The sequence below is a fragment of the Alligator mississippiensis genome, chromosome 9, assembly GCF_030867095.1.
Source record: "Alligator mississippiensis isolate rAllMis1 chromosome 9, rAllMis1, whole genome shotgun sequence".
Classification (NCBI taxonomy): domain Eukaryota; kingdom Metazoa; phylum Chordata; order Crocodylia; family Alligatoridae; genus Alligator; species Alligator mississippiensis.
This window is the reverse complement of record NC_081832.1, coordinates 10,933,041-11,077,219: the sequence shown is the minus strand read 5'-3', so window position 1 is coordinate 11,077,219 and position 144,179 is coordinate 10,933,041. Positions and strand designations below refer to the sequence as shown.

Genomic DNA, 144,179 nt, shown 5'->3' with positions numbered 1-144,179 from the left:
CAGACACTGCTGGTTTAACTGACAAGCTAGTCTAATAGGCTGCTGAAAGACATGGGGTCATACCGTTTCACCAATTTCTCATCCATTGCAGTTGGAAGTAGGTGCTTCAACCTGGAGAGATGACCTTTATAAATCCCACTAGCTGCACTTTGGTTTCTGTAGGAGTCTAACTGCCTCTGAAAATCTGGCTCTGAGCCTTTAAGATACACTTGTTTCATGTTTTCACCCTTTTCTCTTGAACCACAAGGGCTAGAGACTCTTTTTCTTTAAAAGAAAGCTCAGATTCTCATGCCATCTCTCATCTCCAGCTGCTGGGTTTTAGATGATACACAAAATACAGGAGCAACATACAAATTACAACAGGGCTCATGATAAAGTCATGAGAGCTGACAACACAGAAAATTATGGACAGTCCTCATGGAGGAAGACAAAGTGAACAAGGTCATTTTTCAGGTGTAGGCAGGCACCCGGTGCTGAAGAGGCAGATAAAAATTGGGGCACCATGAAGTGTTCAAACTGTTTAAAAAAAACCCAGACATTGTAAGCTGCATGCTGTAAATAGCTTTTGAAGGCAATATAGATTTCTGTCCTATGGAGTCAGAATTTTCCTCAATGGGCCCCTTTTCACAGAGAAAGAGGGGGGAAATGCTATTTAAAATCACTGAGGATGCATCAAGCAGTATGCAAAGAGTCTCTTCTGTTTCATAAAGAAAATGTAGCAATGCATACCAGGTTGTGGGTGACAAAGGTTGGTGTACACATTGTGGAAAAAACACATGTGAGATGGGAAAATAGATTTATAGTGGAGGTTTATATACAAAAATATCTGGAACTCCCATGAAAAGCCACATACCCACACAGTCTGTGATTTAATTATTTTTCCGCTCAATACACACCAATAACAAGTGGCATCGTGGCATCGCTTACTGTGCTTCATAAGTGGATATTCAGGTCATACAAAATAGCAGAGTGCCTATGGGCCAGATATTGCCTCCCTTATTTATACTGATACCAATGGGACAGTTTGGTTAGACTAGTCAGGCTGCAAAGCAGTACTCAATTTGAGAAAAAGTGACAAAAATCAGGCCCAGTGATATTAAATCATAGGTCATCTGTCTCTGTAAGGACAGATATGGCTACCAGTGCTCACACTGAGCAACATTTTCCTCCAAAGGTATTGCCACTCATTGCAATGGAACAACCAGCCTAAATGTTTAAGGCTATTGTCTTCTAGACCATAGAAAGGAAAGGCATCAAGTGATGATTATAACTCGTTCAAAGTTGAATTACACAATTGTCTTTATTGTGGTGATACTGAAAGGCCCATTGTGCACACATAGAAGGTGACCCATGCTAGACTGATAAAACTGCCTAGTCTAAAGTATCTAAGTACATACCAACTAGAATTTATGAAAGATGCCCAGAGCAGTTGCCCAATTGCTACTAATCGTCAGGTGTCTAACCTGCTTAACTACTTCTAAGAAGCCCTGGCCTGCATCTATAGATGCCCAAATACCTTTATAAAAGGTAAGCTCAAAGCTCCTGTCTGGACGATGTTACAGTTTTAAAGCTATTTCCTGAAAACAGAAGCACTAATAAAAGTGAACTCATGGTAACTTAATACCACATTCTGACCAAGGCAAAACTTCATAGGTGGAAGTTCCCCATACATAGAAAAGACGGAGGTGATTACAGTCATTAATATTGCACACTGGAGGATTATGCTTCCCTGACTCAGAAAATGAAAGGTAAAAGAGGGTGTGAAAGAGCCAACAATTTAACACATCATCCTTGTGTGAGATAGCCCATCTTGATAAGGAATAGCAGACTCAACATACGCAGGTTCAACACTTAACACTTTGGACTAGATTGTTCAACCTTTACATGACAGATTAACCCCTGACCTTTGCAGCTTCCTGTCATTTTCAAGTGTACTGTATCTGTCATTCTTATACCACTGGATTAAATTCACCTTGCTCTATAGCTGGCCTGGTATAAGGCTTGTACTCTGTTAAGTCTGTAAGTGTACAACCTGTTCTGACCCATGGCCTGGGAGGTGTATTTCACCAATAAGAGTAACAGGTTGCTCTACAAGTATTCCCACTCCTGGGCTACTTGAGGTGAATTCAAGTCAAGGGTGTGTAAAGGCAGAAGATCTTCTTGGCCCCAGTACTTACACAAGTAGTCCTTGTGACTAGGTAAAAGGTGTGTGATGGGGCAACAAAAGTATTTGAACTAAAATTTAAAAAGGAAACACATTTTTATTAGGAGACAAAGACTTCTGAAGCCATTAATGATGGTATGTTGGCTTCCTTAATGCTCTTTTAAAAAAAAAAATAGTAATGAGATAAATTGTTTTCCTTACCCAATTTCTTGCATTTGGTTTTCCCCATTGATTGTTGATAGAAGTCCCTCACCAGTGCCTGTGAAAGAGTATAATCATTTAGTGCTAATCAGTGAGGAATATTACTTCTGCTTTCAGGTTTATGCATTTATTAGAAATCAAGAATGCACAGATGGGCAACACTGGTTTCTATTAAGTGTGCAACTCGTAGATGTATGTTTACTTAAATTGCTCTAGGGCTAGGGACGGAAATTACACATAAACCAGTTTGTCACGGCGGGGTCCTCGCGGAGGGCCGTGATCTCCTTGAGGCCCTCTCACCGCGCTACTTCGGCCCGAGGGCACCCTCCATTCTCGCCCGCCACGTCTTTGCTCTTAAGGAAAATGTAATAGGGAGGCTGCCTTGTGTTTCCTCTGGCACATAAGCTCCTGGACCCCTCGTGGGTCTCCCCGTACGATGGGTACTACTCAAGCACCCCAGCCTTATGGGCTGTGCGTGGCTCCAACCTCCCCTGATACCACGCCCCAAGCCTCGCAGATTTAACAGATGTTGTCCGGTCTGTACGCCCGCTTCCCGGGCCTCCTCTAAAGTGTAGCCCACTCTGGGCTCTCTCTCGCACCCAGCCTCTCACTGGGACTCTCGTCCACTCTGGGACTCCCTAGCGGGCCCCGGCCCTTCCGGCCAACCGCACGGGTACCCTCTCTGACCCCGGCTCACCGCGCTGCTCCCTGTCTTCTCAGGGGCAACCGCAGCGCCCTGCCTCGGTCTGAGGGGTGTTGCCGCACTAGCCTGCGGCCAGGCTCGCTATGCCCGTCTCGGGCTCCTCGATATGGCCCCTCTAGGGCTCCTCAGTATGGCGCTCCCCCCCTCTTTGGGGCTTGCCGTGCCCCCATGGGGCTTCTCAATAACGCGGTGTGGCGCTCCCCTTCTTTGGGGCTCGCCGTGCCCCCACAGGGTTTCTCAAGAATACAATGTGGCGCTCCCCCTCTTTGGGGTTCGCCGTGCCCACCCTGGGCTGCTCAATGAAATTGCCCCTTGCTCTGGGGCTGGGGTTTATGTACCCCGCATGCGATCCGGGGTCTATGTCCCCCATCTGCAACCTACCGGTTGCGCCCGCGACCCACTGGCCGCGCTCCTCGCCGCCAGCTGCTCACGCCCTGGAGTGCGAGCTGCGCCTTCCCTGGCGCTATGCAGATAATGCGCCCTCTTGGCACTAGGGCACCCCACACTCTCTGGGGTCCCTATAGTTGAGGCCTCCTCCAACCCCTACAGCCTTACCCAAGCCTCCGGGTGTAATAACAAAGTCAAACAAACTCACAAGCCCCTAGGCTATAACACAAATGCAAGCACAAGCCATCTGGCTATACCTCAAACCCGAAGCCCTATGGCCATAACAACATTGCTCCATATGACCATGGTACTTGCTGCTAGGCTCCTTTCCACATCCTCACTCCCAGAGCTCCTGCCTCCCAGGCTGCTGGCAGAGAACCGCTAGCCTAGCTTCAGCCCTGGGCTTTACAAAGGCCAGGCCCTGCCCCCTCCTGGCCAGCTGCTCCTGATTAGTTGCCCCGGCAACTTGCAGCTGTGCTCATTAGGCACTGCCAGGGCTCTCTCCCTGGCAGTTTCTCCTCTCCAGGAGCAGAGCACCGAGGTGCCCTGCGACACAGTTTAAGTGATCAGAAACTGGTTTAAACCTGTAACAGAACATAAGATCTGTGTACATAAATTGGTTTTAAAAATGGCTGAAACCAGTTTGAGGTAAACCTGGTTGAATGTAATATCAGACTTAACTGGTTTGAGCTCAATCAGTTTATGCAACTGTTGTCCCAGACCCCTTCCTGGTTAAACCAGAATACCCCAGGTTTATTCTCCCTCCCTTCCCTGTCCCATCAACGTGGACCTGCATTTCTCTGCTTGCTGCTCCAGCAGCAGGGACGCAGCCAACCGTGGCAGTAGCCTGGAGTTAACTGGCCTGGGAGAGGGTTGAACTGCACCAGAGAGGGCGGTCAAATCTAGGACTCTGACAGGGTCCAAGTATGGATGCTAGAAGGGTATGCGACTCTAGGTGTCACACAGTCACTGCTAGCTGGTATTGGAGAAGGAAATCTTGGCTCCTGCCAGCATTTAAAACATAGATAACATCCAAAACAGTAGTAAGGTCAAAACACATGGACAGACCAATCCAGATGTGAAGCAATGCAATGTGGGAAAGTAGCTGGAGGACTGCCAGAAGCAGAATCGTTAGGAAAGAATCTAAATAAACCAAGCCAGGAGTTATAGAAGAGAAACTGCTTCTGATCTGAGGAGTTATTTGACCCATACTTTGAATGCAAAGCATTTCGAGCTAATCTAAAGATGACTTTAAAATGCAAGACGTTAAGATGACCAAGATATAGAGAAGGCCTTAGGCTCCTTAGGTAACCAAGCCCTGGTGTTGAAAGTGGCTTAAGAACCGGTGTCATTTAGGAGATTTTAACCATTTTACCTGAAAAGGAGTATTATTATGCCTCAAGGATATTCAACAAATGCAGAGAGCTCTGATCATGATATTTTCTCCTGATCCTCAGTCAGAGGCAGTTCATCATCCTCTTAATTAACAGTGTAACATTTGTTTAAAAAAAAAAAAAAACAGAAAAGAAAGCGATGCATTCTGCTGCACTGTAATGTGATGAATGGCTAATAGGTGGGAGGGGAGGAAATCTGTATGAAAACTGAAAAAAGTATATTTATTACCAATTCTTGCTATTAGGTTTGACAGATAGCATTTGCCTCCAACCTTTCGAGCTAGAAGTGGAACAGATGTTCATGAAAAGCCAGTTAATTTCCTGCCATTTGTGAACTGATTAGAAACTGAAACATTAGCACCCTGACACTTCTTTATTTTTAATCTTACTTATGTTGTGAAAGGAAAAGAAGAGAAACACCAAGAGCTAACCCTCTGGGTTTCAGAAAGGAATGGCTGCATATTCTTCTTTTAACCTTAATCCTTTCTGTTAATGAAAGAGAAGAGAGCAAAACTGACTCCCCACAACCCCTAACAACTTTGCATTGCAAATTGTCTTTTAGCATAGACAGTGCTGCTAGCATAGGGTGTGGATGAAAGACTAAGAATAGGTGTTCTTCTCTCCCATCAATAGCTATTAAGCAGAGAGAGGGAGTTAGCTATGCTAGTCTGAATCCAGGCAGCAGGCAGGTTAGAGATGCATCTGAAAATTCAGTTGCTCTATAGAAGATGCATCTCTACCTTGTTTTATACCTAGCTGTTGCTTTGTATAGCTAGAAAGTCGGCTACAAGTGCCTCTAGTGAGTGTGCAGTTATGCTGGAAGGGTCATTATCAAAAACTTAGTGTGCAGCCCAGGATTGAGGAACTAGGCAAGAGGAACTGTTCTAGTTTTATTTTCCTGAGTGGTGTCAATGAGCTGTATTGAAAATCGAGGCCATACAGGCCTCTGTTTTAACAAGTCCCAGAGAATAAATTCAGGGCCAAATCCAAGTCTGGTATAAACAGTCTCAACTCCTTTCACAAGGAAAGAATTTGTTCAGCTCTAGTTCAAGGACAATTCACTCCAAAAGAATAAAATAAATATTGATGTTCTATTATTAATCCCAGTGAGAGCACTTTGGACACACACTATCAGGTACTTGTATACAGCTTGCCCTCTCTCGGACCAAATAGAGGAAGTTACTCAAAAGCAGAGGTGGTTAAAAATGGTCTGATGAAATCATTTAATTGGGCTATGTCCACTTGTGATCCTCAGAATTTTTTTTTTTTAAGTGACTTTGTTCAGATGTGTTCTCATGGCCATTGAAATAAAGATGGAGAAGGTTTAGAGTAGCTTTCTCTGGGGTTGAAAAGGATTCTGTATATAATTCTGGTCTATGGGCAAGGTTATTAATTTCATAACATACTCCATATACCATTCAGTCCAAAGTAGATCGCTCACAGAAGCCAGTGGTAATTTGTACAAAGAGCAAAGGGAGAATTCACCCTTTATGTAGTAACTAAAAAGTTATTTGTCATATTCAGCATTAGTCAGTAAAAGAAAAAAAAAAAAATTTACTCTTCTATCCCTGCTCTTCCTGTTTCTCATGCCTCTTCCCCTATCTTCTGGGTGTTTCCTCTCCATTACCTTCCCTGTAGCAACTTCCTCTTCCTAGCTCCACATAAATCTCACTCTCACCTTGTCCTGTTCCTTCTGATAGACTGAGCAGCTGTGGAATAGTTGATGTTGACATAAAAATATCATCAACCCTGAGCTTTGGAGGTGGTATTCCAATGAGATACAGGTGGCACAGAAGAGCCGATTGTTTTCAGACCTATCCCCTAAAGTTATTTGTAGACTCAATCAAGCATCACTGCATTGGTTTATCTTTCCAGATGGGAAACAAGTGTTTCTTCAAAGTAAGAGCTAGAGACTTTAAGGAAGCTGAAACTCTGGAGTGTATAGATGTCACAAGAACCAGAGAAATACATCATGTGTAGTAGATAGGCTCTGTAGTTCCTATGTTTGACATTCTTGCATTAGATCAATATGTCTAGCAGAGACAAGGTCTCTGCCTCTTATCTTATGCATGTTTGTTCCTCCAACAGCCCTACCTTCACTCCAAAAGTCAACTGAGCAAGTTGTTTGAATGAAGCAATTTATTACCTTATATAAGGTTAAGAACTTAAAAGGACAGAGTTTCATGCAAGTCAAATATATGATACATTTCTGAAAGATCTCTGAAAACCTATGGCAAAAAGATACATAAAAGCTCAAACTCATTTTAAATCATAAAAATTAATGGGTAGGTAAAAAGCATCTTAGAATTGATGGAAAAGGGATCTATAAACATTGTCTGTCTGCCTCAAATTAAGCAGGAGATAATCCTTCTCCAATTAAACTGGCTGATTGCTCCAATAATACTACATATACTGCTCAGCGCTTCAATACTAGGGCAATTCAAAGTAAATTCAAAACAGCAATGAAAGTAGAGGAATTTATGAAGAAGATATGAGTGCTAAGTTTGTATAGTTTGGTTAAAGGGTGACTAAGGGAGGATATGATAACTGTCTACAAATATTTGAAGGGTGTAAGCACTAACGAGTGTGATGAATAGTGTAGGCTGAGAAAAGTTTGAACTGCAATGACATCTTCTAGACCATGGAATATTTTGCTAATGGGAATGGTGCTTGAATCATTTAATAGCTAGACTGGATAAAGAACTGGAGTATTTGCTACATGGATCAGGTCTCAGCTACATCAAAGACTCCATTTCCATTGATGATTCACCGTGACAGCTGTGCCCTCTGGGAAAATGCAGAACACAAAACCCAGTATGAAGCATGTGAGAAACAGAGACATCCTCTATTGAGTGGGTCTGGCTAGCAGACAGGCAAATCTAGAGTTTGGCCATCTTTAGTAAGCACTGCCAAATGTTCTCCAAAAAATAAAAGCTTTTCCACCATAAGAATGATGCTTACAACACTGGCATCTTCTCCCACTCATACCTCCCAACCAACCAGCTAAAAAGACACCAGCAAAAGCCATACCCACAGTTAACTTCTGAATCAAGGAAGGGAGAAACCTATTTCATGAGACTAGGGACTTTACTATGGCTTTGATTTTTTTGTGTATAGATGGCACCTAGATTCCATGTTGAGGGGTAGTAGCACAACCCTTTTAGACAGGGTGGATTAAAGCAAATCAAGAGGAAAGACAGACACAGTCAATCCAGGATAAGAATGTCCCCAAGGGGAGCTTTTTAAACTAATGATTGCAGAATTCTGCAATTTTCCCCTCACATAGGCAAGCCCAGGCATACTTGAGGATAATCTGGCATCAGTAGGGGAATATTAATATTTGATCAAACTGACTTTTTCCATCTCTCATTTCAGACTTTTCAAATTCACATTGAAATAACATGTTCTAACCTCTTGTCTACGCTGGAAAATGTAACAGAAGTTGAATTTACCAAATTGAGTGAAGCTTAATCAGATGTAAATGGATCTACATTAAGGGGTTGGAACAGTTTCACCAAATTTAAGTTTTATACTAGGCTTTTGAGCTAAAATTAGCTTTCGCCATGCCCAGTGGTCAAAAAGCTTTAAAATAAACATGAACAGGAAGTCTCACGATGTCTACACTGTTTGCTTTATTGATTGGAATAATTTTTATATTTCAGGGAATTTTTGTGCTTTTAAAACGACTGAAGAGAAAGGAAATACTCAGATCTGGGTCCAGAAAACAAAGAAAAATCCCCAAACTTATTATGTAATAATGGAACCCTGCCTCCACACACACTTCTTTATATAATATAGCTGCAGCTGGAACCTATCAATTAGTGATTTAACCAGGCTGAAAGGACTCATTTTAGGATGAATAAGAACTTGGAAATTTTTACATATACCTTGTCTTTTGGGGCTAAATTGATCCCTTGTGTAATTCTATTGAAGTTATGAGAGATTAATTTTTTTTTTAAATATAGAGTACAATAGCAAATGTATTCATCTACCATGCTCACTTATGCTGTCTGACCAATGTTAAATCCGTTACACTTTTCATAAAGGGCAGTTTGTTCTTTCCTTCTTCAGCTGTATAATTCAATTGAACTTTATTTAATAATTTATAAAACAAAGCTGTGCAGAGGACAAAAATCCCATTTTTACAGATTTTATATTTTTTGCTCCATTCTAAATCTGAACAATCACTATGGAAAAAAAAAATTAATTTAAAAAAAAATTGCAATTGGAACTTTTTCAGGAGAACATGGAGAGAGAGGTTGGGGGGTTTCAGGCCAATGGAAGCAAAGTGTTTTGCTTCACATTTCAACTCTATATATGAATGTATTATCAAGGCAATATAAAAATAATTGTACAATCATTCTCTGAAGTTGAACTAAAATATTTTCACATTCTGGAAGAAAAACCTCACAACTTGTCTTCTTATTTAAATCTAAACAGAATTTGATTGAAACTTCCCCGATTTCTCAAAACATTTTTATCTTAACAAAATGACATCTAGTGAAACACAGTTCTGTCAAAATTTCCTTCAGCTAGCCCTAGCTTCAGTCCTTGCATGTCTGCTGTCTTTTTTTTTCTAGTCTTATTCACCAATTCAGATGCTGCTAAAATGTCTCATTAGGAGAGAGATAACTTGGCTTAGTGACATGTTTTCTTTCATCTAATCTGATCTTGTGGTCTCATTTTCCTTACTGTACATTGACATAACTAGTGTTAAACCATGAAGCTGTACTCATAGAAAGTTTTCTTGTATGCCAGAGAATCAATCCAGCATGGTTTGATGTTTTTCCTCTCTTCCTCTACTGTTATGTGTGTGTCCTGTTTAATTATTTCTCCCACCACTGTTTTACATCAGCTTGGGATATGCATTAATTCACCACAATGTGCTGATTTGCAGAAGACAGGCGTGACCTTCAGATGGTTCAAGCATACAACTCTTTGTAATACTTGCTTCTATATCCGATTCATGTACACATACAAACATGTTTTATTAGCCATTTTGTACATGTAATTACTGAGATTTCTAAGGGAAGATGAAGAAAGGAGAGTTAGGTGGGTACATCAAGTTACCAAAAGGCCAGAAGCCCCAAAGCATCCAATGTTTCCCAAATTTGAAAATGTCCTTATTTTTAGAAGTTAAGCCAAATGATTTAGAGAGCAGCACTGGGAAAATAGAGCCAACCCCAAATTAAACAAATAAATAAATAAATAAAACTAACACCCCCCCCCCCAAAAACCCCAAAAACAAAAAAGCCAAAAAACCTGAGTGTGTAAAGAGAAAAAAAGTGATCAATTAGTTTAATTTACCAGTTCTGGCCTCTTTAGCTTTTCTAATAGTCTGGTATACAAGAATGCATTCAACTTTGAACAGGTCAAGTGTCACAAATACTGGTGCATGCACGCCCAGAAGTATTCTTGTGGTCATTTTGAAAAGTCAGTTTTATTATTTGCATAACAGTTTTCCAAGAGCAGCACTGACATCTCATTTCAGCCATCCAATCAGGAAACAAAAACTAGCACATGATTTAGACTGCCTGTCATTGAATTGTGCTAAATTCTCCCACTTTTCCATTCACAGAAAAAAACTGCAGGGTAAATTTGTACCAACTACTATTGAATCATGAATAAACATACCATAAAAAGTCCGATGATTCAGGAACAGAAGAAGGATGTTACTCAATTGAAGCAGTCAAATCTTTAAGCAACTTCTTTTCTTTTCTTCCTCAACTTTTAATTAATCCAAATAGATTTGCCTATCCTGAATTTTCCATGCGTGTTGGCACTTATAGACACACTTAGGCCAGGTAGAGACATTTCACTTTTACCAGTATAAGTGACTGGAAACCAGTCTACACCCATAACAGAACAGAATTTCAACACACAAAACTGTATACTCACAACATAACAGGAGTTTGGTTTAAAAATGGCAGAACCTGGTCTAAAGTTTGTGCCCCCCACCGCCCCCTTGCCCTGTACCAAAGGGCAAATGTCTGTTCTGTTCACTCCCTATCTAAACTATGCCACTTACAGAAAACCACGTAACTTAGATTGAATCGTCTCGGGCTTCTGAATGTCTGTACCTACCCTGATGGAATAAAGTGAGCAACATTGAGAAGGGGGAGGAAACTCTGAACTTTTCAAATTGTCTTTTAACTCAAATTTGTGTTTCTTTTATCCAACCTAGTTTGCTCATTATCAATCATAGCTTGATTTTCACTCACATTATGAGAGCTGTCTGCCCTCCTCCTAACATGTTGAAATCTTAGATGGCAAATCTCAAACCTTTTTACTTACCAAGCTCTGGAACAAAAGGAGTCTTGCAGTCAGTGGTAAAAGGAGCTGACACTGCAAAATACTGACTAATCTTAACTCTGATTTAGAGTTGAGGACATTGATACACTTTAAGAACCACTCAGCCCTTTGCCAACTATATCTTTCGTTGCACTGTGTGTAGTAGCTTGCTTTCCTGTCCCTGCTTTCCAAAATTTTATCAACTAGACTGAGAGTTGATTTCTCAAGACAAGACAGTCACTTTCTAAGAACACGGGTATCTCTCAAGCAAATCTCCACTAAGAGGTTCAAAAGCACTGGTACATGTGGGAAGTAGCATTTCACATTCCTCTCATGACATTTCATCCAGTGTGCACAATAAAACTAGGGCACAGGCCTTGAGAGGTAAGCCATGCATTTATTTGGTCCTTAAGCTTTGATAGTATGCTGGCTACTGTGTGATCTTTATTAGAAGCAGAGAAGCACTGTATAGTCTGTCAGGCTATGGCAGATGTGCAGTGGCGTGTGGTTTTTCTCAGTCTCACTGAGTTGCGACAGTCCCGAAGACAAGTGTTTGCCCATATAGATCAAGGATGTGAATACTGTACATTTATTTACACTTTAAAGCAGGATTATGGTCAGAAAAGAGACTATTTAACATATGCTCAACATTTCTACATCCCTGTAAACCACTGGCTGCTTTGTTAATACCGAGTTTTAATTATGTTTGCTGTACTGCAGAAAGAGATATAGTACTGGATATGGGGCACTGTGGAAGGGGGGGGGGGTGGTACCTAGATTTGAACGGCTGGGCAAACTCCGTCCTCATGTAATTCCTCATGTTGCAGCAGAAGTTAATTTGTCCTTTTACAACAGACAGGCACCACAACAGTATCACATGAAACTCCTTTTACCTTGCACAGCAGGGTGTAGCACAGGGGTGGGCAATTATTTCGGGCGGAGGGCCACGTACTGAGTTTTGGCAAGCCATCGAGGGCTGCATGATAGGCAGCTGGGGCAGATAAATATTAATTTTCTAAATTTTTCAGGGGCCTTGCAGGCTGGAGAGAATGGCCTGGCAGGCTGCATCTGGCCCATGGGCCACATTTTGCTCACCCCAGTATAGTAGGTAAGCACAATTTTAGAGTACCAGTGCCTGTCTGGTTCCTTTGAAAGATGCTCAAGTTAGTATTTGGATCTACTCAGTGATCCAGTGGCACTAAAGCAAGCATTCACACTCCTTTTGGATTACCACACCTATGTGTTTAATGCCTGCTGCATTCACTTGAACTTTGCTAGACATTCCCAGTATTTACCACCCCCTTTCTTCCAAGTCTGTGACCAAGTTACAGGAATTGCACAACTCAAAGACACTACCTGAGTGGAAATAACACAGCTCCCTGATAGGGGTGTGCGAACCGGGCCCTATTCAATTTGGATTTGGTCTGAATCAGGGACAGTGATTCAATTCATTGGTTCAGATTGCTGTCCCCGACTCAATTCGGCCAAATCTGAATCTGAAGATTTGATGCTGATTCAGAGAATCAGCTATTTGGACATAGACATAATTTTTAAAGTTTTTTCTACATACCTTGAGGTAGCAGGCATGGCTCATGATCGCTGCAATGCTGGGGTGCATGGAGCGTCCCACAGGAGTGGAGGGGGGCCCTCCACGTGTTTGGCAGCAAACCCAGAAGTGGACCAGAAGTACTTCTGGTCCACTTCTGGGTCTGCCAGGGAGCACGCTAGCCCCCACCCCTGCACCCCCCCAGCTTGGTGATCGGCCATGAGGGACCCCACATGCCCCCCCAGACCCAGGAGGCACTAGTCACCAAGTCGGGTGGGGGGAGGGTACGGCACCTCCCCTGTGTGCTCCCTAGCAGACCCGGAAGTGGACTGGAAGTGCTTCTGATCCAGTTCCAGGTCTGCTGCTGAGCACACTGGGAACACCCCGCGCTCCTGTGGAACACTCCATGCACCCCAGCATCGCAGCACTCATGAGCCCCTGCTACCTAGAGGGGTGTAGAAAAAACATTTAAAGCTGCCTCTATGCCTACTCTCTGAATCAATTCAGGGAGTTCCCATTCAATTCGGAGAGATTACAGGGTCCTCTGATTCAATTCGGATTCGGAGATTCGGCCACCAAATCGGACCAAATCTTTGCTGAATCGAATTAGGGACCAAAGCTTCACACAGCCCTACTCCCTGAGCAGTTTACACTGAACTGCTTATAATTCGATAGAGTATTCGACTGGACAGATAGTTTGACAGCCAAACCAAACTCTCCAGGACTTGAAGTTCTAATACCAAGGAACTGAAAATCAGGTTTTCTTCTTTTTCTTCAGCTAAATATCTATTCATCCCAACTCTTCTCCCTTACCCTAGGAATAAAGATCAAAGAGAGAACTCTCACTGCCCTGGACAAGCCAGCAGTGATTGCAATAATTAATCACGCAAGAAATCCCCAAACTCATGCAAGACAGCATTGTAAAGTACTTCCTTTCTGAAGTACTTGTCAGAACCAACTAAATATAGAACCTGAGCACACTGAGTGCAGCTCACCCAAATTTTGGAGAAGTTTTCATCTGGGTTCATGAGCAATGTCTGGGTTTTTGCTTGGCTGAACCCATTATACACTTACTCTGAGCATCTGCAATCCTGAGACCGGTAGTGACCAGACTCATAGAAGTAGAGACCCACCGGGCTTTAGAAGCATACTTCAAGTGCTGAGGCACTGGCTTTTCATTATTAAGGCCTGGCTAATAAGTATTTAGGTTTATTATATGCAATCTTCCTCATCCTGATTATTTGCCAACTCTTTACTACAGCACCTATAGGCTGTTATGAACCTAAACACAATATAGCCAATATGGAGGTAGAAGGGGGGGGGGGGGCAGGGAAGCAAAACTATTCCTGCGCAAATTTTACAATTTCAGTACAAAGCTTCTTCTTGACAAAAAGACCTTGCTGGTAAAAGCAGTTTTCACACTAGCAGTGTCAGCAGTGCTTTTTGCAGGGGGTGCACATGCTCCCGCCTGCACCCGACCCGTTGCCAATGGATGGGGTGGTGCAGCTCTGGCTGGAAGAAGGCCTGGGGGTCAGCCTGCCAGCCCGGGGCTGCTCCGACTCGGCTCAACAAGCTGTGGAAGGGCTGGCTGGAGCATGAGAGTGCTATAGTGTGGGGCTAGCCAGCAGGTAGCCCCTGCACTGTAAGCACCCTTGTACCCCAGCCAGCCTTGGTCACCATCTACACATGCATTGTGGCAGACTAAACTTTGCCATAGGATAGTACTTGTGTTGGGCCGTAACATCTTACAGTAGAGTTCATTAGTTTACCATGGCCTAGTAGCGCACCATGCATAGATGGTGATGCTTTATTGTGGAGATACTTAGTCATCTCCACAAAAGAGCACACATGTAGATGTACCCAATTGCTCTTTTAGAAGTATACTTCCATTGCTGCAACAACTTGTGGAGCTATATTGACAGTTGATCCCAATTTTTATAATGGCTTGTTTTCAGCAGCAAATCCAAAGACTGGCACAACCCATGTGCTAGCTGAAACATATGATGGAGGTCCTGATGTAGTCATGCAACTACTGTTATTACACACAACAATTAGTTAAGTATTGGAAAGCTGTAAATGGCTCTTTAGCCATTTACTCATTACCTTACCTGACATCACATATATATTCACAGAAACTGCAAGCATAAAAGTTAGAGACACAATCAAGTATACATTTATGACATGTAGTTGAGGAGAGGAGATTAAAAAAAAAAAAAAAATCACACATTAAGTTTCTCTGCTAAGCATTGTACAGCTTTCCAATTATTAACCTGACACTTAGCACCTGCTATGTGTCAATTGTAGAAGTGTTTTCTCATTTGTGAGCCACTGCTGGTTAGAAAAGGTTCTCAACAACAGCTATTTCTCAAGGCTTATAAACAAAAATGCAAGTTGTTTTCCAGGAAGGATATGATGAGTTCGAAAGACTTTTTTAGAGCAATGTGGTGAGGCAGATAGGTAAATAAAAGACCATGTTTCCTTCTCATTATGATCAGCAGTCTATAAAACAGCCCATTTCCAGTGACAGCACAAGCTTTCTATATTTTTCTTATTAACATTGCTTTTATTTAATTTCTCACTAGGCAGCCAACAGGACAAACTAGTGACACAGGCCTAGTTCATAACACCACTTCTATTTTGACCCTCTTGTGTCTTGTACTTTTTCAGAAGGGTAAAGAAGGAAGTTAGGGAGAATCAATTTGAAAAAAAAAAAAACTTCTGTTCTTGTTTCTCTTATTTATAGGTATTTGTGGTCATCTACTTTAGTTGATGTTCTTTTAAGATATTTCTTGGACATTTTGGAATTGGATCCCTAACTGTAAATTCTGGAAGATCTTGATTGAAGAATGCAGCTTTCTCTCATTCCCCCCCTTTTTTTTTGCATTGTCTTCTTCCTTCCCCTCCCCATCTTCCTTAACTGTCACTATTTATCTGTTGCCCACCCTACTCTAAACCTACTTTAAATTAAACACACTGAAATTCAGGAAAACATCCTTAATCGCTGGTATCTATAGGAACATGCAGAATGAAGTCACTGGGATTTAAGCATGTGTGCAAAATTGAGCCCATGCTGTCCCAAGCAGGGATGGGTTTAGGCATGGCATGTTACATGCTTAGCTGAGTTGGGGCATTTCTGAAAAAAGTATAAATATGGGAAAGACTACGGATACCATCTCCCTTCGTGAGTAAACCAGGCACAGACATCAACCAACACACTGTGCAGCGATTACTGGGTATAAAGGCAGGCTGAGATGTAAATTCGCAATGCAGAAAAGCAAACCGTGAGCAGGAAGGGAAAAAAGAGAGTAGGGGTTTGCCACTGTTCAAAGCTCCACATCACCTACATTTCTTAAGATGATCTAACATGCTGTTGCAGTTGCTATTCCAGTTCTGGCTCCCTGGGGAAAGCTTCCTGCTTTCTCAGCATGCAAAACGCTCTGAAAGCACCTGAGCAATGGTCCTTCTTTAGCCTCTCTCCATCCTGCCCCTCCTCTGTATGTGACCAGAAGGTATTTTAAACAATGCTAACAGCTTAGAATTCATCAAAATGGTGTCTTCTCGCACATTGCGATCATTCGTGTCGTTTAACCCAAAGCCACCCTTTCTCGACTGCCAGGTTCTATAAATCCTTCATTTAGTTCCTCTTTCTTGCGGCACCTACTTTCTGAACCACCTGGTTTCTATGAAAGAGCCATCAGAAGAAAAAGGAGGAAAAAAGAAAAAAAAAACCCCCCAAACCCCTGCAAATGCTACTGTCTGAGTTATTGTAATGACCCAAACTCCTGAGAAACTAAATCAAACTGCCCTCTACTGGCCACCGGTGGGAACACATGGAAGGCCAGCGTGGGTGGGGGAAAGAGGGGGGAAGTGATATTAGGCAACAGTAAAAGGAAACTGTGTCAATAAACTGGGCACGGTCTGAAAACTGTAATCGCATAGCAGGACAATCTAATTGTTGGTAAGTCTTGGTGTTAGCGTTATGTATAGTACATGCTGAGTATTATATTGCTAGTATGAACCCAGTAACAAGCCAGGATGTTGCAATAGCTTCTGTTTGGGGGGAGGGAGGAGGGAAACAAAAAGCCTGTTTTAAATAGTTTCTGTGCATCAAAAGAACTCCCAGTATAGTAGCTGCATGGTTTGGGGCTTTTTTATGATTATTATTCATTTTGGAAAAATCAGGGGAGAGAAAAAAAACCTGACTCTGATTGTGTTTATTCAGTACTTAATGTCTGTATTTTACAGCTAAGGAAAACAGTTGTGCAACAATTACATTACCACATGAATATGGGCTTGGAAGAAATGATATCATATGAGCTTTAGGGAACTTAATCCATGAGACCCAAGGAACAGAGAGAGAGAGAGAGAGCACGAAGGAGCAAGAAAACATGACAGTGAGAGCATGCATGGGTACACTCTCTCTCAGGAAAGCAGTATATGAAAAAAATCTTTTTCAGAAAGCTTTGCAAACGTGGGGAATCAAATACTATTGTGTAATACAAAGTTCCTGTAATACATAAGTACAACCTTCTGCATGGCTTGAACAATGACCTCAGTAGAAGATAGAAACAAAGCAAAACACGATAGAACAACACTGTTGGACTTGTAACAATTAAAAATAAAAAAGAATAAAGAAAACTGAATACATAGATGAAAAACAGAACCGCCACCCCTTGCCACCTTCCCTCTCTGAGTAATTCTGTGAAAGTTCCCCTTAAGTGCTGTAATAGGGGTATTTTTTTCTGCTTTAGTTGGAGACCATCACATCAAGGGTACAACAGGAATAAGGTATTTGTAAGAGATACCAAAGACTCTGGAGAAGCCCAATGGGAGAAGTGAGCGGGACCTTTAGATAATGGTCTAACGACCAAGGATGGAATTCAGCTGCAGCCCAGAAAGCTGTAATTTTACCTTTAGGGGCAAATACGCAGGTTGTACCAGATCGTAGTCATCTGAGTGGCACCGCAGTTACTCACTAGAACAGATCATATGCATTTTCCTGGCCACCATCTCATCTTTCTGCTTTGCTACATGCATCCACTGAATCACTTATCAGCATAGGCAGCAGAAGGCCGGGGCTAACAGGGCTTATCCCCACCCACCTCAAACTTTTGACAGTGGCTGGTGACAGGAGCAGCACCGTGGCGCCACTCAGCGTGCAGCTGCTCCTTCACTGCCATGTACAGCACCAGCATGTGCTGGCCCCACAATGGCCCTGTGGGAAGGAGGGGCGGGGGCTCAGCCCTCTAAATAATATCTCCTCCTGCCTCCACACCGCTTATGCTTAACAGAGAACTGTAGAGATTTCTGCAATAGTTTTGAAGCAGTTACCATGTTGTGATACAATGAGTGTTACCCGAGGCCTGATTCTAATCTCACTCCCATCTGGCTTATACTGCTAGACTTTGAATGAGTTACACCTGAGAGCAGAATTCATCCCTGCCATCTAAATTATGTTAACATGAACTGGGATAATGTATTAGGGACAACCACAAAGATTTATTTGACATCAAATTCTTGTACTGAATTTTTTTTTTGTTCTATTCATGTTACAATGGTACACTGAGGCATGAATAGAGGATCAGATGTCTTACTGTTCTGGGCACTGAGCAAAGGGACAGTTCTTGCCAAAAAGAGTTTACGATCTTGGGCTTTCTAACTGGGTAACTTCTGTCCCAAGCCTAAACAAAGTGGTTTAAGTGATCATAAACCGATTTCAACCCGTAACAGAACAGAAATTTAGTGCACATAAACTGCTTTGAAAATGGCTGAAACTGGTTTAAGATAAACTTGACTGGATGTACTATCAGACTTAACTGATTTGGGTTAAACTGGTTTACGGAACTTCTGTCCCGGATCCCCTTCCTGGTTTAGGTTGAATCACAGTCCCCCAGCATCCCAACATACTTTGCAGTCCTGGGCTGGCTTGTCTGCTCCATAGTGGTGGAAAGGCTGGAGGGAAGATGAGCTGAGGGGAAGGTGGGGTGGAGGGGAGAGGGTGTGTGGCCAGACCCAGGCAGGCCTGAGTACAATTAGGGAGGGGTTTAGGCAAAGGAAGGAGAGGGAAGGGGGGGGGGGAGAAATCACAGAGAAGTGAGGCTGGCAGATACCTCCAGAGGTCCTCTAGTGTCTAATCCAGCACCTGCCTGAGCCTTGGCCAGACCCTCCCCAACAAGCACGACCATCTAAAGAGCAGAGGGTTTGCTCACCAGGGGGGCTCTGTACTGCTGGGGAAAAAAGCCACCAAGCGCTTCCCGGGGCCAGTTCCTCCCCCCCACCCCCACCCCAGAGGGGTCCAACACTGCACCCCTCCAGCCCTGAGCCCTGAGGCAGCACTGCACAGTTCCCCCATCCCATGGCAGGGGAGAAGGGGGAGAGTCCTGCCTGCCAAAGTGGCTCCATAACAGCCCATCCCAGCCTGGGTGCAGGGAGACAGGAGCGATCTGGGTGCACTGCTTCTGTGGCCACAGCCTGAGCTGAAGCCAGCTGGGAAGGGCCCAGCTCCAGCCTAGCCCCAGTCCCAGCCCCAGGCAAGGTGGGTGGATGGCAGGGCTGAGCCAGGCTGGTCCACAAGGGCAGGGCCCTTGCTTGTGGCTGTGGCTCGGGTTGGGGCTGTGGGACCTGTATGCCTGGATTGCTCCCAGCTCCCCATACCCAGGCCAGGCCAGGATGTCATAGAGCCACTGTGGCGGGCTGGGCTCTCTCTGTTCTCCTCCCCCATGGTGTGGCTGGGGTGGGGGCTCTCTGTAGTACTGCCTCGGGGCTCAGGGCTGGGCCCTGCTGTGGGGGGTGGGGGAGGAAACTGGCCACAGGAAGCTCTTGGTGGCTTTTTTTCCCCAGCAGGACAGAGCCCCCCTGGTAGGTGTTCTTGGTTGTGAGCGCTACGAGCAAACCCTCTGCTCTTTAGATTGTGGGGAAGGGTCTGGTCAGGGCTCAGGCAGGGGCTGGACTAGAAACTAGAGGACCTCTGGAGGTGCTTGCCAGCCCCACTTCCCTGCGATTCCCTCCTTCTTCCCCCGCATTCACCTTAGGCCCAGCCCAGGTCTGGCCATGCCCCTGCTCCTGATACTTGACTCTTCAGTGCCAGCCTGGGGCCAGGGTCTGGCCATGCTCCCTTCCCCCACTCAAAAGCTAAGAAAGGGCTGCTTCCCCCTCCATCTCCAGGCACACTCTGGCTGGGGTCCCTGCAGGCCAGGGTGGGGGTTTAAACCCCGCCCTAATCATACTCAGACCTGTCTGGGCCTGGCCACTCCCCTTCACTGAGCTTAGTTTCTCTCCAGCCAAGGGCTCACTCTAGCACCCCCTGGCTTCTAGCTTGAGCCACTAATTGATTTCCAGAATCAAAAATGAATGTCTGTTCACTTGCTTCTTGGTTCAATCTATGCACATTAGACTAACCTGCAATGACTGAATTGATACAGGCTTGAGCTTTTTGAATGTCTGTTCCTAGCTTTAAAGTTGACTAGCTCTTTTTGAATAAGATTTCTGTTATCTGGAACCCCAGTTACCCCAGTTTATTGGTGAAAGAAGTTATAATTTTGATATAGATCCATGTGTATCAAAGCAGTAGGATTATTTAATATCAATACCAATGATGCTTTTATGTGCTCTATCTTTAATAATTTATTGCTGGGAGAAAGTAGTGCCTGTGGGCCTTCACTGACTCATTTGCAGTCATCTCTCACTCCCCACCTGCCTTGCCTGATCAACAGTAGCTCACTTAGTGCTGGCATCATCACTTACACAGGACGCAGCAAGCGTAGACTTAATGTGCATCATTTGACATGTGCATAAACGTCTGACAAGCCGGATATTAAATCATCTGCATCTTGATATTAGTTTTAATACTGAAAGTTGAATTTCCATCAAATGCAACTGGAAAAGTACCAAAATGAAAAATCCATTTTGACTAAGCTTATATGCAACTGAAAGCCTACGCGCCAAACACCCACTGGAAACACCCACTGTCAGTCAGGTGAGCTAGAAACATGGTTCCTGGGAGTCAGTTCTTATCAAAACTGCTTGCTAGAAACAGGTCTGGATTATGACACGATGGAATCGGATTCCATGCGCAAAGGTACAAAGAAGCCTTTTCATGTGTTTCTTGCATGTCATTCTGAGAAGAACCAAAGGCTTGATTTTGCATGATACAGAATGTCATAAAATGTCACTGAATTCAAAGGAGTTGATGGCTTCTAGAAACAGGTTGCAGATGACAGGCGAGATTCTCACCCCTGTTCTGGCCCCTTTATGCCAGATAAAAGAGCCACTGTGATAGAAAAGGTCCTTAGAAGCCTCAGTTCAGATTGGGAAAAGATTCTGTGGCGCAGAGAAGACAGCCAGCAGTGTCCTTAAAGGACCTCCCTCTCTTCCCCGTCTCCCCCCTGCCCCCCAAGCATTTGAGTAAGGGGGTCATTGGAAGCAATAAATGTTTATCTGGGCTATGGCTGCACCTCAATGCAACCAGTAAGACAGGCATGGGAAACTGCAGGTGCATGGACCCATTTTCAGTTTTTTCCAGCATTTTTCAACCCCAGAATTAGGAAATCATAGCAATAGCTTTAAAGCTACTGCATTTCCCCTTTGCAGGCAGTTTCATAGTACAAAAAGAGCTGTAGAGAATTGGCACAATTGTAGTCCAATTGTATTGATATTTTCCAAATTCCTTTTTTTCTCATATACAACCCTGACACAAATAGTCTATTCCTTCAACCTTTTTCTTCAGTATAAAGAAACTGAACTGCTGTTACCACTTACTTCAGCTATTTGCATTGAATGGAATATCTACCTGGGGGAATTGGTCTCTAAAGTAGGTATTGCAATAGCATGTAAAACCTGACCTCTCATTCCAGCTAGGTGGAAGAATTTCTCACTGGCTAGAGCAGCAAGGTGCACATTCAGACCACAAAAACTCTGAATGAATGTTTCATTTTAAATATCCAAGGTGGTCCATTGCCCATGTAATTATTGGCATCACTAGTTGCAAGGACTCACCTGAGGCTGCAGGGAGGGATTTTCAAAAGTGCGCACAATATTTGTGCCAAATTCCCACCAATGTTCAATAGATTCGGGTGTGTTATTTTCTTAGACTCTTTCACCAATCCCATGGGTTAATATTAGCTTCAGCACTTACAATGATTGAAGACCACAAATAAATGAGCGCGATCAATGCACTAACAGGAGGAAAGAGCAGACCTGAAGTGGTGGGGGCATGACAGGGAGCATTTGGATTAGCAGGGCAGTTTGGATAACATAAGGCTATTTTAGTTGCAATCTATAGATGAGAACTCCACTAGAACTACCATGGTTTCCACGGTTCAGTGCAGGCCCTATCACAGTTTTCAAAGTATACTAAACAGGAAGATGTCAACAAGTCAAGTTATCTCTGAAATAGCTCCAAACAGGTAAAATAGTTAGAATAGCCTCAGTTCTTAGAGAACTTTTAATGTGCATTTTGAAAGGGTTCCTATGCTGTACTTTCTGTAAAATGGGTCTCTTTGAAAGCAAGGCACCCCTAAACAAAAGCACCCAAACATCACTAGTTAGCTTAGGAAGTTTTAGTAAAATGTGTGTGCATCTGAACAAGGATGCATCTGTGAACTGAAAGGTTTAAGAAATACGTTATGCAAAGCCCTACATACTATTTCAATCCTAGAATATAGTCATTTAAAAGCAATTCTGCCAGTGACCAGTACTAATTTTACTGCAGTGTTTGTTTCCAAGCAGATGAAACCTCATACCCCATGTAATGGCTAGGAATGGTAAATGCCAACTTTCACTCTGCCTCCAGGGGTTATGATTTTTCTCTTAAAAAAAGAGGGAAAAGCTGAGATTCATCTGAAATGGAATGTAAGGTACCAAGTTCTTTCACTGGTAGCTACAGTAAATTATGACAATTTAGACACTATAGGACATAAGATAAATACTCCATTTGGATTATATTAAAACAAACAACTTTCTCTAAAAGCATGTGCTTTGCTTCAAAATGACAGTTGTTTCAGTGTCCATATTGTGTTACATTACATTGGGTCAGCCACACTTATTGACATGGTGACATGTGACAATGAAAGAATGCAGATTTCTAAATCTCGTGGGGACGTTCCTTAAGTCTGCCTGTGCTATCTGAATGGCAGGCCTGGAACTTAAAATCAATAGTTCGGGTCTCATTTGTCACTACTGTTAGAGCTCAAGAAAGAAAACAAAGCAACTGCACGTTTCCATATGTTCTTGTGAAAAAAGAAATATGCTACTAGAAAAAACAACTGATGTAGACTCAAAAATCTGGGCTGAAAAGTGCCATTCTTAAAATTAACATAGTGGATTGAACTTTCTATAATCACCTTCTTCCTCCAGGCAACTTCCCAGTTGTATTTAATCTTCATAGTCTTGTCCACTTTCCAAGAAATACATCCAAAATTCATTATTTCCATGACATCAAGATATTCAGTGTAACCCTTTAGTCAGTATGATGACATAGAGCAGGGGTTTTCAATCTTTTTGCATCATTGTACTGCCTGGCAGCTGGATGTGGAGCAGTACACCCCCGGACGCTGAGCCGGGGGGGCAGGTGATGTGGGAGGGGGGTAGTGAGCGGCTGGATGCTGAGCAGGGGGGTGGTGGAGTGAGCAGCCAGAAGCTGAGCGGGGGATGGAGGAGGGGTGGGCGATGGGGTGGAGGAGGGGCAGCCGTCACGTGCAAGCTTCCCCCGCGCCCCCCCCCCCCCCCCATGTCCAGCCAGGCGGGTGGCACTTGAGCGGCCTTGCAGGATACTGTGTGGCAGTGCTCTGTCCCTGCCCGCCTGCGCATACCCCCTAGGGCCTTCTTAAGTACCCCTGGGGGTACACGTATCCCCGATTGACAACCCCATCATAGGGCAATACATTTAAACACTTCTTTTAAGCAACAAAAAGTATCTCCAGATTTTACACGGAGTGTCAGCATAAAAAACTAGGTACGTTGTTTCTATGATGAATACTTCTGTTTATTTCTGCGGTGAAGTCAGTTCACATTTAAGCATTGCTCCTTTTCGTTAAAGATTGCTCGAGGACAAAAGCTGTTCAAGTTTGGGAACCTAATGAGAGGCTGCTAAAGTCATACTTTCGACACCTTAATAAAGTGGCCTCATTCTTAGAGGTGAGAAGAGCCCACCATTTCTTTCAGCTTAAGGGAAACTGCAGGTTCTCAGCAGTGCCAAGAATTAGACGATGTTCACTTTAATGCTGAAGTAGACATGTGATTTCAAGGCATACAACTAATTGCTGCTTGGCCTCCCATCAGGAGTGATCCAAAGGTCCCCTTCAGCAAGCCATTAGCTGTCACATTTCTATTCAAATCCAAAGCCAGTCCCCAGTAGAATAGCAAACAAAATACCCTCGGTGGAAAAGGGAAAATAGTAGCCCCACCAGGCCTACCTGTCTTCAGAAAGGCTGTGGCATCTAGCAGTCTCGGGGTGGATCCTAGTGTGATAAGCCCTTCCCTTTTGAGAACTACCACACCCATACACACACACAAACACACATGCACACACAAACCCCTTCCCACCTCCCTCAGCTGTTTTGGCTTCCTCCTATTAACCACTTTCTTGCAACCTGAAAGCTCTTGGTGGTGGAGTATAGTGGGGCTGATTGAACCCTCCTTAACTTATTAGCCCTTCCTTAGCTCATGTGGGATTTTGTATCCCCCATTATAACAGGTTTAGGAGAGTCTTTGTTCTACACTTGAAAGTTTTACTAGCATACCTACATTTATCAGTCATCTGTTTTTAATTGCAGCAGTTATAGTGAGACATGCTTTAATGTGTATAATTGTGTGTTTCTGCTGTGCACCATACTGACCAAGCACGCTGGACTAAGCTATGTTGATAGAAGTATGATATTGCCAGCTTCCTTGAACAAAACTGTCAAAATGTAGTTTCATTGGAACTGAGATCTTCACTAAGGGCTTTTGCCAACGTATCTATGCCAGTCAGGGACCATATAGCTCTGTGGCCCTGATGGACACAGCGATGCCAGGAAAAGAAAGCCTGGCTTTTTAGTTATTTTGGCTACCAAATGGAAATATCTGTACCTTTCTATCAATACACTTGTGTTCATATTGGTGAGTTTTATTGCTTTTACCATGCTAATGCAGTGGAAATGATTCACTTTCAAGTATAAGCAAGGTCTAACTTTAAGCACTCAGGTTTGACAACTTTGACGTAACTGTTCACTTTCAAATCAGAGTGAGGAACACTTATTGCTGTCTCACTCTTCACAACTGTGAACTGTCTTAGTGGAAATTGCCATTGTGCTAATATTTCACAGCAGGAGATGTAGTCTGATGATGCGAGGCATCACTTAGGAAAGCCAGATAGTATTCAATGTCAAAGAAAGGAGGAATTTTTGCAGCATTTAACACAAGCCTTCAATTAGCTATGTTTGGTTGCAGCTTATCCCTTGCCCTTATGTTGTCCCCTAAAGCATCTGTGAAGAATTTTGCACATATTTGATTTGTTATACCATTATACTTGTATGTGTATGCTGTTCCTATGCCTGCAAATTGTTGATCTTGGTCTGTATACCTATTTCCTTCTATCACTTGGTAACTGTAAATTGCTTAGACTAGAAATACTGGGTGTTTTTACATGTGCTCCAGGAGTTGGGGGGGGGGGGGGGTACTTCAGTTAAAGCAGCTCTGAGCATGCTCAGAGTAATTACCAGGCTCCAGAAGACTCAATTAATTGAATCTGCTATGACATGCTTTAATTACAGTGCATCAGAGCAGCCTCCTGGCTCGTGTACATGCACCCGCTACATCCAGGATATAGAAAGCCATGTTCCCCTTCCCTTGAAAGTTTACCTGCAGCTAGTATCCTATAATGTGGTTTATGATATATGTCTGATCTTAATCCTGAATTTAGTAAATACAGATAAGGAATGATAGCTGAAATAGCTAAATCAGTAGGTATTAACTTGCATACCTCCATCCATATCAGTCAGTGAAGCAATTTCACTTTACATCAGGTGCAGATATCGGGTAGATTGGAAAATGTTGGAAAGATTGGAAAATTATGAAGAGAAAGAAAGGCAACATTTGGTGAAAATTTGCAAATTCATCACCCGGTTTCCTTCCTTCTATCAAAGAAGCTCTAATGAAGGATTTATTAAGGTTACAATGTCTTAATCTCTAAGGGCTGTAGCTAGGGTGGATCTGCAATGTTCTGATATAAGTCTGAACATTGTCAGAGTTTCGGTCTGTTTTTCTCTACAAAACACACATTCAGTCATAAGACTGAAATAATCATAAAAGACTTTATTTCTATTCTCTGATCCCCTTGGTAAGTTGTTACCCTGAAAGGAGATGCTCTCAAATACCACAAATGCTGTATCACCTTTACACAGGGGAATAAGATAAAGAAAGAGTTTGTACTTTTGTGATTCAAAGGTTTACAAAGATTTTGTGATTCAAGCCTTAAGGTTTCCTTTTAAATAGGTTATTTTTTAATGGCTTACTTGGGTGACAAATTTAATAGGAAATGATTAAGTAAAACCAAGGAGTGCTCATAAGGGATTTATTCTCCAAGGCTTCTGGTAATTTGTTCTGAACAAATCGTGCAATCTTTACACTAAGGAATTTATACGCATCTTCAGCTTTCATCAGGGCTGGTGCAGAATTTCCTGTTTTTGTGCTCTCAGAACTGCTAAGCTGCTGAAATTGCCAGTAATGACATAGGGCGTGCTATCCAAAAGAGGTGGAGACGGCAGCTATTCCCAGCTCTTTAGTGATACTCTCCAATGAACATATGCAAGTTAGATCTGTTCCATATATAACTAACAAATGGAGATGATTCCAACAGCAGGGACTCATCCTTTCTCGTAGCTTTTTTTTTTTACTTGTTTCTCTCTTCATAAAAGTAAGTCCTTTCTGTGCATTAAACCATACATTTTGTTATCCAAGTCATCTCAAAGCAATTCTGTAAGTGTGTATGCATGCAAAAGGCATTCAAGTTCAGGGCCTAGCCCCAAGAATGCTAATCAGGGACAATGTGAAATTCATACACACATTATCTAGTTTCATGGCTAGGTTGTGATCTCAGAGAAATCATAATGTGGTCTGTAATCTCTTAAAAGAAAGAGCCTATTACACACGATAGGTAAGATCTTGATGCAATAAGGTTTTGACCTGACTCACACAGGGATACTTCTGATTAACACAAGCCACGGAGCCAACTAGGTCCAGTCTGTTCACCAGGGTTAGGGACAGACATTACACATAAACTGGTTTAAGTGATCAGAAACTGGTTTAAACCTGTAACAGAACAGACGTTCAGTGCACACAAACAAGTCTGAAAATGGATAAAACTGGTTAGAGACAAGCTGAGCATATGCTGACTATGGTCCGTGCTGTGGGAGTCAGGACAAAGGCAGACAGGACTGTATCAGCTTAGGGTTTTTTTGGAGCCAATCAACAGGTAGCTGGTAAAGTCCCTCTGTTCCTTCCTTGGAAAAGTTGTTTAAGAAGAGCTTGGAGCTATAGCTAATGGAGAGAGGCTTTGTTTTCTGACTGGGTGATAAACACTGAGTTAGGGGTGATAAACACTGTGTTATCAGCTCCTTACTGGGTTGCTCAGAAGGGGGGCACCACACCTTAATCAGAGAGTCCTGTTGGGGCCTGGCCACATCCTCCCTCAGCTCAGCACTATGGATGGGAAGGGAGGGCTGCTCTAGTGACCCTGGCTTCTAGCCTGAGCCACTGCAGGAATTTGCCTGCATTTGTGGGATGCCTATGTGGTTATAAACCAGTTTAGCCTAGCCAGGTTATACTAACCTGCACAGATTGAATCAATTCGGGCTCAGGCTTTTTGAATATCTGTCCTAACACCTAACACAGCAAGTGTAGATGGTGCTAAGGTGTAAATCTCCAGAAGACACCCTACCCAGAGCCACTACACATTCAGGCACCCTTTGCAGATATCAGCACCATGAATGATTCTAACTCAGGTTCATACTCTTCCAGAAGGGTTTCTAGTAGATGGGTAACAAGCTAGGAAAGTTATGGGGATAATAACACTGATGCATAAACAATAATCTTTTTTTTATTTCTTTGCTTGTTTTACTTTGACTTTGTTTCACTAGCATGCCTGCCAATAGGTACATTTAAACACAAAGATCCTTCAAAGCATCAGTCTGTCCTGTGGCTGCACATACCGTTCTTCTTAAATTCAGTGTAGGAAAAGGCAGAGGAAACGGTGTAATACTAGTAACATAGCATTCATAAATTTATCTGAGAAGATGGATCTCAAGATTAAGACACTGACAAGGGACTCAACAACCAGGTGCAGTTCCCTACTCTGCCATAGATTCCCCCTGTAGTCCTGGGCAAGTCACTCAGGCCCAGATCATCAAAGACAAAGCAAACTGTGTGAGGAGGGGACCTAACTAGTTCAATCCCTTGCAACAATGTTTAGGGACCCGATTTCCATCAAGAGGACTAGGGTTTAAGGGCCAGTTTTCTACAAACCTCTCAGCTTGTAGGGACTTAATTTCCTTCTTCCTCAGTTCCTCATCTGTAAAATGGGAATAATGGCAACTCAGCTCTTTACTCTGTCTTCTTAGAGTGTAAGCTCTGTCTCCTGCCCTGCACATGTACAGTGTCCAGTACAGTTATATTCCAGGACCTTTTTGTACCAATTAAGCACAAAACCAGAACAAAACAACAGTCCTTGATGGAAGTAGTTTACAATATAAGTATTAGACTAGACAATAGATGAATACAGGTAGATAGTAGAGCACAAGGGGAAAATGAGACTACGGGATCCTGATTTCTTTACTGGTCTCTAGGCAATACTGGGAAATAATATGTCTCTAAAATAAAATTACATATTTTGCCTATCTTTATGACTAGTCTCTGAGCACAGGATTCATGTTGGGCTGCATGACACTGGACATTACATTCTTTTATTCAAGCGGTGTACATACCTGCTTGGTTTGTTGCATCCTGGAACTATCAGCTGTTTTCCTCTTATAGCTTAATGACATTGGGCATCTGGACAGTTTCCAAAGGAGAAGAGTTGAACTTATTTTTACATAAGACCACTGATTTGCAGGTTCGAAAACTCTCAGCACAAAACTGTACAGGAATCAGATTGTTTTTCTGCATTGGCAGTGCTTAGCCCACAACCAACAGGACACATGGCCATGGCACTCAAAACAACTTAACTGTTGAATGAGCTCATTTATGGAGGAAGTGGATAAATAACTGTCAGGTAGACAGAAGACTTTCTGATGCAAAGGATGACCATTTAAACTCATTTCCTGGGATCACATTTCTTTTAGAATATCACCTTACGATCACAGAAGATTTCATTGTATTCTGACAATGAGGCCTGCTTCAAGTCTATTCAAAATATTCTAAAATAGAGCTGGTTCAGTTAAGTTCTTTATATGATTTCTGTACTGTTCCCAGGGCTCAATTCAGTGGTTTGGTCAGAGAACTGAGAGGCATTTCTCTTTGTCCTGGCTGGACAAAATGAGCTACTTGGTGTGAACACTTATACTCTATAAAAAATACTTAAGATTCAGTAACCTGGCTCCAGAAATGAGGAACCTCTACAAAATGGTGGAGGCTGCTGCTCAGACTTTTCTTCCTCTATGGGCTGTGTGTGTTGCTGCTTATGAGAGGGCTGACTGCTTCTTCAAAGTTTGCCATGTTCCTTTTATCAGAGAGGAATCAAAAGAGGGGAGTTTCTGTGTGACAGACTCTGCCAGAACTCACCCTTACTTCATAAGTCTTAGTTTCTCATTGGTATCATCACTCTGATTTTTCTCTGTTTTCTGCCAAGGGGTTTTCCTGATTCATGCAACTAACCACTTGTCAGTCAAGGTGCAATCTGCAAGTCAGACAGTCATTTCCAGTTTCCTATGGAGTCCCACCCCATCTATTTCCCTTTGGAACATAGGACTAAAAGTTTCAAGCTGAATGACTGCCATTAGAAGGTACTTCTTTGAGTCTTTTGCAGAGATGATGTGCTCTTCAAAAGAAAATTTGGCTTATACACAGGGTTTTTAATATCAGAACAGTTGTCAGGTCAGTGATGCACAACATTCATGTAATACTGAAATAGTTATTTCAATACTAGTGTAAAAGTGGCTATACTGCTATATAGGTGACTTATGCCATAATAGCTTTATTCCACTTCTTTCATGGGAGGACTTCATTTGTATCTAGTTCCTTTATTCTGCTAGAACTTCATCCACATTAAGGGAAAACATACCACTTCAACTCTTTTGATCTATGCTAGAAAGCTACAGTTTTAACTCAACAAACCTGACTTTCTGACTGGTTTTGTGCCAAATTAAATATGTCAATACAGAGTGGGAAGTTAATTTCTATTTGACAGAGCTGGATTAACAGGACTAATCACCCTTTGTCCATATTCTGTGAGTATAGTATTGACAGTCATTTCTAAGCATCAGCTACAAGGTTATAGCAGAGCATTACTAGCCACTTCTAGAAAGAAAGGTTGCTCTTTTCACCCATGTTCTCAATATGAGTTAGGAATGCAGGCTTGCATATTCTACAGAATATGCAAAACTACAGTATCCGATGATATCTGGAAAGAAGTGACGTGAAACCTAATTTGGATTGAGAGAGAATGAAAGATATTTGCTCCACAGTCAAGCAGAGAGCGTGGGTGTGTGGGTGTGTATGCATGTAATTTATTTCCTGCTTCTTCTATACCAGTCAGCAAATAACAAGAACAACCTAAATTATTATTATTATATATATAGGGATGCTTATATAATCTCTGGTTAAAGATTAAAGATACACATTCTTCTTTTTTAAAAGAAAAGAATTTGTTTATTAAATCATAAGGAAATCAAAATATACAACAGGATATCATTCACATGCTAGTATGGATTAAAATGTCAGTCCCACAATCCCCTGTTTGAGCAAAGAATAAACCAACAGAAATCTGAATTTTCCATAACATTTATTAATGACAGTTACTACAGGAGTTTTGTAAAGCAGGGAGAGAGGCCTGGTCAGTCTTAAGTTTGGTTTTCATTAATTAATTACACATATGAATATGGACACATATCTGAGGAAATAACTGAAGTTTTTTTCTAACATCTGCAAAACATTAATAATATAAGATTGTAGATACACCTTCTTGAGTTAGTACTAAAGTGGAGATACTGGTGCCCCCTTGTGTTTGTATTAATACCTTAAGTAATTTTCCTTTGTTAACCCACCTCCAAGTCAAGGAAGAAACTGTGTTTCAAATCATTTAAAAGTCATTGCATTTTAGCTTTTTAATTTACATTAATAAAATGCCAGCCAATCTGAAGCATGATCTTGTAATGAATCATTGATTCTATTATCCAATAGTCCTTGCTAATTAAAGCAAACCATAACAGGTGGGCTGTTGTTTTTACTCTTAAGCTGAAAGTTTATCAAAAAATGATAAAATGATCTCTTCTCCCCCCCTCCCCCCGCTTTAATGCTCTAGGTGAGAATATCTTTGCTCATTGCTTTGCCTCACAAACTGTATTCCTTGTATCACATGCACTTTTTCTTTCTTTCCCCACTTCAACTGCAACTTTCTTAGGTTTTGAAACATTCTCTTCCCACTCGACTTAAAATAAATCACCCACAAAACCTCTCTTGAATAATAATAATACTACACGTTGCTTCTCAATGACCTTTACAGTTACTTACTAGAATCTAGTCAACAAATTCTGTAAATGATACACCTCAAATGTACACAAATGTTTGCTTTAGCTGGAGGCACGGCCCTCTTTTGATGACAGCCATATAAAGAAAATAATGAGTCATCTTCACTGCAAGAGCACTTGTGGAAAGCCACTGATTCTTCAGCAGCCAAGCACATTCATTACTTGGATTTCCCAGCAGGTACAATAGACACTGGATCTGTTTGCACTTCAGCATCAGACATCTTTTTGGGACCCTAGAAATAATACAGAGAAATATGGTTGAACATTTCAGGAGATTTGTTCAGTCTAGAATTATGTTTTAGATCTTTGCAAAGAGACATTTCCCATTAGCATTACCTTCTTCCTCTCTTACTAAGGTTTTTCACGCTACTAAAAGTACAACTGACACCTGCACAGGTCTTCTCTCCCCAGTAGCAGCAACTATAGCTAAACCTGGGTACTGTCGTTGTGTTATTCTTTCCCTGACCAGTGTAGAAAGGAGTTGCTTTCAGACAACAACACTAAGCTAACATGCTATGTGCATCCCTGGGTCGATAGCAGGGGTGGGCAAAATGGCAGATCTGGCTGGCAGCCGGGCTCCATTTCCCAGCAACCCCTGCCCACATGGCTGGGGCCAGTCTCCATAGGGACCTCAGCCACAGCTGTGCTGTGATAGCATGAGGCTGGAGTTGCCATGGAGACTGGCCCCAGCCGTGCTGGCAGGGTGTGCAGCAGGGCAGGGCTGGGGCTGCTCTGGAGCCACTGGGAGCTTGTGGAGGGGGCAGCTTGGTTTGGGGCCATGGCAGAGCCACAATCTGCAGCCTGCATGCTCTGGGCAGGGGCACGGAGGCAGTGGATCATGGTTCTGCCCCAACTCCTTGCAGCAGAGGCAGTCTGATCCAAACTGCCCCCACTGCAAGATCCCAGTGGGTCGGTGTGCAGGAGCCCACCCAGGGACCCCCATATATCCTGTGAGCGGGTGCAGCCCTAGGGAGCACAATCAGGCTGCAGGGAACAGGTGACCATGGATGCCTCTACTCCCTGACTGCAGCTGACATGTCTGTGGCTGATGATGATGGGGGGAGAAGGGAGGCAGCATTCTCCCCTGTGTCCGGCAGCCAATCAGGGGTTGCCCAGCCACTCGGCTGTGCTCGACAGTCTCTGGCAGCTGAGGGAGTCAGATGGGAGGTGTGCAGGAGCACCTCCAACCTGCTGGCCTTGGCTAGTGCAGGCAACCTGCATGACCCGCCCTGCCCAAAGGTGGACACATGTTGTGTTCACTCCTGAACTAACCTATGCCACTTACAGAAACCCACATAAGTTTGATCAATTCTTCCTTAGGCTTTTTGACTGTCTATACTTAGCCTCTGTTTCACACAGTGGGCTCCTAATTCACCACTGATTACTCAGAACTTACTCTGGTATAACACCAGGGTGAATCAAGCCCTGACTTCCTCACCTTTAGGGAGAGAAACAAGAGTAGATGTTTCTACATTTACTAGAGCCACCATATACATGACTCTGGTTGCTATCCATTTTCACTTTCTAGCTTTAAAAACTGTAACAGAAACCCCCAATGTGTCAAAGAATGCACCAACATAAACCCCCTGTTCTTCTAGGTTGGCTATGGTGTAGACTGTTGTGATTGAATTTGGACTATTTTGTCTAGAAGTGGATGGCTTCTAAGTGATTATGTCTGGAAGGCTACTGAAGATGCTTCTTTTAAAATGTATTGCTAGTGGTAACTGATGGTACCTTGTTCTTAAATAGCATACAGACAAACCTAATCATTTCAAAATTTTTCCAGCAACTCAAAGCGTCTAGACAGCAATTAAAAGATTGCATTGGAAGATTAGCTTGCAGCCTCTCAGCTGTAACTGTGCCTGTATGCTACATGAAGATATTATTGTCATTTCTAGTTTGACCAAGGAAATAAGACATTACTGTTTGCCCTACTTCCTGTAAATGCCACAGTTACACAGGAAACTCATTTCTCATAATCCCTATTTTGACTCACTTAGCATATTTGCAGAATTGCTTCATTTTTGGAAGGATTGGCCTTTGATTTTCTGAAGTAGGGATAAGAAATTCAACCATAAAGAGATGAATAGGTGGCAGTGTCTTGTGAAGTACTCTAATATATCAAATCCTTCTGTTTTAAACATTGGATATTCTCCTGGCCAGAAGGATGAGATCATCCATGGCCTCCTCTGGACAGCAATATCTGCTAACCACCTTCGGACCAGGTGGTTTTTCCAATCTCGTTGTTTGTTTTTGTTGCTAACAGGCCAGGCCAACTACCATGCTATCAATCTAAGACTTTACACTCTTAAAAAGAAAAAGATAATGTTACCCTGAAAATGGAAGAGGGAAAAAGTTAGCAGTACTGGAGGCCTCTGCTAATGCAATGAAAGAGAATGCACTGCCAAGCCAAGTTGCGTCATACATAAGATATACAAAGCAATAAACATGACAATCTCATCCACTCCTCCTATTTTCCTTTCACTTTTCATACTTTTGAACTATAGCTGCCCCTCCATCCCCGCAAACAGATTTCACCTCTCACTGCTAGAAACATTCCCTCTACCCTTTGTCAAAAACATCTTCCCTGCATCTCTGCCTCAGTCTCCTCCTTTTATAATGTATCATTTGAACACATATTTTCCTGCTTGCCCATACCTTCTCTGATCTCTTTCTCTTACAGTGCTTCTTATATCTTCTTACAGTGTATATCTAGAAATATAGCTGGGATGTTTTTGAATGCTGACTGAATACATGACACCCTACAACAGGGGTGGGCAACTATTTTGGGCAGAGGGCCGCTTACCCAGTTTTGGCAGGCTGTCGAGGGCTGCATGGGTAGCCCCACCCTTTAACAGGTTCCCCGGCCCCTGGTCACTATCTTAGGACCAATGTCCCAATGTCTTGGGACCAATGTCCCAGGGCCAGCACCGGTGGGGCCCAAAGCGGGACACAGGCCAGCAGGGGTCTGTGGAGCCAGGCTGGGCTGCACCAGCAGGGAGAGGGGGGAGCTGGGCCAGCTTCATAGAGCCCCTGCCGGCTGGGACCCCGTGCTCCTGCCACCCTGCTCTGGGCCCCGATTGCACTGGCCCCAGGGCACCGGTGCAGGCCCCGTGCTTCTGCTGGCTCCCCACCCACTCATGCCCAGTGCTCCCCAGCTCTGCGGTACAGGTGGGGGGCAGCGCACAGCCCCGACCCCCTGCTCGCTGGCAGGAAAGAAGTTGGTGCTGAGCACGAGGAAAAGCATCCCCTCGCCTGCCCCATGGCCAGAACTCCCTGCTGCAGGTGCTCGCACCCCACACAGGGCTGTCTGGAACAGGCGTAGGCAGCCCCATGTGGGCTGCAAGAGGCTACAGCAAGGGGAGATGGCTATGAGGTGAGCAAGGGGCTGCTTTTTCCTGAGCTCAGAATCAGCCTGTAACCCGGCCCCACTGCCAGCCTGGGCTCCAAGCTGGCTCTGGGCTGCCCATTGGTGACAGCAGCTGCAGCCCCCCACTTGCCACACCGGGCAGTGGTGGCTACTGCTGCCCACCTGGAGCTTACACGCTGGGCAGCCAAGAGGTGACAGTGGCAAACACTGCCTGGTGCAGCAAGCGGGGGCGGGGGACGCAGCTGCTGTCACCACGTGCAGCCCCGATGTGTGAGCCTGGCGCTGGCGCGGAGCCTAGGCTGGTAGTGGGACTGGGTCACAAGGTGGTGCTGAGCACGGGGTGGCGGGGGGAAGCAACCCCTTCCCACCCTGTGCCCAATGCCACATGCTGCAGTCGTTCACAGCCCACCTGGGGCTGCCTGTGCCTGCTTCGGACAGCCCTATGTGGTCTGCAAGCGGCTGCAGTGTGGGGTGCTGGCCACAGGTGGGGGAGAGGGTGCTTCCTTCTGCACCAGGAATGAGCAGGGAAGGAGCCCAGGGAAAAGCTGAGCATGGGGAAAAGCAGTCCCTTCCCCGCTCTGTGGCTGGTGCCCTGCACTGCAGCCACTCGCAGCCCGCGGGGCTGTCCGGAGCAGGTACAGGCAGCCCCATGCGGGCTGCAAGTGACTGCAGCACAGGGCACTGGCCACAGGGTGGGCAAGGGGCTGCTTTCCCCCTGCCCGCACTCAGGTTTTCCCGGGCCGCTTTCCCCCAGGCTCCTTCCCTACCTGGGGTCTTCCCCTGCCCTCCCCAACTTCCCCCTTACCTGCGGTTCTGGCACAGGGCAGCCACACGGTCCCAGGCCAGAAGCCCCCGCTGGGGCTTCTAGCTGCGGGTGGGGCAGGGCTGTTGTGGGAGCCTGCCGGGCTTCCCCTGGGTCCTACTGTCCTTGCTTCCTGTCATTTTTGACAGGAACCAAGAGCAGATGATATTAATTTTCTAAATTTTTTAGGGGCCCTGTGGGCTGGATAGAGTGGTCTCGTGGGTCGGATGCGGCCTGTAGGCTGTATTTTGCCCACCCTGCCCTACAACAGAAAGTACTATTGTCGACAAATACAGAAAACCTTTTACACTCGTTGGCTTCCTTGAAAATTTTAACTAAGATCATTGGTATTTAGCCCACAGCACTTAATTTCAGCAGAATTCAAAACCAAGAAAACATTTTTTTGTTATCTTTAGAAATAACAAAAGTCGTTTATATTTGCTCTGTTCCTGCACAACCCATGCTAGAAAAGCATGGGTTTCTCTTTCCCTCCAATTGACAGTAATCAGCCTACAACAGCTTCACCCTAAAGACTTTAGCTCAATAAGGAATTCATATTTTTACATCAGGCAGTCTCAGGCTCAAACCCAAGGCAAGGCTTGCTCCTCGTATTTATAGCACGAGACATGCCACTCATGATGTGAGTCCTGTTATGCAATGTATGCACACACACATAATTGTGCATAGTGGAAAGGACGTGAACCAATATTATACCATAGGACTCCAAGGCTATGTTCACATGGCCTCTGGAGATAACCCAGGAGTGCTGCCAAGAGACACATCCTGGCGACTCATGCCTACCCCCTGGGTCATTCAAGTTACATCTTAGGCAGAATAGATGCCTCAGGAGACTGAGAGGGCCAAACAGGCACATGCCGAAGCTGTCTACTCTGCCTTATTTGGGGCATATAGAGGTAGCTAAGAGTATGCAGAACCAGTTAGAGATACACAATCTATCTTAGGTACCAGTATTAGTATGGCAAAATTAAGAATATTGTGCTTCATAGACATCCTGTAAGTGATATGCATGCTAGATGGCAAAGAAAATTATTAAGTGACTTCATTATTATTAAAAATAAGATGGAAATACTTAATTTCCCTTCTGCCCCCACCAATATGCATTTTTTGAAGTGCAAATAATACTCTGCGGTGCTTTGCTGTGAAATATATGAAGATTATGATGTGGAAAAGCGTCTGCCTCATATTATTCAATACAGGTTCACTTGATAACTTAATGTTCTGACAGGGCTAGTTTTCAAATTGGCATCAACTTTTAAAATGCAGCTTGTTTTTTTCCTCTTTCAGGCCATGAAAGTTGGCTTAGTTTTATTCTTTTTCCTGTGTGCCTTTTGAGCAGGGAAGAGAGAGGAAAAAAAAAAGATTTTTAAATATCTCACAGGGACCAGACTGAGTAGGGACCACTACAGGTAAAGTAGTCACATCACTATGTGTTCTCCACAGCAATGGAAATACATGCTGGTGTCCATTTTGCATGTGGGATGTCCAAAGATATGACTGACACTGGAGTTCTTGAAGTAAAAAATGACTCCTGTCTCTTTTACAAGAAGGAGAAAGGAGTCAGCTGCAGATGTTTTAATTCTTAAAAAAAAAAAATCAACCGCAGTCTACCCTCCTGGCATTGACCTCTTGGAAGAAAGTTTTGCCTATTTGTCCCATGCCAAACCCATTAACAGGACTAATCACCCTTTGTCCATATTTGAGCATAGTATTGACAGTCATTTCTAATCATCAGCTACAAGATGATAGCAGAACATTACTAGCCACTTCTAGAAAGGAAGATAGCTCTTTTCACCCACTCTTTTCTGTGCATTGACCCCTATAGCCCATTAGTACAGGGGTGTCAGAGGGAAGCAAAAAATGTCGCACCCATTGCGTGTCTTGAGCAAAGGACTAGGTGCATTCTCCAGAGAGCTCAGACTTGCAGTCTTCTGAATCTTTCCAAAAATCTATCTTTTGGTGTTGTAGAGACACAAGCATCCTGCCCGAGTGCAGAACACAGCAGTGAAAACAAAGTACACTCATGGGTTTCCAAGCTATTTTCTACCTCTTCTATTGCTGGTTGGCAGCTGCGTCCCCAGTTTTCCAGACCTCTGCCTGAAAGTGAGTCCCCTAGCCCCCGTCCTACACACACTGCCATGGAAGTGCATACCTGCAACCCTCCACTCAGATAGCCCGCCTAGAGGACATGACATTGCGTAACCCTACGGGGACCTCTGAGAAGTGCCTGGCAGTGACGCTGTCTAGACCATCTCAAACTATTTAAGAAGAAAAGGTGAAGCTAACGTACAAGGCCCTTGAAAAAACCTCCAAGAGACTGTCTCTTCTCTGTCTTCTTGAGGGGTGTTTCTTTTGCGGTGTCTCCTCCGTTCTGGATGGAGTCAGTCTCGCCTGTATGCTGCTCTCTGGAGTCTTGCTGATCTTTGGTTTCCTGTTTGTTACCTTTCTGCTTGCTCAGCTCTGCCGTAGGCTTCTTGTCTTTCGAACTCTCTTTGCTCTTCTGGCCCGCAGGTTCACTTTCAGTTGGGGCGACTGGCCTCTCTGTGGAGTCTGATGTCTAAAGTGGTTTCAAACAATGGTTATTTTTAGTGGGAAATGGAAACACTTTGCCAGGAGGGCCCATAAATAGAGTAACAATTTAAGGCCACCTGTCGGGGAGAAATTCCGCTATCTCACAGGTTTTCATTTACAGAGGTGGATCCCGATTCCTACAACCCTTAATTCAGGTAGTAGTTCCAATGAGATTATTAGGATAGACAATGTATAGTGAGTAAATGCTGCAAGGTCAGGCCCTTTCTGCAAAGCCTTTCCTTTTATATATTTCTATGATGAAGTTGCTTTAGCTGGCAGAGCTGCATATGTACAGAAGGATAGAATCACATGCACGTATCCATAGCTGCAAAGATATAACCACCTTTGCATCCCTGTAGAAGTACAAAGAAAATTTGAAACCAAAAAGGGAAGGAGGGAGAGAGAGAGAGAGAAAGAAAGAGGAAGAAAAGGAAAGAGAGGGAGAAGTGTCAGGGCACATAAAGCAGAAGTAAGAATATCCCCTCTATAAAATTACAGCACTTCACCAGATGATTAACACCCCGTGATTTGGCCCCGGTAATACCATACAGCATTCTTCATTGAATTGCAAAAAAAAGAGACAGTCAATACTCAATAGACAAACAGTGTTATACAGCACACCTAGGTACAGGAAATGCATTTTCTCTGACCTGGAGAAAATGGCTGGATAGGATCAAAGTTTCTAAACCAAGATTTTGACTTTGAAAATAAATGGAATAGCACAATGACACTGCCAGTTCATTTATAATAAGACACTTGCTTGCTTAGGGGATTTTCTTTTTCTGTCTTATACAACAACAAAACCATGTTAGGCTCATTTGTTCAGTTAAAAAAAATTGTGGTAAGGAAATTTATTGTGTTTTAAACTGACTCAAGATCTTGCATCTGCAGTCTGGAGATGGCCCACTAGTTTAATAAATTACTGCTTTACTATCTTCTGTAATTTTATCATCAAATTCAAAATATAGGAGCTGTTCAAGAAACACACCAGAAGTTGTGTTAACATCTCAGCTTTCATTAAAAACCAGAAAACTTCTTTAACTATCATCATTTCAGAGAAAACCTTTAACGTATAAACTCTAATGACTCAAAAATCAGACGGCAAATTAAAAAAAAAAAATTGTACCTCAAACCTTTTATTTAAAATCTCTCATAATTTTTAAACCAACCTCATAATATAGAGGTTAGACTTAAAAAAAAAATAATCAAGGACTGGCAGTACTGAAGTGGCTCCATATCTAAGTTTCCTTTCTGTCCTTTCTATCTTTTAAAAATCATGTAGGTTAGGGAGCCTTTGATACAGACCATACTAATTCTCCCGATCATTTAACAGTTTATTTCCCCCATAAAGCTATAATATTTTCTCTATATATTTCCTTCCCTCTTGGGCAAGCACTCTTTCTAATTTTATATAAAAATCAAACCACTATTTTATGGTTTGTGCTGTAGCACATGACACTACAATAAATGGGGAAATAGAGTTTATGAGGTTACTTGTGCAAAAGCATGGCATAGCCCAGCAAAATCAACTGTGTGGTTATAGTTTCTTAAGGCAAAGTCAGTAATCTTGGGACTGTGGAAGAGCTGCCAGATTTGCCTCGATGGTACCTGTGCCTCCTAAGTCTTGCACTTGTGCAGCTAAATGGGCTTTCTCTAAGTGCCGAGAATGCAGGATCTCTCCTAGCATGTATAGGAGAAAAGTTTCATAAAACCCAGTTTCACTGTTTATCTTTGTTCTGATGGATTTACACTGTCAAACAAGAAGCACTCAAATGCCTCCCTGTCGCTTTGTTTAACAGATCCTTGTCAGTCTTCCTTGCCGGAGATTGATTTTTTAAAAATTTTAAGATTTAGTGGGTTAGACTTACAAGAGCAGGAAATAATCAAAGTACAAAAGCTCCATCACTATTTACATCAGATGTCTCCTACCTTAATGGTCTAAGGAGAGCTTCTGGCCCTGAAATCAATGAGTGTATCTACAGGGTCAAAGTTAGCATGAAATTTGCTCGGTCTTGCATATAACTATTTTTGTGAGTGGGGTGAGCAAGTTTTGACCTTTAAACTATTTAAAGCACCATCTATACATTTTGTAAGGCAAAAGAGGAAAAAAAATCCACAATCAGGTCATCTCTTGGAGGTGTTTCGTGTTCATCTTGAAAGGCAGGAAATGGACATATTTGATATTAATGGGAGTGGCAACAGACAGTACAAAGTGAAACCAATGAATAATGAAACACGTGATGCTTCTCATTTTAAAGGCTGATCTCCACCTGACAGACTGCACTCATTCTCTTCAAATTAGAACTTGCAGGAAAAAAAAGATTGACAGATTAACAGGATTAGGTTTTTTAAATCCTATTACATTGTTCTAGGGCCTGATCAAATTCCTGCAGGAAAAGTCAGTGATTTTACTTGGCAATGTCAGAGCTATAAAGACTATACTTAATCAGGCAGTTTAGGCCGAGGCTGTAAGGTTTATGAAACACTTTCCAGACTTAAAAAGTCCAAATCTAATATTACAGGAATGCTGTTTTCTGATTTCTTTTGTTAAATTTTAGTGACAAGGCTTTTAGATAAAATGTTATACTTTTTCTGTAATGTTTCCCATCAAATAATAATCTTTCTAATTGTTCATGAAGAATCAAATTAATCCAGAATAGCACTGTCCACATTGCATGAAATTCAAAACATAAATAACATAGAGGGCATAAAGCAAAATAGTATGTAATAAATTACTAGTAACATAAATATATTTTATGAATACAGGGAAAATATTTTGAAAAAATATGATTTTTTTTTTTTTACCTGATGACAAACCATTTTAATTAACTTTATTAGGAAATAATAAGGAGGTGGGATTGCTTGGGCATGCTATCACTCTGCTGCAATTGGTGATTTTTAATTTAAAGAAACCAGGAGATACATCATTGGAAATAAGCTACAGAGATCCATCACCAAGAGATGAATAAATTCAAACACTTACTTGGTAATTGGGGTTTGGCCCATTTACCTCTTCTGAATTGGCTGTCCCTGCATCATCTCTGACTGACTAAAATAACAAAGGATTACAGGTCTTCCAACTATTATCTTTTTTTAGGCACATACTCAACAAAAAAAAAAGTCAAATAAAATGAAGGTTTGTTTTAAGAATATTATTCCAACATGGTTAAAACAAAGCAAAACACCACGTCAAATTATCTGCACTATGCCTTCATCTCTATGGTAGATTGTTGTATACCCATTTTATTACAGCACTATTGTCTTTAGCAAGGCATTTTTCTGTTGACGATCTCACAATATGATAAATGGGATGTTGCTATCATTCCTGCCATTGTAAGTTATGAGGGGAGCGTTTCCTGTTAACAGCTCTCCCTTATAAGGTTATCTTCAGCAGAACTGTACTCTTTGCCTTATTTCTACATATTTGCTTAATATGTTGGCTAACAATTAAAAACTGCTGGGGTCTACAGATGGTTTGCCATTGCTGCACAATTTCTTTCAATTTATTTCTTCTGTGCTATGCTTTATCTCTCAAAGGAGCATGTGCATCTAGGCAACAACCTTTCTTGGCATCAGCTCTTCTTGGCTACAACAATCAAAGCAGACCCTGAAGCTGTAACACAGGCAGCTTGTTCAAAGTAAACCTTGACTCTCAAATATATTTCTCAACAATGATCCACTGTATCCATGTTTCTTCAAGACAAAACAAAACAAAAATCCTTGATAAAATTAGCTTTATGGGTGGACGTTACAAAAAGATTCATTATAGTTATGTTTAGATTTTAGGTTAGAATATTCAAGAGAGAAAAAAAAAATCACTGGAACCATTTATAAATGTAGCATTAAATGTGTAGACAGGAGAGGGTTGCTTAAAAAAATTAATACAGTATTCTGTAGCCAGAGAGTATTAAAGCATAACAAAAACTGTAGTATTTCAAAGTACCTGCATTTAAATGTCATTTTTTCATTGCATAAGTTCAATGAAAACAATGAAAGGATGTGACTTTTGCTCTAAAGATAGATCAGGCGGATTTGTGGTTTTCTGCAGCTCGTAGGTTTGTCACTTGTAGCACAACACTATTCGCTCAATCCTATTTTCAGTCTCTTAGTGAGGATCTGCTTTCACTGCATGATTCTTTTCTCTCTCCAGCCACTGAAAAATCAATACTAAATAGTGGTTTGCTCAAAAGCTAAAGAATTCAGCAATAGTTTGTTATGAGTAACCAATCTGGGGACAGTATTATTTTTTTTTGCAATGTATCTTTGCTCAGTTAATAAATTACATGATTATATTCATAATGGTTGTTATCTGTGAAAGGCTGAAGAAATGGTGGAGGAAGCTCAGTGTGGTCTGTCTTACATTACAGTCTCGTAACCTAGTCCATGGTGTACGAAGATTGCCTAGAGATAAGATCTAGTTTGCATTTCTGTTGCAATGCTTCTTTATAAGTTTGAAAAAGAACTTGCATAATGTTAAGAAAGTTTATCCAGTAATAGGAGCCATTCTGTTGCATTTTATTTCAAGGCAGGACTGCTGTAGCAAACCTTTTGCAATCATACATCATTTAAACTACTAATTACTATTAGTAGATCATAAATAAGTATGGCATAAATCCTGCAATCCACGCCCAGGCAGAATTCCAATTTATTTCAATGGAAGCTTTATATAAAATGACAGGGGTGTACTTGGTAGCTGTGTTGGTCTGAGACAGAGACTTACAAAAAACTAGAACTCTTGGTTCCAAAATGATACCTTTTATTAAACCAACTGGAAAATGGCAAGAAAAAGGACAATTTTCTTGCCATTTTCCAGTTGGTCTAATAAAAGGTATCATGTTGGAACCCAGAGTTCTAGTGTTTTGTATATAAAATGACAGAATTTTACCCTACAGAAATTCTGTCATCTTCTGCGACACTTTGATCAAGTTAGAAGTGCTGTGGATTGGTTCCCCAAAGTGTTTTCAGCTTTTATTGGCAAGAAGGCTAGGTAGTGTGACCTGAGACCTTTGACTGGAGAAGGGTGGAGAGGAGGGAAGAGCCTTGCTAAAAATACAAGTTGTATTTGTGTGAGTTACGAACTTCAGTTATATTTGGGTTAATGTAAAATAACCATAGTTATACTTAAAACAGGAAGCTGTTCCTGAAGGGTTGTCTTCACTTCCCCTATGCGAACACTCTCTTCTGATAAAAAAGGGTTTTTTTCCCCAGAATAATTACTCAACTTTGCAAGTTTATTATTCCAGAATAGAATAACTTTTATTTCAGAGTAGAGCATCCACATGGGGAACTATTCTGGAAACGTATGTTGGAAAATTTCCCCGGTTTAGAAAAAAGACTTGATTCTAGTCTTGCCAGAAAATGAGGTTGGTAGCTCCACCCATTTTGGTATGAGAAAGAGAAGAATTTCATGCTGCCAATGTTTCATCATAATATCTACAAAGATTGCATGTCAAACAATACCTACATAGTTTTGATGAATAAAGCACAAGTGACATATTTTCAAGTGGCAGGACAGGATTTTACATTCTTGCGTGATTACAGCTATAGGCCTATAGTTAGGCATAATAAGGGTGATATTTCTTTGTGAGGGGGTTAGACTGAGTGGACTGCATCATACCATCACTTCTCTGGTGCTCCCAGTCGTTATTACAGGATGGAATTAGTAGGGGCAAAAACAAAAATAAGAACTCCTTTCTAATTCTTGTAATTGCATATAATTCTTTCCAGGTGGGCATGGGCACAGTGTTGCTTTACTGAATCTATAGACAGCTTGGAAGAATAGCTCCATGAGAGATAAACTACCCTTTCACGTTAAATCCCAAGTCTAATCAAGATAGTCAAAATATCAACAGCATTAATTATAGCAATGTTGTTCCCTGGACGAGAAAACCCCAACAACTGTGTATGTAAGGCTTGTGATTTTGGTGCAGAGTGAAGAGGGGATACCAGTTTTTCCCCTCCTGCTGCTATTTTGTCAAGAGTGATTTAAGGTAGAATGATTTCCTTGGGACTGAAGAGCCAGAACTGTCAGAAACTTGATTCAGAAACAAACTGGCAGAAAGCACAGGTCTTTATTAGGTCTGCCTGTGCTGTTTTGTTTAAAGGAATAATTAAAGAGCCTGGAGGAGGAGGAGGAAAACAAGAGTTCATCCACAGCTGGACTTGGGATGGAGGAACTATTGTACGAGGAAGAAAAACAATCAATTAATGTAGCTGTGTGTGTTTTGTTCATTCGGGCCTTGTTTAGCATTGACTGATGTCTGCCTTCACCACACTGGGCAAACCTCACCTCTCACTAGTTTCACCAACGGCGTGTTAAAAATAATTCCAATGTCTCCTTTCCTAATATTTTGTGCATTACAGATGGCAAATCATGTATTCTGGGGCTTTTCCCAGTGGGCACACAGGCAATGAATAGCTTATTTCAATTCTTCTATGAAATAGTGACTCTGAGTTATATAACAATTGAGGACTCTTCTCTTTTCCTGACTGAACCAAGGATGAGCTATATAACTTTTTATCAAACAGCCTGGATCTCTAGCATCAATTGTGCTCTCCTGAGAAGGGATCTCATCTGCTCAGCCGAAATGGTAGAAACAAAACTAAAACTGCTGTACGCACATGGACTCTTCTCTTGGACTCTTCTTCTATACAGGTAAAGAATTTTACCTGTATAGAAAAAAAATCCTATTGCTTTTGTATACACCTGGTTTGGCCTTTTGGTTTTGTCTTCTGACTGTCAAAGGCTGTAGACTCTGACCAGTGGCAAGTCTATCAGAGGAGGTTGTGGTTATGGTGACACCTCTTTTCTGCTGAAGAGGCCCACCCTGCCCACCCTTGTCATCCTAGGGATAAGAATTAGGGCTGTGCAAAACTTCAGGTGCTGATTTGATTTGGAGGAGATTCGGCCCAATTTGGTGGCTGAATCTTGAAATCCAAATCCAATCAGGGGATCAATTAAAAGGTCCAAATCAAATCAAAGCTCTCTGAATTGATTTAGAAAAGATTTGGAGAGTTCAGTGATTCGGGCAGTCCCCGTCTGCTGCAGCAGGGAGCTAGACCCAGACTCCATGCTGGTAAATAGAGGGCTGGAGGAGGGTGAAGGGGACTATGTGGGGGACCCCTGCCAGGCCCCATCCCCTGCCTGCTCCCCCAGCCCCCCCGAACACCCCTGACCACCGCCCACTCCCCCAGTCCCCTCCCCCATGGTTACCCCACCTGCTCCAGCTCCCGGCCCTTTAAAAAAAAAGCCCACACTCACCGGCTGCTGCTCAGTGTGTGGGGGGGCAATCCCTGCTGCCCCCCACTGCCCCATGCCACATGGGGAGCTGTGCCATGAGCTCCCCGATCTCAGCCTGCTCCCCCAGCCCCTCCCCATGGCTGCCCCGCTTGCCCCAGCTCTGGTCCTTTAACAAAAAGGAAACAACCCCCCCAACTCACTGGCTTCTACAGCAGCCTCGGGGCTTCTGGGGGCTCATGTAGAGCCCCCCCATGCAGCACGGGACAGTGAGGGGCAGCGAGGATTGCTCCTTGCCAGGTAGCAGCTGGTGAGTAGGGGCTTTTTTTAATTTTTAAAGGGCTGGAACTGGGGTGGGTGAGGCAACCATGGGGGTGCTGGGACAGCGGGCTGGGGTCAGGGGGCTTGTGACAGAGCCCCCCCCGTGTGGCATGGGTCAGTGGGGGGCAGTGGGGATCGTCCCCCGGTGGGCAAGAGCCAGTGAGTGGGGGCTTTTTTTTCCCCCAAAGAGCCGGGAGCTGGAGGGGCAGGGCAGCCTTTGGGAGCAGGCGGCGGATAAGGCCTGTGTGATTCAGAGATTCGGCTGATTCAGCAGCAGCCAATTCTCCTAATCAGATTCAGCTGAATCGATTCGGGACAGTAATTCGAATCACCAAATCAAATCAGTGCACCCCGAATCATCTGAATCCAAAGTGAATACTAGATGCTTTGCACAGGCCTAATAAGAATATTTCCCTGTTTTACAGACAGAGAACTGAGAAAGCGAAAAATGACTCGGTCCAGGGTCATATAGCAAGTCTGTGGCACAGTCAGAAATTCAGAACTGAGCCTAGGTTCCCTGAATCCCAATCCTGACCCTTTAGCTTAAGAGAAACCTCTCTCACTTTTGTTTTTATCTAATGGAAATATGGAAGTTCTCGTTATCCATATCAATGCCAATCCTTTTGTTTTCTTGAATTAGACCAAACTCTTGGTTCTGGTGGCATCTTGCAGCAGTGAGATTCACCAGTTAAATATGCATTGTATAAATTGTATTTTCCTTTAATCATTTTAATTTTTTTGTCTTAGTGTTTTTATCATTGCTGATGTGTAAATGTTAATAGTGGCAGGGGCACAACTCCATACTGCCGCCACCCCTACTGCTGCCAGGTGCTGGCTCTGACTGGGCTGCAGCCCTGCGGTTGTTGCAGAAATTGCACTGCTGCTACTACCCTCGCTGCTGCAGCCCTGTGCCCCACCATCAGCACAGAAATCGGGGGGGGGGCATATGCCCCCCCATGTCCCCTTGATGTAATCCCAATGCTTTACCTCATTCCCCTTAGTTAATGAAATAATTGGCAAAGTATCCATTTATATTTCTTGTTATGGTATTAATCTGATATCATGTGAAACATAGCACAGACATGATCTTATATTGTAGCTATTTGAAAGTAAGAAGACTCTGGAGTAGGCAAAGGGGAAAAAGAGAATCCCAGCAGAGAATCACATTCATTTAAGATGAAAAGACCATTACTATTTTAAAAAACTAGAGTAATAATATGTGCATTGTCTGAAGGCATTTTACAACCACCACCAGCACTTAACTTGAGGCCAAACAACCCAGAATGAACAGAAACTTGTGGTTTGTCCATGAGGCTCAGCAGCATGCCTTTCCATACACAAACACATCTCATTTCAGAGGACTTGAATAAATGTGCTGGGCAAGATGCTATCTTACAAGAATTCATTGGCTGTTACACCCTCAGGGAAGAAGAAGGATCATTTTCCACAGGAAAGGTAGGATGTGTCAGTGGTCTGCCTCACCCAAGCAACACATGTTGTACAATGTATGGCATGGTTTAAGGCTCTTGTAGCTTCCTTACCACTGTTTCCCATGTTTTTGCTCTTTGGGGCATGGTACCAATTGGCATATTGTGGCATAGGTTGAATTTGTATTGTAGTATCATAGCATCATAATGGAAGGGACCTAAACAGACCATCAGGTCCAACCCCCTGCCCCACGCAGGAACAAGTGCCAGGGTCATATCACCCCAGCCAAATATCTGCCCAGCCTCCTCTTGAAGACCCCCAAGGTAGGAGAGAGCACCACCTCCCTTGGGAGCCCATTCCAGAGCCTGGCAGCCTTAACTATAAAGATTAGGTTCTTATTTTGTATGAGAAATACAAAATGGTCTTATTTTGTATGAGATCTCTAAGCATGTAAGCCATTGCTTTAGCTCTGAAGAGCTATGTAGCAGGTGGTAAGGATTATGCTCCTCACACAATGCAAAAAGCACATGGGGCGTTGTCAAATTTGAAGGGATTCGGGGCCTTATTCTTCATTCAGCCCCCCCTTCTGCTAGGTTTAGGCTGTAATTGGAGGGGAGATGGCAGCTTGTGTAGACATGCACTGAAGCTAGTTTTACACTAGGTGGTTTGGGAACTGGTAGCAGTTTAGCTGTGGCAGCCTGGAACTCAGTGCCTACAAATTACTGAAACTGGGTACATTAACCTGTGCCAAACTGCTGCTACAGCTAGACTGATACAATGCTTGGGTTAGAATAGTTAGCTTGTGTATGTTGTCACTACAGTATAGACATTGCCCAGTGAAAAATACAGAGGAAATCCATCAACCTTTGAGAGGATATTATACCTACTAGTATACGACTTGATAGTATTCAGCTGTTCTATGCAAAGAGATTGCCTACAATATGCCTCTCATCTCTACAGTACCAGGTTTAATTGCAGTTCCTACACTTCTTACTGCAGGGGAACTTCTTGTTTGATGATGCCCCTGAAGACCAAGACACCATTACGAGGGACAGGAGAAGATGGGTAGAGATGAGGCTATAATCAGGCTTCTCTAACACACTAGCTTTGAACCAAAAGGTGAGGGAATCCGAAATATTTCATGCATTTTCAGCATGTGCATCCATATAGGTGCTAACATCTCTGTTTGCATTTAAAAGCATTTAGTTACCAAGTGGGAGAGTAGAAATAATGTCTTAGGACTTAGGTGATAACTCAATCAAACAGGATGATGAGTAATATTCTAAGCAACAGGATGGCAACAGGACAAACATGCAATAATCCAAAAATTATCCAGGGAAACTATTTGGCAACAGTCAAAAACAACAAATATAGTCAAGGGTCTGTTCAGGAATGGTTTGATAGCATAAAATAGGCTAAATTGATAATACCCGATTCAAAAAGCGGAAAGTATAGCTGTAAGTTAGTACAGTGCTGTTCCTAGCATTAATGGGATGTTTGTCTTTGCTGTCATTCATTCTTTTTATTCCTTTGACAATGAGGATAACACAGAGGCTTTCTCCTTTAAAGAAGCAGAAAACAGAGGAGACTAAACTGGAATCAACTCCCAGCTCTGATTATGGTAGTGCTACATCTACCACTTTTAAACACAGCTTTGTTTGTTTTTCCATGGTGACTAAGATGGGTGTGGAATAGAGATTTATTTGTAATCGAATGCTATTTTTGGGGGGAGGGTGACACGACTTGAAGTCATAGCTGCCTCCAAAATGAAGCATAATGCACATTGGTGCTGACTCACAGAACTAGCTTTTGTATGCATCTGTGTAAGAAGCCCACGTAAGAACAGATAAGTTTTTATAGGGAATCACCACACATCTGTCTGCAGATTAAGTGATTTAGGAGTAGGCTGGGGATTTTCAAGAAAACCTGGGGATGCATTAAGTACCCCCAACTCTCTTTGAAATTGTGTTGGGTACAGAGCTTCTGAAGGTCCTTTGAAATATCTTAGTCTGGATCCTTGGTTATACAAAGATATACCCAATTCCACCTTAGGATAACTTCTAAAGGAAAAGGCAGATAGCCAGAAAGCTAGACTTGCTAACTGGAAGATAAGTTGCTCTGTTTACTATCTGTCATCGCTCCCTTTTCTCCACTTGTCTCAACTACCTGCTATATCTTGTCAGAATCTAAATAGTGAAAAAGCAGCTCTTTGGGGCTAAGGCTGTCCTTTCAATTTGTCAGGACAATAATAACCAGGATGGTGCTATGATCCCTGGTTGAGGCCTTTAGGAATTACTGCCAACCACATTCCCCAATTTTGAGGTCTGCTGTAACTTGCAACTACCTGCCCACGGTCACAAGCAGCCACTCTGGCAACTGGGTATCACAGGGACATAAACACGACCAAACCATGCTCCTTTCATTCAGGAATACCGGGTACTGGGACTAGGAGGTTGTCCAGGTCTGCTAAAATGGCTCTGTATTATCTAGCTGTCCCTTCCAAAACCTGAGGCAGATGGTTTAATCAGCTTTCTCGCTGGAACAGAACCAAGAATCTAACCTTACAGGCACATCCTGCCCAGGTAAAAATATCAAAAGTTATACCATAGTCATAAGCGATTCCAGCAAGATAAGCAATGGTTCACACAACCACTGGGGGTTTGCTCTGACAAACAATATTATCTTTCTATATATATAATGGGTGGAGTTGGTCCAGAATTTTTGAACCTTTGAGACTGGTAATGCTGCAGTTACGTTCCCAGGAGTGTAAAATTATGACAGTGTAGGCCATTGTGCATGTCAGACAGGAACTACATTTGCATATTTTAACACCAAGATATCACCGACTCCACTGCATAATTGCTTAAAAATAAAACAGCCACGGTTAAAAATAAAAATCCCTTTCACACCCATTTGAGCCACTAATAAACTGGAGATAAAGTTCTGATGCAGTTGTAATCAGGACAGAGGGGATTGGGTTGAGATCTGCCTGTTTTTGTTTGCTTTTCTGCTTCTTTATCATTATTTGAGGAGGTTACTTCATTTGCAGCAAGTGAATATGCGATTGCCTGTTGGAATATGACTCCATCATTCATACTACTCATTTGCCAGGAGAGTAGCTATGGAAGTGTCGAGACACATGCTGTTTCATCACTTTGACCGTTTTGTGTGTATAACGTTTCCCTTTTCACGCCACTTTAATGAGGGGCAGGGGGAAGGAGAAGAATCAGACTTTCATTTGTCTTTCCAGGGTATAAGATCTTTGAAGCAAGGGCTGCGTCCTTTTTAGTGTACATGTTCACTTAGGTCTCCAAAGGGGTACCTTTAGCACCAAAATCATGGCTTGCTGTCTCTCGAGCTAAAGAATCTAATGTCTGATTCAAAGCTCATTGAAATAAGTAAAAGGTTTCACAGGGCTTTGGATCAGGCTCTCACTCCCCCAGCTGACAGCAGTACCAGATCCATAAGCCTCTTAGGAACAGCCACGAGAGGGCGATACAACCTCTAGGACCCATAGGGTTTATAACAGTATACAGAATAATAATTTTATGTGCAGTGAAATTAATTGCATCTGCAAAGCAGGCGGACAGATGCTTCCCTGATCATGCAGGAACAAAGCATGCACGCAGTTACGGAAATGGGCGCCATCATTTCGATGCACAGCTTTGATTATAGCACTCAGACAAAACTGCCTTTTTATTTTGAAAAGTTATCCCCCAAGAGCTTCAACCCTAATATCCTTATGTTCAAAATGCCCTGCTTACCAGTTTAAAAAACTTCCTCAGGTTTGTTTTGGGGGGTTTAGTTTCTTCTCTTCTGGGTGTCACTTCTGTAGCTTCTGTGCTTTTATTCACCTCTTTATCAGGAGCCACAGCTTCTAATGATGCTTCCACTTTCTGATTGCTTACAACCTCTGCGTCTTCTGGTGCAGTCTAGGGTTATGTTTGCCAAACATTAAGAATGCAGAAAAACATTCATCTATCACACTCTTTAAATCAGTGTGACTTTTACATTGAGCTATAATTATCCAAGATGTCCTGGGTTAGAAATACAGCATTGCTATGTACAAGTAGAACATAGATACAGAAATAGAACATGGTTAGTTTTATCATATCCTTTCAGCCCTGCTATCCAGGAAAAAAAAATTAAATAACTGCTCAGGAAAACACTTACATTGGTATGACTTAAGTACACACTAAAAGTGTAAAGAATGCTTTCTTGACCTGGAGCCTTCACTGTCAAGTACAATAATTCACTTATTCTTCAAACTTAAAATGAAATGTTGTTAATGAATATATGATCACTTAAGACTATCATAACTCATGAGCAAGTTCATCCAAGTTACACTGGGGTAAAATGGCTGAGAGTGAGAGAAGGACCCCTTACCCCCCAGGAGTTTTACAAGCGAAAACCAAAATAAATATTAAAAAAAACCCTTCTGAATCCAATCCTATAGATAGCCTAAATTGTCAAAACACCAGTTTCTGCCTTGCAGAGGGAATGTGAGGTTCACAGAAACTATCACAGCCTCCGAATTCTCAACTCAGTCATATCAACAGAGCTGGCTTTTTTTCACTTTGCCCAGATGTTAATATTTGTACAAGAGAGGCAAGATATTGAGGAATTACATCCATCATCTTACTAAGGACCTGAGCCTCTGAAGCACAGAGAACCCTGGAGTGTCTCCTATTTCTGCTAGGGTTCATGAAAGCAGTTTGCAAGAGATGCTGTGCACTGTGAAGGCCTGGCATCCACCTAAGAGAGCTTAGTGTTGTCAAGAGAACCATGCCTAACGCAGAACTGGTGTCCAGGGGCACGTGTGTCCAGCCTCACGGGGTGCATCTACATGAGATGCTAACTGGGCAATAGCCTAATAACACTGCGCAGTAGTGTACTGGGCAAAACCCATGTTAATATGCTACTGCACAGTTAACGTCTGAAAAAAACCCCATGCGCCGGTGCTACTGCACATTGATTTAGTACTTAATTATCCAAGTACAAAACTTAATGTGCAGTAACTACGGTGCATTAGTGAATGTATAGATGCACCCACTGAGGGACGGAGGTTTCAAATCCCAGCAAGGCATGGGGTGAAATGTGCTTTTCTTTGGCTGATTGTTCTAGTCTTTATAATTCCCTAGGTACATAATAAAAAGCCTTTCCCTGGAGCACTAAAGAAATGTTAATTAATTCTCCACTCAGTTACAGTATAGCATCTTCCTTTCTTTCATAAGGAATGAGCTATTAGCATAGAAATAACCCAAATAATTTGACCTGAGCCAGCCCCTATAGCATTTTACAACCAATTGGAGAGCGGTGCATAATATCATAAAGCTGCAGACATTGTAATTGCTAATCTGAAACACTGAATTAAAATGGAACCAGTTATACTTGATATTGGTGTTTAGAAACTGGCTGCTTCTTATAGTGCTCATCCTCGAACATAATCTAAATACTGTGTAAACCTAGTGCTGTAAGGATGCATCACAATCTAGTTACACATGCAATGTATATGCACATATGGAAATGAATTGTTAACACGTGCACATATATGTGAGATGTCATTTGAGTGACACATCAGAGATTAAGCCAGAGGCCTTCAGACCTGAAAGTACTGACAGCTTGATACAGAAAAACCAAACCTCTTTCCTGCTGTAACTCATCATATCCTCTGCGTACCAGCAACATCTCCTTAATAGCATGGTTACGCATCCATGCATGTACACCCATCATATAGACTGAATCATCAGATTGGTTGAAAAGTGACTTGGCAAAATACTTTAAGAGGTTGTACTAGGTAATCCTGGTTATTTGGGTGAAATTCATTTTAACTGCATAAAGCCTGTTGTGGCTGATATGTCTGACATGGGAAGTCTGGGAGAGGAAAGGATCAATCAGCAACCCTACAGCCTGAAAGTCTGGGCTGCCTCTTCCCCCACAGAAACGTACATTTTATTTAAATGTTATGAGCATTCATGAGACAATTAATTTATAGCAATTTTAATGTGTGCATCTTTCTGATCTAGCGTATGCACATGCACCATCAATTCACCTGTCATTTGCTTGAAGAAAGTGCTTCATTGCTAGGGCTGGAACAGTGGCTCAATAAAGCTGCGACCGAGCTTCTGAGTGCTCATCGTTCAAAGATTACACTTTGGGATCATATTACTGCCCCTGCTGTTACAGCTGCAACCCAAATGCGCTTTGTCTCTCAAACTATGTCTCTGCAATGGGTTTCATTTCTCTAGTGATAACAGTTGCGTCCTGGGAGGAAATGCCAAATCCTGTTGTTTTTTTTAAAAGTACTGTCAGTCAAAAAACATTGAGAGAGACTCATTTAGAGTGGTTATTTATTCACACTAAGAAGTGTTTTTTTATATAGATGCAACCACTTCTGAGTGTCCATAGAGTGCATTAGGAAAGCTAGGGGAAACAATTAAAGATAGTATTAAAATTACATTTTCAGTCTACCCGAAACATGCTATTACAGGGACAGATTTGTTTTAAATAGGCATGTAAAAAGTGCACATCTCATTTGCATTTGCAATGATGACAACTGCATAAGAAATTGCCCAATTTACCTGTGCAGTCCTACTAATTATACATTCTAATTAGGAATCCCATAAAGTTACTAAAGACATTATAAGGTGCCTTGTTTGTAGTCCTTTGCCAGCTATTAGAAATGGCATTTTATCATATTTCTATTATAATTATCACCAGAAAAGAATCCTATACAGGGGTGTGTGTGTGTGTGTGTGTGTGTGTGTGTGTGTGTGTGTGTGTGTGTGTGTGAGAGAGAGAGAGAGAGATCACACTAAAACTGCCTTTTACAGTTTAAAGGCTCTGTTGTACTGCCTTTTATTCGGTCCTGAACATTTTCTTTTAGATGAAACCTCAAGGTAGCTTCACGATCACAAATTTACAAATTGGTGTTGTAAATGACAAATATTTGCTGGTTATGAAATACAAATTAGAATGACGAATTGCTGTTTTTCAAAAAATTTCAAAATATTTTTCTGTTGCCTCAGATTATATAATTGTTTCCCTATTTATATATCCAAACATCATACATGCTTATGCATTAGTTTGATTCAGACTATAATATGTATACACACACACACACACACACACACACACACACACACAAAGTCTATACTTTATGAACTAGTCATACTTTGTATGCTTTATCTGCTTAGCTTGCACACCCCATTATTGTAATTTTCTGGACATCTAGCATAACTGGTGATTGCATTGACTTTAACAAGGCAGGGTTTCACCCCCTTTATCTAAGTCAGTGATTCTCGCCTGGAATCCTATGGGTTCCTTTTAAGGAAGATACAGGTTGTCCTGTAATATTAGTATTTGTAGGTATGCAAAAATGTATAAATGATTCACAAGGTAGACCCAGAGGCCAGGTCCATACTAGCAGGGGCGTGCCTTTGCAGCAGCACAAATGGTAGGGGCACAAATTTCTGCTGCTACTTTGTGCCCCAGTGCACACCTCTGTCTGTGTGCTTTGCGGCGGGACACATTGTGTCCTGGTCTGCCTGCTCCCCTGTCTCTGCGCTTGTCCTGGCACTTGCCACTTTGGTTTGGTTTGTGCTACTTTATTCTAGTGTTGCTTTTTTCTTTGCTACCAGAAAATCCCAATAGCAAATTTTGCCCTGGTGCTGCAAATTAGCAGAGCAGAGCACTGATTAATGTCCAACTTGGTGCTGCAAAAAGGTTTGCAGTGCCACAAATCACATGTGCCTGCATGTCTGGATCCAGCAAGAAGGAGCATCTAGACAAGCGCGCATATGCAGGGGTGCACATTTCCTGCAGGACAAATAGCAGTGGCACACATTTATGCCACTGGTATTTGTCCCTGGGCATGCTCCTGCATGTGTGCTCCAGTGTGCAGCAAAATGACCTGGGTGCAGTAGGGGAGGCTGGGGCCAACACCTGCAGCCTTATCTGGGGGCCTGGGGCCTCCTGGGTGCTGAGCAGGCTACTTGAAGCCTGGCCAGCAGCCAAAGCATGGTTCTAGCCGGCCAGGATCCCTTTCTAGTGGTGCGCACCACTGCTGTGGGCACCGCACTGCTTTTTTCAGTGGCATTTTTTTGACACTGGAATCTCCTGGCATCAACCCCTGACCCCACCATGTTGCAAATTAGCAGTGCAGCAAATAGTTGCATGTGTGCTGCGTGTGGTTTGTGGTGCCTCAAACTGCTTTGAGGCGCCATGTGCGTGCGCTCATCAGGATGCACCCAGAGATTTCAAACAGAAATCCATAGTGTCAAAAACATGCGGACCAGTTGTGGTCTGTCTTTGCAACAGCTCTATTATTGTTCCACAGTCAAGAAAAGAGTGGAAGCTAAGAGCTGGCATTTTCTGAGGGATGCCTCAATCCTAAAAAGGTTCAGAACCACTGATCTAAACAGTCACTGGTAAATAAAATTAATAGAAACATTAAAAAAGTATCCCCTGGATGGCTGGATATAAATGTGCAGATTCACATTTGCACATGCCTTTAGATTTACTACATCCATTTTCTAAACACAGACATACACAGAGTCATTTTCTCTCTCTCTCTATTCTTCCTACTATATATGGTATGCTTAGTATTTCAGCAAAGTGAACAAGACATGAAAATGCCTGCCTTCATGCTGCCAGGAACCATTTTGTGTGTTATACATAAGAAAATCCATTTTATGAAACTGTCTTATGTTTCCCTGCCGTGTTTCTCACCCCACTAAGCTCCCTCATATTCCTGTGGCTGGATACTAATATCTCTTACATGCTATAATGATGAATACACTTTCAGTTTTTATTTTAAAAAATATCACTCAAAAAAGGAAATTCCTTTAGACTGGGCTTGGGAAATAGTATCTCAAAGGTAACCCTGGAATTGCTGCACACCAAACAAAATGCTCCTTTATCTCACAGGCACTCTGACATCACAAAAGATGTCTCTGTTTATAGATGTCACCGCTATTATGACTGTAAAGATGGTTTTCCCACCTTTTGTTGGTAAAGAAACTGATGCTGGGCTGTATTTAGTTCTTCCATGAAGCACATGTCAATAAAAAGTAGGAGGTTTTAAAGTTATGTTTTATGTTATTGAGGGTCATATTAAAGAGTATTAACTCTTTCATTTTCACATTTTCCTCTTCTTTACAATGGTCACATTTTCCTTCTCTATATAATGAATCAATAATTGGGCTTTGCTGCAAAGTCATATCCTCTGGGTGGGGGAAGGCACTGGAGCTGGGTAAATAAAGATTTTTATAAATAATTCCTAAAGCCTCATATTTCAAAGAAATGGATGCCCATTACAATATTGAAAATCAAAAACAGTGATACCCTTGACATCTCTAAGTCTTGCAGGATGGATATTTTAGGGGGGGAAGCTGCTTACCTGGGATTTAAGAGATGTGCAATCAGTTCTTGAAACTGTTACAGACTTCCATTGTGCCTGAAGTTTCAGATCCTGAAACATATTTGGGCTTGCTCGATCCAAGAGGCATTGAGCCTCATAGATACCTTTGGAGATCTGGACCTTATTGTCTTTTCTTCACTTAAAAAATGGGGATACCTATATTTCCCTACTTCACAGCTATGCTGGGAGCTGTCAGACCTTGTGCACTGGGGTCATGGGACTCACTAAAATAGATAAAACCAGAACTGACATGATCTCTGGCTATCACTGTCATGTTACCATTGCTTGGCTAGATGGCACTAAGATTGCAATGTGCTTTAGAGTCTGTGCTGCAAAGTCTGAGCCTTCATTTGGAAATAGCTGATGGGCAATGTTTTCAAAACACCACAATCAGCGACAGTCACTGCTAAAGGCACTGAAAATGTGAACTGGGAAGTTTGAGGCTTTTTAGCATTACCAGGGGCCACTTATTGGGAAGAGCTGGTGTGGAGATGCCTTTATTAGGGCATTTTGTTAGAGAAAAAATAGCCTAATGATAGGTTACAGTACACTGTACTTATGAAACTTTGATTGAAAATGCTGAGATGGTAATAATGATAACTCAGTGGTAGAGCTCTTTCCTGCCACACCAAAGACCTGAGTTCACTTCCTAGACAAGGCATTTCATGGGGGAGTTCCTGCTGGGGGCTTTGAAAAGTTAAAAAATGATTGCTGGGGGGTATTTCCTTTCAGGGCGCCAGGAGTAATGGTCACAAACTCCTGGAAGATCGATTCAGGCTCAACATTAGGAAAAACTTCTTCACAGCCAGCATGTCCAGACTATGGAATAAGCTCCCTCCAGCGGCGGTGCAATCGCCTACCATGGAGATCTTCAAGAGGAGACTGGACGGTCACCTTGCTGGGGTCACCTGACCCCAGCTGTCTTTCCTGCTTGGTGCAGGGGGCTGGACCCGGTGATCTTCAGAGGTCCCTTCCGGCCTTACAATCTATGAATCCCTAAGACGGGATCCTCATTAACAAGATCACGTTTCTAATGGGTGTTCTTACCTATAGTGCTGAAGAAATTAGAGTCATAGTCTAGAAGAAATGCAAATTTGCAGAGAACCAGGACAGACTATGCAAACCTGGCAGGAAATGGTTAAACTCTAGAGAGATGACAAAATATCCTTCTGATAAGGGTATGACATCTTACATTTGCAGATCCTTGGAGTCTCATATATTCCCTTTTTTATGCATGCACACAATTTTAGAGGGCTATGTGCATTTCTCCCAAGGGAAAAAACAATTTCCAAATTGCAAAGTTTTTGTGACATACTTTTAAGTGTTCCCTTTTAAGTTTCTCCCGGGAGACTAGAGGAAACATCCTATTTAGGGATTCCCAAGTTATTGAGAGATGCACATGGCAGCAATTGAAAGTTTAATAGGAAGGGCCTGACAGAGATGAATTGTCAATAAACCTTGAGTGATTTTACATTAACTGAAATTCTTCTCTGGAGTACTGGCCTATGCTTCCCATTTTCTCAGCTAACACTGGAAAAACAAATAAAATGATTCTGTGCTCTCAGACTATGAAGAGGAAATGAAAATTATTACACAAACTGTAAAGTAGCACAGCATTATCAACTTCATTTGACTTGGTGCACCAACATCCTTCTATCCATAAATTACATTGACCAAGCTTTTTGGATTTACAAGAACTTATACCGGTACCTAGCAGTTTTTATGTGAAGTGTTTTCTTTTATGCTACTGCCTTACCAAATAGAGTCTACTAAGAGTGACATTTGTGGACTCGGTGAGCATGGACATAAGATTTTGTTACTCTTTCTTTGCCTTTTTGTTGTCCGTGCCTTAAATTTAAGGTATAGCATTTAAATTTAAATGCTATATCTTGCAACCCAGATTAGTCTCCCATGCCATCACAACTCGATGACTATACTCGAGTCTGACCTACACCCTGCATAAGGCTCTATTTTTCTTGGGTCATGCACTCTTTATGCAAACACACTTTATCTTTCCTTTTCTTAAAACATATTTAATATATTTAACCCTTGCTCCATTATTTAAAAGGACTTTACTTGTTGAGACTGTTCTCTGTTTTGTAAGGCATGAGACAGGATCACAGCCTCGTGAGAAGGAAAGGTTGATGTTGCTTTAAGCTAGCTTAGTCTCTTCTTGATTTGGAGTGGCTGTCGGTCTAATTTAGACAGGGTTACAGGAGCCTAGTCCTCCAAGGGGAGCAATTCTGTCCAAAACCGTGGCAGCACTATGTGCTGTGAACCTATACTATGGCCTTAATTCTGGCACCATGCTGTTTCTGCTCCTTCACCCAACATAAAAGGGGCCAGAACTTCACCTTATTTCTTTGCAACTTTGCTAGTGATGTTTTTTGTGGCAGAGGCAGATAAAGGACACGCTTAGCCTCGGCAATGCACTTACAGCATCTTCTTCACCGAGATAATTAGTTTTCCTCCTCTGTTGCACTTAGCCCTTTCCTTTTCAGGTATGGTTTGCTCTGCAAATTATATGTTAATGACTTTAATAAAAGGTTTTCTTCAGAGCATGCAAACTGTCAGCTGTGTTGCTGGTTGTATTATCAATGCATAAATCCCCCTCTTCCAGTAACAGATAAAGGTTATGGCATCAAAACTCAAATTGTGATGGTTTGGGGGGAAAGAAGCATAACCCTTAGCTGAGATTATTCCCAGGCCAATTTCTCTGAATCACTCTTAGAAATCTGTAGTTAAATTTAAGCAGTTTGTTGTAATGACTCCCCACTTTAAACTGTTTTGATTGGATACACAGGTCACATGATATATTTCCACATCCTGGTTTGCTATGGGCAAGACTTGGAGTTAATTTCCAGTGCAAATACTTACAATTACAAATTAAAATCTGCTTCCTGTTCTAATCTGTCAGCATTTGCTATATAATCACCATTTTGTGATAGACATTTCACAGAAACCACTGTTTGAGAAAGTCATCCCCAAAATGGAGTAGAGGCAGTTGAAGTAAATGCATTTGAAAACATGAGCAAGCAGTTACCAATGCTATTTTTCTGTCTCTACCCAGCTTCAGTTAAAGCATTAGCATTAACTGCAGTCCATTGACAGGCACTTCATTACTTATGCTCTGAAATGAAAGCTCTGTCTAGTGAAAGGCATTTGAGAGACTCTACCTGGAAGGGGAAAAGTTAAATCTGGGAGCTGGGTCTGCTTCGTGTCAGGGTTTCTCTTAGTTCAAAAGAAAAACTTATTTGTCTGAATTACATGCACTTACTAAGAACCACTGCTAGCTTCTGCTTCCTAACAACTAAGGAAAGAGAGTAATATGTAGGAGTGGATTATTACAAGAATGCAAGAAGCAAGGTGTTACTATTATTATTATTTTTTATTGGAAAAGATATCCCCCTCTCTACCGCCCCTCACCCCCCAGTAAAAACAATAAAACCGTTGCTTCTTGCATATATCCTGAACCATCGTGGCTACAACACCACTCTAACACTACTACATAAAAACTGAAAAATAATAGCTTCAAACCAATCTAAGTTACAAAGGGGAGAGATCACTTTCTGCATTTATGCCAATTTTCTTTTTGCCTCAAGCCAATCAGGTTGCTAAGGTCCCTGATCAAAGAAAACATAATATCCCGCTCTATCAAGGAAACCCAGTGAAGTGACGCAAGCCAGTTGCTGGTAAGAACTCAGTGGTGGTGCCAAACAGGTAACTCTTTCGTTTGCAAGCTAAACACATAGCACAAAACATCTATTCTCAAGCACAACATTTTGTTAGCTCCAAAAAATTCATTTCTTCCTACTGAGCCCCTTGAGTACTCTGAAGACTGTACCAGGGCACAGAGTCCCACAACTCATAAGAAAGGAAAGACTGAGACTGGCTTTAAAAGACACCTCTAATAGTCATGTAAATAGCTACCAGAATTTTGGCACATCTTTCCATTATGAGATTTAATGTCCAGGCACAGAAAAACATTTCTTTCCCCCCACCCGCTTCTTCTATATACAAGACTTGGTTACCTAACTATTCACAATTTGGACAAAAATTATTTCCCAATATAACTTCAGTAGACATCACTAGGTTTACAGCACAGATAGATTTGATCCTGAGTCTTCAGTTGTTGTTGTTGTTTAAAATAAAAAAAGAAATCAATTCTGATGCTCAATGAGCATCTTGTTCTTCATAGCAATTTTCAAATAAGCCAAATGTATTCAGACAGTGGATATGGTTGCCTTGTTAAGGAAACCACATGAAAGCTCTCAGATACTTCTTCCCCCATTTTACACATTTCCTTTCATTATGAATACTTGATTCATTGTGTTTCACAGGATAATAATATGTCTCGGAGAACAACTGTTTCAAATGGTCTTGGATGTGAAAAGAAGAAAGCAAATCAGGTTTATTTAATTTGGAAATTGCTAACCACCCTACATTTTCAGCGTATGTAACATGCCCAAAGCTGGGTCTCCAACATCCCTGTCCAGCTGACGAAACACAAGCAAAGGAGAACAGATTTTTTTTTTTATTTGGAAGTACTGAATTTGGGGGATCTGGGTTTGAATAGAAGCCCAGGAAGGTAGCTTTTCAAAATACCATGATTCAGTATAGTTTAGTAAAACACCTCTATTAACAGTAATAAGAAAGGGCCCAGGCTTCTGTTGAAGTACCACAAAAAAAAAAAAAAAAAAAAAAAAAAAAAATCAAAGAAACACAAGCTTTCATTAAAATCAAATTTTAACCCAACAGAAATGTCATCATCCTAAACAGGCAGTGGGAACTCTTGCACTTCAAAGGTAGTTCTTTGTTTGCATCCCTTGCTTTTGAATGAAAAGAAAAAGACATATTGGCCAGGTATAGACATTCCACTTTTACTGGTATAAGTGGTCGGAAATTGGTCTATACCTGTAACAGAACAGAAGTTCGGCACAAATAGACTGGTTTAAAAATGGTGGAACCTGGTCTAAGATTTGCTCTGCCTCCCCCAACACCAAAGAGCGAATGTGTGTTCTGTTTGCTACCGATCTAAACTACGCTGCTTACAGAAATCGTCTAACTTAGATCAATTCAGCCTTGAGCTTTTTGAACATCTGTGCCTAGTCATTGAGAGTCAGATGTCAGGCACTTAGGTTGTGTAAAGCAATTAAATCAGGAGGATTCTACAGAAATTAAATAGGTTTCTACAGAAATACTCTAAAAACCTGTATTTTATTGAAGATTGATATAATCTCTATACGATTTTTAAACAAATCTGTTGCATGAAATAGAAATCAATACTCTCTAATGTATAGGGCTGATTTCAGCATTCTACCCCAAAATTATCACTTTTAGTTAAATTATAGTAAATTCTTCCACATGGGCCAGAATAACACATGTGCTTAAGTATGTTCATGCGCAAAGTCCACCAGTAGCTATTTACACGTGCAACCGATCAAAGCACACACAAAAGGTAAATGCTCACACATTTTACATGCGTCTAATTTGTTTAAAAATCCAGCTTTGCTTGACTTAATTGCATTGCGATTCTAATTATGTTGTCCCAGGGACTACGGCGGAGTGGAACCATTCTGAAATCCAGACATACCTTTTTCCAGAAGAGCTTGCTCAGTGGTGTGGGAGTGGATGCAGCTTTCTCCTTGGTTGCATCTTTAGGGGTTTCTGTTGCTGCTGCTGCTGCCGCCTGCTGCTGAGCTGCAGGTTCTGGGGCTTTTGTATTCTGTTTTGTTGTCGGCGGCTCTTGAGAGAGAGGGGCATTTTTTTCCGATTTTACAATGGTAGAGGTGGCAGGCTGTTGTTCAGCACCCTAGAAACATACCCGTGAAAGTTGTTACAAGACACTTATTAAGAAGGTTGAATGCATTCAGATAGTGCTGATAACAAGAACCATGACACAATACCCCATGACAACCCAGGATCACCGCTTGACATTACATTGCTACAAGCTTCATAGTTAAGTAACGTAGTTCACTCTTAACAAGGAGGTAAAGGAAGTGGAAATCCATCCATTACAACGGATGATGTTAGCTGTTAAATAAATTCACACTATGCTGGGAATGGTAGCGATATTAGTTACAATTTGACTCCATCAGTCATATGGAAGACTTAAATAATCCTACTCACTTTGGTATTGGTTGTCTGTTGGGCCTCTTTCGCAGACTAAAGGGAAAAAAAAGCACAAAGGCAAGTCTGTTTCTAACAATGCCATTCCTGCCTGTTACACAGTTTAGGAGATGTCTGTGCCTCTCATTATTTTATTTTTAGTGAATGTTTGTGTTTGTCAAAGTCCTCGTTTCTGCAGCCATGGAAACTGTATTCGGCTGCCCTTCCCCCACCAACCTTTCTTAAGAAGCAGAGCAGCTACAGAATGAGTAGCTCCAGCAATAAGCCTTTTGCCTGTCCTGGAGGAAGCACCTTTTGAAAGAGAATAATAGCCTATATCAGCTTAGTTTTGGATCATACTGGAGCCAAGACATCTAACTGAACTGACAGATATTACAAAGTATGAACCACTGTGCTCATTTCAATTAGAAACTCATCTCCTAAGCCTTGGGTTGGCCGCAGATGGCCCACAGGCCACATCCAGCCCTCAGAGCTAGAGGGCTTTACCTGTGTCTGCATCTGGGCCAGGAAGCTAGGAGCTGCTGCTTCTCTCTGCCTCCCCCAAATCCAGTCCAACACAGGCTAAGTGACTTTGGTGGCACATCAGCAGTTGGGGGTCTTTCCCTGTGTGTGCATTAGGGACACGTGGCTGCAGCATAGAGTCAGCTTCCAGCCGGTCAAGAGCTGTTCTGGGGCCCAGCTGTGCCACAGCTGGCAGGGGGAGGGGGGAGAGTGGGGAGAAGCAGTGGGAGTGCAAACACAGTTTGCAGACACCTGGTCCTAGCCCAGCTCCCCACCAACTGGAAGTTGTACTCACCTTCCAGCCAGGGAGTAGGCGGCTCAGGGAATAGCAGCAGCATGGGTGCAGCGTCCAGATGCCTGGCCCCGGTACGGGCTCAGGGAAAGCCACAGCAGCTGACAGACCACCAAAGCCATGGCGTGTAAAAGTTTGCTGGCCCCTGTCCTAGGATATCAAGTCAGCTGGTGCATTTCAAGTCCTTTTAAGTGGGAAAACACTGTGGTTTCATATCAAGTTGCTTTGTGTCCTGTTCTGGGTCATTTACTACCATAGACTTGTTCTTTCAAGAAAATGAAATCTCCACCCCATTTGCTAGTACAAGATGGAACAAATATAAAGAAAAAATGGAAACAAGGGTTTTCAAAGACTTGCAATTCTGTGTGCCTGAGGTACTTGTGTACACATCCCTTGATACATGTGTGTATGTGTGGTGTGTAGATATTGTTCATGTCCAAGTTAGGCACACTCAAAAATATACTTTGAAAACTCTGGGCTACAATTTCTGAGATATAAAATCTTTGCTGATAAATGTGACGTGGAAGCCAAATATTGCTGCAACACAGCTATTAGTTTAATTAGGTCTTTTAATGTGCAAGACCTCCGGGTATAGGGTCGTGATTGTGGAGAACAGGCTGAGATGAAACTACATGGGCTACAATGTAATGTTTGGTTTTAATTTCTCTGTAAAGGAATACATAATATTTATTCAGTATGCATTATGAATTAGCGAACAAATAATCATGGGGAATTGCTATGGTGGATTGAGTATTGGATTGTAGCACAGAGTTCTATAAAACACTGAGTAGCCCAAAACTGTGCTGGAAAGAAATGATCTGTACCCTTGATCATTAGAGAATAAAAATCATGGGAGCGTCGAAGCGCTCCAGTTTTGCAATACATCTATGCTAGGGGACAGGAAGAAGCACAGGCAAATTGTTGTGTGATTGGGCATCTATATAGTCTGTCCTCCAGCGAGAGGAGGTACACTACACCATACCAGATCCTTGGAGGGAGCCCAGAGAGGCGGTGAGGAGATCTATGCTTGTCTAGACCATTACCTGGAATATCGATGCACAGAATAGCAAATACTTTTAAGCAGGTAACTGGAGTTGTAGGCAAAGCATTGGTTATCCAAGGCTTATTCAATGTCCCCAGCATCTGCAAAGCCCAACCACTCCAGGCTGACTTATAATTTTATGTCAGACTTTATAATTTTAAGCTGTTTTGGCTGGGATTTGCTATACTGTTTCTTTACATGTAAACTAAGTCCTTTGCTTCATTGTGACATTTGTGGCCAGGGTATCCTGTTTATACAACCACATCAAAACCTGATTGAGCTAATTTCTAGACAAATGATTTGAGCCAATTGTTATAACCCTTTATCTGCTCATGTACAAACATCATGCAGCTTATATTAAGAGATAAGCATCTGGGTTTTGTAAAAGGAAGAGAAGCAATAGGCCAGGACACAGCACAAATGCTGCTCTAATTCTAGGCAACTGGCCATGCTATTTGGGGATTTCTTAAAAGAACAGGTGTGAGACTTTTGCTGGAGCCAAGACTTTCTTGTTTGGTCTGCTTTAATGAAAAAAATCCAGAGTAATTTTACCCAGTGTGAATACCATAAGCTGACTTCATCAACAGCACCTGAAATGCAATCGATTCACCCGCTCCTCCCCAGACACGATTCCATAAATCAATAAAGTTATATTTCAAAACTGGCTTTGAGCAGAAAGCAACATCCACGGAGGGATATGAATAGCATGACGCGTGGGGATCCAGCTGTGAGAATCCCATCAAAGCTTATTCATGGAGGCTGAGTAACTAAATCCCAATGCATCAGGCTTAACATGTATCCAATTATTAGCTTCCATGTTACTGCGCAAAAGCAACATTTCAAATTTGTTTGGAATATGTTTGTTTGCACTAGAAGTTAGTATTTTATGTAATGCAGGGAAGCGTCACATGATGCGGGGAACTGAAATGAGAGGTGATGCAGGGAACTGAAAAACAATGCTTTTTCTTTTTAGTCTCACAATCATTACTATCCAACTTCAATGAGGAAGGATGCTGCAGAATAATGACCGAATTTCAAAAGGTGATCAAACGCAAAACAGTCAGGGCAGTGATGGGCTCTCAGAATGAAATACGACCGTAGTTGTGTTTTATTAAATTAATTAACCATCCTATAAAAAAGCAATTATTTTACCTAATGGCCTAAGATCATCATGCTAGGATGTTTTAAAAATGAAAAGGACCAGAAGTTGAGACTTAACAGCACTGCACTATTTAGTTAGCAAAGGCAGCAACCTAAGCATTTGAAGCAAATCAGCACAGATGGCTGTGGTTTCTATGGTGACACTCCTGGTTGTGCCCTGATTTGAGACCTGTGTTATAAGTAAACCAGAGGCAGAATCTTAACTCAGTTTAAAACTAGCCACCTTTTATTAGTATGTGTCACAATCACCGTACGACCCTCACCTTACTACCTCTAGTTCTGGAGGACAGTCATCCTGGAAAACAGGGTGAACCTCCACTGAAAGGGGACTGAGATTAAAGAAACATGGAATAGATTTGAGAACTGTTGTAGGCAGGGTTTAACTCATTAGCAGGGATCCTGCTTTTCTCTGCATTTAAACAAATTCCCAGTTTTCGGTTAAAAAAAAAAATGGAACCCCAAATCCACATTTTTTTCGTGATTTAAATGGAACACCACTAGTATGTAGATAGATATATTAGTAGGGTTTCAATTTAATCCTGGAAAAATGTGGATTTGGGGTTACTTGTTTTGAAACCGAAAATTGGGGATTTTTTTTAAATCAGAGAAAACAGGATTCCTGCTGTTAGCTACCCAGGGCTTGACCTGTTTGGGGCTTTGGGTAGATTATGAACCAAGTCTATTGGTTCAAACATGCTTGCTAGCATGGTTTTAAACATGCAGGCAGGGCCCAAAAGGTTTAAACTGCAACAGAAGAATTGTGACTCCTACACTGATATGTAAATGAGAATGGACACTGAAAAACAAGAAGGCATGTTCAGGGTTTTGTTTCTTTACTCTTTCTATCTTGCTTTTTCTTTTTTTTTTTTTTTTTTTTAAAGTGGCAAATAAATTGTTTTTTGTTTTAAAAATATCTGAAGGGTTTTCCCTCACCCCAGATATGGTACCCACTATAAAAGCCCCCTACTCATGACGAATTCCAAGTGGGTGTTTCAGTATCATTTTTGCATGTGATTAATATTATTTTCCTCCTCCAGTTACAGGGTCTCTGGCTGTGGACTCTTTGAGAAATAATGCTACTGTTCTTTGCTTCCCAGCCAGGACACATCACAGCATAAATCTCAATCATCCTCATTAGAGAAAAATACCAAATGAAACAACACAACGAATAGCAGGGTTGTTGTGGATACTTTTTTTTTTTTGCAATGGATTTTTTAGGTCAATAAATACATTTTCATTAGCCGGGGCCCTGCCGTCCTCATAAAAATCCACTTTGTTGGGAAACCAATGAAGGCTTGCAACTCAAAACAAATACATAGAAAAATAATCAACTTTACAAATGTTTTGGCTTTCCAATGAAAAGTCAAAATTTTCCCTAGAAACACATTCCAATTTTTCCAATCAACATTCCTAAATTCAAAATGGGCATTCCTGGCCCCAAGTCAGCCAGATACTTTTGCATGTGCCTAACTTTAAGCACATGAGAAATCCATGGAAATCTTGCTGTTCCTCAACAAGATTCAGATCTGGCTCTTCAAAATGGCAAGGCATTGAAGGAGACCTAATTTTCTAAAAAAAAAAAATTCATTGTTTGTCAGTGCCGGTTTTCTGTGTGTTCATGTTAGTGTTAGTGACTTTGTCAAGTAGCAAGGGAAGATGACATCGAGGAGTTAAACCGATTGTTTCAGAATCCTGAATTCACAGATGGTGTACAGGGAAACGTTTCCACGCTAAAATATCGTTTTAACGTTTTGGTGTCAGGTAAACGTGCAGGTCATGATTTTTCAGATGAACAGTTGGCCAGATTCTGATCTCAGTCATATTGTGTAAAATCCAGTCATATTAATAATTCATCCAAGGACAGGAACCATCTGTTACCGTTCAGGGTTCTCCTCTGGCTAGAATCACATACAGACCTTATGCCTAAAGAGTTTGCTAAATGTACTGTGTCCTAACTTGGGACTGTCTGGCTTCTTTTTCTTGCCTCCTTTTGCTTGGGATTCTGCTGCTGTCTTCTGAGCAGGTTGTCCACCATGGCCTTTTTCCGCTTTGGATCCCTTTCAGGCAACATCGTTCAAGTTTGAATCTCTATCACACGCCATTTTCCTTTTATTCATGAATACATGTTTAAAAACACTCAAACAAGGCATATTACAGCCAACTATTTCATTTAGTCCTGGTCCATGACTTGGTGAAGAAAGTATTATGTTGTATGTTGTATTTTTAAATCATTTCTCCCTGGATTTTGTTTAAGGGGAGCAGCAGCAAAACTTTAACAGTCTTCACATGTTAAAACCTTGTTCTGTTACACCTGTAATTCAGTTGCTTTAAACACAGTTACAAGTGAGAAGAATTTGTCTGTGAATGTTCACTCTGGGCTGAATTCTACATTTCTATTCACACAAGTGAAATCTTAACTTCGTTCCACATCAGACTGTTATAAAAGAAACGAGAGCTGAGCTCTAACTTCATCATTAAGTAATTTATCACCTCAATTTTGCAAAGATTAAAAAGTGTATGTAATGTTGAATCTGTGAATTCCCACTGAGTTTGGGATTATCCTTGGGTTTACAATTACTAGATGCATACATTTTTTGTGGAGTTAGGGTTTGTTTTTATACATTAGGATTTTTTTATAATCCTGCATGGCAGGGTTCATATAACATGTTTTCTGTATCATATGTAGAAATATTAAAAAGGCATTGCTATTGCAAAGGCAAAATACTCAAAAATATGTCAATATATGCATTTGAACAAATATTAACCAGCCACATGAACAAAATCAGAAAAACAGCTGTTTTATGTGAAAAAATTGCCAATCGATATTCCCTTAAGAAGTGATCTCCCTGTCCAGGATGAAGTGGGTGGGAACACATCTAGAACTATGATTTCAAAGGACTATAATTTCTAGACTGACTATCCTCATATTGATTCTGGGTCCTACAGACAAATGAGCAGGGTAGAGATGCTAGGCCAGACAGCATGGGTCTCAGTGTGGGCTACATTACCCTGGTAAGCAGAAAGAAGAAGGCTGTTTTGTTACAATAACTGACTGGTCTATAAGACTCTGGATTGGAGCTGGTTGGACTTTTTCACTTGAATTTGTTATTATTATTATTAGCACAACTTAATTAATACCACAGAGCTCAGTTTATGGAGACACAGAACAACAACCACTTGGGTTTCTAGCTTACCTAACTTAAGGTAAAAATCATCCTTTTTAAATAAAAAAAAGTATGAAGATAAAATGGTGTATAATAAATGGGACCAAAAGCTTCCACTTACCATTTAGTTTCATAGGTTACCAGACAAGAAGGGACCATTGGTGGCAATCAGTTTTGGAAGGCAAGGTATAATTATACTCCACTTGGTTTATTTGCTACTTGCAAGTACTTTGGTCTGATTCTGATCTCCGCTACACCATTGTAGTTGCACTTACATTAAACAAGTTACACCTGATTTATGCATTGCTTATTGAATTCATCTTGAAGCCTAATGCTTTCAAAGCATAAAATATATTCCAAAAATGTCATAGCACGATTCCTTTTGGCTTTGACCAAGCAAGCCCAAGTAAGAGCTAGTCATGGGATATAAATGCTTTGACCAGAGAACACAGAAGGCAATTTTGGAGAAAGATTCCTGGAAGCAAAATATGGTCTTCATAAAAAAACAAAACAAAACCCAGCTCCCAACCAACTCAGTGTACTGTGCACAGTTAGCAGCTTGCACATCCTGCTGGAGTCATCTGGGTATGTTTACTTTCACAGGTGTGTTAGCAAACCAAACCCATACAGTATATTTGTTTCTAAACTATAATGTGCCTCTGCCAACAGTCACAGGTTGCAGAAGCACATGCTTGTTTTTAAAAGTCAGGAAAGCAAATTGTACACCTAGGCTTGAATTTTCAAAGGATAAGGGTAGATGCTCAAAATTGTTTGAAATGCAGTGAGATTAACATGCATAACACCACTAGGCCCCTTGAAAATGTCAGCCCTGATTGTTGAGGTCATTGTCAGAATGACATGAGCAACTGGGTGCCTCTTCTTGTCCATGCCAAATCTATCCGAAAATTTGACCTTGCTCTTTTTTAATACTGGGCTGTTATTAAGAGATGAATAGAACATAATTTAGAGCAGCAAACTGTGACTGGAGCAGAATTATCTTCACGTTAATAGAAATTTTTATTACCTATTAAATATGTAGAAAGCTGATGCCATTTTTTAGTGTTTTGTTCTCTTTATGCTATTTATTTAAATGCTTTTGGTATGATTTAATTGCAAATAATTCGGGAAGTTATTTAAGCTATTGTAGTCATATGATTTAATCACCACTGTTCATTTGGAAATTCCATCTCAATCACACTGTTAGTGAGATGCCCATCGGTTACTGAAACAATGCATCATTGTCAAGCTACGTTATCAATATAAATACTATGTAGTGCAATAATGTTATTGAAGCTATTGGAATATCTTTTGATTTCAGAACGAGATCAGGAGCCACTCTTATAGAGGTCCATATTTTTGTTTTTCAGCCCATATGCAACCTTCACAAATGCTATGTATATATATATGCTTGGGACAATTTAGGTTTTCAGATATCTACATAATAATTCAGAAAGGTATAGCATTTCCTTGACAATAGGGTCATGCCAAATTTTAATTAATGTCACAGCATGATGAAATGGAGGCAATGGGCTATCACTTCAGTTAGCATAGTGTTCGCTGAAGTCTCTACTTGTCATCACGATGCTGTTTTTCACCAGCTTCTAAGGCAGGGGTGGGCAAAATGCGGCCCGGGGGCCAGATGTGGCCTGCCAGGCCATTCTATCCAGCCCACAGGGCCCCTAAAAAATTTAGAAAATTAATATTTATCTGCCCCTGGGTGCCTATCATGCGGCCCTCGATGGCTTGCCAAAACTCAGTAAGCGGCCCTCCGCCCAAAATAATTGCCCGCCCTTGTTCTGAGGACTGGGGTAGGAATGTCACTCCATCTGCAGCTGAAGTCTGCACACGATGCTGCTTGACAGCATTGCATCTCTTCAGATTATCTCCTCAAATGAGGGAACTGCAGGGTTACGGGAAGGACAAAATTTATCCTACAAACCATGATCAGGGTGTGGGGCATTTTTGCAGCCTTTCTCTACCTGTTTCAGTGGCAAAATGGGAATAGTATAACAGCTCCAACTGCAACACACTCCCTGCAATGGGTGCTTGTAGCCACTACAGATGTCAGGGTAGAGTCCAACTCCAACTCAGATCAATAAAAACCTTTAATGACTTGAATTGGAGTTAAGTTAGACAACCATAGGGCATGACCTCACTGTTGGCCAATGAATTAAATCTCAGTTCCAACATGAGCGGAATACGAGAGGTCTTCCTATATGCCTGCTATACAGCAGACCATCTCCTTAACAATAGAGAAACATTTACACTGCATTGTGATCCTCTGTGCAACTGGGTGAGAATTTTATCCTGTAGGCAAGAATGCAAGACAAATATAGGTATTTTCATTTAACCAAGGGGAGATGAAAACTGACAGCTTTGCATAGCTACATGAACACGGGTTTTTTTTCCCCATTTACTTCATTGAGGCCAGCCAGAGTTTCATCCCAAACCCTAAAAATCATTTAGATTGATATAAATATCCATATAAACACACACTATATTTTTGTGTGTGTGTGTATGTATAGTTCAGTGTGTGTATAGTGAATATTAGTGTGTGCATACACACACACACACACACACACACACACAAGTATATACCACACACACACTTACATGAATACAGTACAACTTTACTCTAACCAACCCTGTTTATAACAATCTCCCACTAGCAGGAACCATTTTTTGTTCATTGTTATGATGCAACAAATTAACTAATCCTATTATAGTGAAAACTCTTTTTAAATTAACTTTTCTCCTGGTCCCACAGTGGCTTATAACACCGAGGTTGTACTGTAGTACATATAAAATATTAGAATATCACTTTCAGATTTCTAATACAGAAAGTGATTCCATGCAGCATAATATTTTAAACTGAATGAAAAGATAGCCATAAACACGTAGTTTATTAACATGTCTTTTTCCCTCTCTCTGGGCATGTCTACATGTGCCCGTATGGCACTGTTGCTACTGCACTATCATTTAGTACTTCCTTTAGCTGTGATGTAGCTGTGATGTCATGGTTTTGTCTGCTGATGCCATGTCACTGTAGCTCATTGCTATGGTGACATAACGTCTCATGTAGACATGCTGTCTGTATTTTATTTGAAAAATAATTATTACCATTGACAATAATGTCAACTATAGGTAAACAGAAAGTTCAAGAAAAGAAAGGATGTCGTTAACACCAGTTTAATTATATTTCAATGACATAAATAAACAGCAAGCAAATGCCTACCTTGTCCTCCGACTCACTTTTGGCCTCTGCTTTGCTTGGTGAAACCTTAAGAAAAATGAGAAACCAAAACACTGTCATCATCCATGAAATATGCCCAATTCAGAATCTTTCAACAGATCCTTTTAAAAAAAGATCAATTTGATAAAAGATATCAGGGTTATCCCATAAGAAGGGAAAGAAGAATGCGCACAAAACTATAAACATCAAGCAATAACTTATTTTCCAAATGGGAAAATATCATTGTGTATTAATAAATGAATTAGTTTCCTAAAACTAACTTTGATACAGTGGCTGAAAATAAAATGGGATTAAGAATATCTCAGACAAGCCTGTAGGTCTGGATATATAAGATGAAGTCAACTGTGAATTCTGATCCTCCTCGATCATAAACGTATGGCATCTCCTGTCATTTTACATTGCTAATTTAGTATATCCATTATATAGCTTCCTCTCTTATTTCAACATCTATTCTTCATTGTAGTTAATGGTTTTGCTGTCTGTCTCAACTGTTTCAGTTATACCGTCAATAACTAATTGTCTTGCTCTGCTTGTATATTTAGACATTAACAAAAATGTAACAACGCAGAAAATATTATTTCTCTCAGAACTACACGGCTTAAGCTTTACAGCTTTCATACTATATCGGCAATGTTAGGCAGCTATTGCACTGCTTGTTATATCTTTCCATTTCTTTACCAATCTGGACTTCTCTAAGACATCAGTTCAGCTTCACACCATTAATCTTTGGTGCCGGCCACGTTAGATTCACCTACTTGTGTAAAATAAGACTCTAATAAACTTCCTTTTTTCCTAAAGGTAATATCCTATAGAGCACAGCTGAAGGCAATGACTTACCAGTGTTTTAAGGAAACTCATCATGGAATTATTCAACTCTGTTGCAGCAAGTGACTTTGAGCTCTCTTGCTTTACCTCTGCCTTGACAGGATTCTCAGAGACCGGGCAATTGGCACCTGCCGCGTCCTGCTGCACCCCTTTTTGGTTGCAGTCATCTAGGTCCTAAAAAGCGGGGAACAGCCTCTTCAGTTCTGACTTGTTTAATTCCCAGTGGAATGTAAAAGTAACATTTGTGATTTGCATCGTGTCACTCTCAGAGTCACAACCCTAATTCCAGCCATACTTCTCCAGCCTACATACCCCAAACAATCAACCATTTATACAAATCCCTCCCCTCCACCACCCTTTTCTAATAAATACAACATTTGCAGTTGGCTGGAGGAACATTGTTCTGAGCTACAGAGTACAACAAACACAGCAAGGAAAGCTGCACACGGCATCCAAAACAACCCCCCTTTTCTATTAATGAGACGGAGAACTTATGTACAGCAACGAACGACTGAGATTATGGCCGTTGTGTCTGATTATACCCTACAAAGATTCTGGTACTTAATATACAGGTTCCTGACATCATTTTTATTTAGGAAACATAGTGACGCAGTTTCACACGAAGAGCATGGAAAAATCCCCATGTTATCAAAAACAACTTGGATTTTTAAACGTCTTTCAGGGCTACTTCTCTCATACATGTGGGCCCAGATTTTCAAAAGAGACCATATGTTTTCTTAATAATGCTCAGCTCTCTTACTTAAGACAATATTTTCAAAACGAGCGCATTTCCCATTTAGGCAATCAAATAGGAACCAGATTTTCAAAACCCGTCTTTGGGACAATTCTAGACTAATATTCAAAAGAACTCTGCTGTTTTTTCTGATGGTCTGGTGACTGACCTTGGGAACTGCACTCCTTTGCAAATCTGGCCATTAGAGCGTTTAGCCCTCATCCCCAAATTGGCACTGCAGATGACAAGGAAAAAACCCGAAGAAGAGGACAAAAAATATTCCAGCTTCCAAAACACCTTTTCCTTTACTGCCTCAACACACGAGAACACCTCTCACATCTGTAAGGCTCCATCCTGCAAAGTCCTTACTACCTCTTGAAAAGTACTGAGTATCCACAAAGTCTCTGAACTCCGTGCAGGTCAAGGTGCTGAACACTTTGCAGGATTAGACCCAAGTCTTCAGGGTCTTAGTTATCTGTCTCTTCCAACACAGAAGAACTCATTGTAAGCCACCAACAGCAATGCATTTAGCAAAGAACTGTGGAAGACAAGACATACTGTTCAACCAGTACCATCAGTTCAACCAGGCCATGTGGGGATCCTTGCTCCTAGCAGATGAGTTTTGAAAATGGCTAGCACTAAATTAACAGAATAGCTAATCTCAACTGAAGGAGTTATTTATGATACCTACATTTATAAAAGACCCTTTCAAGAAGGATTAGGCAAATTTCACTGTTTCTTTTTCCTTTGGTATTTTGGGGCTTAATTTTGTAAACCTCCATGTATGTCAGCTGTCTTGATGGAACAAATAACATTTTTCATGCGATTAAAAGTCTTCAGGATCAGGCCAAGAATTGATGAATGTAGTCCCAGACCTACAGAGGCATTGAGGCAGCTCTCACTGAAATGATTGCCCTATTCTAACCCTGTTGTATTGATGTAGTAGTGGTATAAAGCAGCCAGAATCAGGGTACAACAGCTATACTTCTGGTACGGTGGAAGCTCAGCTTGTGTTGCACGGCTCAGTACAGCAACAAGTAATGATCCAAAAGTACTATGAGGTCCCCTGTTCAGAGCAAGCAATGTCAGAACTTGCAGACAGCGGCCATTTCCTCAACTTCCAGCTTGGGGTGGCTTGTGGAGCTGAGCTTTTCTTAAGAGACAAAAAATAGTGTCCCGATGGATAACGTTACTTCTCACCTCCATGGGACCCCTCCAAATCCACTCTTCATGCTTGGGCAATTTGGCACCCTATCAAGGTAGGTGAGCGGGAATAAAAGAGGAGGAAAAATGGACCCATACTTCTCATCTTAGCAGCCTATTTGAAGAGCGGTACAACATGGATGATAAAAATCCTACCAGCTATGTATAAAGAGGTACAGAGACAGTGGCTTTCCTCCAGGGTGTGTGTAAAAGACATGCATATACAAGCTGAGTAGTACATTTGAGACTAAAAACAAAAATAGAGTCCTATATAATATTAATCCAAATTGCTTATGTACATTTCATGCATATCTTAGCTTTCTCTGATTAGGGACTCAGAAATACTCAATATCTCTTCTAAATAGACTATAATTATATAGTGGTGCATCTGCTAGGAATTATATAATGAAAAGAAATCAATGCACAGCAATACTGATTTTCCCAGCTGAGTATTTGGTTCTTGAACATCATCTTAATTATGTTAATCAACCCTTGGATTTAAAAAATATATGTATCACTTAAATATTTTGAATCTTTTGTGTTTTTTTCCCATAAAGGGGTCCTGCAATTTTGTCCTTATTTTTAGGTACTTGCATGCCTGATATGTATTCTAGGGGTGTATGAAGCGGACTGTATTTGATTCAGATTCAGCCTGAATCAAGGACAGTGACTCAATTCGTTGATTTGGATCACTGTCCCCAATTTGATTTGGCCGAATCTAAATCTGAAGATTCGATGTTGATTTGGAGAATCGGCAATTCAGCTATAGATACCGCTTTAAATGTTTTTTCTACATACTTCAAGGTAGCAGGCGCAGCTTGTGAACACTGTGATGTTGGGGCAGATGGAGGGTCCCACAGGAGCATGGGGGGGCCCATCGTGTGCTTGGTGGCAAAACCAGAAGTGGACCAGAAGTATTTCCGGTCCACTTCCAGTTCTTCCAGGGAGTGTGCAGGGAGGTCCCCCCATGCCCCCTTGGCTTGGCAATTGGCCATGGGGGAACCCTGGGTGCCCCCCCCAGACCTAGGAGGCACCAGTCAATGAGCCGGGGGGGGGGTGCAGGGCTCCTCCCCCCCAATGCACTTGCTGACAGACCTGGAAGTGAACTGGAAGTGCTTCTGGTCCACTTTTGGGTCTGCTGCCAAGCGTGCTGGGGGGACCACCCCCCCACTCCCATGAGACCCTCCATCTGCCCCAGCATCGCAGCATTCACAAGCTGCCTGGCACGCTGAGGTATGTAGAAAAAACATTTAAAGCTGTGTCTATGTCCGAATCCGTGAATCTTTTCGAATCAATTCGGAAGGCTCCGATTCAATTCAGAAAAATTAAATGGTCTCCTGATTTGATTCGGATTCAGAGATTTGGGCACCAAATCAGGCTGAATCTCCGCCGAATCAAACCAGGGACTAAAGTTTTGCACCGCCTTAATGTATTCCGAGTCATCTCCAATTGGGAAATGACATGTTTCAAGAACTATTTATTTACAATCATGTTACTCTATGTATAAACTAGACATATATTTTTGTTCCATTTAAAAAATCTAGGACATAAGATTTTTTCCATGTTTTTAATGTCTAGTAGTCGGAATTCCTTCCAGCCAGACTTACTTACTTAATGTCTCATGAATTGAGTCTAATAACACTTGCCTATAATCTTTAACATTTTCAATAGTTTTGTTTTATGAGATGATAAATTAATACATCAAAGAGTACGCAAACTGAAAAAAAACAATAAAGGACATTAGCTATGGTAAAAAACAGAAATAAATGAAAAGTTAACTCGGCTACACAGCACTGGCAAAGATTTTACAAGGCAACTAAATTTAATCTTTTAACCACTATATATGAAGCTACAAAACTTAGAATCGGTGAGGCGACATAGTGAAAATGGGTCTTTCTTTGACTCACTTTCATTATTTGGATATCACAAAATGTTCCAGAGAGTAAAACACATAAGCATTTCAATAAGGAAGCAAGTGAAAAGCCAGAAATTGTTTCCAATCAACTCTAGTCATTTTATACCAGGAGCTATACCGGCCCTTGGGGATTCTTTCTGTGCTACGGCCTCCTGCTCTACTGATATAGGTGCAGCGATCACAGTTACACAGCATGTTAGATCCTAAACAAGTTCTGCTGCTGATTTCAGTGGGTCAAGATCAAGCCCTGGCTGAGATTCACAAGTTGCTCTCCTGCATCATGACAAATTACTGCAAAGGGCAGTGCCTGATGTCATGGTTCTTACCCCCTTGTAGAAATGAGCTGCTTGACAGCCACTCACTGGGAAAACTGGAATAGGAGAAGTGCCTGGAGGGTGAGTTGGTCTGCAAACTGAAAAGCTGTTGCTTCTATTAATGGCTGTGGTGAAGCACTTATCTGCCTCCATTCATATTCCCACTCTTTGTTAATTAAGCTCTGAGTTTTATAGTGTGCATCCTCTAATTTAAACACACAGTCATGCATTTCATCCCTTTTCCAGTTTGCTTTCCTATATCTCTATCCAGCAGCCTGGATTGAGATGCATACAAAAGTGCCTGTATTGTACCTTAATAAAACCTTCCCTGGGAAACATCAAAGCAGCATGGTAGAAAACACCAAAAACCAGGCCAGGGGCCAAAGTGCAGCTCAAAGACCAGTTACATGTTGCTCCGTGTCCTTTGCCTCTCTCATTGCAGACACCACACTCCAGTCCTTTCATGGTGTCAAGTCGCATTATAGAGCATAGATCAGATAACTTACACTAAGATGGAAACTTTAAAGCTTCTGTTTTTTAAGGTTTGGCATGTTTCTTGCCGGTGATTTAGTATAGGCACTTCCCTGCCTCTTTAGGCACTTAAATAACTGTCCCTTAATCTCTCTGATCGTCAGTTCTCCACTGTCACAATGGGAATGATGACAGGAGGCAAGGCCTCAAGAGACTATCTTGTTCAAAGAGACATGAGCATTTGTAGCTACAGCTTACTTTGTCAGATGCTGCGCATAGACGTCCCGGGGCAGGGGCCGTTTGTGCATGCCACAACATTGGCCTTTAAAGTGGCTTAATGCCCTTTTGCACTGCTTTAATGGTGCAGCTGTTTGCACGCGTCAGCAGCGTAATGCATGTTAAAGGACTCTGAGATGCAGCAAAATAAAACATCTTGGAGGTGGTTTAGTTTGCCACGAGGGAAAGCGCTGGGCCCTGTGCATCTCAGGGGCTGGCTCCACTGGAGATAAAAAAAAACTGCAAGCCTGATCTTTTTTTTATTCCTTCCTGGAGCCTGCCTGCCTATACGGGGGCCTTGTGCTTCCTTCTGCAGCTGCGGTGCCCCCCGGGACTGCTCAGGCCTGGTGCTTGTGGGTGGGTGCCACCGGGGCGGGGGCCACCACTGCTGCAGAGGGAAACACCAGCTCCCCCCGCTGCAGCTCAGGGATCGCTCAGCCCACCGGCAGCTTGCCCTCCCCTCCCCAGTGCCGGAGAGGCCCGTAAGCGTTGAGCCCAACCCCTGTGTACACGCCACGGGGGTTTACTTCACCCTAAACTGACACGGTGTTTTTAAAGACCCACCGCTTCAATGTAGGGAGAATTAAACCAAAGTAAACCTCCATGGCATATACAAATGCCCTGGGTACTAAATAGAAAGGAATAAAGTCATTTAAATAGAAAGGATAGAGAAAGGGGGAGGGAAAAAAAATCAGTCTATGAATTTACTTGATGGCATGGAAAACTATGGGTACAAAAAAGGCAAAAGTCATTAGGAAACCATGTTTCTTCTTAACATGGGGGAGGGGGGGAGATTAAAATAAAACCAAAGATTATAATATGGAAAGAAAAAAACCCCAACTCTTCCTTTGTCAATGTGTTTCCAATAGATGATATCTTTGAAATTCTTGGAGACAAAGAAATACTTGGAGCTGTAAGCAGCTTCAGTTTTATCAATCTGTCATTTAGCATTCAAATCCCTTAGTTCCTGTTTTTGAGATTATTTCTCCCTGTGCCACAGGGCTTAAAGAGAACTGTTTACAACTGTTTTACAAAAGAACATATACTGGTGTGGGCAAGTGGTGGGTGGGAAAGCAAAGGGCTCCTTAGTATGTGTGAAATCATGTATCGTAATTAAAACTTTAACAGAGAGCTTCTTTGACTGCAAGCTCACACACAGCACAACACATTTCTCACGCTGGCGTGCAGCGAGTTAAGTCCGTACGTTTCATTTTCAATAATAGAACTCTTCCTGCTTAATTCTCCACCCAAGACGCCATGCAACACAATGACAGACAATGCTTCAAGGGGCTAGGGAGACATTTCTTGCAAGGGTTTGACACGACAAAGCCATGCCAGGAACAATACATCCCATGCCATATATATACACTCCATGCCAACTTCAGCCCCGCCAAGGATGTCATCTATAGTGATAGTGGGCAAACAACAAAAGCTGTCTCAACCTCACCAAAAGTGTGAGGAACCAGACCAAAGAAGCAGGATGCAGAATATACAACTGGTAGACAAAACCAACCTCAACAACAGAAACTACTTAAAACAGATGACACCAGCAAAAGGGCTCAGCTCAGTGACAACTGCTCAGACTTCTAGCCCGAGTTCTTTCATTTTTCTGTGAGAGTTTATTTAAAACTTACGGCACTGTCTAGTGGCCCTCACTGCTTAAATACAAGTGTACGTTATGGAGTCATACAGCAATTCCAACGTGGTTCATTGCTGACCTGAAACACTCCTCTGAACAAACAATATTCAGCAAGGTGGACACGGTGAGCAGGAGAAAGGAGAAGATCAGTAGCAGCCTGAGTCTTTGTGCTGCTCTCTGTAGCTTCAGTGGCAATGTCAGTGGAGTAAGTAATGCCGAATCTGGCCTTAACTATGCAAGTCAGAGATAATAACTATGGAGCTTAATAATATCACATTTTTAGAGCCGTATATATATATAAAAAAAAAAAACACAAAAACTTCTGCATCAGCTCGCTCCCTAATGTGCACTGCAAAGCCCTAGAGACAAATGGTAATGAAAGAAACCCCTGGAAATAGCACAGCAGGAAAGTCACTATGAGAAACTAAATGTTCTTACATAAATGCTCAATGAATTTCTGTGAGGAGTCAAAATTTTGGGTAATAAATACCTTAAATACGCATACTATACTCTTAGTTCAGTCATTAGGAAAAAAAAAGCATATCAAAAGAAAGTATTCTTGCCAACACTTTTGTTTGTATGAATCATGGCTCAGTGAAACATTTCAGGCATATCATTTATCTTTTCTTTGGCTTAAATAGTAAATGCTTCATCAATTCATGAATTCTGTCCTTGTTTTAATTATGCTGCGTTCTGAATGTAGTTTTGTAGACCACAAAAATAAAGACTGGGTTGCCAAACACAGAATGTTTGTGCAGTTTCTAGGCTAAAACTGTGCAGTCTATTTCTCTTCATTATCAGCAATGTTATTTGTTATTTGCTGAGGCTCAGGTCAGCGAAGCTTTGATTTGATCAAGTTCTTATAGATCCTGAAAATCCCAGTCCACCAGAAAGAATTATGTGCCAACATCAATAACTTCATTTTTTCATATTTTGTGAGACCACAGACACAATAGTGACAATATTAAATTAGCAGATGTTTGGAGATTTTTTTAATGTAATTTTAAGGCTTAGTTCTTCTGTGCCAGCATGTGTGTAGATGTGTGTAACCCCTGTATAGGGTATGCATGCATTTGAAGGCCCAAATGGTATTTAAACAAAATTCCCCAACCCCATTGTAATCAAGAGTTTGATGGCATTACTATTATATACCTTTTTTGCTGTTTAAATTGGTTATGAAGTGTACACTCTTGGCTTGGGTGAAATGGGACTTAGATAGGTACGCTTTTTGGCTATTTAAGGGACAAAACACAAGCAAAAGTGTCAGGCATTTTAGTGTTAAGCTTAAAATTTTACTCTCACAGCCCTGTTCTGCCATATATTCACAGTGAATGTCAACTGAGGCCGTAACCCTGAAAACATGCTACCTATTTGTCAAGGGGGCTGACCAGATGCTTATAGTTAAGCACGTGCTTAAGTGTCTGTAGAGCAGACTCTTCAGCAATCCATGGAAATCCCAGGTAGCAATTGTGGACTGAGACCCACATCCTGCAGATAGTTATGGACATTCATTATTGCTCTGATTGACCCCTTGGGTTTCAAGAAGGCAATTCCCATTAGTAAAGTTAATCAAGTGGGTAAGCAATCACAGGACTCGGGCCTAGGGTAATCTTGATCATGAGGAAGGCGTAAACAAGGTCATTCTCAATGAGAAGTAGACACATTTCTACCATGTATTTGAGGTGGAAAACTCTCATTTAGATGTGGACACATCTGCATTCCTGGTCCCCAGCTATGAATACTCACATTTGAGCTCTAACCACTTGAAGATTTGTAACATGAAGTGTTTAGCACCAACTCCTGGATAAAGCTACTTCTGACTGTTTATTTCATTATACCATGCATGCTCCTGTTCTCACCATTTGCATGAACCAAAACAGCACAAAATGTGAACTGCCCCTTTTAAATCAAATATGCAACATCATGATTGTGATTTTGGTGGATTATATGCTGATATTAAGAAGCAGACATTGGCCACGTCCACACAAGCAGGGGCGTGCATTTGCAGCAGCACAGATGGTAGTAGCACAAATTTGTGAGGTCTGCAGTGGGACACATTGTCCTTCTGCTCCATGTGTTGGCTGGGGCATAGGGTGTCTCACAATGGGGCTAGCCAGCAGGCAGACCCCACACTGAGGCACCCTGTGCCCCCATTAGCCAGGGAGTGGTATATAGATGTGGTGGCTGGGGCTCGGTGTGCCTCGAGATGGGGAAGCAGGCAGCCCTGGGCTGGCTGCTCCCTGCTTCTGCATGTCTCAGCATGGGGGCTCTGCTGTGGCACCCTTGCACTAAGGCATGTGGAGTCCGTGTCTCAAGCACCGTGCACCCCAACCAGCTAGGGAGCAGCTGACCGGGGTGCAGGGTGCCTTAGCACAGGGGCTCTGCAGCACAAGGAGCTGGGGGAGTAGGCAGCCCCGCTACCCCGGCTCTGCAATTGTCCTGGCACGCGGCACTTGGGCGTGCTTTGTGCCGCTTATTTTTGCAGGGGGTTTTTTTTTTGCTTTCCCAGTAGGAAATTTTACCCCAGCACTACAAATTAGCAGCAGGGCACGTGGTTTAATGTGCAACGTGTGTGGTCTGTGGTCCTGCAAAGAGGCTTGCAGTGCCACAAACTGCATGTGCCTGTACGTCTGGATCCAGCCATTGTGTCCAAAGAATTTTGTTTTAAAAAAATAATAAAATAAATTGAACTGGGAATCTTACGCATTTGTTTTTAAAGATGGAAGACATACATGTCAAGGCATGCTCTTTAAATAAAATTGTGAGTATTTTTGGATGCATTGGAAAATGACAGACTTTCTAAGGATAATTTGCAAACTGGGAAAAAAGGCAAAATATATTGAATAAATTATTCAGTATTCACTCAACTCTGTCTTAAACAGTGGGCGAATTTAGATTCAGTAGGCCCAAGTGAGTATAAATACAGAAGTGTCCATCTGTACCACCTTATATGTTAGGAATTAGCTGTCTGAGATACCCAGTGAGATTTTGAAGGACAAAAGGCACAAAAGTGCATTTGTTGTCCAGAACGTACGTTTTCCATTCTTATTATAAAAGAATACCTACAGCCAAATCTTTAAAAATTAAATTGAATGATAAATTGATGTATTCTACGATTGATATTTTAAAGTTTGAGGCTAGAGCTCATATACAAAACTTGGTGGGGAGAAGAGGTAGAGACTGGAAGGGAGAATAAGTTTCAAAATAGAAACCAGAGACCCAGTGTTGGAAAGAACAGCGTGACACTATAAACCCAGGTGCTCAGAGCTCATAGGTGTCTCTTTGTGAACTCTCAACACTGTTCCAAGCAGCAATTAGCAATACTCAACCATTATTGTAACTGGATGAGTTAGTCTAGGTACAGCAATATAATAATTACTGTTAAAATTACGCTTTTCCCCTATTAAATTCTGATTAAAAGCTGTGTTTTTCTAGAGTCAGGATTTTTACCCAGCAATCATACAAAAAATATTTGAGCTAATGTTTCTGCTGGGATCACAGCAACTAATAAGGAAATACACCACTTTACATCAATTGAGGGCTTAGCCCTTTGAGCAGTGCAGCCACAGTCAAAGTGCAGTTATACTCCAAGTCAATCCTGTAGTGATATGAGACTTTCCAGGCAAAGTCCCTGAAAAAATAGCTCATTCTGTGTACTCAGCTGGTAAAAAGCAGCATAACTATTGAAGTCAATGGAGCTGTGATGATTTACACTTGGTGGGGATAGAACCTAGTAGAATAATAAGAACCTATTAATGGTAATTTAGGATCAGAAACAGATCAGATAACATTTCCTTCTCCATCCCACTAATTCTACTTTATAGGGCTGATGGCACTGAATAAATTAAATATAGTAAATCACCACACTTCTTTCTTGGTACTTTACAGCAGGGGGTAAATCTTCCAGCAAGAAGTAAAATGACCAGTCACAAACCTAAAACCCCTCAGCCGTTTCACCAGAAAAACAGTTAATGATAAAAAAATAATTACTCGCCTAAAACTCCAAGATCTAAGGATCATATCCATTTCCAGATCTGCCCCTTGACTGCATTGTGGCCTTGGGCAAGTTATTTAACTGCTTTGCACCTCATTCTCCCTGTGTAATGCCTCAAACATTTAAAGAACTGTATCTCCTTGGATGAAAGGCACAATATATTAAAGCACACCGAATTGCTGCTGTATTTTACTCTTTATTAAAGGCTGTGACTGGGATGTATGATATGCAATAAGCCGTAAAAAGTTAGACTTTTATAAGCGTGATCTGAAATGTGCCCAAAGAGTTTCCTAAAACGATCCAGTATCAGGCACTGAGCATCTAAAGCATGAAAGTCACTTACATTTCCAGGTACATTTTTTTCTTCCCCTTGCAGCCAGCTGCTGTTCATCATCTAAACTAATGGGGCATGACTCAAGCTAGCTTGACTAAGTCTTTGGGAAAAATACAAATGAACTTACACTTGAGGTCAGACACCACCAATTTTGTCATGAAATGCATACCCCAGCTTTTATTACTCTGCCAAGGAGGACTCTTCACCCTCCACCCCCTCCTGCCAAACCTGCCTGTCAGGGAGTTACCATACCAGTGCTAAGAATATCCACTATTCTCTGGCTCCTTCCTACAGCCATCATAATGCAATACTGTCCTGCACCATTAATATTCCTAAGAGATTTCATTAAGAAGGAAATTGATATTCCTGTTCAAACACTTGCCTTCCCCTGTGGGACATCACTTGGCGTGCTCTGTAATCCAGCAGCCTCTTCTGCTGTGATGCCTCCGTCAGGAATGTCTGTAGCCTGACTCCCCTCTTGGGTTTCAATTTGTGTTTTACTCTTTTCCTTTCCCTTTTCCAGTTTGAAGAGTCTGTCAAAAAAGGTTACTTGCTTTGGCTTTGACGGGGCAGCATTCTCTCCCTCAAGTGATGCTGATGCTGCTAGTTCGGTTTCACTAATGGATGCTGCAGAAGGGGTCTGGTTTAGGTTTTTATGCGAGCCTTCCTCTGGTGCAGCTGTTGCTGGAAGCTCGACATTCTCACTTGATGCTTTGTTCACTTCGGGCATCTCTGAGCTGACATCAAGCTTAGCTGATCCAACTGATGAATCTGTAGCTTGCTCTTCAGTACGTCCTGGTACAGGCCGTGAAAATGCCAAGACAAAACGAGATTTAGCAGCTGGCATGGGCTTCTTGGCTCCATTCCCAAGATTTTTTCCGTTCACATCAGAAACGGAGCTTATCTCCATTGTCTTCTGGGAAGAAACAGCCGCATTATCTTCTACAATACTTGCCCTCGCATCCACTGCAAATAGAAACATAAAACAGCAATTATCCAACCAACCAAGGAAGTTGTACTAGTTATTCTATTAATTGGGGTGGCCTCGATCTTTAATAAACTCATTCTAAAACTCAGTGCTTGAATGAGGACCGTACACACTGTTACATGTTAAAAAATGAACCAGTTGTTCTCTTGTTGCTGCTTATCTATGGGGCCTGATCCTCTGAATTTCTGAAGTCCTCTAGTCTCATTAAAATCAGCTGAAGCATTGGGTATTCAGCATTTTTCAGGATCAAGCGCATTCTCTCTCTGTCTCTGTCTCACACGGACACGTGCACACAGAGTGATGTGCTCGAGCCATAGTGAGGTATTGGGTGAGGCTTGTGCTAATTTAGCCCAGTAAGTAGGGAAAAGAAGAAAAAAAAAAAAAAAAAAGAAAACACTGACTCAGATGTCTGCAGCATTAGAATTAAGCAAACAAGTACTTTTGTTTTATTTGGGATTATTTTCCTATCAAAATTAAAAGGAAATTAAAAATATCTATAAAACTTGAGATCCAGCTATGTTAATAAATCTTTATTAACTTAAGTTAACAAAGTTAATAGGAGTGGGGAAAAAAATGGAGTGTAGTAAGAACTGACTTGATTTGCTCTTTTAACAATATACCTTTTAGAGTGGTTGTACCTCTTCTGACTCGCTTTTCCAGCTTTTACTCTAGGTTTACTATGGATCTGATTCTCCTAATGGTAGCTCCATTGCCTTCAGCAAAATTTACTGGGTTTAGACTGAATGAAGCCCAATAGTATGAAAAGAGAGACAAACAAAGGGAAGAAATGGAAAAATGAAGCACAGTGACCCGACTCCTCAGTGAATGGGAAGAATGCAGCAAAAGCTGATCCCATCATTTCCTTCTATTTTGCTTTAGCCAGTTTTATCCCTTTGACATTTTATTTTTATTTTATTTTATTATATTGGTATAATATTGATATGGTAGCTCGGGGCCTATCATGCTACATGTTGAACAAACATATTCCAGATCCTGCTAAAGCTTGATAGGATTTCTATATTTACCTACAAACATTAAAAGAAAAAAAATCAAATTTGAAGGTGCAAATGTTATAATTTTACTCAGAGTAGCGCTTTGTTTTGGAAGGGGCTCAATTGTGGGATTACTTTTGAGCCCAAACTATGCAAAACATCCTTTTTTTTTTTTCCATTTAAACAAAACATGCACATTTTCTAACCTACCATAAAAAAATAACAACAAAATTTAAACCAGAAGTGTGAAATAGTTTTCCATTTTGCTGCTATGTTTGCATTTTTGGAGTGCAGTTCTCACAAGGCCCCAAGTGATGTTAGTGAGGCACAAGCAGAAAAAGCAACATGCTCACAGTCAGTGACATCGCTGAGCTGATGGCTCACTTCAGTAGATTATAAATTGAAGGTCACAGTGAGGCTCCCTAGGATACATTTGTTTTATTCTGAGCTTTTTCCATTGCCTGTGTACAGCCTGGGCCTGTTTACTCCTTGCAGAAACCACAGTGTTTTTCTAAGCTTTTCCTTGGTAGAGAACAAGCAGATTCTCATTTGCAGACTGTGATAGCATGCCATTCTCTACAGTGAATGACTGTATTATTGCCATTTTTTTTATTGGTGTAGTGTCTAGAGGCCCTAGTCATGTTTCAAGGTGATGTAGAAAGGCAGAACAAGACAGTCCCTTGGTTCACGTAGAGGCCATAAATCTCATACACACTCTTTCCCAGGTCTTGATGATGTTAACTCAGTGACTAGGTAGCATATACTCTTGATAATCCTTGCAATCACTCTAGGGTTTCTTACCAAAATAGAAACAGCTAGGAACAATCATAAAATGCAGGGACAAGAGAAAGAGCAGCAGGAGCTCACTGCTCTTCGAAGGTGAATGCAAACTGAAAAGCTTACAACCATGAGAGAAGCAGTTGATGTGAAGGGAAAGCTTTGAGGATAATATTCACGATCACGGCCAGGGTCTTGCCAGATGTCAAGATCTCTAGTTCCTTTGACTTCTCCTATTTTACCATTTTCATTCTGGCCTTTTTTCAGTTTCTCACTGTGCTTTGCATTTGAACAAGTGCATGGAAATAGGCGGCACAACTATTTCCACACCTTGCTTGGCAGGTAAATAGATGTTATGTTCTAGGTTTGTACTTTAAAAGGGAATATTGCCCCTGGCACAATATAGGTCCTGTCTGCTACTGTTTAGGTAAGAAAATAAGCCACGTGGCCCAAGTCTGTTTAAAAAAAAAATATAGTATCTAAATTTGTTTCTGCAATATTCACTATGCATCTGCTTCAGCGTGTGAGTCTACATAAGGAAGTTTTCACACAGGTGCTCAGTAGCCACTTAGGATCAATTTGGGTCCACTAATTCTTAATATAATTCCCTCTTGGCACTCTGGAATTTTTCCTGAAAAGAATTAAATTATCAGGTCCTTGCTAATTAATTTATTAACAGAGAGGAATATTGGGAGGGAATCTCCAAGAAGACAGAAATGGAAAACAATCCAGAAAAAAGAAATAAAAATAATAACCAGTTATTCCTTTCTTTTAGGGAAAGAAAATTGCATCAGAAAATAATCATAGCAGATACTGTGTTTTGGTTACATGTCATACATAATAAGTTTTTAGGTAACTGAGAACATGTTTTAGCATTAAAACAGGAAGATCATCTCATGTTAAAAACAAACAGGTTGTGAATGCATGAAAATATTTATTTTGCAATTACCCTGGAAGGAATGAAATATATGCTTTGTATTGCGTCTGTTGGGCAAATGCCACTCAAACTTTGTTTCAAGAAAATTCTGCTCATACGGCAGGTGTAAGCAGGTCATGCCATAAGAGAGCTCCCTTTTACTATCTTCTTTCCCCCTTGCACAGGCATGAGAATATTCAACTACTGAATTGAACCCTAGATGTAGGCTGAGGTGTGTTACATGGGAGGAATCCCATAAACCCCCACACCCAGGGCCTATTTAAAAATTCCTGGTACATTATTTTATTACAATTGCAGCCTTTGGGAAGAGACCAGGAATTTTACGTGTTAATGCTAGAGGATTGTGCATAACTAGAGCTGATTGAAAAACCTTCAGCGGATGGTTGCCTTATACATGAGGCAAAACTGGATCAGGCTATCACAGAGACTTTCAGCAATGTGTTTAAACAAAGAGCATGAAGTTGTACTTATGTCAAATGAATTGCACATTGGAGAGCAGCATGAAGCAGTTCTGTTGAAACTGAAATGTTTTAGGGAAATGTGTTGATTGACAAACTTGTTGATGGGAACAAGTCAAAACATCTCATTTCAGCTTTCCCATTTTGTTTCAAGAATGTCAAAATGTTTCATTTTCATTTACATACACCTGCAATTAATTGCAAATGCAGCAATTAATCTCTCTCAAGATCAGAAAGCATCTGCACAAATGCAATCTAAAATTCCCATTTCTGCTAACTCTTTTTCGCAGCCACATGAGTTAGCTTGGGCCTTATCCATCTCTTAAATTACTCAATGTGATACCATTGAACTGGGTACCAGCAGAGCTCAGGAACCCCTTTTCTGCATCTCCCAACAGTACTTTCCTTTCTAATGCCATCCACTGTCAATTCTCGGTGTCCCATGTCCTATTCCTTAGTGTCCCAGTTCTCTGGTATTTCTAGGGTGCTTAGATGATAACAACACAATAATTTTTAAGTCCTACATTCTTCCCCATCAGTAGATTTCCAAGCACTTTACACAAGTTGGTATTAATAGCATCATTTTTCAGATGGGACACACACACACACACACACGCGCATGTGTCCTGCCCAATGCTACCCACAAAGCCCTGAATGTAACATCAATCTCTCAAGTCCCAGGCTAGTGTGCTAAGGAGTTCAAGGTCAGTCCAACATGACTCAACAGGACATTGATGACTGACATCAGTGTATAATGACTTCCAATACAGCCCACGGTGACTAAGGTTGTATTCTTTTTGCCCTATAACTACTCTGCAAAAAGAAAAAGAAAACTTGAGAAAATGGGCTAATGAGAGAAACAAATGCTTTAAGAGATTTTTGTCTAGTTTTAAAATCCCAGTTCAGCAAGGCATCTAAACACACACTCAACTTTAAGCCCATGTGCAGCCCCATGAAGGCAAGCTTATTCTTGGAAGCTTAGAGGGGTTAGGGCTGCAGGCATTTTTATTACTTTCATTAGAATAATGTATGGAAAAAGTTCACAATTTTTTCAATATTACACAGTTTCCTGCTCCTTCTGGTTTAAAAAAAAAAAAAAAAGTCTTTTTAAAAATGTCTGACATAAGCTTTCCTTTGCAGGTAGCCTCTCCAATCGGTCGAGTAACCACATACAATTCCAAAGTTTGGATCTGATGCTGGAAATACACACAGCAGGGACTGGTGTGGTGCTCACAGAGGAACAAACGGACCAAGAAAAATCATAGCACTTCAACAAACCAAGTTCATAGGTCTTATTTGATAAAAAAGGGAATAAAAGGTACAGATAAAATGACAAGGCTTGCATTTCAGGCATTGAGATCAACATAGATGCAAACATCAGGCTGGATTGTTTCTTTTTTTAATTTCTCCTGCCACCCCAGAGACAACACAAAAATGGTGTATTATACGTTTAAATCTGATGAATCAGATATGGAATTGTATCTGGTCATTGTGGAGACTCCACCCAGAAACTCACAGGCAAGCAACATGGATTACAGAGCACCGGTGTATAGTGCCAGCAGTGAGATATCCTTTTTACGTACATGCATATAGCTCTACACAGAGGGATTTACAAATATAGGCATGAGTGAAAAGGTGACAACCAGACATACATGGAGAAACGATGTCCTAGATGCTAGTGAAAGCTGTTCATCAGAAAAAAAGGCAGGAATCTAGCAAGGCCCTTATCTTGTGGAAATAACAGATGTCAGAAAAACACTTTCAAAGGAGCAAAAGTAATTCTCATGCAACTCCTTCAAAATGACTTCTTAAAACTACTAGCATTGTGCTCCTACATCTGGCTTGCAGCCCAAATATTTGAGTCATGCTATATAAATAAAATATACCAGGTACTAGGAATGGTTATGAGTCAGAAGACAGTATCATAAAACTGTTCACTGTAGGGTGAGCATGTCCCAGCCCATGTTTTCTTGCTCTTTTCACTAACAGCCCAATAAAATGTGTGGTCACAAGATGGTCCTCACATGAGAATGAGGGAAAAGGAGCAACTAGCCCTTCCTCAAAGATGGATCTAAGACCTTCCCCCAGGCCTTCGAAGGGCATGGATCTAGAACACAGGTTGCTTCAGCCATTTTCCCTTTTGCTTCATCTGTGATACCTGAAGCCGAAGAGACACAATGAAGATGAAGAACAAAACCCTATCAAGCCATCCACAGGATATTCTGTCAGTGGAATGACACTATTTACAGCTATGCAAAAGTCTTCCTACAGGGAATTTCCAACTTGTCAACATTTGTTTTCATCCTGAAAAGGGATAAAGTTATAACGTTGAATCTTTTTTAATGGAATTGAAATTTTGAAAGAAATTGCATTCGGAAAGCTCCAAAGTTTCCTTTAAACGTTTTGAGTTATTACAAAACATTTCAAGATTCCTAAAACTGAAAGCTTGTATTTTATTTTACAGAGTTGACCTCAAAGAGGTCCTTTCAAATCAGATCAATGTTAAGCTACATTTCCCTACTGGAATCTATTTACTCAGTAAACTGGCTCTACAATGCATGGCAAAAGATGTACTCCCCAAGGAAATTAGGAAGTATGTGGGACCAAAATTATAGCTCCTATTAGGAAATGCATGAAGGATCTAGAGTTTAATTTTCTGTTTTGAAATTACATTGAAAAAAAAAAAATCTTAAGTGCATCAAACAAAAGATTTGAGGTCATGTGCCTCTAACCCAAAATCAAATGCTTCCATTTTGATTTTGCCCCTATGGAAAACAGAAGTTTTCCTGTAGAAGACAGGCACTATATTGAGTAGCTGTAATGGAAGTTGTAAATATTCATTCATATAAATGTTGGTTAGGTAACCCAAGTAAGGATTACAAAATATTGACCTAAAATAATATCTCCTTGCTTTTCCAGGAGGATAAACACAGCACGAAGACAAGGTAAATACAATGTGCAGGGCTTGATACACATCTATTTTCAGAAGCTGAGCTGGGGCCTTTTGAGAAGACATTAAGCAATAGGGTTGTGTGCTGAACAAGGCCCGCATGTTGAACTCCCAGTAAAACAAATGTTTTAATTTTTGTTTTGTTTCGTTTTCCTGCTTCCTTCTTTCACGGCAGCAGACAAACTGACACTGCATACGCTCTGCAGTAATGGACTATTCAAATGGTGGCAACAGGAGCCACTCACATTACTCGCTTAAAAGTGACTTAGTAGCAGTGGGGTTTCTTGTTTTTTAAAAATGTTGCATTTTACAGGGTTGTTACTCAGCCACAAAAAGTGAGCCACTATGCTGAAACAACAGTTTTCTAGCTGGACTGTATGTTGGATTAACACAGGGTAGGTGCAATCAGAATTTTAGACAAGTATTTAAAAAAAAAAAATTAAAATATATATTTAGATCCTATAAATGCTAATACTATTTGGATAAGTTCCCAACAGTTTTTTGCCATGACCCACTGCTGGGAGCAGGGTGTGGTGGCAGTGGCGGCAGCAGCCTGGGGACGGGGGAGCTCCCGGCAAATGGCGTGCCTCGTCCTTTATATGCAGTGCTGTCGGCGTTGCCCCCGTGACCCTCATTTGGGTCATGCCCCAAGGTTGGGAACTGCTGATTTAGATGCTATTTTTATATATAGTATCTACATATAGACATATCTATCCATTTGTATCTAGATAGAAAGGTTCAATTTAAACTTAATTTAAACTTAAATAAAATTACTTTAAGCAGAAGTACTTCTTTTTCTATTCCTGTTTGTGAATGTAATGCATTCTGACTCACACATGTACCCCCTCCCACTGGCCACGTCCCAAGTTACCTTCTCTAGAGCCTTTGTTAAATCTTGCTCCTTTGTTTAGCCTTCAGTCACTAATCTCTGGTTTGATAAAGGTGAGGGCAGCTCATCAGCAAGGATTATTCACATGAATACTATTGGACTGTTAGCTAAAGAACTCTTCAGTACACAGATTCAGCTTCCTACTTAGTTGCAAAGTTGCCAATTATTATTATTAATAGTAATAACAATAACAAGAACAGTAAAATATTATCAGCTAAAGTATCTTTGTTACAGCTCAAAAACATCTTTATATTCTGAAATACAATTGTCCCATTAGCTCAGATAGTTGTTTTACTCTATGGTTATTTTAGATACAAGAAAGCTACATATGGCACAGGTACTTTGTTTAGAAATGTAATTATGGTACTGTGGCATTATGGTGTTTTTAGGAATTCACCAATAATAACAGAGGCACTAGACTTTAATGGCTGGGAAGGGGCCATTATGGACCATAGGCAGTGTTCTACATTTAAAATGTCCATCATTGTAGACTAGCCTGATGGACTGTAATAGCTCTGAATGAGCCACTGCAGTGAATACTGTACACTGAAAAAGGATTCTAAACACCTTACTTACAAGAATGAATTAATTTGTCCTTTTTCAAATATTCAGATTTTCACTGTTTTTCTACACACCTACTGTGTGCCTTAATTTCCTCCCACAGATGCTTACAATGTTGTTGGTATGGTGTTGACCTCCTTTAAGTCCCCAAAGGCTGCATGTATTTATCTGACTGACCCCCTAATATTTTGATAAGAAATATGAGCAGAAAAAATGATGGTGTATTCTTCAAAGCATAAGATATTTGTCTCTTCTACAATTTTTCTCCCCCCCCCCGCCCAGCTAGTATATTTCTTTTAAATTATTCTTCAAGAAATAATTGTAAAAATAATGCTATAAGGTATACTGATCATCTACTGCAGCTGCTTTATATTCTAGTGCCACTGCATTATTAATACTAGAGTTAATTAGCCATGCTAATTAAGAACAAATACTTTTAGAATGGATCCTTAAGAAGCCCTATACTGTCATCACACTGACTCCCAAGACAGGGCTGGAAGATATTGCTCATTCATTTCCCATTCTCCATGCACCAAACCCTAAAAATGAGTGTAAGCCTTGGTGCACGTGAATAAGCAGGATTATTGATGTTCCAGTACTTACAGCAAATTATTCACAAGTCTTTTACATAAGAGAAAGATCACCGAGAAATCTGTCAGTTTTGAGCAACTAATTAGTTCAAGTATTTTGCAATCTGCTTGAGCAAATTTCACAAAGAAAAAAAGAGTGATGATGCAGTGAGTGTTGCCACACACATATTTTAGAAGCATGAGGGCCAGAAAGCCAGCAACAGGTAGAATGGTCAACGTCAATAAGACCTTGGGTATGCAAAGAAGGACTGTAAGAGCGTTCATAGAAATATGGTTGGTCATCTGAGCTTGAGCACCACAGCTCCAGCCAGCATTGTTGGAGAGTTCCCAAGACTGCATGCTTGCCTTAAACCATCCAACACCCATTCTGAGACAGTTAAGTGTAGTCCAGGCCCTGCAGAGCAGCTGCCATCTTGAGGGGCGGAAGCTGCTACTGGGGATGAAGCTCTTTAGCTGCAGTTTTTGTGCAGCATATTTCCTGTTCCACTGATGGGAGGTCCATGCTGCGGATGACATGCATTCACAGATTTGATGAGCTTATTGGCCTGAGTGGAGAACAGATTTTGAGACTTCAGGCAATAGTTGGCTTTCTGGCTTATGAATACTATGCTGGAGTGCACAGAATGGGCTGGATCTTGTGCTTTGAGGCCTAGGGCCAGGGCAACAGCTTGTCACTGGATTTTAGTGGAGAGAATGCCTGAGAGCACTGGTAAGTAGTCAATTGGGGTTGACAAAAGGCATCTGGTAATGGTCCTCATGATGTTATTAAGGCTGGACTCCACTTAGTGTGCATGCTTCAGCCTCATACTGGTATACACTACTCATCAGGAGCATACGCAAGTGCCATAGTGAAGGTGTGAAGTGTTTAGAAACTTGCATCCTTTTTGGTGCCAGCAAGGCAACGGATAACAGCTACTTTGATGTTAACCTGACCCTGGACCCCTTCTAGATGCTGGCAATATGTAAGGGTCCATCCAGTTCCACTTCTAAATAAGTAATGGCATAACAATGTTCAAGTGTCGGGTTGCCAATCTTGACTTTTATTTCTTTCTTCATTTGGTTGTTATTTAGGTGGACGGCTGTTGCCACTGTTTTAGCGAGGCTGAGCTGGAGATGCCATTTATGGAAGTAGCTGGCAAGGGCATTCATGCCTGATGTCAAAGTGGATTCAGTGACTTTCCATTGCTTGCTTGAGTTGGTGAGAGCCAGGTTATTGGCATAGCCATACTTCTTGGACTGGGTGTCAGGCAGGTTGGCAATGTACAGATTGAAAAGCAATGGAGAAAGTACTGAGCCTTGTGGGATGCCATCTTTAAGACTTCTAGGATGGCTTTCCTGTCCACTGATGGTCTTGAGAGTGAAAGTGAGGTTCTGAAGTGTGAGCATAATAAAGTTCATTTTGTCAGGTATCATTTGGAGGAGCTTGGAGTAGAGGTCATGGAGCCAGACAGTGTTGTATGCAGCAGTGGGGTCCATCAGGACAGCACCAACCTTCTCTCCAGCCTCAAAGCTCTCTTCAATGTCTTGAGTAAGGAGAGTTACCTGCTCCACTGTTGACCTTCTGTGTTTAAATCAGCCTGCTCCTTAGGCTGTGGATCAGTTATGGGGTAGATTTGGGCATACATGAGGTGTTCCAGTAGCTTGAATGGAACGCGCAGGAAGGAGATAGGTCTATAGCTACTTGCATCATCCTTGGCCTTGTTAGGCTTTAGGACTGCAGTGACTGCGGTCTTTCTCCAAATGTGAGGGATTTTGTTGCATTTAACACAAATGGAGATGAACTCATGAAGCCAAATGATTATCATCTCCCCAGTGTTATGAAGAAATTCAGTATTTATGGCATCAGGCACTGGTGACTTGTTGGTCTTTAAAAGCTTAAGGGCTGCCATCATTTCCTTAGTACTGAATTCTCCAGACAGGTGAGCATTGGGACCGTGAGTTTTCCAGAGCTGTTTAACTTCTTTCTTTATCTGCCTAGTGAATCCCTTGTCAGGTTTGATGTAGTGGCCGTTACGCACAAGTTGAGTTGCAATAGCATCCGCTTTGACTTCATACTTGCTCACACTTTGTTTCTTTCCTATGAGCTGGTTTATCTTCTGCCAAGCCTGCCGGTTGGAGTGCAAAAAGTTAAATCAACTCTGATGTTTCTTCCCATTGAGCTTTTCTGACTTTGTCTAGATGGCTAATGAATTCTGTGGCATCATTGTTGGCTTTGGCTCAGCTGAGATGAAACTTTCTCTTGGCATTCATAATCCCAGCCAGGGATATACTTTTTCCTATACCCTCTGGGGATACTATGCCATGTAAGCAGCATTCACATCTGTATTCCATGGGTTTGACAGTGATTCAGCAACAGAGTTTGTATCAATTTGAATTTTTCCCACCTGGCTTTGCAAAAGTTCCATCTAGGTGATGGTCTGCTGTTTGTTGGTGCTACAAAGAGGTGTACGATTAGTGATGGCTAATGTTGTGTCCATGGGAATTTCTCCAACGCTCATTTGGTAGGCTGACAGCTGACATTTACACTTGAGAAACCCAAGTCAGGGTTGGTAGTTGTCTGCCATCTTCTTGATTCAAAGCTGTCAGGTTCTTTGAAGTCAACTAGCAGGTACAATTTGTTAGTTGAGGCCCAGGTAGCTAAGAACCTCCCCATCAAGATTTATATTCTTATAGACTCAAATGGTATATCATGAGTTGAAATCACAAGCTCCACTGCATGGGTGTGGGATTGATTGGTGGCAGTTGGGCAGAAGATAGAGGAATTCCTGAGGCTTATAGACATTGACAATGGAAGTGTCACCGACCTTGATAGTGAGCCACTCAATGTTGCTTCCTCACCAGATGACAACAACTTAGCACCACTCAGTATCTCTTTTGATGAAGGTTGCAAGGCTGTAGGTCTTGCTGAGGATGAAGGCAGCCAGACTAAAGCCTTGCAGCTCTAGTCTGTCAGGTGATTCACAGTGCATTTCGCGCAGGGGAATGACAGCTTCATTGTGTTCAACGGCAATCAGACTAACAACAGATTAGCTGTACTGCTTCCTTCAGTGTTGAGTTGTAGGATAGTAGATGGAGATTTATTGCCTACTAGCCATGTGGGCCCAGAGGCTGTAAACACTCACCCTAACAAGGGCACTATGCTTGGTGTGGGAACAGATTTAAAAAGTAGATTATTAATAAAGCAGTATCAAAAATAGGAGCTAGTCTTGGTCAAGTTTCCTTCCCTAACCAGAGCCTTAATCTGCTTGCCAGGTAAGAAGCAAAGAAGCAGCAAGAGGGACATGAGTAAGAGAGAAAAAGACCACTAGTAGGAGAAGAGAGCAGGCCCTTTCTTCCCCACTATGGCTCCAAAGCTGCCACTGCAACACTGATTAAAAAAAAAAAAAAAGAGCAGGGAAAGCCTCAAGTCTACCCATCTATCTGCCTATTTCAGCAACCTCCTGGCAGTACCTTTAGCCTCCAACTGCAGTAGTAGCTACCAGTCTACCCACCCAAATGAGTAGGAGATAATGATTCACCTCCTCCAACTAATACTCATTTTTTCCTCTAATATAAGCAAAAGAAGCACAATTGGGATTACTTTTGTTCTATTAGCAGGTACTGTTTTCATACAGTACTAAATATACTGCTAAACACAGCGCTGTCACATGCTAAGGGTGTAGGAAAGCAGAGAAAGAATTTAAGATAAAAATAATGGATAAGCATCTATGAATATCTATGTACAAAGATATGGCATACATCCTTTGGCTCTGTCTATATGTCAGACATTCACACACGTTGATCTTTACGGTCTGTCCAAGAAATGTTCACACTTTCATTTTAAGGCTAGAAAACAAACTAAAGGAACATTCGTATCTTCAAGCAGCATATGCAGTTTTGCATAGCAAGGATCTTGGCTAAACTAAACCAGATTTTGTGTTTTTACTGGGTGCGTCTACACGTGCACTTTAATGCACATTACCTTATTTTAATGCACATTAAAGCATCACAAAAACCCATGCTCTTTAGCCAACGCACATTAACATAGGCTAATGCATATTCTTCTAATACGTCACAATGGAGGGTGCTTTTACACGTGCTCTGTGGGTGCAGAGGTGGCACTTTACATTAGAGAGGCTCCAAGAGCTGCTCTAATAAAAGTGCCCCCATGTCTCCTGTATCAGCACCCCCATGGTTAAAAATGGTAGCAGGGGCATTGAACGAAAGCTTGTTTGATGAGCTTTAGTTCAAGTGCCTCACCACCATTTTGAAGCATGGGGACATAGATACCTGATACGTGGGAGGCTGCTGGAGCATAGCAGTTGCCACGCTCCAGCAGGCTTGATTAATTCATTCTGCTCCAAAGCGCTGGAATTGCAGTGTGTCAGAGCAGCCTCAGTGCTCGTGTACAGGCACCCATAATGGTTCTGTATTTGAGCTGTCATGTAGATAATGATGAAGTATAGATAAGAAAATACAAATACGGCATTGAATTTTTTGACTTCATATTATTTAAAAGACTTATTAGAACATGAAAATTAAAATTTAAGAAGTAAAATAAACCATAAACTGGTCATTTAGATTTTCAGTTGGCATAAATCATTCTGACTTCAATAGACTTACACAGATATCCAGCTGATGGTATATTTTAACAGGCTGCTGTTTAAATAGACTTATTACAGCTAGATAGCATTTACAAAACACTCATGGGACTGAGATTCTGCACCATAGTACACCTGGATATTTCTTGCTGGTCTCACAGAAAATTCAAAGCCTAGATTTTTCAATCAGTTGTAACACATGGACAGGTTTCACTTAGTAAATAGCATCTCATTTTAGAAAAGACTGGAAACAATTTTAAACGGCTTTTATTATAATGTGCAAGTGCCACGAAATGTAAAATGTCAAGTGCAGGAGAAGCACTGGTAACTTTAACTCTGCTGTAAATACTTGTATTTAGATGTATATTGTTACAGCAATGCTACAAACTGGAACTCTCATCCCTGAGCACAATGCTTGATAAAGCTCCAAGACCAACAAAATGTGGCAAGGGCAATTAAATATGTGCAAAAACAAAAACAAAGAGATGTTTAATCTGTGGTTGGCAGTGCAGAGCAATGATGCATGAGCACCTGGAGAAAATTTTCAGTACAGATCAGAGCCAAGTGCTCAGAACCCACAATGAACAGACAGACCAGTCCTCACTTTGGGCAAATGAAGTGGTCCAAAAAAGAGGCAGATGGAGTTCAGTGTTGTTAAGTGAAAAGTAATGCACATGGCGAAATATTATCTCAACTATTCGCATAGAGCTGGGCCCCCAACTATCTGTTACAACTCAGGAAAGAGAGCTTAGAGTCATTGTAGATAGTTCTCCAAAAAACATTCACTCAGTGCACAGCAGCAACCAAAAAAGCCAATAAAATATTGAACATTGTTAAGAAAACATCATTATACCACTGTATAAATCCTTGGTGCAGTCATATCTTGAGTATTGCATTCAGTTCTCATCTCCCATCTCCTCAAAAAGGATGTAGTGGAATTAAAAATGGTACAAAAAAGGCCAACAAAGATGGGGTCTGGAGGGGCATGGAGCAGCTGTCATACCAGAAGCAACTGAAAATGCTAGGACTCTTCAGTTTGGAATGAAGGCGGAGGGAGGATATAATAGATGTTTATAAACTATGAAAGATATGGATAAAATTAATAAGGAACTGTTATTCACTAAGTCCTAGGATACAAGAACACCCATTGAAATGATCAGAAGATAAGTTTTAACCAAACCAGCGGAGGTACTTTTTACATGTAGAACTTGTTGGAATGGTGGAGCATTTAGGTATGTATCCTCTGATATCCCTAACTCAATGACTAGGGAGAGGTCTATCCAACTTGAGCAGGGAGCTGGACCAATTTCATGGGAAGATCATGGGGCTGGTTGCTGTTTTTGAGGGTTTAACATGGTCAGGGTCCCCCCACCCCCCATGTCCCTGATTGGTTGAAGGGCCCCAGTGTCTCTTCCTCCCACTACCGATTGGTCGAGAGAACGGTCTGCTGTGTCTCTGCCCCTTGCTGCTAATTGGAGAGGGGTGGGGCCATATCAGAGACAGCCCTCTCAGCCAATCAGTGGCAAGGAGCAAGGGCAGAAGCCATCTTCTCTGCTCACATTCATGTCGGTCCCCTCTCTCTGCCCTTCCCCACTGGGCATTTTATTTTTAATACGTTTTTTCCCCCCCCCTGCAGATTTTGATGAGATTTAGTAATTTCTGCAAAATCTGCGCAATCAGGCAGTCGCAATTTGGGTAGGTCCCTACCAATGACAGTTGATGCCAGAGAAGATCTGACCAAGGATGAATTACTCTAGACATGTCTTATTCATATCATATACTCTCTTTCTAAAGCATCTACTAATTGCCACTACTGGAAACGGGATACTGGACTGATCCCGTAAAGCACTGCTGTTCTTATGTCAAATGGAGTCAGAAAAAACCCCCTTCTCAATCCCTAGAAAAATAAACTCAGATTAGGCATACAATTCTTCACTTAGGAATTTCATCAGGGCCTTGCTTGAAGCCTTACCTAACTGACGGAAAACTGATGATCTGCCATGCAGCATTTATTAGGAGGAGCAAGACAAATCCATGAGAGCAGTTATACTTCTAACTAAACAAAACTTGACTCCTACTAACATGAAATGACTCAGATCTGAGAGAGGAAGAGATATGTTTCAGTTTCATTTGTGCATTGGGAACTTGCCCTTTTCTGGGGTCGACTGTTGGTTCCAGCCTCTTAACCTGTAGGATTCAGGGAGTGCAGGCAGCCTCTCAGGGAGGGGACAGGCAGCACGGCAGCGGAGAGGGCACAGAACAGAAAGCAGAGCAGCACGTGAGGCAGGGAGCACAGGGCAGGAAGCAGAAAGCAGAGCAGCAGATCGGGTAAGGGAAAGGGATCAGAGCAGCACTCGAGGAGGGTGTGAAGGCTAATTTATGACATGCCTGCCAAAGAGGTTGGCTACCACTGTTAAGGGTGAAAAGCTCAAGAAAGCAGCAGTAAGTGACATGTGCATGGTCAGACAGCATCTCTCTGGCAAAAAGTCCATTGTAAGGATGCAGCTATATAAGCCTGAGCTTCTCCCTCGAGTCCGATTGTCATGCAGGTTTACAGGGGAAGCGTGAGGAAGCCAGTCGCAATTCTGAATGACTGATTCATCTCTAATAAACCATAATCAACATCTTGAATATTCATGATATCCAGAGTCTGTGCTTTGAACTCATATGCTCATACTTTAAATGTATATTTGCCTCTCTTATGGGGGCGAGTGGCTGCATTCTGCACTAGCTGAAGTTACAGAATGGCTTTTCAAGGGAATCCAGGGCAGAGCTTACAAGAGAGGTCCAGCCTGGGGGTGACAAAGGCAGTTGCAAATATTTAATTGTAAAGCAAACTCTGAAGAGTCTGGGACTTTTAGCTCATGCTGCACAGACTCATGTTTTGAACTGGTGAAGTCCCCACCTTAGTCCTTGGTGTGCTGACTAAGATGGGAGCCGTCATGTAGAAGGCAGATGTAACACTTGCATCCTCCCTCAGTGGATTTGGTAGGACAAAAGATGCACATACTGAGCAGTGGCTTATACATTCACAGGCATGCACATCTAACTGTCTCTTACCTTTTGCTGACTACATAATTTGGGACTACATAAAAATTCAGTTTTACAGAAGTAAATGAAGTCCAATACCATAATCTTTTTAACAGCTGGGCTAACCCACCGGATACATCATGTATTATCAACGTACCAACCTGAGTTCTTTTAGTATTCAAAGAAAAGGTTCCACCTATGTACTGTTATCATATAGACAACACTTACTTAATCTAGCACAGATTAAGAGTGAATAGGTGAGGGACCATCATGTTTGTCCAGACACAGTTGAAAAGTCTTTGTAGCAGGGACAGAACCTTTGAATAATCATACTCCTAAACCATGTTACAGTCCAAAGAATTACATATATAGTTAATGTAGATTATTCTTTCATTTCTCTGTACTTTGTACTATAACTTTGAATTTCTAGAAATCTAATAGAGGCAGCTGCCATTTTATGTTTAGTCATTTCATTAACATCAGAGGAGATGGTGGCACTCCTGGGGAGTTTACTTTCTTCAGAAGTCAAGCATATTTTTAGCTTTTCTATATGCAAGACACTGCCAAAAATGCACGTTCATGGCACAATTCAAGGTCACAGGCGACTCCTTCCTTACCTAACTGAAACATATCATAACCAAGTTTGGGGGCAACGATCAGTAAAACTTCCATACTGTAGACAACATGAAAGATGAAGTACCTAGATTCATAGATGTTAGGGTCAGAAGGGACCTCAATAGATCATCGAGTCCGACCCCCTGCATAGGCAGGAAAGAGTGCTGGGTTCAGATGACCCCAGCTAGATGCCTATCTAACCTCCTCTTGAAGATCCCCATACCTATCGGTTTACAATCCTTTTCATAGTAATGATTCCTGGTTTAGGAGCAATAGGACCCTACGCACTTCTCAATCTGTTTTATACACTACATGGAAAACCATGACAAAAAGTTCTAATATGTACTACTGTTTAATACTGGTTTGAGCCAGAACAATGCACGGCAACTAGCCAAGAACACAGTGTCAGGAATCAGAAAATGAAACATGAATGTTTAGTAGTGCAAAAGTGCAAGTAACATTCTTACCTTGACATTTACTGAAATTGCTACTCATAGACCCAGAAACAGGGTTTAATGAAAAAGTAGAAGTAGATTTGTTAGTTGCTCTAAACATACCAAAGATTGAAATGTGCAAGCTCAGGTTTAAAGCCGATTTCCCCCCATTAAATAAAGCTTGGTTCTGGAGCCCTTACACTGGTGTCCCAGGCAGAAAACAGATCTCATGTTAAACTGAGGCCAGATAGTAGCAAAAAGGCTGAGAAGAGGCGAGGAGGAGGAATGACTAGATATAAAGCATTTGTTAAAGAAAAACAATAAAGCAATGCTTATTTGTACTTCAACCCCCGTCCCTTTAATTTTGTTAACAGTTTCTTTTTGGGGCTTGAGCAATTTATACATTAGAGGCATTCTGAGTAGATCAAAGGATGGATCGTCAGAGCTAGGTCATTACATTAGCTGAAGATCGGACTTGAAATGTATTTTCCCTAACTGATTTCCAAATCCTGATCTTCAACACATACTTCCTAACAGAGATTAAAAGTACGATGCCTAACTTGTGCAACTCCTTAGCAAACACATTAACGTTACCACAAGGCTGAGAAAATAGTCATGTTTTTTCAACCCAAGTACCTATCTTCTGCCATATGTTCACATTCAATCCAGATGCTTATCCTTGCCTTCAATACTTTGTACTACCTTTGCACCCCCATGTTTATGCTGCTTACACCTACATTTAGACAATTTTAGGAGAAACCTTTCATTTCAGGTCATATAATTGGACTATTTTATAGACTGTGGAGCAAAACAACTCAAATCTGGAAGTCTTTAATATTTACAATTCATACAACCATTGAAAAATGGCATTGGCAGGTCAAATGAGCCTGAGATTTACCTCCTGTGGCTTGATTTATTAGAGGCAGTGTATGAGAACATTTTGAAACCTAGCAATTTAGCTGCTGACCCATGGAATTGGCCTTCTTCATCCTATCCAAGCCCCATTCTTTTGCCAATTATCTCTGTCTCCCTCCCTATATATTAACTTCCATGCTGCAGTTTCAATGTGCCATCAGAGTGATGGGAATTAACGCAGCTTGACTATCCATGCTGAGCTGCTGACTGTTGCATACAAGAAACTTTTGCTCCCTTCAAAATGTGAAATGCTCTCCTCTATTCCACCTTGCAAAACACCTTCCCACCACAAACTGAGAGCCTTGCGAAAGAGCACATTTTTGCTTGCAGAACTCAGGCACCAGTGCTGAGACAAAGAAAAGGCTGCTTGCCTCCTACACTCAGCCACCAGCACAAGCCTCGGTGGTTTCTCTAATGTGTTGCAGAGACTCATTTGGGGCTTTGTGGGTGTGCAAAATGGCTAGATGTCCCAAATCATGCTGTTTTCCACCACTGAATTATCCTCTTCCTTCTCTGATCCATTGCCCAAGAATCCACAGCCTATTCCAGGACATGTCCTCCTATGGAGCTGCTGCAGAGATGGAGAGGGAACCTATACCAGTTCCATATGTGCCCTGAAATTTCTTGTGCCAGCCTAGCCTAATGATATGGAAGGTCTTAAATCTTCACTCTGTTGTATTGCTTGTTCTGGTGCAGGCATAATTTGCAGAAGGAAAATCCTAATGCAATTAAATGAACAGCTGCCTGAGAATATTTGAATTATCTTCTCATTCTATTCTGTGCATTTATTTGTTTTTGAATTCACAAGATTTTGAAAACCACAGGAGCCAATTCAGAAGTCTGAACTGAAACATGAGCTTATCTTTTCATCTGACTGCAAACATCAATACTTATTGTTGCTTAGGCATTAACCTTTAATGGTCCACATGTTAACAGAAGCAAAGTGGGTACGACAGACTTCTTTTTCCAGCACCTACCTTCATCATTCTTTGCAGAAGAAACAACCTGCACAACCTGAAGTGTGACAGGCCCATTTTGAACATTGCCTGGAAGTTCAGATGCAGCCTGAAACATTAAACAATATATAGTTCAGCTTAAGAATTTGCATACCATAATATAGCAGAAGACTTGGGTAACATTTTTAGAAGTGCCTAAGGGATTTAGGAGCCCTCGTTTTCAACAATGACTTAAGACCAGATTTTCAAAAAGTATTTAGGTTCCTAAACATGTAGATTGGTACTAAGAAGGATTTTCAAAGGAGCAGAAGGTCATTTACCTTCTTAGGCATGTTTGTAAATCTGACTGGAAATCTGCTTATCTCTAGGGACATCTTTACACATGCTCCAGGGGTGGAGGGGCGAGGGGAGCACTTTGATTAGAGTGGCTCTTGGGAACCACTCTAATTAAAACACCTGCAGTGTCATGTGTATTCAGCATCCTGCACTTCAAAATGGCAGTGGCAGGGGTGTTTTAACTAAAGCTTGTTTGATGATTTTTAGGTAAAGCACCTTTGCTGCCATCCTGAAGCACATGGACACCAAATACATGAGATGCTGAGACTAATAAGCACACTCCAGCAGACTCGATTAACTGAGTCTGCTCTGATGTGCTGTATTACAGTAGTTTGGAGCAGACGTCCTGCACATCTACAGGCACCCTAGATGCTTGAAAACTTATAAAATATGGCCCTTAGGCAGCCAGCTCTCCCACATCCCAGGAAAACTACCTCACCATTAGGTTCTTGGGTAGTTTCTAGTGGAGCAGATTCCTTCCCTCATTTTTCCTCCCCAAGACTTTTTTCTTGCTCTAAAACAGAGCAAGACCACATTTTAAAATCCTCAATTATATAAAAAAAAAAAAAAGAAAAGAAAAACACCCCCCAAAAACCCACAATTCTTTTTCTCACCAGCATCTTTGTAGTACCCACGGCACTGTTATTGACCCAGGGAAGTAGGTAGAAGCCTGAGTGTGCTGGGGTACAGTAATAGTTCTTGTATCTCTGGTAGGAAAATGAAGTACATTCGACCCAAGCAATGGTATGAATGCATGTGAGGTAGTGCCACAGCCCAGATAGCCGCAAGCCCTCTGTAGCATAGACGACCGTGTTTCATTCTTGGATTTCCAAGGGCAAAAACTGGGCCTCCAGGAAATCAATGGGAGTTTTGACATTGCTTTCAGTGTGATCAAAACATTATCCCAAGAGTCAAGGCTCCATGTACTCATATGCATTATGTAACTTGAAATAGATGTGCAAATCAAAGTCTTAATACATAGATTTTGCAGACAATAAGATTGGGATTTTCCAAAGCACATAGAAGAGGCATGCATTTGAATTCTTCTGTGAACCATTCTTAGTACTGTAGCAATAGTCAAGAAAAATTAGAATGAGTATTTCTCAGTTACCTGAGAATCATCTATTGTCCTGTCTTGATCTTCAGCTTCTTGTGAAACAGTGGTAGCATTCCCCATTCTTGCTGTGATAAGGAAAAAAAAGCAAAACACTTTGAGTTCTTGCTCATTAATGTGAAAACGGTGCAAGCTCATTAATGTGAAGTTGGTGTAGCAGGACAGTCTGAGGAAGCAAATGACCACAGGTTTTAGTGGACAGCTTAATTTCCTACAAATGCAGAAATGTCCGTTTTTCATGAAATCTCTACGCCTTTGATACTGGGTTTAAAGTAAAGCGCTGAGTTTAAAGTGTTTTTGGCGTTTGTTTGGTTTTTTTACATCTGAAACCAATCATCTTGAGTAGGGGGTTAAACTAGGTAATTTCCTTAAGTCTCTTCTACCCCGACTTCTCTATGATTCTAGCAACTCAAATCTATAGCCAGATATATTTTCCTGCCTGCACTCAAAAGCGTGCTGCTGTTGGTGGTTAAAAAGTTATCTCAGGTAACACTCTTTGATCTATTGTGTAATGTAGGCATACCCTTCTTTACAGCATCATTGCTCATTTATAAAGAGCTGAATTCAGCATCAATTGAAGTAAATTAAAAGACTCCTCTAGACAATACATTTTAGCAACTCATTAAATTTTCTATTATTTTTATTGTGTTATACCACTGGAACTCACCAGGCCTTTGGATTGTAACCTTTTCTGGGCAAGGTATGCTGCTGCCTACTTAGTCCTATGGGTGTGACAGAAAGTCTATTCAATTAATAGAAAGACTCCCGCTGATTTTGGATCAGGGCCCATATATTGTTAATGTTAAATAAACATAAAGAGATGAGCCTCAGGCATATCCTCAAACAGGAGCCTTTAGGAATTGTCCTGCTCCAGTGCCAGTTCCAAACTTAGTGGCTCTTTCCATTTCATTTGTATCAAAAAAGCAAACTGTCACTAGACCCATACAAGTGTGTGTAAAACTCTAAAAGGCTTATTAAATCAGTTAAGCAGTATATACTGAGTTCTGCTCTCCTTTACACTCACGTGACCCTGTAAAAATTACATAGATCATTACATAGTGTTACTGAGAGCAAATGTTTTCTCTTAGTGTTTTAGTTTTACTAAACTTGCTTGGTTTGAGTTGGGGTCTAGAAGACCGGAGGACACGATTTTTGCTGAAACCACCCAGAATGGCAATTCAAACAAACAACTGACTATAGTTAAGTCCCAGATTCAGTTTATAGGGCCTCAGACTTGGCACAGTCTTTGCAGGGCTTGTTTTGCAAGATTAGATCTGAATCTGAAGCAGGCTCCCAAGTTTTGCAAAATCCTGGTGGGGCTCCTCAATTAGAAACGGTCACTTTGCTCTGCTAAGGGCCTAATACAGGCTTGAGCTGAACTTTTAAATGGCCCTATTGCCTGAAGTATATGAATGTGACCAATACATTTATTTCCGTAGGGAACCTGTGTGAGTACAGGTTATAGGACTGAGCTGTGACTTAAAACTGCAAAAATACTACAAAGGAGGTTTATCTCCTTGGCTGTTATGTCCATTATTAAATCACAACTTTTGATTTACTGTGGAAAACAGCCAAGATTTCCCCATGGATATACAATGGTCCTTTGTCCTTGCTGTGTAATTTTGTTACCTAGCAACTTTAAGTATCATGGTATCTGAAGAAAAAAAAAAAAAAAAAAAGATTCAAATTCTACAGCTTATTCTCCATGGGGAGGAAATTCTATGTATAGTTAGATCTGAAGAATTTCTGTTTTCTATACACCATGTATAACAAACCTTACCTCTTCCTGCAAAGAGACTACAACATTTGCAATGTTTGCAAACTATGCACTTCATTTTTCACCCATGCTTTAGCTATAGTATTGGCGTACCTCAAAAAAAAATAAATATAGTATTTATTATTTCCTTAAAGTCCTGATTCAGATATCAGTGCCAGTCTATTGAGTTCAACTAAGTAAATCTTGATTTCTAATGGCATAACTGAGATAATAAATTTACCATCCACTTTTAAAAAATACTCCAGTTGATTATTCTAATGACTATAGAACACGTGTAACACTGGGCGCGTCTACACATGTACTTTAATGTGTTAGCCTATTTTACTGTGCATTACAACATGAAGGCAAAATCCGTGCTAATATACTAATGCTCAGTAAAATTAGTGCGTCTAAAAAAGCATGCAGCCTAATGTGCATTTAGTTAGTACCTCACATTAGAGGTACTAAATTTAATGCACAGTAGCAAAAGCACATTAATGAATGTGTAGACGCAGTCACTGACACTTAACTTTAAGGGATCCTTACCACTGTCTCTTGTCTTATCTCTTTACCTTTTACCAAGAGAGGAAAAGTGAACTTGAAGGCTGCTTTGGATAAAAGGCTACTTGTTGCATCATTGATTTAGATGATTCTGAAAGTGTACCCAAAAAGTCTGACAGAACATGCCCTTGTATGAGTGTTTGCGATATAGCCACTCAGACTTACCTCGTGTCACAGCAATTGATTATTTTGTATTACAAATGGCTGGTCAGCAATGTAATGAGGAATGTGGTTATTGAAAAGAATTAAGTAACAAGTCCGTTGCAGTTACTAACAGAACAAGATAACACTGCCTAGGATTAAGGCATGGTTCACTCTCTAGTAATGCTGTTTAAAATAAAAGCAAATGCATACATATGTATATACAAGTTTCTGTCTTATATTAAAGAAAAAGTGAAAGGTCACTGCCACCTATAGTCAAAGCTAAGTATCAGCAGAAATTATGATAAAAAACATGTAGATTCATAGATGGCTATGCTAGGGGCTGGAAGGGACCTTGCAAGATCATTGGGTCCAGCACCCTGCATTAGGCAGGAAAGCCAACTGGGGTCAGATGGCCCCAGCGAGGTGACTGTCCAGTCTCCTCTTGAAGATTTCCAGGGTAGGCAATTGCACCACCTCTGAAGGGAGCACAGTCTGGACAGTGGACACCCTAAATTTGAAGAAGCTTTTGCTAGTGTTAAGCCTGAAATGGTCTTCCAGTAGTTTGTGGCCATTATTCCTGGTTTTCCCCAAGGGTGCTCTGGTGAACCATTTATCACCGATCCTTTGATGTATTCCCTTGATGTAGCAGTAAGCTGCTACCAGGGGAATATATCAAGGGCTCAGTGAACAATTGTTCAAGTGATGAACAAAACGATGTTCAAGCAACTGTCACTTCAACTGGTTGTATCCAGGTAGCGCTGATATATAGCGGTTTCTGTCATTTTCTCCTGCCACCACATTTAGGTATCAGTGTAGCAGACTTGTGCAAGGTTTTCAGCAATCCCTTTTTGCAGCCAGAGTTTCAAGGGAGCTCAGCTCAGGGTTTGCACATACAAAAAACTTCTGGCAGAAGTGGGATTTACCATACATCCATAGTAACTGCTTGTGTACATGCTTTTACCCTACAGTAGCTGGAAGCTAATTTGTGACAGTATCTCCCTAGCAAGGCCTTAGACAGTAGCAAGTAATGGTTAATTGCTCAGCATAGTTCCCGCTGTGCCAAGGGCCGGTTTATAAGAACAATACCTTTTTTCCATGCTTAAAGCCTTTCCAAGCACACAGACTGCCCCCTGACTTCACTCTTGGTTGAGGTAAGGGTTTTTGTGGGTGATATTTTTATTGAACTGACTGTATTTCTCAGCATTCAACTACCACTGGCCAGGCCCAGAAGATGGTATGACTCTTCGCAAGGCGTTACAAAGTGCTGCTGAATTTTTTATTTTTTTTTTTATTTCTCTTCCAGAAATGGAGGTGAGCCATAACATCTGAATTTGGGTTCAAACATTTCCATCTCCTGAGAAGGCAGGGCACAACATGAGTTGAGGCATCTAGAAAATTGGTGATACAATTCACAGCCACATTCTTCCAGTGAAAGTACGGTAAGATCTGGGCTTCCATTTAAAGGCCATTTCCACTCTGGCAAGCCCTTTCCCACAGAAAATTCTTGTTTGCTGGGGGGCGTTTGCACAAATATAGGCAGAGGGGAAAATGTCTATCAAGCACGCTATTACATCTGAGGTACGGTTCAAAGCAGCAGCTTGCATCCTGAACAAAAGAGCAGAAGCCACATCCATTCACAAAAACGAGGGGGAAAGAAGCAGGAGTGTTAAATTAGACGAGACTTCCTGTACCGCTAAGTCCATCCTCTCAGATCACACATGTCATGGGAAAGACTGAAAATATTCAGAAACTCTCAGGATCAGGCTTATATTTCCTTTTAAGCAGAATCAGGTATTGTCAGTCACTTTCTGACATGCACTGCTTCTCTTTCTTGCGCTCGCTGCTGAGTTCTCTTCCAATCTCACTTGATACCTGACATAACATATATTTCACTTTATTAATTATTTATTTCTCTTGGGGCAGTGCCAGGTCATGGACTAGTACACCTTTTTCCTAGGTGCTATATAAAAATCAGAACAAAAAGGACACCCCTGAAACAACTAGGTTATGGTTTCAGTGCATAGGCAAACTGCTAATGCAGGCAAACTGCTGGGTCCAAACTGGCCAAGTCTAGAGTGCTATGGACTATTACAGCAAGTTACAATGACATTTTCTTAGGAGATACAACCTGGAAGACAGGAATGTAGTCAAGCTGGTTTTGAAAAGCAGGTATGCCACTGAACTAAGCCAGCCAAAGCCTATAAATTATTCATTTTCAGGAAAGTTAGAAAAAATGGTATTTTTCCTGTGTTCGGTTAACTATGGTGTTTCTTCAAGGTTTAAAAAATAAAAATAATAATAATGCGAAAAATAAAACAAACCTGTTGTATTTGTCTTTGTGTAGCAGTGAACATCAATGATGCAACAAAACGCATCTGACTTGCTCCGGGGAGACAATGAATGTTTTGGGAGGGAAAAAAATCAAACTGGGAATTTTTATTCAATCTTTTGTCCACTCAGGGTAAAACCAGAGTGGGACTGATCTTTTAAACATAGTGCCTTTATTAACCAACGTATCACAGTAAGCAGTGTCACATTATTTATTGATAAAGTCTGCATAAATCTGAATTTCAAAGTATGCCACATGGTGTATCTGAGGTCTCTTAACACTTCAGTCTTACATCTTGCCTCACTATAGCTATGCTTACATTAAAGTCAATGCCAAAACGTCTTGTTCCTTAGTGCAGTGACACATGGTACAGACATACTATTTGAGACTGCAACATAGTCTAGAAATGTGAGACAGCTCTAAACACATTAGCTTGCATACTCAAAGCAATCTAGCTACCATAGCATGGACCTTACATAGGTCATTTACCTGGCTGGACAATAAATAGTGTATGTATATCTTATCTCCCAGGCACAAAGGAACAGGGAATTTTGCCATTGATTTTAGTGGTAATAAAACTGCATCCTCCCCTGTTAATACATCCCACCAGTTCTGCCCAATACACTTTTACCCATTTAGAAGTGGCAGATTTTGCCCTTATCCATATACAACCAAGCAAAGATTCATGCTGGGGCAAGGTTTCAAAAATAATCTCCTTCCTGGTTTCCCCGCAGACACCCAGCTCTCAATCATCCTTTTAGTAGACAGTCGGGGCAAGGAGTTTGACACACTGATGCTGGGGGAAAACACTTTTTATCAGTAAATAAGGAGGGAGAGTGTACCCACTTGAGACAGCAGGGCAGGGACAGGACAGCACAAGGGAGGAGTGACATTACTCACTGAACAAACAAGACCCACCCTAGAACAACTAGAATGGCAACAAGGCTGTGACCTATTGCACTAAAAAAAGTACAAAATTGAAGTCCTTAATGCTCCGGGTCCGTAAACAGCTCACATCTTGCAATCAACTGGGAAAGGCAAAACGAACTAAAGTTTGCATGTGCCTTCGCTCTCTGAGCTTTCATGTCAAACTTGATCAGGAAAGTGACCGTCCAAAGCACCAAGCAGGCTTAACTACTATGGTACAGGAGAAACCCTCCCTCAGTAAGTTCAGGTTTTTCTTTCCTTCTGTCTATTCACCGTGATCATCAGGCAGAAAATGCTGATGTGTATCAAGGAACAGCTTACCCCCGCCACTTTGAAGAACAAATAAACCAACACACCGTTTTGAAGCCAAGTCCTTGGCAGAAGTTCACATTTGTCACATGAGAGCACACAGGACTAGGCTGAAGCATGGGACAGAAATGGCACGCAGTAAGGGAGCAAAGCAAGACATACCGGACAAGTCACAATCACAAAACAGAATACAGATTACCTTTCAGAGGCTCCTACCACAGACCCCAGGACCACTGAGCTGACCTGGAGCTGTTCGGGCAGAGGTGCTGCAGTCTCTATGCAAATGTTTTCTACCTGCCAGCTGTGGCTTGTTATACCTTTGGTAATCAGCTGGCTGAGCACTCACAAACACCAGGTACAAATACACAGAGGGGTGGAGTACTTAGTCCTTCCAGCCTGTAGAAATATTTTCTCTTACTAGGCTTTAGTGCCACCCAAACCTGTTCAAGTATATATTTGCTTCCCAGCTGAGCGCTTTCTTTCACTGCTGCTGGGACAGGTTCATAGTCTCTATCTCTTCCTGGGAATGTAACTTTTTGCTGAATGCTTTCTAGGACGCATAATTCTTCCTTCCATTGATAAAACAGGCTGGAAAATGCAATCCTATTCAGCAGTTTGCATTTTAAATGCATCATCAAAGTATTTGTGAATTAATCCTCTCTTAGGCAGGTGTATTCATATTATCATTTCTTACCACAACCAATACACAGACCAGGGGTCGACAATGTTTTTGGGCAGAGTGCCAAAAACACCCACAACCTCAATTTGTAAGATGCTGGTGTGTCAGGGGTGGATGATGTGGGGGGCCTGAGAGGGGCCAAATACTTGTGGCAGCAAAGCCCCAGCCCCTTCCCCACCATCTGCCCTGAGGTGCTCGTGCCAAGCAAAATGCCTTCACGTGCCACACTCCAGCACCTGTGCCAGAGGTTGCCTACCCCTGACTTAGACTTTCAGCTGTTTGAGGCAGGGACCAGGTGACTAAGAGCACAATGGGGCTCTTGTCTGTGCTTGGGATTTTAATACAAATGCTCAAATTCCTGTCCTACAGATGAGGAAAGCAAATCAGAGGGAGATTAGAAGACTTTCACAAGGTCACATCACAAAACAATTTCTGAACAGGAATTTGAAGTTTCTGTTTCTTGGCTCCCTCCCTAGACCACACTGCTTTCCTCGCAGTAGCTTAACAGCAGGAATATTGTGCTCCTTTAAGCTTTAGTGGTGTGAAGATACTAAGGTACACAATGTGAAATTCATCCCAGTTACTAATGTAATATCCTGGGGGTGGGACCCCTAAAAGCTCCTTTGCAAACCCCTCTGGTATACATAAGTAATCTGACTGTCAGTATTACTGACAAGTCTTCTAACATATTCATCAGCCCGCTTTGAACGCTCCATTGTTTGGATCACACATTGTCAGGACGCAGCTAAAACAGACAAGCATTGCATTCCCCGAGCTCTCTTTCCACATCCTGTCTTGCTCATTTCCCTGGGGATGGCACCTTTATTCACAAGCACAAAGCAACTGTGATAACTACAGTTCTTTCTGGCATTAATCCTGAGACAGAAATTGAGGCACTGGGGCAGCCCAATGGTTTAAGTAGCCTAATATCCTGCTTTCAATAGTAGCCAAAGCCCAGTGCTTCTGTGAATGACTCGCTTCCCGTAAAGCATGCAAGTAAAGCACCTAATTATGCAATAACATACCACTGGCTTAGCAGTGTGTGGATGGACGGGGGTGTAGCCTGACTCAGCTAGTGACCAACTCATGCCCTGAAGTTTGAGGACTGATAGCCTTTGTCATTTAAACACAGCTAATGCCACTTCCAATGCTTCTTTTAGCTAGGTTTATCTTTACCAAGCCATTTCCTTGGTGGGTTTTTTTCTATTTCAGGCCAAATCAGCCAAATCAGTTCCAACTTCTACTGACTGAGCAAAGCTCGATCATTCAAGTCTGCTTGGTGCTACCACCAGCAAGTATCCTACCTCTCAGACACTTCAGCTTGGGGATTCAGATACTCCGTGGCAGGCATCCTACATTGCAAGCCCCAAGCCCAGAGGCGGTAGTCTTGCTTGCCCCTAGCAAAAAGCCCATAGGAGCAAGCTAGAGGGAAAACCTGAGAGCAATCCCCCATCACCATAAATTGTGTAGCTAAGATCCTCTCATTGGGAGGCATTTAGTAGACTCTCATACAGGGCTTGGTTGCAGTGCAATGGACAGGTCTTCATCCTCAACTAAGCCAAGTCAATCAAGCCTAAGAAGAAGGGGATCTCCCCTGCCAGGTCAGTAAAGCCACCTGGGTAGAAACCATGATCATGGTATCTCTCCTAAGACATTTCCTTGATTAACATCCTTACAGCCCCTGGAGAGAGCAAAACTTGCTTTTAGCTGCAACCACCAACTCACAAATAAGATACTCTCTCTGGACAGCAAGCTTGGAAACTGTTTTACACAATGGTAAAGAAGGGAGTATGGCTGTGGACGGACAAAACAATTAAACAGATTTTATAGAGGGGTGTGCATTTGCACTGTATTTGCACTTGTGAATGGGAGGTAGTTAATCTTGGAAGGGACGGGGGAAAAAAGCCATGTCACTGCCTGTGGGGGAGGCAGCTGCCCCAGGTGTATGACCTTGTTATTTCTGGTGGGTCCTGATGGGAGTAAAGCTAAACTGGTACAGCTTACCCTGGAAGGAAGCAGCTGCTAATTTACAGTGGTTTAGTGTGCATTTACTCTGGAACAGAGTGGACACACAAAGAGTTATAACATAACAGCTTGAAAGGAAGGAAATTCATCTCCCCTTTTCAATCAGTCTGTGAATACCCCCTGTACAGACTAAGCTAGCAAACTAACACACACATTGTAGTGTTGTCCATTGGTCTCTATTGCATCTTGTGGACCTTTTAGGTTTTGGTAGAATGAATAGTAGTCCCAGAAATCACACTATATTCTGAAATTTCATTGAAAACTGGAACCTGAATCACGCAATTATAGTATTCAACTAACATTAGCTGTGGGCCACGCCTTACCTAATATACTTTTTATACAACGCCTTACTTTTTAATATAACTTACTAGCTTGTTCCAGCTAGACAAGAATAAGATTTTGCATTTCATTGGAAATTTTGCATGATTATTTTTTTCCTTTAAAAACAGAAACAAAACCCAAAATTTTTAAAGTTTTACACAAAACATACAGGAAGAAGGTTCATCGCAAGTCTGTCAGCATGCGTTTTTTGATACAATTGTTAAAACTGTTTTGTTTTTTTTATTACTACATTCTTCCCTGTTTTTTAGAATAAGGGTGATTTTAAAATAAACAGTGTTCCCTTCTGAAAACTCTTCACTGATCATTATTTTTAAATTTAAGTTTGTCAAAATCTACATTTCTTTCAAAGCATATTGCTTTCCAGGAATCCCTGTTTTCTCACGAGAGAATGTTTCTCAGAAAATTTCTGATCACCATTAACACTTATCCAGTTCCAAATCTAGAGGCCTATCTCACAGCTTTCATTCATTTTGTAATCTATTTTTATTTCAACTCCATTTAGGCAAAGTCTCCATTAATAACACAGTTATGGACTGAAAAGAAGATGAGCACAGACTCATGGATTTCTCCAGTCTCTTTAAATATTCATTATACAGCAAAGACTCTGATTGTCATCAGCACTTTTCTCTTGCTTCGTGAACTGTGTATTCTAAGACAAAACCCTTCCTTGGCACTGTACAGGAGACGGACATTCACCATCCCACAGCATTTGCATTTCAGGATGTTTGTTTTCCTTTATTTACTAAAGGCTTTTCTTTTCACCAGTACCTATCCAAGCATTTTTCTTGAACTGTCTCACTGAATTTGGCATGTCCTGGGCAGAACACATTTAGCCTTTTCATCAAAATACTCGTTCTCTTTCCGCAGACTGCAGTAGCACGAGGCAAAGTTAAATCTGCTTCCCTCAGCAAACTGCTCTGCAGCTGTCCCACCTCCAAAAGAGTGATCCAAGTCTGGAACCCGAGCCTGGAGCTCGCTGTCTTGGATTTCCAACACAATCCCATTGAGGTACTGACTGCATCTAACATCAGACATACTCAAGTTTGAGACTAGTTAACTTGGTTACTGCCAGCAGCTAGGGCTATGCAAAGCTTCAGTCTCTGATTCAGTTTGGTGGAGATTCGGCCTAATTTGGTGGTCAAATCTCTGAATCCGAATCAAATCAAAGGACCCTTTAATCTCTCCAAATTGAATCAGAACCCTCCCAATCAATTTGGAGAGATTTGGTGATTCAGACACAGACAGAGCTTTAAATGCTTTTTCTACATATCTCTAGGTACCAGGCAACTCGTGAATGCTGTGATGCTGGGGCGCATGGAGTGTCCCAAAGAAGTGTGGGGGGCTCCCTAGTGCACTCAGCAGTAGACCCAGAAGTGGAGCAGAAGCACATCCAGTTCACTTCTGGGTCCACCAGGGAATTCGCAGGACCCCCCCCCCCCCGCCAGTACCCTTTAGCTCAGCAACCGGTGCCTCCTGGGTCTGGGGGGGGCACCCAGGGTCCGCCTGCGGCTGATCACTGGGCAGGGCCCTGCACGCTTCCCGGTGGACCTGGCGGTGAACCAGAAGCACTTCCAGTCCATTTCCAGGTTTACCGCCAAGCACATGGAGGGCCCCCCCCCCGCACTCCTGTGGGACGCTTCATCTGCTCCAGCATTGCAGCATTCATAAGCCGCACTGGTACTTTGAGGTACGTAGAAAAAACATTTAAATCTGTGTCTATGTCCGAATCAGCATTGAATCTTCAGATTTGGATTCAGCCGAATCAAATCAGGGATGGTGATCTAAATCAGTTAATCGAATCGCTGTCCCTGATTTGGGCCGAATCGAATAGGGCCCGCTTTGCACACCCCTACCAGCAGCATAGCTGTGATAGCAAGGAATTCAGCTCAGGGTGCCTGGATACCTGGGAGGGTTTTGCAGCACATACTGAACTCCATATTGCTGTGGCTACACCACTAGCAGTACCCAATCAAGGCAAATTTAAACCTTGCTTATGTGCCTTTATATAAGCTTCAGTGACTGTAATGATGAAGCAGTAAGGTGCTGAGTCTATGGTGCTCAGCAGCATTTGATAGGGTTGGCTTCCTATTGTGCTGTCATTGGTGGTACACAAATCCTTAGAGAGACTTATACAACATGTGCCATCTTTCTCCTTTGGCTTGTTATTAAGGTCATTTATATGGATGGCAGTCACCTTTCCTATGAAACTCACCTTCTGTTTCCCCATTCTGAGGCAAAATAATATTTGTGCATTTGTACTGTCACAAATAAATCGATTCTACAGTAACTAGTGGGACATATATATCTCTGGTGTCACTTCCCTGACGTCCGTGGCTTTACGCTGGGGGTGAAGCCGGCTTGTCAGTTATGCTGCTGTAAATTCCAAGTCGCTTTATTAAGGTTAGTGGACTTTAAACTGGCATAGCTAAGATCAGAGCTGGGCCATATGTCTGATATAAAAATTTAATCTTTCACAGTCTTCTCTTAATATACAATTACCCATTGATGGGCCATACATTCTTCTGGGGAACATTTCAGTTCTGCTTTTACTGCTCTTTTACATGCAGTTCAAAGACATTCCATATATTCCTACTGTGGAAGAATGTCAGAGCTGACATACCAGCACAGACCACTGGGCTGCCTAGCTTGGTATCCCGGCTCTGCTATTAGTTTCTGCATAATGCTTCTAATTGTACAATTTTTTATCCTGAATGAGGAAGGACATTTGGATGCACTGGAGAATTTTCTCCTAAAGTAAAGCAAACTCTGCTTTGCTGGGAAATAATTGCAACCACTGTGCAGGCAATCAAAATTGCTTCTTTTTCTAGCAGGAGTTTTTGATGAAACTGCCACCAAATAAATCTCTTCCTCCCCCCAAGCTAGAAATGCTCAGCTTGTGCATCTGACAGCTGCATAAAACTGCCTGATATTTAGTGATAGAGACCCCTATTATTTTATATCTTGTTAGTCGGCTTCATTTATTAATGTCCAAAATTTATACCAGCACAGTTGAAATGCTGTCAGATGAAGAGAAGTTTAATGCATTTGTACCTCAGTGTTGTCCACTACCTGATTTGAGGTTCTCTAATGGCACAAGCCCTATTCCTTTGGAATAGGGACTGCTACTAAACATATGCATTTAAAGGTGGTTGACTAGAGCACAAGCAAGTAGGCAATAATATACCTAGGCCAACATTAGAAAGCATAAGGAGCCCAGGAGAAAATGATGGAGAAAAACAAGGTGGAGCTGTGATTCAGTTTGTTTATGGTCTGCTCATTTCAGCCAAAAAAAAATAAATCAGGCTATGCATCATCCTTCTGTCAATCCCATTCCTAGAGGGATAGAGTGGGTCATGAACTTCCCACCTCATCTCTGTCAGGAGGTCTAGGATTGAGCCAGCTGGTATGTTTTTCAACCAGGAACTTTAATAAGAAGAGTCCTGAGTTGCCTAAGGCCTTGTGTTGTCAATAAGCAAAGTCATTAACCATGCAATGAGAGAAGAATTAGCAGGCTTTGTCTGCTCCTTGGTTCTTGGGTAGGTTTTAATTGTATTGTTACATGAGTTCAGCTGGGATGTTTCAGGAGTCAGCTCCCAACTGATGGTTGTGTAATTCTCATTATTTGCAAATTGCAAAATAAAAGGGTTTCTGCAATGTCTAGTTCCAGGGTCATTGAGTTCAAGTTCATTCTTACCCAGGCTTAGCATGGAAAGGGCAATGTCTGTAAATGTGTAACTCCTTTATGTACATCTGCAGAAAAACTACTATAGTTGTGTGCTTTAGGGGGATAAATAGGAGGAATCTATTCTGGTTACGTATATAAAGTGATTCCAGAGCTCTATGTCAGTATTTTTGACCGCTTGGAGGGAGTGTATAGCACAGGAAAGCACAGTGAGAATGAGGAGGTATATTTAATAATAAGAGGCTAAGTTCTTTAGAACTTGTTCAACTAGCTTCCCATCTTGTCTTCAGTTTAATTTGTAGTAAAAATGATACTTGAACATATCACTGTCCACCTTCCTTAGTAAAGACATTTAAGACTAATGGGATTAAGATAAGACATTTTACACTAGACATAAGGAAAAACACCTTCATAAAGAGACCTGCTGTACTGTGGTATACTCTTGCCAGCAAAGCAGTCAAGACTCCATCTTTTCCTAGACTGCAAATTATACATAAAGGAGCTATCTTTAGTCCCCAGCTGTAATGTAGAGTTTGTACATGCTTGGTTCTTGGATAGGTTTGAATTGTATTGTTACATGAGGCTGGGAATGCCCAGGTTCAGTAGGGTTTTCCCAGGTCAGCATTACATGCATAGTATGTAACCACCAAGGGATAGTTGTCTAGGTACCAAAATGGAAGACAATGACTGGGCAATGAAGGCACCAAAATGGAAGGCAATGATCCAATAGAGGATTTAATTGCCTAGAGGTGAGAAGCTGCATCCACTAATGCTTAAGCACTGAGAGACTTTCTATGGGGGAACCTGGAGCTGCAGAGAGGCAATGCAACGAACCTACATGTTGGTCTCAGAGAGGCACCTAGAGGAAACAGTAGGTATGGGGTGCATCTGACCTTCTACCTCTCTCCAGGGCATAAGCACTCAACTCAAGGCTGTAGCGAGGCACTTTTGTCCACTTAGGACCCCAAACCCTAATCCTTCTCTGGCAGTGAGCAGCCAACAAACAAACCTCCACATTACTGAGCAGAGATCGTCTATTTTCTTTTAGGATGCAGCTAACCCTTTCAAAATGTAGCACCAGGAGCACGTGGTAGCAGTGCTGCTGTTTATACAATAGTCCAGCTGCTAGGACACTTACCAAGGACATGGGGACTTGGGTTTAATGCTCTCCTCAATCCAAGGGGGCTCAAACCTACATCTCCCAGGACAGTACCATACCTACCAGCCTATACCTTACTCTGCAGGGAGGTTTGTTGAATTGGTTTTCATCCTAGGCAGATCTGAGGCACTGCTTTAGATGCCTGAGCCCTTTATGCTTCATGATTCCTGCAGATAACTGGATGAATGATGTTTTCAGGGTTTATTTGTTGCCCCCCCTTTCCTTTACAGACAGCATATTAATTGCTAATGCTGTCTCTTATTTTGCCAATGCTATTTGAATGGCTAATGAAAAGTAGTGAATAACTGCTTCAGTGTAGGAAGCTCAAGGGAAGCAAAATCATCAGTAATTATTACCATGCTGCCAATAGCTCCCTGTGGGAGCTGAGCTGGACTCTCCTCTGAGTTACAGCAGTTTAGAGCTGGAGAAACTCGCCTGAATTCAGTGGACTCTCTCCAGATTTGCCTTAGTGAAAGGGTAGAGTGTGGCCTAGAGACTTCAGCTGAAACTTGGTTGTTAATAAGAAACATTTGCTAATGTTCGTTCCCAGAGAACTTGGAGTGCTGCAACCGCAGCGGCACGTTTACACGTTATGCCTGCTCCATCAAGTGATTTTGGTTTACATTGAGAATTTAGAAAAGGAAATAAATAGGCTGTTATTTCCTTCCCACAAGCCCCAGAAAAGTTAGAGTGTTTTTCCTCTTGCCATTATTGTTATTGTACAGGGGAAAAAAAAGAGCTACAAAATCTAAACCAGCTATTTCTTCATGTGGGAGCTTTCAGAACAGATAAAAGGTTACTGTGTCAGTACTGAAACAGGGAGTTATTGTATGTGCAGTTGCTTAGTGGGTGGAACAGGCATTTGTAACCACAATCATTCTCCTATATGAGCATTTTATGTTCCCACCAAATATGCACTGATGATAACAATACTATGTTAAATATTTCACTTCATTAATACAGTTTCTGCAAAGCCAAGATAATTACTTTCACCAGCTGTCAGTGCTTTTGAAGCTTTGTGGCTACATTGTTTTTTTCATTCTACCCCTTGCCCCTCTCTCTACATGAAGCATGAAGGGCCTGGTTGACTGAAAATGGATTATTCATGTCTACGCTAACGCATATCTGGTTTAATTTTGCTGAGAAACTAGCCTGCTTGCAAACGGGTCCTACTAGGGCATTCAGCAACAATAGCAGTGTGAGGAGATCAATATCCACAAAAAAAAGATGAGCGCTTGGGTAGGTAGGGATGAACTAACGCTGAGAAAGGAAAGTTTAGATTGTGCAAGACTGCTGAAATACAGTGTCACGGGGGCAACGTTACCTTCTTCACTCCTCACAGTAGATCTTAACTTCAGTATTCACCCTGTAAACTTATCACAGCCAGCAACATACAGGTTTGTCTGCAACCAACACAAGTCTATCCGGGTTGAATTCCTGATTTCTAATCTTGGCTCCGACATCAAATCCCTTCAAGCCAAACTGCAACTTTTCTTTTCCTTTCTATAAAACACCTTAGTAAAAGTTGGGGAAAAACAATACTTGCCTCTGAAGGATCTGGGGATAGCTGCTCCTTGCTCAGGAAGGGCTTTGAAAATACCTATGAAAGGAAACTACAGCAATTCTATCCCAGAATACACTGGAAGAGAGATCTGATCCGATGAGGTTACGAAGTTAATGGATTTCTCTTGCATTAGAATGAAGCACTAAGTCAGTGCAGGGGACTAGGGTAGTTGGGCATTTTTTCCCCCTTCAAATAAGCAAGCTGAAGTCAGGTCAAGATACAAGATTATACAAATGGAAAACTGAAACTCAAGTGCTCCGGCCAGATGAAAAGCATTGCTCGCTGATAATTCTGAATATTAGTTTTAGTTAGCCAAGAAAGAACTACATGCTTTTTTTTTTTACTGTTACTGGTTGATATGGACTTGATCTCAAATCCCAGATCCTAAAACTCCAGGACTTTTACAATTGACAATTCAGCTCCCTATGCAAATGTTATACTTTGGGTTCATTTCTAAGAGCCAGAAATAATCATTGTTCCACACACTATCAGAATGTGCTCCTCTCGGTGTCTGAGAGCAGAGCAGCTTTCATTGTGTGCCTGACATTTACTTGTGTATAGGAGATAAATGTCCATACAGCGCCATTATAAGTTATCAGATGCATGCTGTGGGAAGGTTTGATGAGAAAGCCTCTTGCTGTCTGCATTCTTGTCCCGAAATTGCCTCCTTAATTCATCCCCTGAAATGACACAGTGTGTGGGAGAATGGATTTCTGGTAATCGGTGATATCCCATAACTGAAACATATACACCAACATATAGACACATGCACACACATGCTTGCTATCATTTTTTGGAACTTTTAAATAAATCCAATCAATCACAAGTACATTTTTCCTGGAGCCTGCAGGAGCGAGATAGGAAGAAGTAGGATATTGATTATATAGTTTTCTTTTGCAGAGAGATAGGGGAAGTGAAGAGAGAGCTAAGGTTGCTAAGGTAGAAGTCAGCATTATGACTTATTCACAAGCTCATTGCAAGAGCACTGTCTAACAGCTGGAGCACAGGATGGATGGGCTGAAGATCTGGGATCTTGAAACATGCCTCTCAATGGCAGGGCAATTCCTGATGTTCATGACACATGCTAATATAATAAAACTCATTATAATGAACCCTGCTTATAAGAGCCTCCACCCACTCCTAACGATCCCAACAAACGGACTAACCACATTAGAGTAAATGCTATCTTTTAATGATCTTCTCTCCCAGTTCTGTGGAATTTGTAAAGAGGTTTGTGCTGCATGTGCTTCTGCCTGCGTTGCTTCCCCCCGCCCTTGTTTTGATCATTGTTTCAGTATCCCATTTAAATCAATGCATCCCTGATATACTACTAATACCGTGCTAGTTGTTCACAAAGCTTATGGGCTGAAACTTTCAAACCTAGTTGCTGAGTGGCTGAGTAAATGTATCTGGAGCCTGAGGTCTATCCTTAGTTTAAACAGCTCACCAACCCAATAAGGTTAAGGTATATCAGCGCAAGTAGCCACTAGCACGCAAGGCAAGCATCACATCCTTTGGTTCCCCACCCTGATCACCAGTTATTGACTCAAAGTTGGATCAAGTGGCATAAGCCAGAGCAATTTATACCCCTGGGTCCTTCATAAAGCAGCTGAACCATTCTCCCACCTCACCCTTACTCAGGTACACTATTCATTATAATGCATTTCTTCAACAGTTCTGTAGTTTAGGGCCTGTGTGGTCAGCTAACAACCAGAAGAGTGTGGGTTTAATCCTTAGTGGTGGCCCTCTGCCTTAGAAGCAGAAAAAGCAGCCCTCCAGTGGTTGAGAAATATTTGGGGGTAGGACTAGATGACCTCCTGAGGTCCCTTCCAACCTTCATTTTCTATGATTCCAACTGGTGTCAATCTGCCCTAATTTTACAGTTTCTAGAGTGTTAGACACTTGACAATAGCTACAACACACAATCCTGATCCCGGCACATTCACCATATAAAGGCTCTATAAGTGATTTCAAGGCTTGCTCCTTCACTAATTGATGCCACCTGCAGATTTGGCCGTCCACAGGCAGTCTGACATAAGTGAGTCGGGAGGAACAAGGGACAAGATACAGCTGGGGTGAGAGAGAGAGAACGAGACAGACAGAGTTAATTTTGTTTTCTAGTAAAAATCTCATTGATTCCTGAAACCTTTGTACCCAACAAAGATATGACACATCCTGGATTTCATAAAGCACTAGCTTGTTTTGCTGCCCCTATTGTATTCCTCTGTGGCTTGATGCACTGTCAATACCTTTGTATTTTTGTGGTTTCTCATTATAGAGTTTTTAATAAACCTCACTTGAAAAAAAATTGTCAAGGGATAAAAGTGACAAACAGATTCTCAGATTATATTAATAATCCATGAATGTTGGAACTAAGGGCAGAAGGGTCTGCCTGCTGGTTACAGGTCCCTGTCAATCCCCTAACTTGACATGCTTGGTGGGACATAAATTCACTCGTATTTAACAAGAAATCTTAAGGCACTGAGGTGTGTGCCAATGGCATTGACAAGAGCCAAACAGAGAGAGACCAATTTCTCACCCTTGCAGCGGTGCCATTTGCAGTTCAGCTTGAACTGGCCCATACATGACTTCTGCTGTCACATGAATAATCAGAGCTCTGATTTTGCAAATGTGGAGCAGTTTCCACTAGGAGCAGAAACCTACTAACCCGAGTTTCACTTGTGACCTCAACTGGCATTTGAACTAATGCTTTGGAAAGCTAGCAGAACGTTCCTGTGGCAAACCCTCCTGACCTTCTGAGCTAGCACGAGCAGAAAATTCAGCCGAATGATTATTTTACGCTCTGAACAAGTGAATATTCAGGTTTCAAACCATTTGCCTCAAAGCTGAATTTCAGACCATGCTGCTTTTACTTTTTAAAAATAAGCTCACTTGCTTAACTAAGATACTTGTATTATTAAATGTGATCAAGTTTGGGATAAAGAAGGCTCCTCTTTTGTGCACAGAGGCCTGCAGAAGTGAATGATTATTATTTGGCCACACAGTGGCGTTCAGTACTCAGGATACAGTATCTGAACTGTTAGAGGAAAGAAGAACTTGAGGGAGAAGTATAAAATAAAGGATGGAAGTGCTCAGAAAATCTAAGAAACAGACTCAGTGGGTGAGTCTACATGAGATGCTAACTGCGCAGTATCTTAATAATACTGCGCGGTAGCATGCAGGACAAAACCCATGCTAATACACTACTGCACAGTCATAGGCGATGTGTAGGGGAGGGTGCAGGGGGACATGTGCCCCCCCGTGAGATTGGCCACTGTCGAAGGCACTGCTGGCTTCTGTGGGCGGTCGCCACTTCCTCCTCCCCCTCGCCCTTTGCTGCCAACACGGCTGGCAGCAGCTGCATGCGGTCCCTGCTCACCACCCACCACTCGTCCCCACCAACACTGCTGGCTGTGGGCGGTCCCCACTCACCACCATGGTGCCCCCCAGCCATGGGAGGCACCAGTCATGTGCACAGTAGTATTAGGCTACTGCACAGTTAGTGTCTGTAAAAACCCGTGTGCTGGCACTACTGTATAGTAGTGCCAGTTACTACTCATTCATTTAGTTCTTGGTTATCCAATTACTACACCTAATGCGCAGTCACAGCGCATTAATGAATGTGTAAATGCACTCCTTTTATCCCATTTTACAAAATAGGGACATCATTTTCAGCCTCACAAGAGTGCAGTGAGCATAAACCCATTGCTGCTTGGATGGCACTCCAATACTATTCCAGTAGGAAACCTGTAAGTACCCAGGTAGTGTTCAGTGATAGAGAAAGCCCTCAACAAGCTATTTCCTGATTACACAGGCAGCAGGAGCTTAAGATCTTGCAAACTCTTGGAGAATTTGGGGGAAGTGAAGAGAACTGGATTCAAATATGTCGTTACTTCCAATAAGTATCAGTGTTTGTTGCTTATTGTCACACCATAAATTCAGCCTTTTGCATTCACAATTTAGCCTGCAAATGCCATGGGATTTTTTAGGCTGACAATTGTGTGTCTAGGTTTTGATGATGATGATGATAATGATGATTAGTTTGATGATTAGTATTATTAGTTTGCTTTTACTGAGATAGTTATGGTGACACCACCTAAGCTGTTTTCATTGTTCTCTGCTTCCAGCCAGAACAGACACCTGACATTCTGCTCAAAGGACGAGCTCTGCCTGGCAGGGCTAATACTCCGGCTGATTGCTGGAAATCCATTCCCTAACAATCTCTCAGCGTTTCCCCCAGTGTAAACAACTGCAATTCCTTCCTGCCCTCACCACCAACCTTTTCCAATACCCAGGGATTTGTATGAATTCAGCTGCTGATTTAAATCTTTCAATATTGTCCAAGGCAGATTTGCAACTGGATTAGGGGTTCTTATATTACTTCCATTAATCTCCTCTAATGCAACATAGTTGGTCGTATTTTCTGACAACAACACAGCTTTCCCCTTGTCTGTTTTCCTTCTGGGTTACTGGGCCACCAAAGAGTAGTCAAGTTTCTGGCAGTGTCTGCTTTCAGACACGAGATGGTTTAATTTTTCACTTTATATACTACCTTCTTTTTGCAGCCTGTCTCTTAAAAGTCTGACTTTTACATATGTCATATAGAAGCACAAGTATGAAACCTAAACAAACTCCCTCTTCCATTTGCAAAGAATCATGGTGAGCTGGCAATGCTAATGTTAAGGAAACTGCACCACATGGGAGGCTCTATTGTATCCCATATCCTTCTCCTTAATGATTTACCACAGGAAAGCCATTCAATTCTTTTTCCTTGTAGACTAGACAATATTAAAGCTGGTAATGACTCACCTGAAAAGCCTCTTTTTATTGATTCCCAGGACAGCATACTTCCCTTCCACTCCCACAAAACCAACTAGGTACACCCAAGAATCGTAGCAAAAGTAAAGGGAAACTTTCACTCAAATGCTGCCTATAAATTGACATTATTGCGCTAAAAGAGGAGAAAACATTTCTGACTCTTTGAGACACAGAGTGCTGCAACCTTTTACCAAGGGCTTCCTAAAAAGTTACTCTCTTAATACGGGGATGCATGTGTCAGATACAGATTGAATTTTCCGATTTCAAAATAAAAATGCTTTATATTTCCTATATTATAGTGGCACAGAGAGGCCTTATCCAAAATGGGGTTCCTAGTTACACTGGGCACTGTACATATACAGAAAAAGAAAACCTGCTTTTAAATAGCTAACAACATAAAGTACAGTGGACAAAGGGCAAGGGAAATTATTATTTAATCACTGATGAACTAAAGGCCAGGTCTTTTCAGTTTTTCAGACACCTTTTGTCACATGCTCTACAACTCTTCTGATTCCAATGTCAACCACGTACGCAGAAAGACTACCAAAGATTTTTTTACAACATCCATCCAACATAAAAAGAAGAACTGGAACCAATTACTACAAGAACAACTTTCCCAATCACAAAACAACCATCGGAGAAACAACACCAATACTATACACCATTCCAACCTCATACTCGATGAAACTGAGAGAACCAGCCAGCCCTCAAATATTATCAATCTCTCCACACACATACCAAAGCCAAAAAAATCTCTCTCTCTAAAGGCCTTAATTTCTGCCCCCAAAATACCCTAATAATATGCTACAATATATACAACTAGAAGAATTTTTTCCAACACCTCCATCTCCAGGAATATTTCCATGACCAAAATGAAGCCACTTTCAACAACACTTCTTTCTAGAACAATATTGTGGAAAAGATAAACATAAAAAAATCCAAAAAACCCATCAGATTGGACACCTCACAGTGGATGAAATGCAAACATCAACCATCAACAGCAAACAACGCCATAACAGCCTCTCCCTCTTAGAGAGAAGGGCCACAGAATCTCTAAGATCTAATCACCAAATAGTACTAAAAACCACAGGCCAAGGAGGAGCTATAGTTATTGCTAACCATGTCGACTACATAAAAGCAGCCAACACCACCTACCACGAGAAACTAGAGGAAGATCCTATTCCGCTTTTCACCTTATACCTCAAAACCACCATCAAATCACTTCTATATGAACTTCAAGAAATATTACAGAACTCGATTCTCCCACTACCCAACCCAGGGACTTTTTTTTACATGCTCTGTAAAATCCACCAACAGGAGAACCCAGTCAGACCTATAATATCCAATCATTGGACCCTAACTGAGGAGATATCAGGCTTCATCAGATCCATCCTAAAGCCTGTTGTCATCCAAAGGGCGAGTTTTGTGCAAGCCACAGCAGACTTCCTATGAAAACTTGAAAACATAGACCACTTTCCAGCCATACCCTTCTAACCACCATGGATGTTACCAGCTTATATACCAATATCCCACACCAAGATGGCATCCAAGCCTGCCTTACATATCTACAAGAGCAAGATTACAACTCAGAGTACAGACCTAGAGAGCATTTTTACATGTGCTGTGGGACACAGTGCTAGGCACTTTAGCTGGTGAGCTGTGTTAATTTAAGTGCCCACGTGTCATGTGTATCAGTGTCCCTGCACTGATAAATGGTGATTGGGTGCTTTGAATAAAGCTCATCAAACGTGTTTTAGTTCAAAGTGCCCTGCTGCCATTTTTTCAGCAGAAGGCTGGTAGAGTACATCAATTTCCGTGCTCCAGCAGACTCGATTAATCAAGTCTGCTCTGCTCCGATTCACTGGATTTGGAGCAGGCTCCCTGGATATCTGTAGGAGCCCAAAGATATTATCGAATTTATACATTTCATCCTCACACATAACCTCATTTTCAATAACTATCACTTGCCCAAAGATCCTGGGTGCACCTATAGGCAGCAAAATGGCCCAACAATAGGCCAATTTTTTATGGGTCACCTGGAAGAAGAATTCCTCAAGAACTGCACCATCAAACCCATGCTATACCGAAGATATATAAAAGACTTGTTCATCGTTTGGACTGAAAACCTGCAGCCTCTGATTTCCATCACAAATTCAATAATCATCGCCCCTCCATCAGACTGTCCCTTGACTATTCCAGCACCAGCATCTCCTTTTTAGATACTATGATCAATATCCAAAATGGTGAAATATAAGCCACCATATACAAGAAACTCATGGACCAACATACATATCTATACAGAACCAGCAATCACCCTCAACACATCAAGGAAGCTGTAATATACAGCCAAGGTCTCTGATACCACCCCATTTGTACTGAAGACAACACTCATGATCATCACCTCACAACTCTCAAATGGGCTTTCACTCAACAAGGATGCTCCTCCAGGGAGAGAGATCGCACTTTTGAAAGAGACACCTGGATACCACGTGAAGAATTGCTGCAATACAAAAAGAAAATCCCCATGAATTGCACCCCATTAGTTATGACATACCATCCTTCCCTGGGACCTATACAGAAAATCCTCAAACAATTGCAACCCATACTAGAAGAAGACCCAATTCTTAAAGGGATCTTTTCAGAATCACCCATCCTAACCTTTAAGCAGGCACCAAACCTTGCCAACCTCATCACCAGAAGCAAATTTCCTATGGCCCAAAGCACACCGAATGGATCCAGACCATGCCAGGACAAGAAACGTAAAACCTGCCACCAGATCTCCACCACTCCCACAATAACTACACCCCACAACAGAACCATCACCATTCCTGGATCTTACATCTGCACCTCCAGATATGTAATATAGCTCATCCACTGCACTAAATACCCTGATAGAAATTATGCAGGAAAAGCCAAACAACAACTGCATACCAAAATGAACGCACACCAAAAATCTATCAAAGACAAAAATGCCCAATTACCAGCAGGAGCACATTTCTCACAAAACAGCCACTTTCTCTCCAATCTCTCAGTTCTAATCCTCAAAGGGAATTTACAAACTATCTTTCATAGATGAGCCTACAAACTTAACTTCATAAATGTACTGGATACAAAAAATCATGGACTAAATATAGACATTGGATTTATGGCACATTATAACATATGATACCCTGGGTAACTTCTCTACTGTTAACAGCTACATCCTATCACCAGTCAACATTCCCCACTTTCCCTCACCTGTCTCACACCTATTAACACCTATCCCCTCTGATCTTCCCCACCATGCATTTGTATTTTCACGGGCCTGCATTTTGCACATTGGCTTAAGCTTCTATTCCACCCAGGAGAGTACACAAACACCAGCAGACTCTCCTTATGTCTGAGGAAGGGTGTCTATGGCCAAAAAGCTTGTAAAGAACAATTTTTCCAACAGTTTAGTTGGTCTAATAAAGGACATCACATCTACTGAAAAAAACTTGTCTGCCTATGCCCTTAGACCAACACAGCTACCACCAACATCCCAGATTCCAATGGTGTTTTAGTAATTTGGAACATTGTCGTTGTTCATTGTGCAGTGACTGAATAACTTCAATTTGGCTCAGAAAGATTAGACACAAGAGTCTCTTCTAACCGAGAGCTCGTGTCTGTTCTGTCCAGGTTCCTGATCCAAAGGTCCAACCCTGACACAGGATCCCAGCCAGAGCTGGACACAGGCATGGGTGAACCAAGTGGCCACCCAGGGCCCGAACAGAAAGGGGACCTGAAAATGGTGATTTTTTTCCCATTGTCCAATTATTATCATTACCTCTGGCAAAGGGGGGCCCAATACTAAAAGTTCACCTATGATTGCCAGGAGTCTAGGTACGGTGCTGATCCCAGTGCTGCATGCATTTCCAGGAATTTAACTTTGAGAAAGGAAAACAAGTGTGATCCAAGTGACTGTGGCTTCTGCACTGGTGTCTAGAAAGAAGCGTGCTCTCAAAGATCCCCAGTTGCAGGGCCACTAGAAATGCACCTGTAAGTCAATATGGGTCAAGCGATGAACTAAAAATACTGGACTTATGAGCCAGCACTAGCATTGGTAGGAAGCAAGAGGGTGTACTACAAGAACAACCCCAAACCAAGTGCATTATAGAAATAACCTGAAGGCTAAAAAGCCTGTCCTACAATTGCCAGCAATAAGGGCCTGGACAGAGGGGATGCAGCAGATGCCTCAAATATTTTAGCACTGTGTGAATTTTTATGGCAAATTTAAAACTCCAGCAAGTAGGTGTAACATCTGTATTGACAGCATCCCCCCTCACCTCCCCCCACCCCCTAAAGCTATAGCAAAACACTTCTACATGACTACACTCACAGCTGCTTCCTTTTAAGCACGTTGGCTGTGCTGGTCTAAAAATAAGACATGCCACTATATTCTGTAAACTGCCATAAACTCTCACATAAAGGTTGGAAGCACGAAACAGGTGTTTAACCAGTGCAAACTGATCCACCCAGAGCCAGACTCTTGGCTGAATTGACTCTACGGAACGTGACTTTTCTCAGCAATAAGTACTTGCAATAATTGGAAATGGCTTAAATGCCTGGGCCAGCAAACATTTTTATTCCAGGAAGTCAGTGAATCAATACGTTTAAGCTTAGGACAGCATAACACCCTATGAATAGATGAGCTTGTATGTAAATGACAAGCACTGAGCTGGAGTGCTTCTAGCATTAATTGATAAGCAAAGATCTGATTGCTTATAAGCATGCAGTAGCTTTTTTTCCCCCCCACAGAGGAAAAAGCTTTTTTACAGGTACTTGCTTAGAGAAAAGTAATTTGTTTTCAATTCCGTTTTTTTTAAATGTGCTCAGGCTTATTTTCCAAACCCCTTCCTTCCAGTTTTGAATCCCTGCTCCTATGGTCAGCTTCTTGGATGTAATCCAGCCCCATTGACGTCAGCATCTGATGTCACCATCACGGAGCCACCAGCTAACTTCTGTGGAAAACCGGTGGTCTAGTGATGGACCCGTGAAAATAAACATCCTCTTTCAGCGGGCAGGTTCGTCTGTCTAGTGTCTGAAGGGTGAGCTCTCAGGAGGTTCCAACTTCGAATCCTTCTTCTGCACTGAATCATTTCGTAGTGTTGCACATGTCAGGTTTTTTCCCTTCTGTAAGTCTCACTGGTCTACCGTTATTATAATCATGTTTTGTTACCTTTCGCTTTCCTTTTATGATTCACTTTTTGGGTCCAGTTCCAAGCTTCCAGAAGCAGTGAGTGCCTCTTCTCCTCTGTTTGTACAATGCCAACACAGCTGTGATAGGGTCTTTGGGGTGTGCAGGAGCAATGATCATGAGAATAGTTATAATAGCCTTTATGCAACACTTTTCATCAGTAGAACACAAAGCCCTCTAAAAGGATGTTGGTAACACTAGCTCTTTTTATATACAGGGAAACTGAGGCTATCTACATTTAAGTGGCCAACAGACAAGCATGGGAATGGCTTCTACCACAAGCTATTTTACAGCTCAGTCAATCTCAAATATGTGATAACTTTTATCTAGATCCCATTGCACTTCTATTTTATTTTTATTTTATTTCAAATAATTCCCCTCAATCCTTGAATTATTTGTCACCCTCTAGACAACTGCAGGCTCTCCTAATTTGGAATACATGATTTCTGTTGTGGTCACAAAAGACTTCCTGTTACCTCCCAACTATGTGATGAGACACCTTTGAAAATGTAGCCCCATATATAGTTTAAAAGACTTTTCGGTCACCACACTGCAGCAACTAATTTATTATTTAGTATTACCCTGATCATTTTTCAATATTACCATTTCTCAGCTTTCTTCCTTCCATGGAGTCTTTATATTGCAGACAATTTTTCCAAGAGAGAATCTTATTTTGTTATTTCTACAGCAAATTATTCCACCATCCTCTGACCTGTTTCTTTGTGGTCTATTTACAGGAGTGGGAGTAGTATAGTTGCTGCTATTCTCAGCATCTTTTCCTGTTAGTTCTATTTAATATAAGTTTAACTTTCAGCTGCCTCAGGAAATCTGAGACGCATAAGGTGAGTGAGAGCCATTTGGGGAATAACACAAGTTAGCAAACAAAATTAAACCCAGAACCTAATTTCCTACTGCCTCATCATGATAGGAAGGAGACTTTTTGCACCCTAACTGAGATCTGAAGATATATATACACACAGCCACCTCTTTCCCCCGAAGGACTCCTTTCACCAGAGAATTCCCCCAAAGGTTCTTCCTAGAAAACAAACCAGAAAAATAGGTTTTCTACTAGAAAAGAGACTTACAGAATAGAGGAAACTAGCTGCCCAGCTCCCAGGAGGGCCTAGCCAATTAAAATATTAAGTAAGATCAATCAGTTCAGGTGAACACAAGTCTAGCAATTCCTGCCCTGAGAGCCTGCAGCTATGACACTGTTAACTCTCTTGTCTCTACCAACCACTTATCGAGACTGATACGCCTAAGACACCTGTCTTTGACAGTACACTGCTACCTGTAGATCTGTTGTCTCGTTACTACCTTGTACTCCTCCACCTCTCATTTTCATGTTGGTCCCATAATTAGAGTGTAAACCCTGGGTGTTGTGTGTTTGCACAGCAATTAGTACTTAGACTTGGTCAAGAATCAGGGTTTGTAAAGAGTAACTAATTTTGATCATAGGAGGTGCTCTAAAGGGGCTTGAGGATTACCTTATACAATACAAAGACAACATATAGATTAGGTTCCTAGCACTCCTCACATTTAACAGAGGTTAATAAAACAATGTTTTATTTGGAAGGCCAGCAATCACATTATAGCAGCTATTCAGACTTGTTGTTATCATGCAAATAGTCAGTAGATGGCAGCCTTGAACCATTGGTTGTTGGGGGATTTTTTTTGGCTAAGTTCTCAGAGCGCACTGTTAGCAAAGCCAGAATTTGGGAACAAAAGTAACAGCTTGAAGCAGGAATGAACCAAAACCTTAACTTGGAAGTAGTCTCACCCTGGCAAAGGTTCAGAATCAGAACTCAGAATCAGGTCTGAATTTTGCTGGTACCTTTGAACTTTGAAATGGGTCAAACTATAATTACCAAAAACATGCCCAATCTTTGGGGCTTGAGAATTGAAATCCTGATGTGCATCTTAATTTTGTCATTCACCTACATCTCCATTTTTGGGGGAATAGGACATATTCCCTGTTACCAGAATATATACAGAATGTCGCCGGAGCGCATAAATTACTGGTTCGGATATAGGAATGTGGGGCGGCGACCCTGGATTCATTTCCGAACTCTGCCACAGACTCACCGTGTGACAATGGACAAGTAACTCAAACACTGGGCGTCTCAACCAACTATGTTCCCATCTCTGAACAGAGACAGATTTCTCTGTCCTTTCCAGTAATAGGCTCTTGGTATTGGAAAAGTTCACTCCTAGTTAAGGAAAGTAGGGTTGACCAAAATATTGTGTTTTACCAGGAACTAAACAGTTGAGGTTGGGGACTTCAAAATCTTTTGAATTTTAATTTTGCCAATTTTCAAAATGAAAACATGATTTTGAGATGAACCATGTGCCACATTTGGACTTTTCTGAAACACTTTACCCATTGTTTCAGCCAAAACAACTGATAGAATTCATCCCAAGTTTTTTAATTGTTTCAGTTGCCCCAAAACTGCTATTTTCAACCAATAAATAATTAACAAAAAATAATGTATGTAGCCCTACTCTAGATAGCTTGCTGTTTGGACTGAATCCTATTACACCAATGTTCTTGAAGATTACAAGTCTCAGATCATATGCATCTATTTACAAATTGGTTGGATCCACACCCTGAAGTACAAATGCTAAAACAAATATTTGGAGGGATGGGAAAATCCTGTACAGCAATGCAAAGGTCAGTTCACTGGAAGGGCTATTTCTATGATAACAGTTCCACAGATTTCTTTTATTTATTTATACCTATGGTTTATGCCCTAATGAATCAATGGAAGTCTTTCATTTGGCAACACCTTTATTAACTGGCTACTACTCAATGATCTAGATACAGGACATGGGTGCCTGATTACCTGCAAAATAAATGGGACAGATAGCTGGAAGAGAGAGGCGTATCGATGGAGGGAGAAGGATCTCTTAGCTTTGGCTAAGAATCATAAATAATGAGGAAAATTCCTGTGGGCCAAGCTCTATCCTGGGCCACCACTGGTACTTCAGACTTTATTTTTCAAATTAAAAGGAAAAGGCTAAATTGATATGGTAGCTGACTGATAACAAGTTACTGGATATAAGCATAGTCTTTAAAAAAGGTAACCGTTATGCTAGAGTCTCTTTAACAATGGTGTTAAAGGAAGGGAAGTATTTAGAGGTGAGAAGAGGTAACTGAGAATCTGTATTCTTGGCATTCCCGACTCTAACACAGACTCCCCATGTGTGAGACTGAGCAAGTCGGAGATTCTTGCTTCCCTGGTATGTACACTGGCTATAATAATCATCCCTCACTCACACAGCTACTGTGGCACTTTAACTGCCATATTGTTCCAATTGTAAGTCATCCATGAATATAAGTTGACCCCACATTTTCAGGTTCAGTTTTAGGAAACACAGCTTTTCCCTCCAAATACGATGATATCCTACACTAATATGGTTGTGGTTTCTGCAAAGGTCAACCAAGAATTGGGTGTCATGGCATAATTCTAGCCCAATTTTCAGGAGCCAGATCCCAGTTGGCCTTGAGTATCAGTTGAGTGCAATTTTTGTCGGTTTTTGATGGGGAAATGGTTGACTTATTATCAACAATATGGTTATAGTGCCTTGAAATCTTTGTGTTAAAGATATTAGAACAATCCTTTAGGTGTAGACAGTTCTTTTCTCAGTACTGCCTCTATAAATAACCAAGGAATCTGTCAATTGGCAAGGCAGATACAGTTGTGAGGTGATGCGGATACAGCATTTTACAGTCTTATAAAGGCACTACATCTTTTTCCTTTTATTTTGTAGCTCATCTTAATTCAGACTTAAAAAGTAGCTCAGAATGAAAACATATTTTTCATTTTCATTCTATGTCGCTGTAGAAGCTATGGTGACATAGCTTGTCGCTACAGTGATGCAGTGTTGGTGGGCATGAATTGTGATGCTGCCGCTACTGCACGGTAGGGTCAGAAACAACCTGTGTGGCACTGGGACTGTGCAGTACCAGTAGTTACAGAGTAGTCATTTAGTACTTGCTAAAACAGGTACTAAATGACTGCACAGTAACAACTGTAGGTCCTCCATGTGTTGAAAAAATGTAGACAGGATAAAGTGCTTCAATAGATGATGCAGGTGGAATCTGGGCTGTATTGCACGCAATAAAGTGTTTTGCCACATGCTTGTGACTGGAAGAGTCCCCTCTGTGTGCAGAGAATGACTGTGTTACAGCCATAGCTTGGGAATTTTAACTCACATTGTACTAGCTTGTGCTTTTAGTTCTGGTGGCCAAGAATTCACTATGATCCTGAAAGGGATGGCTACTGGTATGGATGACAAGAGTAATCCAGAGTAACAATAGTCAATGGGTGTGTCTACACATGCATTTACACCAGCTTAAATTTACTGCTCAGTAAGCAGGATTAGGCTGGTGTCTACACATGCAGGCATTAAAGCGCATTAATGCTATGTGTGGACTGATCTGGGACTCAAATTAGAACTAATTTGGGACTAAAGTTAGTCCCAAGTCATTCCACACACACACCGTTACTGTGCAGTAACTAATTGGGCGTATATTTGATACCTGCATGATCCAGGCATGAAATGTATGCTCAAGTCAGCATCAGTCACCATATTTATTGCGCAGTATGGGCGTGCATGTGTAGACACACGCCCATGCTGTTCAGTAATTTTGGTTGCTGTACAGTAAATGTGCACGTGTAGATGCACCCAGTATGAATGTAGTTTACAAGGGATATTAAATATCATGCTTCGGGATTTAAAATATTCTCTAACAGGGGAAATACCCAGTGGGGGCACAGACTATTTTCTGTCTGCCTGATTCTATGTTCTATGTCTAATTCTATGACTAGTTCTGTGTCCAATTCTGACACTTCCACTGCAGCATCTAAAGCCAACCACTTTCCAAGACAGCATACTGGACCAGACAGACCACATATCTAACAACTACAGTAATTCTGATGTCCTATATGTACATCATTAAAATAATTCAGACAGCAGTGTTGGTGACCATGAGCTAGGACAATAGTTTAGATATTGATGGGAAAAGAAACATATTCATATTTCAACTTTGCTTTCATACGATTTCCATCAGATTCATAGCATAATTTCCAACAGAAAAATGCCATTGGCTTGTCTTTTCAGTATTTGCATAGTTCTAGTAATGGGAATTCTGTTAAATAACAAGTAGTGCAATAAATGGACTTTGATCTGCACATGTGGATTTCCTTGCTAAAATTGGCCCAGGGAAGGAATCACTTTGGAATAGTGCCCATCAACACTTACTTGTTTTGATTTCCAGGTGTCCAGTATGCTGACCTGTGTATGTTTGATTTTGAGTTATGAATTTCAGACTTGAAAGAACTCAAAACTTCAAGTGAGACTCAACCAAAACAGCTAATTTCTTTCTGAAAGCATTTAAAATCCAGAGTCTTGCAAAATGTTCTACCTGGAAACATCAGCCATTTGCTGGCTTCAGATTTAGTGCCACGGTTGCTTCAGTCATAGATGTTTTAAAAATTCAGTCATAGATGTTTTAAAAATATGATTTAAAACACCTGAAATTTGGCTGGGAGCCCCTTGAAACTTGTTCTCACATTCATTTGGTACCTGACATATTCTCACCTAAAACTGGGTTAATGCAACTCAGATTTGTAATGAACCCTGAAGGCCAGCAAGAATCTGGGGCTCCGGACAACATTTCTGATGTTCCTCTCCAGCAAGCCCTTGCCTTTCTACAAAAATATTTGTCCTTTCCTCACCAGTGACAACCTGGATTAAGTAATCAGCCTTATTTTTAGGTTTCTGGATGATTCCATGAGTGGAAATGGGACACTACCTGATGCTATCCTGTTCCCTGTAACTGGTGCCTGAATAGGTTTTTTAGACTATTTCAACCCACTTGGGATGGAGTTTTCTAGCTGTTCGCTCATTTGGTTTTAACTATTCTGTCTATGCTGCAAAATAAAGTATGTGTGTGGAGCAGGGGTATAGTTAGAACATGGGAAACAAATAGTAAATCAAACTGGAAGTGACATTTCTGATATTTGTTTTCCAGCTATGGAAAGAGTCACCTTGTTAAACACTGTGCATTGTTTTTTTTGTTTTTTGCCTGAAGGCAGCTTCATGCCAAAATTGTGCACACTGCTACCTTAAGTTTATTTCCAGCATGTTTTATTAACTGTTTTATGTTAAACAGAAGAACTGAAAGTGTGTAACCTATAATGACTGTGGCTGAAGTTTGGAAATAAGAGGGCTGTTTCTCCCCACTGACGTATTAGCATAGGTTGCTATAAGCCGGGCTTGAGATTTTTCTACACAAAGGACATTTTAAGCAAATGGGAGGTCAGAGATAAAAGGTGGGATGTACTCACTGGAGTAAATGCAATACTTACTTGCTGCTTCCTTGTGCCGGCTCTCTAGATGCTGAGTTAATATACATAGCAGTGAATGATTATTGAAGTTAATATGGAAAAGTTGGAAAAATATTCTGTGCATATACATTGCATATACAGGATTTAGGTTAAAGAGAGGCATGAGATAGTTGCATAGTTTTAGAAATGAATAAAATGATTGGTTTCATTTCACGTGAAGTTACATAGCCCAGCTTCACACTAGGCTTGCTGTTTGGAGGCCAAGTAGTAAATCATAGCCCTTGAGTGTTATGTCTTTGTTACAAAAAAATGAAGCTATATCAAAATAATATGCAAGTACTGGCAGACCAAATATGACCACCTCAGAAACATATTAGGTGGTTCCCCAGAACTCAGGCCAAAGTCAAGGTTAATTGTCCTCTTGAGACTTATAGCCTTAATGTCAGTGGAGAGCCAACCTGCAACTATGTTCACAGCATGTTTGTTCAAGAAACCTAAACTGAAGAAAACAGGTTCCTAAATATGTACTCTAACCAATGCTAATGGATGATAAATTTGGGAAAAGGATATAGCCTTTTAATAAGCTTTCACTTACTACACATTATAATTTTGGGTAGCAGAGATGGTAATGTCTGTAGTTAAATGTGGCTATTATAAGGCCCTGCTTACAGCTGCTTATAACTTTATCAAACTCTAACCATTCAGATTGAATTTTTTCATGCCAAGTGCCTGCCTCAGTTTGGAAAAGTTCAAGATAAATGGATCAGCTATATCCAGCATGAGTTTAAGGGAAATACATTGTTTGGCCCACGCTAAAAAGCTCTTTTAGCTGTTCCATGTAGAAGATCTAGTACCTGCATGATTCAGTGCAAGGTCTTGACAACCAGCAGAGGAGTCATCCTCATACCAGGGATGTGCCTTTTGTTTTTCCCTTGAAAACACCCAATTTTGGTTTATAGGGCAGGGGTTATATGGGGGGGGGGGAGGGGGAGATTTATCTGATCCTGAGACAGCTTTAATTCTGGCATTTCATAACTTTTTGACTGTTTGACTTTGGAACCTGAGTATTCTTTTAATTCATGTTTTCAATGCAACTTCATACAGCACAGTTCATTTAACAGAATTTCTCTTTTTTGGGTCAGCTTTCAATTGCATTTTCTATTGCAGTCTGCCCTGGGAGCTGATTTGCTGAATAATGGCTGGCGGTCTAATCTTTCTGATTTGCCACCCTGTCAGAGTTTACAAAGGAAGTAGGGTCAAGCTGGGTCAGTACTAAAATGGGATGCCTATAACTGACAAAGAAATGCTCAAATGCTTGCTCGCACGGAGAAGGTACTCTGCAGTAAGCCAGGGTGTCTGTTTACAGTCCAGTAGTTACTTTGCATAGAAATGCTCTTCATGAGCACTAAGGGTGCTTGCACAAGTGACATTTTTTGCATGATCTGGCCCCTGAGTGTGCTCGGCAGCTGTGACTTAACACACATGTACAGCTGCAGAGCACTTTTAAAATGGCTGATCACACGCAAAATGAATCCTGGAAAAATGAAATATTAGATGAAGGGGCTCTAAAGCAGAGCACCTTAGGGAACTTCTGTTCTCTCCAGGGTTAATTTTTTTGTAGGGGGATGGGGTTGGGCTGGTGCTCATAGCAGCGACACCAGCCCATCCCTGTCCCCATCCCCATCCCCATCCCCATCCCGGGGGCTGTCAGCAGGGGAGTGAGGAGGAATCATCCAGCACAGGGCTGCCAGCTGCTTTTGAATGGCCAGAGCTGGGGGGAGAGGTGGAATGGAGCCCCCACACATCACGGTGCCCCCCCTAGCTATATCGACTCGGGTATTGAGGGGAGATGGGCTGGGCCTGCAAGGCGAGGGAGCTCTGCTCCATCCTGCCCACCATCAGCTCTGGCCATTCAAAAGCAGCCGGCAGCTCTGTGCTGCTGCTGTCGAGAGGCCCAGGCAAGGGGTGGGGGAATGGAGCCCCCCCTCACCTTGCGGGTCAAGCCTGGCTCCCCCCAATATCCTAGCTGGGTAGCTGGGGAGAAGGGGGAAGGAGGTTAGGGGGCTCTGTTCCACCTCACCTTCCCCTCCCAACTCTGGCTTTTCAAAAGCAGCCAGCAGCTCTGTGCTTGCTTCCTCCTCTTCCCCTTCCCACCCATGCTGAGGTTGGGGGGGGGGTGGCAGGGCTGGCACCCTCCACCCCACCTGCTGGCCAGGGCCAGTGCAGGTAGACTCCCTCTGCCCGAGGCTGTTAGGATGGGGGCACGGGGGGTGGGGTGCATGCTCTAACTCATGGTGCTTTATGTAGAGCACCATGAGTTAGAGCAGGGCCCTGAATGTCTGTAAGCACTCTACATGTACCGTTGTGTGAGGTAGCTTATAAGCCTACTTAAGAGATCAGCTAGCTGCTTTGCACTTAGTATGCGTTAAATGAACAGAAAATTAACACGGATGAACACTGCTCTCTGAATGCACACTCTGCCTTACTGTGTGGTAATTTCCCCATTTGCACCAGCCTCAGGATACAACAAGGAATGGTTTTGCAAGTCAGCAAGAGGCATGCTTTCCTTCAGGCCAAAAATTAATTCATGTCTCTCCACAGTAGGAAGGGAAACGTGTTCTTAGAGAGAACATGTTTGAGAGACTAAAATTGCTGATCAGACCACACACAGACAGGGCAGACCCCAGGAATATCAGTGCTCACTGCAGTGTGATGACTCTATTCTAAAATAAAAGTCAAGTAAAAAATCCAGGAACCTAAATTCCCCCTATGTTTCTGTTGGACTCAGTTCTTGTCATTTTTTTGTTCTAAATTTGTAACGTGCTATCGAGCAGCTTCCCTGTTCCACTGCAGACATAGTGGTAAATGAAGTGCTCCCTATAATATATTTTGTTAAACGTTTGATTTTACTACAGTATATACATTTAGGCCCTGATTCTCGCAGCTACCTTGCTGTGGTTTTGTGCCCCAGAAAGGTTACTCTTTTAACAAATCTTATCCTGGAATAAGCATTTTTTTAATAAAGTTTTGTGCTGTTAAGTTTGTTCTCTAGGGTTGCAGAGTGCATGTTGGAGTTCTCAGCCAAGGTTACTTATTTAATATGGCTCATATGTCAGCATTAACTCACTGAAGTGTCATAGCAGATCCAACAGATGACTCGCACAAACTTCTTCTGGTTGCATTTAGATAGTGTATGTTCAGAGTGCAAAAATGATTCTTCAAGACATAAGAGCAGCATTGATTCCATGATATGTTTTCGATTGCCATTAGTGGCTTTTTGAGATATGAACAATAATTAGATATCGCTTATCAGAAAACACTGCATCTCCCTGAAAAGTCTAATCTGTGGCCTCCCTGCTCTTGATAGTGCATTGGGTTTAAAGAGGACATGGGGGTTAACATATTTGCTAGTTAAAGTGTGACTGCAGCCAGAGGGAGGGGGTATGTAATGAGTGAAGAGAGTGGGGTCTGTACACCATGACACTGACAATGTCCATGTCACCGAGTGCAAACCATGGAATTATATTGGGCCCGTTTCAAACTTCTTTGTAGCTAATGGAAAACATTTCATGAGCTTCATGTGAGAAGCAAGGTTTTTTTGGAGATATCTTTTGCTGGACCAACTGGTATTTGGAAGAAATGTTAGAGAAGCCCTTTGTCTCAGCCCTGAAGAAGGGCACTTTGTGCCTGAAAGCTTTTCCTCAAATTTCTCCCAACTATACAGCTGCTCCAATAAAAGATATCACCAAAAAAGCTTTTGGCAAATTTCCTGGACCATCATGGCTACAACAACCCCTTCATAAACTTCAGTAAGTATGGAGAGGCCTTTGATGCGTGTGAAGCAGAGCCATCAGAAATAATCATAATATAATTAAACTGCACATCTGGCACACAAAGACGTGTCCGTAAGATCGATATTCAGACCCATGCTGGCAGGAAGTAACATGAGTGTGACTGGAGAAATACATATTTTATAGAATACCTAAAATAATATTCCCTCTCATTTTTGTAAGTAAGGTCACAGAAGAGTTTTCTCAAACATGCAGACCGGATGCTGAATGCTACTGTTGGAGATCATTTAATACTTTTAAAATTGTGGATTTGCTATTAAGAAAGTAAATTTGCGGGAAAAAAAAGCCCAAAGTGACCATAGCAAGGATTCACACTCATGAAAGATCGTGGTGGAAGACTCTCTGCTACTGCCCTGTTTGGACAGAGTTGTTATGAGTGATGGGTTGGTTTCTGCCTAAGGTTAAGGATATAAGGATGAATCACAAGGAGTACTTTACAGGCAGATAATGTGTGGGCGCTGTTGGCACTGAGGCTAAAATGACCTGGAGGTTAACCAGTAATACCTCAAGTCACAGGGTGACTTCTTCAGCAAACATTAGTAATAGCCTAAAGATAGTCAACTCCTCTTTATATGTGAGAGAGATAGTAATTTATTAGACCACACTCCAGGCAGGGGCTGAATTTTTCCAGCCATATCTTGGCTGGAAATACCGAGAGTGCCTTCAATATACTAACATTATACTAAGATAATGTGTTCTCCCATTGTCTATTAATACAGTTTAGAATATTTGTATCTTCTTGACTTAGTCTTCTAAGAGTTATTTATAGCCATTTGTTTCCTAGGATCAAGGACCAGACGTACCACTTGTTTGTGTAATATTTAAACTAGGTTACTGTGCAATGAACTTTTCAGGTGACAGAGTCCAGTGGGCAATCATTGCCTGACACTTTAGTTTTTGGTTTGGACAATTTGACCTTCTAATTGAGCACTTAACCTGAATGCTTGCATTAATCATGGTTTAGGGCCAATTTCAACAAAACTCTAGTATCTGACCTCCCAGAAATATTATTACCATAAGATAAAGGGACAAAAGATACAGATGTCATTTAGCTGCTTACTGGATTATATATATACATAAAAAGAACACTTGGGTCTTTTTGTCTAGAGAATACAGCTAATTTGTTATTGTTAGAAAACTGAGTTTTGGCTAACTTTTTTTTTTAGAATAGTGAATTTTCTATACAGTTTTATTTTCTTATAGGAAAACACGGGACCAAGCATAATAGCTTGGTCAGAAACTAAGATATCCATTTGGAAATAATGCCATCATGTCTCAGATCGTCTTCTGGCACCATTCTCCTTGATCAGCCAGACTGTCCACCTGGATGCTCACTCTCATTTGGGCTGCTCTATACTTTACTTGGTTCCCTATGGCTGTAGTGGGAGCCAGAGCACAGTGCTATTCTGGCCACATCTTCTTTCTTCCAGTTATACCCCCTATACTGGAGGCAGGTGAAATTGAGATGCCAAGACAGATCTGTGCCACATGGATAGAAGAAACCTTCTGTAACTAGTTCAGCTAGTTTTAGGCTTCTGTGTGCTACCTGTGTGACACAATGGGTTATATTTAAGTTGGCTGGCCTAGAAGTTCTTCAGGTAAAAGATCTTGAATACAGGGTGTGTTTCGAAGAGAAAATTGATGGGTGTTTTCCATCCTCAGCCAGAATTAACAAGAGAGAAAGGATGTGAAAGAAATTGTTTTGGTGTAGATCAAAGATTATGAAGTATTATGACTGTACGCTTACTCATATGCAAATGAAGTATGCCTGATATACCTATAATTTTTTTCTGTGCTATACCTATAATTTACTCTCTAAGCACCATGCAGTTTAATCCTGGTAATGCTATCAGCTTGCTGTAAGAAGATGATACCAATTATCACAACTAAAAGGAAACCAGTTTCCTACTAGCACTTTGGTCGCAGAACCCCAGAGAAAATTGGAGTGAATCTTACTTCAGAGCAATCCTCCATTCCTTAAGTGACTGCTTGTATTTCCATGAAGTTAAACACAAACCATTGCTTTTTCCCCCCTGTTTTTTTTACTTATACTGTGGCTGCTACATTCTCAGACCTGAAGAAGGGTGCATTGTTTCCAAAAGCTTTCCAACATCCCTCCCAACTATACAGTTAGTCCAACAAAAGATGTCACAAAAAACCCACCTTGCATCTCGTAAATCCTAGATGGACTTTTCACCCCGGTATCAGCACTTGGTGCTTTTCATTACTTCAATCATTCGGAGCTTAGAAGGCAAGGCACTGTGTAAATAAAAAGGGCAATGGATAGAGGAACTGAAAATGCAAAAACAATTTATGGGTGTAAGACTTTTGGCTTACTGGTATGTTTATACCTGAAGCATTGGGATCACCACTAACCAGGCACAAAGATGAGACGAGAGAGGAACTCTGTTTTTGTTGAACTGAGAACAAGACAAGACACTAACTAAGACTAGGAGCAAATGACATATAAATAGAAAGGGATGACTGTAGAGAGAGAGTTTCTGAAGGCTTAGATAGCAGGGCAATGGGACAGGGTATACATTTTTACAGGTCTCTTTAGCTAGCTGGAATTTAGTTTTGATCAAGCCATTGGAAGTCATAGGGTAACTTTTCAGTTGCCAACATGAAACAAGCCGTTTCAGCCTAGGTCCCATTGGATAGATATCCATATCAAGTTCTCACCTTTGTTGGCACTCCCTTGGAAAAGCCAAGAAATGAATAGACATGCCACATAAATTATCTTTTTGTATCTAAAAATAGTTTCACAAAGAAGAGGACTCAGCTAGATTCCTATTTTACACACGACTAATAAGTAACTTATATAGTTTTTTATACTATAAGCCACATTCTCTTGCCAGTTAAACCCTCACGTGGCTCAAAACTATTGTAGGGGGTACAGCACGGAGCAAAGGCTGTTTCAGGTGACCTCGATGGCTTCCTGAGTTGTGGCTGGCCTAGTCCTAGTCTAGCTTTCCTGTAGAGATTAGAACAGCCTCCCTGCAGGATCAGAACAGCTGATTGGGGCGAGAGGTTCCTGTTCTCGTCTCCTTGATCATGAAACTCAAGAGATTGGAAAAGTGGATTTATCTCAACTGCTATTTAAAGGTAAGTTGTTAACAGGTGTTAGCTAACATATTTCTACTAACACATTCACAGCCCTGGGGCTTAAAAAATCACCTAGTTTAGTGCATGTTAAAAGCAACACTTCCTGGTTTTCACTTAAGGTTTTTAGAACATGTATTTTTAGCACACATCAGGTAGTACCTTCTAAAAACCTTCCTCTGCAGCCTTGTCAAAGAAAACACAGCATCCCTCCAAAGCTCATTATATGAGTGGTGGAAGATGGAGTGTGGGGCCTTGTCCCAAGCCATGATTTCTATGCCATCAGTGGATGCAGCAGCTGAAAGGGGCAAAGCTTGCCTGGGGAATCCTCAGGGCCATGGGAACATAGATTGGCCTAAATTTCCCTCATCATAAGAACGGGTGTTTAATTTTGAAGAGCAGGGAAGGCAAACCTATTCCTGCAG

At 41.6% G+C, this 144,179-nt stretch overlaps 1 protein-coding gene across 6 annotated transcripts; it reads right to left on the bottom strand.

The window, feature by feature from the left end:
• Positions 1-30,640: 30,640 nt before the first annotated feature.
• On the bottom strand, positions 30,641-142,859 carry BCAS1 (brain enriched myelin associated protein 1). 6 transcript variants are annotated; one of them, XM_059733134.1, is made up of 13 exons: positions 142,816-142,859; positions 104,936-105,006; positions 103,510-103,597; positions 84,199-84,782; positions 72,950-73,111; positions 72,095-72,139; positions 67,612-67,752; positions 62,700-62,735; positions 62,164-62,382; positions 50,914-51,081; positions 41,147-41,212; positions 37,883-38,149; positions 30,641-31,635 (listed from the first exon to the last, which is right to left on the bottom strand). In XM_059733134.1, exons 1-13 carry the CDS (start codon positions 142,820-142,822, stop codon positions 31,561-31,563), a joined length of 1,929 nt encoding a protein of 642 aa, XP_059589117.1. In that variant the 5' UTR covers positions 142,823-142,859; the 3' UTR covers positions 30,641-31,560. The 6 variants fall into 6 exon arrangements, with proteins under 6 accessions (XP_059589117.1, XP_014465188.2, XP_059589118.1 ...); XM_014609702.3 differs by lacking the exon at positions 142,816-142,859 and adding an exon at positions 111,164-111,457; XM_059733135.1 differs by lacking the exon at positions 67,612-67,752 and having other exon boundaries at positions 142,816-142,856.
• Positions 142,860-144,179: the final 1,320 nt, after the last annotated feature.

What these genes read in the sequence shown, in the direction of transcription:
- BCAS1 (XM_059733134.1), bottom strand. An exon ending in GGACAATAGATGATTCTCAG is followed by an intron (nt 103,598 to 104,935) that starts GTAACTGAGAAA and finishes TTAATGTTTCAG; the next exon opens with GCTGCATCTGAACTTCCAGG. An exon ending in GCAAGCTCTTCTGGAAAAAG is followed by an intron (nt 51,082 to 62,163) that starts GTATGTCTGGAT and finishes ACATAACCCTAG; the next exon opens with ACTGCACCAGAAGACGCAGA.